The 106,563-nt window shown below is 41.3% G+C and overlaps 2 protein-coding genes and 2 long non-coding RNA genes across 5 annotated transcripts; 1 reads left to right on the top strand and 3 right to left on the bottom strand.

The window, feature by feature from the left end:
* Positions 1-7,250: 7,250 nt before the first annotated feature.
* BHLHA15 (basic helix-loop-helix family member a15) lies at positions 7,251-11,795 on the bottom strand. 2 transcript variants are annotated; one of them, XM_005304686.4, is made up of 2 exons: positions 11,657-11,795; positions 7,251-8,184 (listed from the first exon to the last, which is right to left on the bottom strand). In XM_005304686.4, the coding sequence occupies exon 2, from the start codon at positions 8,104-8,106 to the stop codon at positions 7,579-7,581; it is 528 nt and encodes a 175-aa protein (XP_005304743.1). In that variant the 5' UTR covers positions 8,107-8,184; positions 11,657-11,795; the 3' UTR covers positions 7,251-7,578. The 2 variants fall into 2 exon arrangements, with proteins under 2 accessions (XP_005304743.1, XP_065416068.1); XM_065559996.1 differs by lacking the exon at positions 11,657-11,795 and adding an exon at positions 10,565-10,665.
* A 2,895-nt stretch (positions 11,796-14,690) lies between these two features.
* Positions 14,691-91,410, bottom strand: LMTK2 (lemur tyrosine kinase 2). The gene is made up of 14 exons (XM_005304688.5): positions 91,063-91,410; positions 68,472-68,596; positions 67,294-67,438; positions 62,349-62,422; positions 61,660-61,778; positions 54,292-54,379; positions 45,874-46,007; positions 31,833-31,917; positions 28,786-28,907; positions 26,986-27,135; positions 23,625-26,646; positions 21,899-22,034; positions 20,444-20,692; positions 14,691-19,071 (listed from the first exon to the last, which is right to left on the bottom strand). The coding sequence occupies exons 1-14, from the start codon at positions 91,214-91,216 to the stop codon at positions 19,043-19,045; spliced, it is 4,632 nt and encodes a 1,543-aa protein (XP_005304745.2). The 5' UTR covers positions 91,217-91,410; the 3' UTR covers positions 14,691-19,042.
* A 1,447-nt stretch (positions 91,411-92,857) lies between these two features.
* LOC135974066 (uncharacterized) lies at positions 92,858-106,041 on the top strand. The gene is made up of 2 exons (XR_010591188.1): positions 92,858-93,118; positions 104,418-106,041. It is a non-coding gene; the product is annotated as an uncharacterized LOC135974066 (long non-coding RNA).
* LOC112059060 (uncharacterized) lies at positions 97,237-101,052 on the bottom strand. The gene is made up of 2 exons (XR_002888271.3): positions 100,886-101,052; positions 97,237-100,684 (listed from the first exon to the last, which is right to left on the bottom strand). It is a non-coding gene; the product is annotated as an uncharacterized LOC112059060 (long non-coding RNA).
* Positions 106,042-106,563: the final 522 nt, after the last annotated feature.

Genomic DNA, 106,563 nt, shown 5'->3' with positions numbered 1-106,563 from the left:
ATTTTGAAAAATAAAGTTCAACTGTCAGAAAAAAGGCTCCTGTTGTGAAATCCCCTTGAATTTGTCCAAGAGAAACTCTTGTCACTAGCTACTATTTTGAAACTAGGGGTAGCTACTTGCCTTAAGCTACAATGCGAACACTACTGGAAGAAATAAAATACCCTAGCAGTTTTGTTCAGTGAGAAGCAGGTCATAGCTGACAGCAGGGCAGTATTTACTGAGGGAAGGCATACCCTTCATATCTGATCTCTGTACCACTAGCTACCTGATACTGCATTTACTGTTAAAGGTTATGCAGTATTGCCAAATGCTTTAATAACTTGTAATAATGCCCCTTTATTTACGCTAAGATTTGAATCCAGACACTGATACGCTGTCTTGGCAGCTAAAATGCTGTCTGTCCCACTCCATAAAAAAAGTCCTACAGAGAAGGATTTTAAAGTACACAGAATACTGCTGTGGGAATCTCTATTGTAAGGTACTGGTCACTGAAGAGCTTAAAAACCCCTGCAAGATTTATTAGACCCCCTTAGTGTCTGTCACTCACTATTACTTCTCTCACTTTCATTACTGTGCCTAGACAGATTCAGCAAAGCACTTAAACACACACGTAAGTGCTTTGCTGAATCGGGGCCTATATAAACAGTCAAGAGAGCTTTTAAGAAATGGGACCAGGATCCACCACAACTAAACTGTCTGTAAATCTAGGCATAGCAAGAAAACTAGAGAGCCACATACATAGCATCACCCTTTGTTGTCTTCCATAGCCTGGCTAGTACACTGAGTTATCTCTCCAGACCAGAACCCCAGGAACTAAGGTAACTCCACCCATTTAAAGTGCCTTTTACATGACATCTGAACTTGAATTTGTAAGTTGGTGCTTGCATAACTCTTCCCTTGTGTGTTTAAGGGGGATTAGACTCTGTTAGTGGTCCAAATTAAATTATTTTGAGGTTCTAAGAGAACATTAAAGGCAGCTTTGTTCCTGCTAAAGTGCTGTTTAGCAATGTGGGGCCCGGTCTCTGTAAGAGATGCAGAGAATATTTCAGAAGTGTATGGAGAGTCACTACTGAAGAAGTAGCAGCAGCAATGTTTGAAAGGTAGGAAGTTGGGTCCATTTCTCCCCGGGCCACAAAGAATCCTACCAGAGGGGACTCACCAAAAAAAGCTGCCCAGAGACCTCCTTGGTGAGTTCCCCCTGATGATTGTGGGAGGCTCTGAGCCTGTGCCTCAGTGGTTCTGGCCACAGTCCTTGACAGCCAGACTACCAGGGCCTCCACCCAGCCATAGCTGCCTCCAGGATCCCTGCAGCAGGTAAGACTGTGCAAAGCAGGTACCATGGCCCCAAAACATGCACTGGGCCCAGGGATGGTGTCATGCAACTCGCCCATCCCCCTATCATTTAAAACAAGAGTTGTACAAAAACTAGTTGACCCAGAGAGACAGGCACAAATGGCTGCCGTGTTGCTCCTGTCATGCACTTCAACATTTACTCAAACAATCCAGTATTTACATTGCAATTAAAGTATTTAAAAATGTTTCTGACCTTCATTAGCCTTTCCAGGTTGGCAGCTTCCCAGCTGCTGCAGCCATTTTCCTCCTAAGCCAGCTTTCTCCAGCTGACATCGGGGTCACTAGAATTCATTTTGGGCGGTGGGGAAAGGTAAAAGACAAAATCCTGAACATACTTATCTGCACCTGTTACATATTGGAAGCATTTGCTAAAGTGATCTGGACCTTACCACTGCTTGTCATGTAGGCAGATGAGAGCCTTCAGCCTAATTTACTTTGGGCCAGTGGCTGGTTAGCACTTTGTTTGCAACAATGACTTTAAATGCCAGACCAAGGCTCTGGGCCCACAGGGACCTGGGTTTTTAAAACCAAAATAGCAGGAAGGCAGTCTCATTATTTAGACTTGTCCCAGGGTGCTCACCACGGGTAGTACTTCCTCCTAGCTGCGCTGGAGAACAGCTCTCTTCCAAGTCTAACAGTTGCCCTGGTGGGCTCTCAACGCACTGTCCTCCTGCTTACCCCCTCTCTCACTTCAAGGGTTTCAGCTTTATCTTTGTAACTCATCCCTCCACCCAAACTATGTGGTTTCTCCTTCCGGGCTATAAAGTCTTACTGGACCTGTTGTTCTCAACCTTTCCAGACTACCGTACCCCTTTCAGGAGGCTGATTCGTCTCACGTACCCCAAGTTTCACCTCACTTAAAAACTACTTGCTTACAAAATCAGACATAAAAATACAAAAGTGTCACAGGACACGATTACTGAAAAATTGCTTACTTTCTCTTTTTTTTTACCATATAATTATAAAATCAATTGGAATATAAATATTGTACTTCCATGTCACTGTGATACCTGAGCGTGTTTTTCACTTGTGAGCCTTGTCTGAAGCCTGAGCCGCAGGTGGTGGGGCTGAAGCATATAACTTAGTTTTACAGGGGCCCCCTGTGGCGTGGGGACCCAGACAATTGCCCTGCTTGCCACCCCCTAATGCCAGCTCTGCACTTGCAATCCCCCTAAACCCATCGCATGACCTCCCTGGGCACTGAAACTCCCAGGTTGAGAAACACCATTCTAGATGAGTTGAGTACGCTCTGGAAGACTCTGCATACCAGCAGGTTGAGAACCACTAGTCCAGGCTATGCCACTCCATCACTGGCGGGTAGGGGAACCCAGGGCCACCTCCTACTCCACATTCAGCCCAGGGACCCTGCAACACCCAGCCAAGGTCTGCTCAGGCCCCAACCTTGCTGCTCTCTCCCTTGGCTGCTGTCTACGCCACCTCCCACCTGGGTTGCCAACCCTTCAGGATTGTCCTGGAGTCTCCAGGAATTAATCTTTAATTAAAGACTATGTCATGTGATGAAACCTCCAGGAATATGTCCAACCAAAATTGGCAACTCTACCTCCCACAGACTTTCTTCTCTACCCTGCTCTCTCCTGGGTATGCTCTTCACGAGGGCCATGCTCCCAGGGGCTCTATTCTTTCCCTGGGTGCCCTCCTGCCTTCTCTAATGCAGACAAGGATGGTGACAGACTTCCTCACTGCAGCCATTGCTGTTGCCAGCCCACACCTGCTCAACTGAGCATCAGCTTTGGCTCAGGAGTTACCTCTATGGCCTAATCCCCTCCTGTGTGGCCAATCACACTAACTGGCTCTTCCTTCACCCTTTCAGGGCTGGTGTGGGCGGATACCCCATCACACTTGTGCTTATGCACGTTCAGCAGTTCTGGGCTTTACTACCCAAGTCTGTTGCTCGGAGAGGTACAGATGATTTGCCATACCAGACCACTGAACCATCAAGTCTGAAATGCCACCTCTTGGCCAGGATTGTCCTGGAGTCTCCAGGCATTAAAGATTAATCTTTAATTAAAGATTATGTCATGTGATGAAACCGCCAGGAAAACATCCAACCAAAACTGGCAACCCTACGGCCTCTGGGGTGATATCCTGACACCACTGAAATCAATGGGAGTTTTGCCACTGATGTCAATGGGGCCAGGATTTCACCCCTGCTTCACAAGAGGTAGGGATGCATACATGCAGCGTGCATTTGGAAAGTCACTTGTTATTTGGGGAAAATAGTTTTAAGCAGCTGATCTCGCTGGGCAAATCCTCTATCAAAAATGAATATTAGTAGGTCTGCCTTAGAAGAGTCTGAATCACTGCAAGGAGGCCTCCCCTATGGAGGCTGCCCATGCACAAGAGGTGACCTCAGCTGGTCTCAGATTTAAAGTCTACAGTTTGCCCTCGAGGCTACAGGCTGCCCCACTTCCACATGCTTATCCGCTGTAGTGCTGGCTCCTTTCCTTCTGCTTCATCAAGCAAAAAAATCCATGAAAGCCCCTCAGCACCAAGCAGATTTCCTCCTTTTAACAATCTGCTTCTGCTATAGAGAGGAGGGGGTGTTGTTCACTAAAGCCTGCTTTGCAGTAGATAAGAGAAGTGAGCAGTTAAATCTTAATAAATCATCTCTTCCCATTCGCAAGTGACAGAAAACACCTTGATCAACTGTTATCCATCTCGCCCCTCCCCACTAGAGCGCAGTACTAAGCTAAACTCAGAGGTGAAAGTAAGCCGGTATGGTACGCGGACCACATCGGCTTCCGCGGCAGGGATTTAAAGGGCTCTGGGCTGCCCGCCACTGCTGGGAGCCCAGCGCCCTTTAAATCCCGCCCACAGCTCCGGCGGCCAAGCTGGGGTCAGGATTTAAAGGGCTCAGAGCTCCCGCGGCTGCAAGGAGTCCAGAGCCCTTTAAATCCCACCCGCAGCTCCGGCAACTGGGCTAGGGCTGGGTTTAAAGGGCTCAGAGCTCCCCGCCGCAGCAGGGAGCCCAGAGCCCTTTGAATCTTGAGAGGCCCTGCCTCTTCCGGTTGAGGCCATGGTCCCCTCAGGACTCCGGCAGTACCGGTAAGTCCCATAAGTTACTTTCACCCCTGGCTAAACTAGAGATATTACAGGCACTTGTGGGCACTGCACAATGGAAGATAGTAGCCTAGATGGCTCAATGGTGTGATCTGCCATTCAGATCCCTGTGAGGGAGAGATTAGTTCAAAACACCTCTCACTAAGTAATGGGGGTTTTTTGGGAGGGAAAAAAGTCACTGGGAAGAGCTCAAGTTGAGGCGGTAGAATCCAATCCCTGCAGTTAAGGGAGCACAGTGTGTCAAATGCAACATTCATTTTTCCCCGTTGTATCTGCAGATAGCTACCGCAGAAGATGAAAATGTGTCTCTCTCACAGCCTGTCTCTGACACTTTACATATTCCAGATAAAAACATTATCACACTATCGGTCCTGGCACAGTGGAATAAATATCACGTTACAGGGTATTAATGGCCAAAGTCTCTCCCCACTGCACCAAGCATTAGAGCAGGGAGAACTCATAGGGTGTCTACATTGCAATAAAAATCCCATGGCACCAACGCTGAGGCCAGGCAGCTCGAGTGGCTCCAGCTGCAGGGCTAAAAATAGCAGTGTAGCTGTTCAGGCTCGAGCTGGAGCCCAGCTCTGACACCTCATGAGGGGGATGGGTCTCAGAGCCCAAGCTCGAGCCCGAACAGCTACACTGCTATTTTTAGCCCCGCAGCCCGAGCCTCATGAGCCCACGTCAGCTGACTTTGGCCAGCTGTGGCCATGCCACAATTTTTTTATAGCAGTGCAGACACACCCATAAGGGTCAGAATGGCTTCCTGTTGCACACAGAGTGCCTTGGGTTGCACGGGTTCTTTACACAACTCACAACCTGTAGAACTCTTTGCCAGGGATTGTTGTGAAGGCCAAAACTATAACAGGGTTCAAAGAAAGAACTAGAGAAGTTCCTGAAGGATAGGTCCATCAGTGGCTATTAGCCAGGATGGGCAGGGATGCAACACCATGCTTTGAGTGTCCCCAGCCTCTGTTGTTCCAGAAGCTGGGAGTGGACAACAGGGGATGGATCACTTGATGATTTCCTGTTCTGTTCATTCCCTCTGAAGCACCTGGCATTGGCCACTGCCGGAAGACAGGATATTGGGCTAGATGGACCATTGGTCTGACCCAGTATGGCCGTTCTTATGTTCTAGGGGGTCTCTGCAGCTGTTCTCTTCAACACCCCCTGCAAAGGATCCACCAATCTCTCCCTCTCTCAGCCACCAGCCTGCTTCCCCCTTGCATTACCCTACTCAGTGGGGACAAAGGTAGGGCCCATGAAGCTACATCCTGTGCCAGCATGAGCACCTAAATCCTGCCCTTGCCCCCTCTGCAGCATAACCACAACTGTCCTGCTAACATCAGCACTCTATGGCCCTGGGTGGGGACAGCTGTGACATGTACTGTACATGCAGCATTTCCAAACAAAGAAATGTTAGCTTGGTGAAGAAGAGCAGGGCTAGGAGAAATGCGAGTTTTTATTCCAACATTTTTTTAAAAAGTTTCTTTTCTTGTTTCAAGATCTCCGGTTTCATTTATTGTATTTAATAGTACCTAGCCCAGAATGAATCCTAATTGATTACAATGCAGGCTTTATTAGGAGAGTTCATTTTAAATGCATAGATTATCATTGTCCAACTGGTAAATATTCAAAACATTTGTTCTGTAATCACATCATTTTTGCAAAGATCACAAGTGAATTAACTGTTAAATATTTATATTACAATAGCACCCAAAGGGTCTAAATGGAAGTGGGGTCCCATTGGACTGGGTGCTGTACAAACACAGCCAAAGACAAGCTCCTGTCTAGAAGAGCTCTGTTACAATCTAACAAATCTCTTTTAATGTTTCTGTTGAAAGGCACTTTCAAATATATATATAATGCAACAAGGATCACATTAATTATTGTGCATTTTAAGTGTAGTTGTAGGACTACATTTTAGGAATGTGACCCAAAGCCCACTGAAGTGAATTGGAACCTTTCCATTTACTTCAATGAGTTTAGGGCAGGGGTTCTCAAACTGTGGGTGGGGAGCCCACAGTGGGTCACAACCCCATTTTAATGGGGTCGCCAAGGCTGGTGTTGGCCCTGGGCCCCAGCAAGTCTGAAGCCTAAGCCTAAGCCCCACCACCAGGGGCTGAAGCCAAAACCCGAGCCCCAACCCCCAGGGCTAAGGTTACATTCCCTCGCCCAGGGCAGAAGTCCTTAGGCTTCAGCTTTGGCCTCCCTGCCCAGGGCAACAGGGCTCGGTCTTCGATCCCCCCTCCTGGGGTTGTGCAGTAATTTTTGTTGTCAGAAGGGGGTCATGTTGCAATGAAGTTTGAGAACCGCTGATTTAGGGCATTTAGGGTCTGGTCCAAGGCCATTTGTGAAAACATTATCTGATATCTGTTCATACCTGTTCGATCACACTAATCAAGCTACTCAAAATACATTTCTATTGTCATTAAATTTGTTCCTCCCCCTGAGTAGCAGGATATTTAAGAATTCAAGGGGAAAAATCCAGGTAACTGTGGTTAAATAAATTAGTCCTGCTATCCAAATAACAGGTCAGTTAGATATGTCCCTCCAGTAGCTGTATACATTCCAAAGTACTGTACCGGGCCATAAACTTCATTATTCCTGCACCAAGATTCCCCATTACATGGTGCCACTTCTGGAGGAATCGAAGTTACAGCCAGTATTTTCAATAATGACTAGTGATTTAGGACATCACTGTTGGGTGCCCAACTCAAGGTACCTTATAAAAAGAGTAATTTTTCTAAAGTGCAGAGACCCCCCTCCCACTGAAAAATAATTTGTTTATAAAGCCCGCCCTGCAAAAGCAATCTAGGTGTTGAACAATCAAACAATTTCTCATTACAAATTAAAAGAACATTCTGACCTCAAGAAAATTACAAACAAAGCAGGTAAACAAAAAACTATAAGAACAGAGAAGGTGTTTCATACCGAGCAACCAAAATCACTAATCTCTTTGAAAAGCCTGACCTACAATTTAGGATAATTTCAACAAGAATTATGAGATCTAGTCACTAAACATTTGTCTTTTCAAAAACAAACAAAAAAGAAAGCCACCGGGAGGAAATAACCCCTTAATCCTCCAAATGCTGAAATATACAGGAATGTATGGAGATGAGAGAATGAGGCCAGTAGCTAACTTTAGCTGCCTTGTCTGAAGTTGTGAATTTGTGTGGAGTATTTTTTTAGTTGTTCATCGTGTTCCTCATCACCATGTTGCTGTTGGTAATGCTGGTACAGTTTGGAGCCATTGGATGCTCCAGTTCCTTCTACAATTGGAAGGTGCCCACTGGACATATGGAGTATGGTGGAAGTCAGTGATTTAATGTAATTTTTGGCTAGCGTGAGAGTCTCAATTTTAGAAAGCTTATTCTCAGCTCTCACATGAGGGATAACCTCCCGCAAGGCCTGGAATGCATTATTGAGCTTGTGCATTCTCTGCCTCTCCCGTTCATTGCTTTCCAATCGCCTTAAGTGTCTGTCTTTGTTGTTCCAACCATGCTTGGCTTTGACTGTACCAGTCTTGCTACTCTCATTGTTTTCGCCATTTCTCCTTTCTTTGCGTCGCAAACATTTCACCGGTTCCTCTTTGCTCAAAGTTGTCTCCCCAGGAAAGGCTTCTTTGTCAACAGCAAGCCTGTGCTTTGTTCTTTTGCTTTTGGTCTTCATGTTTCAGTAGATGATGGGGAAATGTCACCCAGCCTGTTCTCCCACTAAGTTAAGCTTCTGGTACTAGCCATCAACATGCTGCAAAAACATAAACATCAACATCTTCAGCTGTCGTTACATTTCATGCAGAACAAATGGAAAGTCATTGTGCTGTTTCGCTTTGTACCAGCATCTACCTGCACAATACTGTGAAACTACCAGCTGGATCTTTTATTTATTAGTATATGTTTTAGTGATTGTTAACGTCAGCCCATCTGGGCTCTGTGGATGGAAGCGGGGCCCCTGGAGAGGATCCTCTTAACCACAGCGCGTGGGCGGTGGTAGTGGTGATGAATTTGCATCTTGATTCAGACATGTTAGTGGGACTGGGGGGGTGAGGGGAAGAGGGAGGGAGCCTGTTACTACATCTGCTCATAATGTACTTGCTTTGGATTTCAGTCTCCAACTGGCAACATTCATTGTCTCATTTGTCTGATTCAGTTAGCCTCTGTTTGTGGCCCCTCCCCTCTAACTGAAGGAGAGGCCACTGTAGTTCTCTGTGGCAAGATCCTCTCCGGGTTCATTCAGTCCTTGGCCTCTCTGCTGAGAATGCCAATGAGCATGCTAAAACTGGAGCCAAATGAGTGTTTGACGTGGGTTCCTGTCCACTAGAGCCTGGTGGCTTTCAATCCAGTTCCATTTCACATATGCCACAGGCCAACTGAAATGACTACAATGTGACAATGCTTATAACCACAGTATAAGGCATTACAAGGCAGATGGACGGTGGAAACATTTGGCCAAGTTCTCCTCTTGGCTACAACGGTATCACTAGTTTAAGTGAGAGAAGATATTGGTCTGTCATGAGCAACTAGAAACAGAACAATAAAAAAAAAAAAAGTGACTGCAAACATTGGTGAGCCAAGTCTGTTCCCTTAAGCAAGAGCTGTCCTGACAGAAAACAGGAAGGGATTTAAAGGCTGGAGTGAGATTTAGCGTTTCCAGTTTAGAGATCTCAACAGCGAAAAGAGGTCTTTGGTGTCAGCAAACCGGAAAGTGAGAAGCACGACAGGAGCATGAGTGTCAGTAAAGGCTTAGTGATAAACTCCCTTTCCTCCCAGCTCCTGGCACCCATTCCTTCTGACCTGAATCACATCCATGTGCAGTTAACATCACGCACGCACACAGAAGCGGTTTGGGACTAGAAACCTGGATATCCAGCTCCAAATAAGGCAAGTCTCTTCCACTGGAGCTAAAGGAAAACTTGTGAGAGTAGGAGGTCCTGTTTGTGGGCAGCATCACACACTCACATCGCAAAGTCAACACATTATGCTGTCCTCTGAATGCCCCCTTTCTCGTTTCCCCCATTCCTTTGAGTGCTGCTCTCTTGCTTCGTCTCCCAGCTCTCCCACCTTCACCATATGCCTCCCACCTTCTCTCTGTGCCATCCAGACAACTTTTAGGAGCCATTAACTCACATTTTTATTCATTTCTCATTCACAAGCCAATGCCTTCCTGTTTGTCATTTGCTTTTAGTCTCTCCTTTAAAATGCCAGCTGTGTCAGCTTTGTCCACAACTGGTGGAAGGCTCAGACTGCTCCTCCTCATTGATGGTCTTCCCAGCTCTCTTCCAGGGACACCACCTTGCTATTATGGACTCTTGCAGTTAGAGGAGGAAGGCTGGCTGTTATCAGCACCCACAGTATGGTGCAGCAACAGCAGAGTTCCTGCTGCACAGTGAAGACTGGCATGCTGGCAGCTGTAACTCCTCCTGCACTGATAGTAGCAGTGCAGGAGGGGGAGTGGGTTGCAGCCGCTCTTCTTTCACCAGCTAATGGCACGGGTACAGCAGTTTCAACACCCAGCAGAACAGCAATTTCTACACCTCCCAAGTCAATAATCTAGCCAACCCTGGCAGCATGGCAGAGTCTATTCTTCCTGTGCCATGGGACAGGGCACCTGCACAGGTGCAGCAATGCCCCTTCCTTCCAGACTGATGAGCCATAAGAGAGTGATGATGCAGCAGCACCCCTACCTCCACTCTGTGCCAATGCTTGGTGCAATGACAGCCATCTGGCAGCAGCTCTCCTTGTGCTGGTGATTGGTATTAATGGGGGGGAGGGTCCATTTACTCCCCTTAGTTCCAGTCTTAGAAAATATTTCTGGTGATGCACTGAAATGCGAGTGGCTGGAGAGTCGGACTGCTGTTAGAGACTAGCCACAGAGCTTAACTCCCCTCCTGGAAGGACAGGAGAGGTGCGCCACCACTCCACATCACCACCTCTTGCAGTAGAGGGTAAAACCGATTGAGGCTGCTGGGAAAACCGACATCACTGCCACCACCTAAAAACATCCTCAGCTGTTCCCTTCTCTGCATTCACAGTATTCCAGCGGCACTGTGCCAGCTACTCTGGCCATTCTTGGGGTTCATACCTCATCACAGGGTACTCAGGTTTCCCGGCAGAGGACCTATGCTCACCTCACAAAGTGGTTTGATTAGGGGGCCTCCAGCCCAAGGCTGCCGGGGAGCCAGACAGGACTGCAGCTCAGGTTTCACCCACCAGCCCCACACCATGCTGCCTGAGAGTCATGGGCGCCTAAGGAAAACAGCTGGGAGACAGGGCTGATACTGGGGAAAAGAAAAACCAAAGCCAGGCCAGGAGAAACCTTGGAGCTTCTCTCTCTGTAGGAGAGATGGCAAATCAGAAGTAGGATGGAACAGTGCAAACAAGCACCAAGGAGAGCAGCCAAATCCCTGCCTCCCGTGCAGAAGGCACTGCCACTGGGAAAGCAACCAGCTGCTCCTTGACAGATATCCACCTTCCTGGACTGGGGGTGGCAGTCAGCAGAAGAAAGGGGGGAGCTCCTAGGAGAAGAGGATTTGGCAGATTAAGGGGAGCACGGAGCCTGGTAGAACCAGTAGCCTAAGGACAGCAGGTGACAATAGGGTAGGTGAAGTGGCTTGGGGGAAGGTTGCTTTCAAATACAGCTACACACCCCAGACCCATCTGCTACCCACCCCCCAAAAATCTCCCCCTTCTCCCATCCTATAGCCCACAGTCCTATAGTGTAACCGGACAGGTTCGGGAGACAGTGGGGATGAGGGAGAGTCCTGGCGGGAGTTTGGGGTCTGCAAGGGGCTTGGGCAATGCAAAGGGGGTGGCAGTGGGGGCTGGGGCAGCTAGAGCAGAAGAGGCTTGGGGGGTAGGAGGCCGGGGGTGGCATTCAGTGCTCGCAGAGCGGGAGGAGAGGCGAAGGCTAGCGAGGGAGCAAGCGGACAGGGAGAGGAGGAACTCGGGGCAGCGGGGGAAGGAGCAAACAGCCTGGAGGGAAGGCACAGGAGAGAGCGAGCGGAGAACAGACCTCCCGAGGGCGGAGGGGGACCGTGTGAGGGAGCCCGCAGGAGGGACTGGAGCCCCAGGGGAGGGCTCCAGGGCGCAGGCGGGTGGGCACAGCGGGGTTGGAGCGGTCAGTGCAATTTCAGACAGCGGGAGCCCTTCCCTAGCCCCCCGCCACGCCCCGAGCGGCCCTTTGCCCACCGCCCCGGGAGCCTGGTGCCCGGCACGCGTACCTGGGAGCCGGCGTGGAGGGCGGGACGCCGTGCCCAGGAGAAGGGCCGCCGGGCGAGCAGCGCGGCAGGTGGCTGAGGCGCGTGTGACCGCAGCCTGCCCGCCCGGCGGGCCTGGGACACGTCGCTTTAGTGCCGGAGCCAGCGGGAGGCGGAGCCTGGCGCAGCGGGAGCTTCCATGCAAATCCGCAATGGGGGGTCGCGGCGGCTCGAGGTGCCCCCGCTCGCGGCTCCGCGGCACCTGCACGGGGGCAGAGCCGGGACCGTAGAGCCGCGGGGCAGCGCGGTGAGAACGTGGGTCCTTATCGCGCGGGCGGTGCCACCCGCTCCTGCAGCACAGAGGGCGGCATTGTACGGCCCAATTTAAGCGTGAGATTCCCCTCCCGCCCCAATGAATAAAAGCCAGTGTGTGCAAGATGTTGGAGAACTTGTTCCAACACAGGTTAAGCCATATGAAAATAAGAGCCGGGAAAGCTGCCCACATGAGTGCCGCACAGGGCTCTCTTCCTGCAAACGTGCGGCAATTCACTAGAGGACAGCTGCAGCTTGCAAACTCAATGTTCCCAAATTTCAGAGGTTGTTTTTTTTTTTAATTGTTATTATTAAAAGACGAGCTCGGCTTGGTGCTGCAATTCCATCTGGGCACTCCGACTGAGCTGGTTTTGGATGGGTCAGTATTCTGGGAGACTTCCAGTTCAATACCAAGATGCTGCAAGTGGGACTGGTGATTCAACAGGCAGAAACTCTTCCCTCAAAGTCACTACTGGACCAATGCTCCAACACGATTGTGGTTGGCACTGTGCTGATAGAGCCTTCCAGACAGAGCACAGCTAATGAGGTCATCATGACTACTTGTCATTAAAGAGGAACAGGCTTGGCAAGCTGGTCACTTGACCAGCCTAATCATGTCAATTGACTTATTTGTCCATGGTTAAATATAGTCCAGTGTTCCCCTAAGAATTCCCTGATGTAGGTGATGGCCTACCTTTTTGATTGCATCATGGTACTATTCCATCATTTTTTTTAAGGACAATTTGTTTTGCATTTTTCTGAATTAAAATAACTCTGTTAACCAACTTGTTTTTTTTATAATTAGGCATAAGAATCTAAGGCTAAGCCTATTGAAGGCCATACTCTTTTTTTGTTACTGTTCTAAGAAGTTACTGCTTTAAAATATTTGACCATTTTTGACATTTGACAATATTTGACTGGTCAAATACCCAGCCCTAGAGAGGAAGGATGGGTGAGTGATAGGGCACTACTGGGACTTCACAGAACTGGGTTCAGTTCCCTATTCCACTACAAACTAACACCTTGGGCAAGTCACCTAGGCTCTCTGTGCTACAATTTACCATTTATAAAATGCAGTGAATAGCACTTCCCTATTTCACAATAGTGTTGCAGACTGTGAGGTTGTAGTGTAGTAGACAAGACTGAGGTGTTCAGACACTATGGTGACAGGGACCATGAGATATGAAAGTGATAAAAGTGCCATGGGATCTTTAAGAGCTGTGGAAAAAGCTCCCATGTCCTAGTCAAATTTCAACTTGAACGATTATATTTTGCCTATTTAAAGTTCCTACTGTGATTTAAGTTGAAGCATCTGTTTGTTAAAATCCATGGAAGGAAATTTAAGTTGTAACTATGCAGTTTTTTTCCATTTCTTAAAAGCAGATGCCAAAAGATTAATATATTCCATTGTATAGTGTAACCAAAGTTTTTTGTTTTCTGAAGGCTAGAATTGAAAGCATTTATTTTTAAATCTTTAAATGCATTTTAGGATCATGACAATGCAAAAGGTGAAAACTAGGGTGACCAGATAGCAACCGTGAAAAAACAGGACAGGGGGTGGAGGGTAATAGGCACCTATATAAGAAAAAGTTCCCCAAAACAGGACTGTCCCTATAAAAATGGGACATCTGGTCACCCTAATGAAAACATAATTATTTCTATTTATTGTGCACTTTGGGGTAGTTTTGTCACTTCCTAAACTTAAGACAGGAACACACGTAGTGGAATTAATAGCACAGCAACAGGTTATCATTTTAACTCTACACAATCTATATTGCTGTTCACTAAATATATGCTACAAATTCTGAAATTTTATAATTTTGTGCCAAATTCATCCTCACTAAAATTCCATTTCAGTTGCATTTTTTAAAAGTACAAATGTTATAATAATGGATTTCTTGTTAGTAGCTAATTACGTCACCTGTTTTTAAATATGTTCACCTGTTCAATATGTTCACAAGTTTCTTGCACTGTTTCCATTTTTCAGTGTTAGTTTCTTGCATGTTTTTAGGCCCAGGCATAAAGAAATTGTCTTATTACTGAAGGATTTTTGAGCACTTCATTTACATTATTTTTTTCATTTTAAAATATTTTCCATCATCATCTAAACCAGGAAAACAGGAACTCAGAGGTTTATACCAATGCCACTTACCCAGTTAATTGTCTGTAAAGAGAGGAATGATATGCAACCTCTTCACAATGAGACAGCGAGTATGTCAGTTCTACTGAGACCTCCTTATGCCAAAGAGCAGGAATCCGTGTCTACTACGTGACAATAGCAGGGTTTGTTTTGTTTATATAAAGACATGCACATTCATGTGTAGTGTCTATTAAACCTCACATAATTATGGCAAAAGCCACTGTGATGATTTCAGATGCTAACACATTTCAACAAATTTTCATTTGAAAGATATTACTACAAATTAAATCTATGCTGTACTTTAAACAGTGCTTCTCTGTAGAGGGTATGTGTTATGCGATGTGATGTTCAAATGATGGTGACACATACTAGCAGAAGAGCTCAGGGATCTAAAATACACCCTCTCATATAGGTTTTGTTGTGCTGCGTAGGTTGAAGGGTGTGGAGCTTCAGGCACCTGGGGTAGAATAGATGCTGCCCAGTTCCTCGCTTATGAGCACATTACTTTTGGGAGTGAAATCAGTCCCATTCACTTCACTGAAACGAAGAGCTGAACAAGTACCAGAAATGAGTTGGGCGAAGAATAAACGAACACAGACACGAAGGTTATAAATATATAACTGTATTTTATTTTTGAATATTAAATAGTGTTTTTAAATTACAAGCAATTTATTGAATCACACTATGCATGATAATCAATATACAGTAGAAATATTACAATTTAAAAATGTACACAATTGCAAGACGATTTGACCTGAAATTTCATTAACTATGATGTATTGCCAAAAACCTCATACCTGTATTAAATTACAATAGGAAAACTTCATACCTATGATTTTGTTACACTGCTTCTCATTTACAAATTGAATTAAACATTTTATATACACATCAGTACCATTTATCATTAAATTACACCTATGACTGTGCAAGTTCAAACAATTTAATAAAACTAATAATTTTAAGTCATTCAAGTTTATCTGAAAAACAGGCTGCTGGTATCACAAATACTTAATTTCAATATATTTATATGCTCTTGTACTCTCTAGATTTTTTCATATCAAAGACTTGAACCAAAACTTATTAATATTTAAGGAGATTTTTGTATGACTTAAAGCTGAAGTAATTTTGTACACTCCATTCTTATTTTAAGGCTATTTCTTATAAGGCTAATATACTTTGATCCTTTCACTAAATCCAACAAATAGCCATGTCACTAACACCTGACTTACCACTGAAATTTTAGCATAGTGCTTAATAGTTTAAAAAAACACAAGTATTTCCCTACCAACCAGCCCCTCATGAAAAAAAGATTCAATACTACATATAAATGTATTACTTAAAATACTGATAAAAGAAAGAGGCTTGAATGGCTTTCATTAGTGCATCACCAAGGATATGAAAAAGTGTTCAATCTGTTCGTTTCCATGGAAATGGCAGTTTACAACATATAGCTGAAAGTTAGGGACTTGGGAAGGTACAGGTGTTTCAAATAAAAAAACTGACTTTCTTCTCACTTTATTGGCCTCTCACTGTGTGACCTAGTCACATTTTCTCACCAAGAAATTTTTAAAATCATGTTATCAGCTTCCATTTTAGACTGTAGATGGGATGTTTTTTGTAAGATATTTAAGTAGCCAAATTAAGATAATGCCTTTTAGTATTTAAATAAATAATCAAGATCTTCTATTACAGAAGAAACTAAAATGGAATCAACCCTCATAATAAACCACTGAAAAAACAGATATAAGTATTTCTAAAACTGAAACCACTTGGATAAGCAGTGCAAGAGATTACAGAATGTAATGTATGGCCTATTTGACAAATCACCTCAACTTGATTACATTTCGGCTACTCCACAAATTTGCCTTCCTTGCATAATTCATTTCTGGAAGATGGTTTGCCACTTGAACACGGTAGTAGTTTGTAATAAAATGTAACGATATATATTTCAAAAAAAAAAATACAATTTTAATCTAGTGAATTGGATTAATGAAATTAATATCCACTGAGATTACGGAAGTGTGGCAATTCAGATATAATTGAACAGATATAACAATGATTTTTCTCTGTAATATTGCTAAAGAAGCACATTACTTTGTATAACATCCCACACACACAAATCTCATTTTGAACAAAAAATGTCTGTTTGGCAATTCATTAGCAAACAGTCCACTTGGACACAGGAGCAAACTTTCATTGTTACGTAAGGTTTTAAGACATGGTACTCTTACTAAAGAAAATGGGAGTCACAAATGACTAACGCCCCACCAACTGAGGAGAATCCTGATGTGTTGAATACAAGGTTAAATACTACCCAGCTGCACAAGATCTGTTCCATAATCTAAATTTCGGAAGTTACAACAGGAACAAAAGTGAAGCTGCATCTCAATATCCCAGTCAAACTATATTAGCTTTTATTTAACCTCAGAAACTATGTTCAAAATCAAGAGATTCAGAATTAAGGCTGAAACTCCTTCTCTAACCCTGTGATACTTTAGGTGTTTCAGCACATCTAAGGTAGACAATTCCATACATTCTTTGGAGACTCAGCATATGGAGTTTCATTCTTAATTTTGGATTTCCCTGCTTTTTTATTTATGGTAATATAAAAGTGTTACAGAAAAATTCAAGGATTGATGAGACACCTTAACCTGGTGTGTGTTTAAGGAATTTTAAAAGTCTATATTCCAGAACTAATAGGATATAATGTTTAGTGTGCCAAGGTCTATTGTTTATATTTTAATATGTACAAAGAGCATACCACGTAATAGCTCCTTTAAACCCATTACAGTATATACTGTAAGTGTATATTTAGAACTGGCTTTGCATTTAAAGATATGTTGAAAAATTCTATGAAAAGTTGTTGCTGTGCATGTGCAACGGCAAATTTCTATGATGTTACTCACACTGAAGTACAATTCTCCCTGTGACTCTCAGGTTCCCTCTGGACCGGAGCTCCTCAGTAGGACAACTCAGTACCTCAGCAATACACTGACAACTTTAAAGCATTTTATTTTAGAATTCATCTCTTTCCCTTGAGGAGTATGAAAGCCATTCTAGCTGTAAGGGCCAAATAACTGTTTATATATTAAAAAAAAAAAAAAAAAAACCCACTTTTCTACTTTTTTGTATTTGTGTCACTTAAAACCAATGCCCTGTTTTAAACCAAACTGTGTATAAAATAAAATTGTAACATCAAACAGAGCTTAACAGCTGAAAACATGTAGTTCTTTATGCTGCAGATGATTACAATTCTTAGCTTTTCTGTACCCAGACTTATTCAGCAGAAAGACTAGTCCTATACTAAAGCAGAGTAAAAAATATTTATGCCACTAAGCTGCAGTATGCTGTACAGCCAGATAGAAGGGTTGACCACAAAGCACTAAATGCCAGCATTTTTCAGCTTTTTCCAATCTAGTCCCATATTTGCGGCTGCATAATGCATTTCACAGGCGAAGGAATTACTGCCCAACTATTTAGTGAGACAATGAGGGAACTTTTTAGACAACTTATTTAAAGGATTAATTAAAACTAGCTGGATTTGAGATAGTTTTCTCTCTCCACATTCACTTCACTTGGACAGCTTAATGGCAAGCTTTACTATCTTACATCTTTGGGTCAGTGCACATTTCAAGCAGCACCATGGAGCCCTGACTATGTCTTAATACAGGCCTGGACAGTTCTCTGGGTGACAAAATATGAATGCCAGTTTTCTACTAGTTTAGAAGCAGGATTATTAGCATGCTTAAATCCCCAGTTGTTAATCCTAATAATAAATAGTTTTTGCAGTAACTGAGATGGGGGATCTATACGTTTCTGAACGGGAAGGAGGCATGGAAGGCCCAATCCATAGTCAAAAGAAAATAATTTGGGCTTCAGAATCCATAGGATGAACAAGTGAGCAGCCAGGTAGGCCTGATGGGTCCATTTTTATTAAAATTAATCTTTCTACAAGATACCCAGTTTCAATGCAAGTTTTCAGGACCAACATATACCTCCCTCCCTCCAAAAGTAGGCAGTTTTAATGGAATGCAGAAAGGCCATCAAATATGACTACATAGGAAGGTGCTACTATAATTTAAAAGACTATGATTACTTTCAGGAGTGAAAATAAGATATTCACTTAATCCAAAATGGATCCCAAAGATATTTCAGACATCCCTCCCCAAATTTCCTATGAAATACAGGCACTCTCACATTTGTAGTAGCTACCACTTTAAATGGTACTGCATGTAAAATTCCAGCAATTCTAACATAACACTCAGAAATTTTGTATGTTTTACAAGTGCAGTGCATAGCAAAGACTATAACAGTACAAAATGAACTGGTTAACTGGGCCAATTCAATTTGTCTTAATTTCCTTGAAAAAAATTAAGATTCTATACAATGTTGGGGAATATGGGAAGAAAAATCCATAGTGCAATTGCAGTAAGCAAAGTAATATGTAGTAAGTGATATCTTTCAGAATAAATATGGCTCACTACTGATCAACTATCATTCATACAGTTTCAACAACACAGCCAGCTGTTGCACAGGACAATTATACACAATTCTACAACAGGTAGTATGTTCAAATAGATAACGAACTACATGGAAAAATATAAAAAGAATATGATACAATCCCATACATAAACCAGAATGTAGTGTAACTGCTTTACATGTTTGTTACAAATAATTATCTGAATACTTCAAGTACTTGAAAACAGCGGCAGAATCATCATTCAATGAAAAGCAAATTGCATTGATTTAAAAACAATACATTACAAAGTTAAATACACATTCAAATTAATGTCCTGATTTAACATTGCTTTCAGTGTTAATTTTAAATCTTAGTATTTCTTGATTACCTGTATTTCACTCCAGCAGATCCACATAAGTTTTAGACAGAGTTTATCAGACATTAGTCCAGAGTGCGTACATACCACATGTGTAATTCCAGTGAGGAAACTTTAACTCATCTAATCTTTTTCTCCATCTTCACTGCTTCCTATTAGGAGAGGAAAAGTCAGAAGACATAGGTAAGATACTTGCACATTTTCTTTATTATTTAAAAATATACTAAGGATTTCTGTACAAGTCTTCCCTTAATTCTTAGCTAGACTTTTCCTAGAATGTGATATTCTGGTTCACTTTCTAAAGTACTGGTTAAAATTTCCCTTTTTTTTTTTAAACTTTCAGCTACTCCAATGTTAAACATGTGGCACACACATACATAGGGACATCTGCTTAAATCACACAGTTCAATGTCACTGTTTAGGTCACATGAGAAAGTGATGTATGATCTCAAACATCTCTTATCAATAAATTACTAAGCAGCAAATATAATACAATGCAAATACAACTAATATTGATTTATTTTTTATAAAAACTGAGAACCAGGGAACCTCAGTGGCTAATAATATTTATTTTTAATCTCTTGATAAAATATTGTATTTATAATGATACTTCGGAAATAATTTCCGAGTCTGTCCCTATTCTTATTCTATCGTTTTTTCTGAGGCATTTTAGTACTAAAATGTACAGAGGAGCACTTTAGTAGAGGCAGGAATATAAAGGAAACTGCTCAGTACAGAAGTATCATCAGTACCTTAACATTACTGTATACGGGTCTACTGCTAAACCCTCCTTTAAGAAGGAAATCCCCTATCCACAACCGATCAAGCTCTAAAAACATGTTACAATCCCTAGCAGAGTCTCAGGGACATACTTCCTACAAGAAACTAGATTATAAAACAAAATGTAGGTACTACAATAGTCTAATACTGCTCTTAAAGGTCCTTAACTAGTGAAATAAAAACAAAAATCAAACTATGGCCAGTGATGGGGCCATCGTAGAAAGATTCTCAAATACTTTAGAAGCTATACGTTTTTGCTCTTTATGGGGGAGCATGGTTTCTTCCAAAGCTCCATAGAGTGGCCGCCAAGGTAGAAATCTTATTGTTTTTCCTAGAAGGGATAACTTAGTACTGTGCTTTGGGAACAAACCCAGAATTTTGGCAGTACTTGTGCACAGGTTTTTCTGGAGAACATTTAGCAACAAAAACAAAATTACTTTGATCTAAAATGTTTTGAGCCCAGTATGAGAACTATTAATAAATGACTTGTTTAAACAGGAAAATCATTTACGATCTTATTAGCAAGGAAGAAGTTATTTGGATTTACCAATACAGTAAACACACAAATACAGGCCCCAACACCAAGATTTATATTCAGTTCACTGACAGTATTTGCATTATTTACATCTCTGCATTGTATTTTAATGCAACACTTGTTTAACAGGCTATTAAGAACTTAAAAACTTACTTAAAAGCCAAAATATTACAGAAGTCATCATAAGAAAGAAACCTAAATCTACTTACCTCCTTGCTCAATATCTGAATCTGTAACATGTGTGAGAGAAAAACTTGCAATGTTTGCAGGAGAAATAGAGAACCTGGAATAAGGTGATGAATGTGACCAGTTTTGTTCAAGACTCCGGGAAGGTGGAGGTGGAGAAAAGTACTTTGAAGTCTGAAGAGCTGGCTTAGAACTAATGAGGTTATTCGCTGACTTAGCTATAAAAGAGGGTTCTGGAGAAGAGAAATCATCATCCCATTCAAAACCTCCACCTACAATAAACAATCATAATTGATAAGGATATACATAATTTAAGGTAGTGTAAAGTAATCAGTTTAAAAAGCAAGCAGTGAAAAAATGTACTGGATTTGAGGAGTACAACTTGGTATATCACATTTCAGCTCCATAAAAACAACCGCTAGTTAGAAAATACGATTTCATTTAAAAGTTCTAGATCTTAGGGAATCATTGGGGCTACAAATGAATGCTGAAGGAAATCTGAAGTTACTAGCTTTCTGGTGGTAGAATGTACAGGTCACAGAATAAGGGGCCTTAAAATCCCAACATTTTCTTTCTACCATGTCAATTCCAATAGGATGTTAGTGAATGTTACTGAGAATTGCTATAGGAAAATATTGCTTACTATCTGAGAGAAGCTAGGGGAACTCATTTTCAAAGTAATAAAGCATTAAATTGCTAACTCATGGCTTTGAGATATATGCCAATATTATTGAGGAAAATTAAATGGAATGGGGATGCAAGGTAGGAATTCTGATTTTTAAAGATTATTCTTTATTAAAAATCATTATGTTATGTTCTCTATGGTATATCTTGTGGACCTATTCAGAAGTTTCCAAAATTATGTTTTTTGATATCTCCAGGTCTCTATCTTAAGAAGCTTAAGAAGCTACAGACTCCCATGCTATCATCATGAAAAGTTTGTTTCCATGGCCAAGAGGAGCTACAATGGCCCGTGAAATTAAGTGGAGAAAATATTACTTAAGAAAAAAAGACAGTTTTATTTTCTCCTCTTGCTTCATTAGTTCCATTCAAACTCCTCTGGTATGGCAGCAGGAACTCCCTTCAAACAGCTTCTCTGGCTTCACCAGGAGAGGGAGCCACTGTGAAGACACATTTTTAATTTTTAAGGAAGCATGAAGGTTTACAAATTTACAAGGAAAGAATAGTTGGAAAGTTAATCAACTGGATGACATTTATGGTTTTAAGCAGTTACAACAGGTCAACAGGAACAGGAATACTCTGCAGGGCCAGTAAAGTTTTCAAGGCCCTAGTATGTGTCAGCGTAAAATGTTTGAGCCCTGCTAAAGAGTTTCTTATAAAATTGAGACACTGAAGGCAGTGTTGTATGGCATATTTATGAAGATTTATTATATTCCATAAAAACCCATTTAAATTGCTACCAAAGGACCCAGAACTAGGTTTTGTTTAAAATATACTGTTTTGTTAACCAGAAGTACCTTCTTCATCAGTAGAGCTTTCTGAATTTGTAAATCTATTCAAGTAACTGAGACCTGAAGATAGGACAGGAGTGCTAGCAGAGCCTTGGTTGTTTGATTCTGTTGCACGGTTTCCCAGCTCTTTGGTTGGTGTTTCCTACGACAACCAAAAAAAAAATTTAGTTCAATTCCATTACTGTACATGTGATAAATATATATACAAATATACCCAGATGTCAGGGGTTCCAAAATCATGTTATTTCCCAAACCCACTTAGACTGTACAGTCGCTCTTCAACCAAGATCACAGCCAAAATCCCATTTATATTTTATATATGTATTTGAATTGAAATATTATACATTGTAATCCATAGTAAAGTTGCACGGATGAACACTACAATGTGTGCAGGAAGTGTGAATTTTTAAGCTGTCCCTCTACTTAGAGAGGGTCCTTAAAAAAGGCATATAGCAATGAAGTGTAAGACTTTTAGACTGACCATTGTTGTCTTCTCTGCATGAAACCATTTAGTTAACTATTTTTCATTTTCAAAATCCATCTTTCAGTTCCACCCGCCACCATTCCAGTTCTATCCTTTAATAATACTTCAGGGTAAGGGAAGTAACTAGAAGTTTAGTAGGCATGGTATATGAAAAAGCTACTAACATGTACTCAGTTAGTGAAACTGAGAAATAAAGAGACCAAATATTGGTAGAGATATAGTTCTAAGGTAGCAGGTGTTTTTCCTCTAACAAAAGGATTGCTATTCTTTTATGGCAGAGGCCACAGAGCAAAAGAGTCACTTCTATTTTTTTACTCCAATATGCAATAGCCCTTTTAATATTTTTTATCCACTTCTTCACAAGCAACATTTCCAAGGCTTGACAGTAGGTCTCTATTCATTTAAAATTACCACGCTAGTCTGGATTGCCATAAGATTAAAAAAAACACAGCTTGTTATTGTATGAAGTGAATAAGGAAACAAACGTAACCTTGGTTTTATTAAGTAGGTCAAGCATTTATATTGTATTTGTACTGGATTAACTTGAAGAATCACATGTATCAGATTAAGAAAAAAGAAAATAATATTCAATTCAAATACTGAACTGCTCTACTGTGGCCACATGTAATCATTTAGTTTAGGCTCATTAGATACATGTATATCACTACCCTGGATAGCTGAAATGCAGGGAACAGCTAGTCTGAAATAGTAAATGAAGATACTTGAATTGGAAGTATATTAGAATTCAAATCCTTAAACCAGTTAAATATAAAAATGGCAATATTTCTACCATCAGTGTAAGAACAGTCCTGACCTATAAAAATATTTGTGATATACATTAAAAAATAGCCCAGACAAATGAAGTGCTTGTAAAAGATGTCAAAATGACAGTCTTGAAGACCGTATTCTTCTATCCAGCACAGGTGTGGTTATTCAAGTTCTCTCATACTTTTCATGTAAAGCAAACTATATTTTACTTTATAAATACGAACTTGCACCAATGCACTGCATTGAACCTCGGAAAGAATCTCAAAAGATCCTTGCCTAATGTGCATAAATGTTTATTAGCCACTCATCTAATTAAAAACTAAGTTTGTAAAGACTTGACAAGAGACTTGACAACAATAATAAAATCTGCTGGTATATATCATCTTGAACCTGGGCTTTAAAATTTTGATCATGTCCTTTTTTTAAAAAAAAATATCAAAATTCTAAAATCAATGCTTAGTAATTAAGAGGTCAAGATACCTGATCAAACAGATAGACTGTGACATCATCAAAGAATGTTACTGCCTTTTTCTCACTTTTCCAATACTCTGAGGGCCTGTCATGTTTAAGAGATTCTGGAAGTTTCAGCAGGCTTCTCAGATGTTTTCCATCATCTTTATCAGAAAGTATCACAGGCACTTGATGCACAGTTTCATCTTCACTGTCAGAGCTAAGACTACGCAAATGGAAAGTTCTCATATCATCCTCAGAATCATCACTGTTTTCATCTTCTTCATCTGCATCATCTCCATCCTCTGATGAATCAAGCATTCCAGAAACATCAAGTTTACCAAGGTATTTTCCTTCAATATCTGGCTCTTTCAGTTTAGGTCCTTCAATGTGGCACAAGGATTTTTCAGTATCAGTTGAACCTGAAGGACTGTGTATGTTAATAGACGTTAAGTCTTTGCATGGAAGAAATTCTGAAGTATTAGTGCCAACACAAGAGACATTTCTGCGAGATTCCTCATGTAGTTTAATTTCACCCCTATAGTTTTGTTCAGAATTCACTGCAAATATCGGAGTTTCTTTACTCCATTTGTCAGGACACACCTGCATCATTACATCTGTTTTCTGTGTCCCCAACTTGTTATTTAATGCTAACTGTGTCTCTAAATTACTGGGGTCCTGGTAATTCTCTATTTGACTGTGCTTTGATTGTATATCTTCAAAACAATAATAATCTTCAGTTTTATTCTCTTCTATGCTGGAAGAGGTACTACAAGTATCTACTGTTAGTACTGTTGGTTCTGCTGATTTGTTTACAATCTCTTCTGTTTTTTTGTCTGGCTCAGAATCATTATCAGAAAAATAGGCAGAGTCCCTGTAAGAGTTCTGATTTCCATTAGCAAAATTCTTTGTGGTTATTTCAAAGTTACTATTGCTATTTATTGAATCTGAGCAAGCTGTTTCTGCAGAAACAATGATTACTGGATTGGCTGGCAAATCACTAGCTTGCCTATCACCAACAACACATGGTGTAGTGTCTGTGTTAGACATATCATCAACAGTAAGATGTGAAGACCATTCTGGAGACTCCAGATTTTCAGTTTCATAGCCACTATCAGCAGGTTTATCAGGTGGCAAAAGTTTCTGGGGACTTTGGGCCCCTAAAGACTCTAATACCTCATTCACATCTAATGAATCCATAGAGTCTGGTGTTTTTATGGACTGTTCCATAGTCTGTGAGGGAGATGATGAGCTGTCTTCCAACAGATGATCTTGACTTGCAAGGTCTGATGAAATGTCAGATATTAAAGTCACTTCTTTAGGAGTGTCGCTATATTTTTGAAGATGATTTGAAGTTTCATTGTTGTTCTCCAGTAAACCCCCATCATCCTGTTCAAATGCAGAACAAATCTTCTGTAAATCATAGTTCATAGATTCCTTATTAGTATTTCCTTTCTCTACACCAAGGTTTCTCCCAAAAGTAATTTCATCATAATTAACAAGTGTTTCATTTTTTATTTGTCCCTCAGGCTCTTCAATTTCAAGTGTGACACCATAACATGAATCATTTCCAAAACTTTGATTTTTGGCATTACTGGATAATATTTCAATGGAGGCATCTTCAATGCCTTGTTCCTTTCCTTGACAGAGACTATCATTAATACTGTGGGATGAATTTTTATCCACTCCTACATATGAAAATTTATCACCGCCTTTCAGTATGGGGAGGTTCTGATATTTATCTTGTGACTTCTCATCTGTTAAAAGTGAAGCAGAAGGAACCTGCGTTTCTGCAAGAGACTGAAGCAGAACATTCACATCTTCATCTGCAGGCACATGGACATGATCTTCTTTGTTCCCCGTTTTTAAATCATCATGCAATAAAGAAAAGTCTGGTGTATTTTTAGCCAGTTTTAGCTCGATATCCAGAGAGTTCCTATTTGATATTTCGGATATATTTTTAAAATCTGTTTTTTCTGATTTTGGCCTGATATCATCACTGCTATCTTTGTTAGTCAATATCCCCTTTAATAAATTCTTCTCTTGAAGAAACAGAAAGTTATCAGAGAGTTCTTCTACAGATAGCACGCTAAAATCAGACTCTCTCATATTTTCATATAAGGAAACAGCCTCATTTTCAGAAACATGACTAGAACTCTCCTTATCAAGATAACTGACTGCTTTTGATACCTCTAGACTTGAACTTAAAACTGTTGGCTTAAATTCTACATGAATATCATTTAGTTCAGTTAAGTCAAATATATTTCTGTTATTTGTCAATTCCTCTGCTCTGTCAATATCACTAAATATATTCTGGAAAGGGCTTTCAGGACCATTAGTAACATGCAAAGCCTCATCTTTAGGATCTCTGTTATAGTGGAAAAACTCCCCATCTGTGCTGGATTCTTCAGCATCAAGATCCTTGGGAACCATGAAAAGAGTATTTTTGTCCTGTACAATTTCTTGATGATCAACTTCTGTTGTTAGCACAGCTGACTGATTATCAAAATTCATGCTACTGCCCCCGTCTTTTTCTTCTAACTGAATATAGTAATCACTTCCAAGAGAACGTTTGTGAGCATCAAAAACAGGAAGCACCCCAGGTACATTAAGAGATGCTTCCTGACCACTTTCATCCTGTGCTCCAGACCGTTGCTCTGAAAGTGACCTTTCAAAAACCTCAACTGGAAAGAAAATGTTTGTATATGTCATTGCTTCATCAGGATTCATCTGACCGCATTCATCAAAATGATCATGTTTAGCTGCCTCCCAGATATATTCAAAGCTGAGTCCCTGACTTGTTTCAGTTACAGTGAGGACTTCTTCCATTTCCTGGCCAAGTCGATCTCCTGTGAAATGATCTAGGATTGGAAATGCAGAGTTATTTGATTCTCTATTGGAAGTGTTTGGCTTAAGAGCATTCCACTGCTGTTCAAAATCTATCTGAGAGTCCCTTTGGCTTTGCATGCGGAGATATGTTAAAAGTCTGTGTACTTCCTCTGCTGTTGGTCTCTTATCTGGAGGTAGCCAGCAGAACTGTAGAACTTCATACCTGTAAAGAAGAAAAGGATATTTTCAACAGTTACAATAGACAAAAATAACTGCATTCCCCTTCCATTCACTGCATGGACAGGCTACACTTTTCAGTTCATTACTTTACATCAAGCAATTAAACTCAAGATGTTTCCTTTTGTATTAGTATATTTTGCAAAAATGCTTTCCTTATCTGTTGCAATTCCTTTTGCTTGTTAGCTAAAATCACTTTTCCCAAAATATATGAATATGCAGCTCTTCTGACTTATTTTTGACAGTATAAAAATTACAATGTTTGAGAAACCTCGAACAGTTCAGAGGTTTTTTTAAAATAGAAAGAGTCTAAAAAGAAAATTACCATCTATCAGAATATGGCTGTTCCAGATGTGGCTTAGAGAGTTTAACGAGTTTCTCTTTTATGACCTGGATTAGAACTTCTCTGTCAGAAAAGTGTGAATAAGGCTGAGCAGCATTGTCAAAAAGCTCCCACAATGTTATACCCAGTGACCTGAAAAAGAGAAGTGACAGTTTTCTATTAAACAATTTTTTATTATTTGTATTGACATACTATATAGTAGCCCCTCTCTTGTGCTAGATGTGATACACACATGCCCATAAAAGATTAAAATCAAGACATGTTTTGTTTTAAATGATGCACATCAGAGCACCTAGACAACCCTACAGATGCCAGCTTTTGGCAAACCCTCCTCTACTCAAGAAGCATAAAACAGGTGTGTATATATGACAGCTCCAATTCAGCCCGTTGCTAACGCAACAAAAATCAAAATCCTTAGCCTATGGAACATAAGAACCTTAAGGGAGTTCTACTATACGAATTATTTTTTATTTAAATTTCTGTCCTGGTGAGGGTCAGCCTATCCCACTGCATTGCATTGAACAAATTTGTTTTAAGTGCAAAGTGCAGCATTTCTTGCTCAGCTGTGTAAAATAAATGTTATAAACAATGTCACAATGAGTTATGGCAGAAACACATACAGCGACACCTTAACCCTCATCCTATCTAAAATGTCTATTCAGAGCAATTTATCCCTTAAAATATGAGGAACTACCACCCTGGCCAACCTTGCCCTATCTGCAAAAAACCAGAAGTGTTAAAATACCAGTAAATATTAAGATCTGATGCTTACCTATAAAAAATAACCACCACCACCCTGAAGTATCTACCATGTATGACGCATAGAATAGCCACCAGAGTATCACTTGGGATGCTTAAAGTTTAACTGCATGGGCTCATAATAGCACAATGTCTTATCTGAGGATCTGACATGTAAGATGAACAGATATTACAAACTGAGGCTTGGAGCCACTACTGTCACAGGCCACCTGCTTTCTGACTAGTGCAATAAGCAGGAAATCAACTTATTCTACTATTCAATGCATTTTATTCTACTGTCCAGGTACAATAGAAAATTAGGATTTTGGGTAAAATCTTGAAGAGCACTTAAGTGACCCAGGAGCCAATGTCCCTTTTTCAAAGTAATTCAGAAGCCTAAATATCACTGAAAGAAATGAGACTTTGAAGATAGAACTTCGGTGATTTTGAAAATTTTACCCATAGCCTAGATTCTTTGCAGACCATGCTTATTAACCCATGGCAACAACCAATGCAAATGGGAGCAAGTGAATGTATTTAACTTCATTTCTCTGAGATGAATGGTATAGTGTGGAACACAAATGTTAAAGCTCTACTGTAGTGTATTGTGCCAAGACCACATGTGACCCATGGATAATATTTTGGCCACCACTATCAAAACTTTTACATTAATCAATGACAGTTACCTTAATGGCTGAATAATTTGCTGTTTCACTTCTTATTAACTGCTGGCAAATGTCTACCTTGTATACAGCATGTAAAAACCTGTTCTGCTAAATATATTTCCATAATTTTATTTTGATGTTATAACCACTTAACAGCAAATTTAGAGTGTTAACTACAATTTCAAGCCAATAAAGATTAATCTGAAAAATTCCTACAAAATGAATGATAGCAGAATATTAAATCCAGCAAATCAAGCCAACAGTCAGTCCATTCAGTGCATTCTTTACAATGAAAATACATTGATTAATAATTGTGTATTTTATACTGAAAAATGTATGAACTCCAATTCTTTCAAATATTTAAAAGTCTACTACATACCATATGTTACTATACTTGGTTTGCTCTGCTGCTAACAATCTGTCTTGAAAGCTTGTTACTAGTTCAGGTGCAATCCATCGAAGAGGAACAAACTTCTTCTCATCTGTCTCAACATAATCCTCCTAGTGATGACAAAAAGAAAACCAAAATAAAAGCTAATCCAAGGTTTATGCTTTCTAGGGGCTTCAAGGTTTGTTTTTTAATTTGTTATATCCCGGATTTCTCTCATTAAAAGAGGTTTGTAGCCTCTTCCTTTCTTCTCAATATTTTCTTTCAGCAGAAGGGCAAGTAAATATTATCTGAAGGTCCTTAAATCTTTCTATAAGATGATTACACAAAGAATAAGTGATCTCAGCATCCTTCTCACCATAAAAAATTAAGGTAATTTTCTATGCAGCATAGAGGTCCCTATTGAACAAGAATATCTTCCACAAGTGTATATCAAAGTTCAATTAATTTGTATTGAGAGAACAGTTCTCAACATATTAAAAACATTTAGAAATAGTTTGGTAGCTAAAATACTTTGAAAATTGATTAAGAAAATGAATTTCAATTGACATTCCCTTCTCCCCCCTCTACCCAATTTGTTGAGTATAATAGTTTGAATTAATATGAAATATTATGAACACTTACATTTCAAACAATATTTTTAAAAATTGATCGTGTTTTACCTTGAGTTTAATGCACATTTTGTTTAATAAAAGTTTAACTTCTACGTCATCCCCTGCATTCTTTTATTTTAGGACTCTTGTAGGATGGGGCATACAAGCCTTGTTGACTCTTCCCCAACATGTCGTGTTCATCTATGTGTCTGATCATTCTGTTCTTTACTATAATTTCAAACAATTTACCTGGTACTGAAATCAGGCCTGTACTTGCAAAGATCACCTCAGGAGTCTTTTAAAAATTAATGCTACATTAGCTTTTGTGACAGGGTCGGGCCAGATGGCTAGGAGAGTGATAGAAGGCAGGTATATTAGCCCCAGATTAAGCAGGTCCCTTTTCCCTAGGTAAGGTACAGGGGCAGTTCCAGAACAATCAGGAACTTGCTGGAAGCAATTAAGGCAGGCAGGCTAATTAGGACACCTGGAGCCAATTAAGAAGCTGCTAGAATCAATTAAGACAGGCAGGCTAATCAGGGCACCTGGTTTAAAAAGGACCTCACTTCAGTCAGTGAGGCACACCCAAGGAGTGGGAAGTGAGAGGGCATGCTGCTGGAGGACTACAAATGCTATCTGGAATCAGGAGGAAGGTCCTGTGGTGAGGATAAAGAAGGGGGAGGCAGCCATGGGGAAGTAGCCCAGGGAGTTGTAGCTGTCACACAGCTGTTACAAGAAACACTGTAGACAGCTGTGATCCACAGGGCTCTGGGCTGGAACCCGGAGTAGAGGGTGGGCCTGGGTTCCTCCCCCATATTGGATATAGAGGAGTTGACCTGGACTGTGGGTCCCACCAGAAGGGAAGTTCCCTGGTCTGTCTCCCGACTCATTAGGTGGATGAGCAGAGACTGTGGGGATTGTTCTCCTTTCTTTTCCCCATGCTGGCCAGTGATGAGGTTAGCTGAGTGAACAGCAGGTTTGAGCCACTAGCAAAAGTGGCCAAACTGAGGGTTGCTGTGAATCTCTGAGGCGAGCAAATCCGCCAATAAGTGCAGGACCCACAAAGGCAGAGGAGGAACTTTGTCACACGTTCCTCCAGTCATCTGGTACAGCGGCTGATTTAAGGAATAGGTTACATACCACAGTTAGTTCTGCAATTTCATATCTGAGTTTCTTCAGAACTCTTGGATGAATACCAGTTGGTCCTGGTGACTTATTACTGTTTAATTTATCAATTTGTTCCAAAGCCTCCTCTGCTGACACCTCAATCTGGGACAGTTCCTCAGATTTCTCACCTAAAAAGAATGGCTCAGGCATAGGAATCTTCCTTACGTCCTCTGCAGTGAAGACCAATGCAAAGAATTCATTTAGCTTCTCTGCAATGGCCAGGTCTTTCTTGAGTGCTCATTAGTACCTAAGTCAGCCAGCAACCCCCACTGATTGTTTGGCAGTCTTCCTGCTTCTTATGTACTTTTTTTTGCTGTTAGTTCATGTCTTTTACTGGTTGCTTTTCATTTTTTTTTGGCCTGCCTATCTATACATTTACACTTGACTTGCCAGAGTTTATGCTTTCCTCAGTAGGATTTGACTTCCAATTTTTAAAGGATACATTTTTGCCTCTAACCACCTCTTTTACTCTGCTTTTTAGCCATGGCGGCATTTTTCTGGTGGTCTTTTTTTTTTTTCTTTGTAATTGGGGTATACATTTAGTCTGAGCCTCTATTATGGTGTTTTAAATAGTTTTCATGCATTTTGCAGGCATTTCACTCACGACTGCTCCTTTTAGTTACATTTAACTTCAAGGGGAACTACACAAAAATGAGGATGCTAGTTAAATGCTTCTTTGGTCTCCCCCTCCCCCCCCAAGGATGTTACATTTGATTACATTGTAGTCATTACCACCAAGTGGTTCAGCTATATTTACCTTTGGACCAGATCCTGTGCTCCACTTAGAACTAAATTAAGACTTGCCTCTCCCCTTGTGGGTTCAGAGACTAACTGCTTTAAGAAGCAGTCATTAACTGTCTAGAAATTTTATCTCTGCATCCTGTCCTGAGGTGACACGTACCCAGTCAATATGGGGTTAGCGGAAATCCCCCATTATTACTGGGCTTTTTTGGTTTTGTAGCCTCATCTTCCTGTGCATTTCACAATCACAGTTTGGTCATGTTAAGAGCTCTTTATCCACTCATCAGTTCTCTAATAAGCGATGTCATTGTGTTAACATTCAGTTAAGTTTTATACATCCTGTACTTGTATGAAAGCCAACTATCTAATCTGTAAAGCAACTGATCAAAATCATAACCCCATAAAAGCAGTCATCCCATAAAATACTGGTTTGTAACCTTAATGTGTTTAGTCCAAATACATTTGATATATTTAAATTTTAAGCTGCTCTGAATCTCTTTAAAATTGATTTAGGCAAAGAAAACAGATACATTGACTTACCTTGTATCTACTGAATCCTATTCCATAATCTCCTACTTTTACATTTAAATCAGATGTAAGAAAGCAATTCCTTAAGGCTAAATCACTGGAAAACAAAGAGTACAGTAATGAGAACAAGACAAAAGGATATTCAATACAAGTTTGAGAGAAAAATCAATAACTTGACTAAGGTAATGAAATTAAATTTGGCATCAGACTACACCAGAGCTTAAAGACCAATTATGATAAATGCACAAAAATCTACAGAAAATGCAATCACAAAAAGTAATTAAGTATATTTACATGCCCTTTTTCAGTACTATTCTTGTTTACATTTTCAATGCATTTCAGAAGCCACACAAGCCAACAAAAGATCACATTATGTTGCACTGGAACAGTGGAGATCATTTATGCTTCTGTCAATCATTCTTCTAGAGGTGTAAGTTTAACAACTGATGTACTAAGAAGCTATCCATCTCTCTTTATAAAGAGTAGGTATTAATAGACTTATTGGACCAGATATACTTTTATGGTACATGGAGCTACAAATGGCTCCTCCTTATGCCAGCCCACCTCACTATACCTCCCAGAGCATTCACCAAAGGAAAGGCAGATGGTGATATCCCCCAGTGAAAGCAATGCTAGTATCTGCTAAGGACTCCTCCCAATGGAGGAGGTTGCAGAGGGGATACTCTCAATCAGAGCATTCTATAATCTGTCACTGACCAGGAACTAGCCTACTATGTACGTTCTACACAGGGGAGGTTGTGGTTAAATTCTGCTGCCACAACTGGAATTTGTCATTATGCTCTGTACATGAAGTTAAGGTATTAGAAATCTGAGCAATCCTGAAATGAGTTTATTTTCTTGTTTCTGTAATTCCAGAAGATGAATATTTTGCCATCAATGTTTTTTTTCCTCCAAGAAATTTTAAAGCCATTCTACCAAAAAAAAAATTTTTCTTTTTAAATCTACCAACCACATGGCTACTTTGAAGGTTCCCACAGTTACTGTTTGGGGGGGGGGGGGGGGGAATCTATTAATCACAGATGTGGGTCATTTTAAAGCATGTTCTTAAATGATAGCGCTTCACAACATATTTTAGGTATCAGAATTATCTGAACACATTTGAATGTGACAAATCTAGAGACAAAACGCAAGGTCATTTAAATCTCAGAATATTGGAAAGTGACAGCACGTTGTGCCAAACTAAAAATAAATGCCAGGATTTCCAATAATGAATAATCAGTGTGGTTAAATAATCGAATAGTATGATAACTTTCTGACATGCGTTGCTGAAAATGACCACTCCACTCCTTTAAGCAGGGAGGTAGGGAATTTGGCTGGCGGAATGAAAGGAACAGTGCTTTAAGGCTGGGGTGCGGGACAAGAGGTCAAACTGCTGCAAAAGGGGACAAGGGACAACACTGACTCATCCCCTGGAATCCGGATGGGTGGAAGAGTTTAAAAGGGGCAGCCCATGCAGTGAAGCCCCCTTTTAGACAGAGCAGGCTGAGGCAGCACCCATGCTCCTTCCCCTTTAGGCGCTGAAATACCAGGTTTGGTCTAGGCCTGCTGTGGGCATTGCAGTAGCTGCCCCTTTTTAGAGGGGCTGGGAAGGAATTTTCCCCTTACCACTAGATTGGCCTAGGTGGATTTGGGGGTTTTTCACCTTCCCCACAGTGAGTTTGGGAAGGGCTTTGCGACATGTCACAACTCATTATATAAGTGGGGTGGATGTTCAGTGCAGGTACTCCATAGGGAAGGTATAGAGTGACCAGAGAAATGGCTTGGTAAACGACTTAAAAAAGGTGGTGTTGATTAAAGGAATGGAACCAAGGGGAAGGGGCAGTTGGAGCTCCTATGATTGGTACATCAGGGAGCCAACTCCCCTTTCTTATCGCCCACCTTAACCCTCCTATGAGGGGAGTGGAGGGTAAGGTCCCAGCAATGGATTAGCTAGGGCACCTGGATGGAAAAAGGGGTGGGGGTGAAGGGGGCCTGGCAGAACCTTCCCCCCTGAGGGAAGTTATGGAATAAACATGGTGTTACCTACGCTGCACACTGTTATCTGCCAGATAGTCCCACACATCTAATAATAAAGTTGTGGCCTGATTAAAAAAACATATCAAATGTCTCCTGTCTTTCTTTCAGTATAGCCGGACAATAAAAAGTAATGAACTCACTTTGTTGAGCATTATAAACAAAGTTCAAAATGCAGCAGTTACTACCCCCTTGTGGTCTGCTGTAATTATGCATGCTCTTAAAAAAAATGCTCACCCTACACAAAGCTGTTTGTAATAATGGATGTTCAATCATTTTATGCCACTGACAAGAAGTTGTGCATCATATGAGTCCTCAGTTCTTCTACCCTATCTAAAAGAACCCTCTTACTTCCACACCTAACATTTCATTTCTGCCATAGTAACAGTTCCTGTCAAAACTGAAGATACAAATAATTTAGGTTTTAGATACTAGATATAAACATTTGAAATGGTTTTCAATAGAAGCACAAATTTGTTATACAAATAAGGAACTAATCAGTGTTCTGCATAATGATTAAGTTGCACTTAAATTCCTGTTCATATAAATATACTATAAATTGAATTTAAATATCCATAAAAAGGCAATTTATCAAAGCAAAAAGGAAAAAAGTAGAGGTGTATAGAAGTTGTCTCACAAGAAAACTCAAAAGCTTAGAGAAACAGCAACACTACTCATATCCAGTTTCCATTATAAATTCATCACAGGTACACATGATCAGTAAGGTAGCTATAGCTGCTCCAGCTAGTGATAGTAAGTAAGTAGCAGTTGAAGAAAAAGACTCCACATAAAAATATTAGCACTTCATTTTTCACCTTTAAGCTGGGGGAACTTGTTCCCCTTTGACAATATCTTTAGCAAATGTCATCACTTGACAGACAACTTGTCAATGCATTTTAACCATTTATATTTACACCCATAAAACAAGAAATTCCCATCTAATTTCAGGCAACTATAGCTGGAAAATAACCCTGGAAGAAAATATTAATATAATACAATTCTAGCTGCTTGAATTTACCACTAACAACAAAATCACTGATGCTGGAGCTTTACCACATACTCTGACAGCATCAGGATAGTGTTGCCAGAAATAAACATTTGCAAAGACAGTCTTGCAGGTCCACAGGCAGTTATCTACCAAACTTAGCTACATTTTGCAAAAAAAATTGTTCATTTAATAATTGCAAACCATTGTTTCTTGTGTTACAGCACCATTGCTCATATTGGCAGTTAAGACTGGTGGTACTATTATAAATCATTATTCAAAACTGTTAAATACAGATTAAAATAAAAGCTTTCTACTTGTCAGGTAATCTTAGAGGATGTAAGAGCCATCATCTACTCATCCTCAGTTGAGGACTCTAGTTTTTATATTCCAGCCCCTGCTCTAAAACAAAACCTATCTTATCCACTACTTTCCTTGGCTGAGGGAAGGGATGTGTTTTGGAGCTCATCAATACTATTCCTAACCTGCTGGAGGAATTGTAGCAGTGACATAGAAATCACAGAATATCAGGGTTGGAAGGGACCTCAGGAGGTCATCTAGTCCAACCCCCTGCTCAAAGCAGGGCCAATCCCCAGACAGATTTTTGGCCCAGATCCCTAAATGGCCCCCTCAAGGATTAAACTCACAACCCTGGGTTTAGCAGGCTAATGCTCAATGATACTCCCAGTTCCAAGGACAGAAATATTGAGCCCAGAAGTCAAACGTAATTCTCCTGCAACTTCATACAGTAGGTCAAGTCAGTTGTCCCCATTGCTGGGGCATCTTGGACACATCACCATGAAATTGGGATGAGATGCATGCCCTTGCTTCAATCTTCATTAAAAAAGTTAATTGTGAACAGATACTCAACTCACTATTAACAACAAGGGGGAAGGAACACAAGCTAGAACTGTGAAAGAACAGGTTAAGAATAGATAAGATATGTATTCAAGTCAGCAGGGCATGATGAAAGTCATCCTAGGATACTGAATGCAGTAACAGAAGCAATCTCAGAACTGTTAGCAATTATCTTCAAGAACTCATGGAGGATAGGTGAAAGTCCCAGCATACTGGAGAAAGGCAAACATAGTACCTATCTTTAAAAAGGGGAACAAAGAGGACCGAGGGAATTACAGACTAGTCAGCCTAACTTTGATACCTGGAAAGATACTGGAACATAACATTAAACAATCAATTTGTATGCGCCTAGGGTATAATAGAGTTATAAGGAATAAAGAGCATGGATTTATCAAGAACAAATTATGCCAAACCAACCTATTTCCTTCTTTGACAGGGTTACGGGCTTAATGGAGGGTGGAAGCTGTGAGGTGATATATCTTGATTTTAGTAAGGCTTTTGTCAGTCCTGCATGAGATTCTCATAAGCAAACTAGTGAAATATGGTCTAGATGAAGTTACTACAAGGTGGGTGCACCAGTGGTTGAAAGACCATACTGAACAGTTATCAACAGTTCACTGTCAAACTGGGAAGACATTTCTAGTGGGGTCCCGCAGGGGTCTATCCTGGGTCTGGTATTATTCAATATTTTCATTAATGGCTTGGATAATAGATAAAATTTGTGGATGACACCAAGCTAGGAACAGTCAAAAGCTCTTTGGAGGGCAGGATTAGAATTCAAAACACCTTGACAAATTGGAAAATTAGTCTGAAATCAATAAGATGAAATTAAATAAAGACAAGTGCAAAGTACTACACTTAGGAAGGCAAAGATTAAATGCATAAAATACAAAATGGGGAATAACTAACTAGGCAGTAGCATTGCTAAAAAGAATCTGGGGGTTATAGTGGATCACAAATTGAATATGAGCTAATAAAATGCAGTTGTGAAAAAAGCTAATATTCTGGGGTGTTTTAACTGGAGTGTCATATGCAAGACATGGGACATAATTATTCCCTTTACTCAGTTTGAGTGGTGTGCCCAATTCTGGAAAGGTATGCACAAATTAGAGGGTGCTGAGGAGAGCAACAAAAATGATACAAGGTTTAGAAAACCTGACCTATGCAGAAAAGTGAAACGAGGCATGTTTAGTCTTGAGGAAAGAAGACTATGGGGGAGATCTGACAACAGTCTTCAAATATGTTAAGGACTGTTACAGAGAACAGTGAGCAATTGTTTTTCATGTCCACTGAAGGTAGGACAAGAAATGATCTGCTCAAACTGCAGAAAGGGAGATTTAAGTTTGCTTATAATTAGAAAGTTTTCCTAGTATCTTAGTTAAATACTGCAATAGGTTGCCAAGAGAGATTGTGGAATCCCTGCCCATGGGCATTTTTAAGAACAGGTTAGCCACATTGCAGGGGGGGATGGGATAGATGAGTCTTGAGGTTCCTTCCAGCCCTACATTTCTATAATATAATGCATCATATTATCTGTTTCAAGCTAACTAGTTGCATTCTTGCAGTATAAGGATTGTGGGATTGGGCAATATCCCTGTACAGTTTTCTCTGACCGTAGTAACACAAAATTCTAATTCTCTATTTTCTTTGCCTATCAAGGCACTTGCCAACATAATTCTACTCTTATATTGTCTCCTTTTTCTGTGTTTTGCACTATCTGGGAAAGAGTACACCCCTTTAAAACTGGTGCATAGTGGGAAACACTTCATAGAACTGTTACCAGAGGACTCTCAGGCTACCTCTATACTACGAGCTAGGGGTGTGATTGTATACACAAATATGTGCTAGCTCTCATCCAGCTAACTCAAGTCTAAATAGTAGCACAGCCCCAGTAGCACAGGAAGCGGCAGCAGAAGCCTGGCTAGGCTATGCCAAGTACATACCTACCAGTTTCAAATAGGTTTGTGTGTGTCATGATTCAGCTGTGACTGCTGCCACCACCTATGCCATTTATCCTTGTGTTAGCTTGATGAGAGCTAGAGTGAGTATGTGAACACAAGCTGGGGAAATAACACTTCTAGCTTATAGTATAGACACAGCCTCAGTCTGATGGAAGCTGCGACAGAGGAAGTATTTAGAAGTGAAGGAACCTAGTTGAAAGAACCAAACTCTGTTAAATACGGTCTGATTAGCTTCTGACATTCTCCTCTCATTGTGCTTTATTATAAAATGGGTTTGAGTATTTTGCAAGCATCTTGAGTCCATGCATCATATATTAAGAGCTCCAGGATCCCAATGAGCATATTTCAGCTCCACACAGCAGTGCGGCCACTACAGCTCCAATGGCTAAAGGTAACCCTGAGAAAATTAGTCCTATCAGCGTTGCTACTGATCACTATAGAAAAAAATCTTCAACAGCTAGTCCTTTATCCAGAGCTAGTAGGAAGTCTTGGAGTGGCAACAGAGTATTTCATTGAATAAATAATTTGAAATGTCACCATTTTGTTCCTGGCCCTACTTCATACATTATACCTTTGAAATGGTCATCATAACAACTTTTCCCACCAGAAAGATTATGTAAGAAAATAAGGAAAGTTGGACTAAGTCTTTCTTTTGCACTTAGACATGCAGTTATGTTGCAAGAATACTTCATAACCAGGGCTACAATCTGAAAATGAAATCCCACTGATATTATCGATCGTTTTGGGAACCAACAGAATAAGTGCAGCTGGGAAAGGGAAAAATATCTCAGACTGAAACCTTACTAGATAAACTATTGTTAACATCAATGGCTTGCAGCAACTACTGCAAAAAAAAAAAAAAAAAAAAAAAAAAAAAAAAAAAAAAAAAAAACCTCTGGACAATCTTGTACCCAGGTTAAGAACAGGTCTAGTGACAGATCTCCAGATGATGCAAATCTGTTAAAAGACCTACCAGCTAAATTACCATTCATCTGGGAGGACCGTTTGTCTCAATCAACTGGCTGTCTTGTTGAGATTGTGCAAGGTGGACAGATTTGAATAGATAAGAGATGGTGGTGATGGCCAGCTTAACATCATTTAAGTTCTTGATTTCTGTCCTTGCTTGTTCAGATAAGAATTCTAAGCACAATGCCCACCTGCCACTTAGTTTCTACATTAGTCCTATTAGGACAGGATGCTGTTTATTAAATACAGGGCAGGTGTTTGGCTTAACCTAAGTTACTAGGCCTTGACAGGATGCATCCCGATCTAAGCCTTGCACCACTTATGACTGGCAGTGCATTGTCACTTCCTCTGATCCTAGTTATCTTTTCCAATGTTTGTATTACTATCCTAGCTGGTTACTGAACTGGATCCAGAAGATGGCAAGAAATTAGGAGAGCACTAAAAATAGTGTTTTTCTTGATAGTGAAGAATCAGCTTGCTCAAGGTTCTTATGATCTTGAAGCAACTGTGATAACCTTGACCAGTTATCCAAACAAAATGCATGAACACATGCATATTCTTCTCACAACTACCAGGACTACAGTGCAAACCCTGGGAACAAACATTAGAATAAATGGAAATTCCTATTAGAAGTATTCCAGTTTTGGAATTAACCAGAAAAATATGGTATTTTGCTGCATATTCACATCTTCAAAATATTCTGGTGCCAAATTATTTCCCCGCACCCTCTAAACTTAAGCAATCATGGCCCTTAATTTTTTTAAGTTCTTGCAAGCAAAGAATACTGTGAGTCAGCTCAGGCTGAGGATCAGTAATATCTCCCAGAAAGGTTTTGGGACCATTATACTTTTTGGATCTACCACTGGTACTACCAAACTAAAATAAAGTATTAACATGCAAATACTAAATAATTCATTGTGCGCTCCCCCACCATCCCAGTCATGAAAATCCACAGTTTAAGCACTACTTGGGATGCTGAAGAGACTGAACCAAAAGCTCTGTTAAAGTATCCAAATATACACATGCCTTTGGCACCTGACTACCTTATCTGAAAAACGGATGCCTTGTGTTCTATTTTTAACTCTTAGTAATCACAGTCTGTGATTAGAGCTCAAGAAGCATGCCACATCTTTTTTTGGGAAAGGGGAGCAAGGATTTTGCTTTGGTACATTTAGGGTCTTTTGCTCTCTCAAACAACCAGAAAAGTAACATGCTCATGTATGTGCAAAAGGCATCCTCGAGACATATGCCACTTCTGGAGAACAAGGCATAGTACTTTCTTAGGTCACAAACAAAAATAAATTTGGTCATTTCAGATCTGTCTTTAGTGAACATTTACACACATAGAATCACCACGTAATTTGGCACACTGACAGTCTGATCAAAAAGCACACAGGACTGGAATAGCAAAGGAATTTCAGGTCAGGACGGAGATGTACTGGTAAAGCTTTGTGGGGAACTTGCACAGCACTTGCCTGAACTCTGCCTGAACTACTAGCCTATCTTCAGGAGCACCAATTCAAGTGTTACATTACTCCACCTAAATCAAACCTCTTGCCATGTCCACAGACCTATTACCATTAATAAAGAGGTTCTCTACAAATGTTAATAAAAATGAATTAGATCTATTTTTATATGATCAAAATCCCAGTTAGTAAAAGGAGGAGACACTGAGTACAAATTAAACCACACCACCTTCCATATTTACTACTCCCTTCATTCATCTCCCTCCTGAAGTCACTCCAGTTGGCCCTCAGTAGTTCCTGTTCAACCAGTTTAATAGTTTCCTCATATCCAAAAATGTCAACTGCAAGGTAATTCCCATTCCAATATCTCCACATCAAAGCAATTGTTAACACAGGGCTGCTTTTCAGACAACCAACTTGTTTACAGTTTTCTTTCCACTGGAAAAAGATTAAGCCATAGTTAACACTTTCAAGTAGATTTGGTATCTAGTGCTCTGTTCTGAAGCCAAGAGATGTTAGATGTACAGATAGCAGGGAAAAAGAAAGTCTGTTCATAAATTGATGTATCTGCCTGGGTGATAAGAGTAACATTCTATATTGGTAAAACTAATGAACATATGTGCACAAAGCAGTTTAAATAAAGATAATCAGTATGGGCCTGTACATTAAATACAACATTGAAATTATTTTAAAAATTGTCATCTATTATTTACTTTAAGTATTTTATTATTCTTTCCAGGAGCACTCACAATGTGTTTAACACTTAAAGTAAAAAAGACGATCCCTGACCTGAGGAGATCAAAGAGCAATAAAAACAAAAAGGGTTAAAATGAAAAGAAATCCCATTATTTCAAATGTTTCATTAGACAATGTATTCCAATGTAAGCAAAAAACACAGACACAAGCCAGGTACAATGTATAATTTAAAACAGACAGACTTCCTGTAGGTCATAAGATAGGAATGGGAAAGAACTTAAGACAAACCTGACATTTTACAAACTGTGTACTTCCATAAATCAAGTCAGCAGTTGGCATCAACTATGTGATATCATTGGTAGTATGAATGAACTTACAAATTATCTATGCCTCACTAATTCTGACACACAGGTAGAGACTAGGAAAAAAAATCAAGTATCAAATGACCCCTAACTTTAAAATGCATATTCATCATATTCCTGTAACAGTTGTGACACCCATCCATTTATTTGAGTTGTGTAATTCAATAACCCCTACTTTTCTCAGCATGTAAAAAAGATCAGATAAGCAGAGGAACAGATTTACATTCACAGCCAGCTTTACATTTAGGCTTACTTCACTCACTGAGAGAAAAAGTGGTTTCTATTTTCTAGGTTTGTCTTTATTTTAAGATGCATGTTTGAGCTACACATGCTGTTTATAACACTGCCAATACACCAATGGAAGCACCTCAAATTCAGGGTTGAATTGGTCCAGTGGCATTTAAGCAACATGTTGCATGGGAAATCTTGAATCTAAGGAACAGAAAGTCCCAGGCTTCTGGCCAATGAAGGCTGGGAATGGTGTGTTATGTTAGAACTACAGCTACAGAATCATAGACAGGACTTGAAGACTGCCAGATTTGCTATTTCAGAATGTACGACTAATAAACACAGGAGCAAGTCTCTCCCCAATTAATCTACATATCACACAGACTATGCTGAGAGACTGTGTCACACACTCTCAAAGAAACTGCGAAACCACCTGATCAGCATCCTATACAGCAAACAGGGAAAGATTAAGAATGAGCTCTCAGAACTGGATACCCTCATAAGAAACCAACCTTCCACACAAACTTCCTCATGGATAGACTTTACAAAAACTAGACAAGCCATTTACAAGACAAACTTTGCCTCTCTACAAAGGAAAAAGGACACTAAACTATCTAAACTGCTACATGCCACAAGCAGCCACAACAGTAGTTCCCTTAACCCACCCAGCAATATTGTTAATCTTTCCAGCTATACTCTTAGCCCAGCAGAAGAGTCTGTCCTATCTCGGGGCCTCTCCTTTTGTCCCTCCAGACCCATGAATATGATACAGTTCTGCGGTGACCTAGAATCCTACTTTCGACGTCTCCGACTCAAAGAATATTTCCAACATACCTCTGAACAGCATACTAACCCACAGAATCCTCCCTACCAGCACTACAAAAAAAAGGATTCTGCATGGACTCCTCCGGACGGTCGAAACAGACTGGATTTCTACATAGATTGCTTCCGTCGACGTGCAAAGGCTGAAATTGTGGAAAAGCAACATCACTTGCCACATAACCTCAGCCATGCTGAACACAACGCCATCTACAGCCTCAGAAACAACCCTGACATCATAATCAAAAAGGCTGACAAAGGAGGTGCTGTCGTCATCATGAATAAATTGGAATATGACCAGGAGGCTGCTAGACAGCTCTCTAACACCACATTCTACAGGCCATTATCCTCTGATCCCACTGAGGATTACCTAAAGAAACTACACCATCTGCTAAAAAAACTCCCTGACAAAGCACAGGAACAAATCCGTACAGACACATGCCTAGAACCCCGACCAGGGGTATTCTATTTGCTACCCAAGATCCATAAATCTGGATATCCTGGACGCCCCATCATCTCAGGCATTGGCACCCTAACATCAGGCTTGTCTGGTTATGTAGACTCTGTCCTCAGACCCTACGCTACCAGCACTCCCAGCTATCTTCGAGATACCACTGACTTCCTGAAGAAACTACAATCCATCGGTGATCTTCCAGAAAACACCATCCTGGCCACTATGGACGTAGAAGCCCTCTACACCAATATTCCACACAAAGATGGACTACAAGCTATCAGGAACAGTATCCCTGATAATGTCACAGCTAACCTGGTGGCTGAACTTTGTGATTTTGTCCTCACCCACAACTATTTCACATTTGGGGACAATATATACCTTCAAGTCAGCGGCACTGCTATGAGTACCCGCATGGCCCCACAATATGCCAACATTTTTATGGCTGACTTAGAACAACGCTTCCTTAGCTCTCGTCCCCTAACGCCCCTACTCTACTTGCGCTACATTGATGACATCTTCATCATCTGGACCCATGGAAAAGAAGCCCTTGAGGAATTTCACCATGATTTCAATAATTTCCATCCCACCATCAACCTCAGCCTAGATCAATCCACACAAGCGGTCCATTTCCTGGACACTACTGTGCTAATAAGCGATGGTCACATCAATACCACCCTATACCGGAAACCTACTGACCGCTACACTTACCTACATGCCTCCAGCTTCCATCCAGGACACACCACACGATCCATTGTCTACAGCCAAGCTCTAAGATATAACCGCATTTGCTCCAATCCCTCGGATAGAGACAAGCACCTACAAGATCTCTATCAAGCATTCTTAAAACTACAATACCCACCTGCTGAAGTGAAAAAACAGATTGACAGAGCCAGACGAGTACCCAGAAGTCACCTCCTACAAGACAGGCCCAACAAAGAAAATAACAGAACACCCCTAGCTGTCACCTTCAGCCCCCAACTAAAACCTCTCCAGCGCATCATCAGAGATCTACAACCTATCCTGAAAGATGATCCTTTACTCACAGATCTTGGGAGACAGACCTGTCCTCGCTTACAGACAACCCCCCAACCTAAAGCAAATACTCACCAGCAACCACACATCACTGAACAAAACCACTAACCCAGGAACCTATCCTTGTAACAAACCCCGATGCCAACTCTGTCCACATATCTATTCAAGTGACATCATCATAGGACCTAATCACATCAGCCATACCATCAGGGGCTCGTTCACCTGCACATCTACCAATGTGATATATGCCATCATGTGCCAGCAATGCCCCTCTGCCATGTACATTGGCCAAACCGGACAGTCTCTACGCAAAAGAATTAATGGACACAAATCTGACATCAGGAATCAAAATACTCAAAAACCAGTGGGAGAACACTTTAACCTGTCTGGTCATTCAGTGACAGACCTGCGGGTGGCTATATTACAACAGAAAAACTTCAAAAACAGACTCCAAAGAGAGACTGGTGAGCTAGAATTGATATGCAAACTAGACACAATCAACTCCGGTTTGAATAAGGACTGGGAATGGCTGAGCCATTACAAACATTGACTCTATCTCCCCTTGTAAGTACTCTCACACTTATTATCAAACTGTCTGTACTCGGCTAGCTTGATTATCACTTCAAAAGTTTTTTTTCTCTTAATTAATTGGCCTCTCAGAGTTGGTAAGACAACTCCCACCTGTTTATGCTCTCTGTATGTGTGTATATATATCTCCTCAATATATGTTCCATTCTATATGCATCCGAAGAAGTGGGCTGTAGTCCACGAAAGCTTATGCTCTAATAAATTTGTTAGTCTCTAAGGTGCCACAAGTACTCCTGTTCTTCTTTTTGCAGATACAGACTAACACGGCTGTTACTCTGAAACCAATTAATCTTGTTTCTTAAGATGTTCCCTTGTATTTAGTTTCATCATACATGGATGAAGGTTTCTTCAGTTTGACATCTCCACTGTTCCACTTTCAAACACTATTCCCTGCACTAGATGCAGTTCAGCCAGCAAGGAAAGGAAAAATTCCATATTACTTTTTCCAAAATTAAAAAAAAATCAGAATAGATCACTTTCACAGATTACTTCATATAATCTTTTGAAACTCTAGCTATTCAACTCTGATAACTGAGTAAAAATGTAATTTGAAGAAAATGTATAAAAGTCTGTTGTAAATTAAGTGGAATTGCACCTGCTTAAACTGAAGCTGAATTTGGCTCAAAGACCAATTAACCTCACCTCCTCACCCTACAAACAAAAAAAATGGCAAAAAGAATTGGATCCAATGCAAACCTTTCACCTTGCAATGCAATCTTAACCAGTTTACTCCATTTTAGTAATGAAACTGATTAATGGTTGCATTCAAGTTAAAGCTCTAAGTTTTAAGAGCTTTCATAATAAAGTATACAGCTCTATAGCTAAGTCTTGCACTTAACCTGTGATTTTAAAAAAAAGTGACAGCAATTTTTGAAATGACATGAAAGCAATTACCTTGAAGTTACTTCCAACTATTTTCTAGTTGGGCCATGCTGTTTTGGGACATATATATTTTCTATTGCACTATAAACTGGCATTTTTAGGGTTAAGATTTGAGGTATATAGTAAGATCTGACAGTATGCAGTGTCTGGAATCATGAGATTTAATAAGCTTAATTGACAATACTATTTAAATAGATGCTAAATCTTGGGGAAATTCATTAAGACAAAATGATTCTGAAATTCTTGCTCAGTCAACTTCAGCAATTGTTGACCCTTAAGTGGATACAGGGATCTTCTGCAGAATACAATCATTACATACTTTCTTCATACATCACAGCAATGCACCGGATCTCAACCAGGTGATGGAGGAATGTCTAGAGACCATCTCAAACTCAATTTTTTTGCAAGTTGTTTGTACAACTATTTCTTCCACATGGTAGCAGAGACATCTACTTCGCCACTTGGCGTCTAGTTCTGCAGCATTTCATCAGTTATGAGTTATAGGATTTAAATACTACAATTTAGTTTCCAACTCAATGAATACAAATCAACTCTTCTTAATGAAGGAAAATATCTTCTAACTGATTCAGAATCATACCTTATAAAATCTCTTCTTACTTTGATACATATTGCTTTTATTTCAATCACGACACTTAAAGAAAAGTTTGCATGAGTTTTAGAGTGCAGCATAACAAACATTCTTATATATTTGGAAAGCATACCTATGCACAAAATTATGTTTATGCATTATGGCAAGTCCAGCAGCGATCTCACACGCCATTCTCTGTAGCAGCATTATTTGTGAATCTCCATTAATATGCTCCTGCTCGTTGCAGAGATAGGTTTTTAGGTCACCCTGTAAAACAAGATGGAAATTCTTATCAACTGTCTCTTACACTGGTTGCACCCAGATACTTAATGAAGAAGCAACAAGACATTACTTGATCCTCATTAGTCAACAAGGTTATGATTAGTATTTAAAAATAAGTGCGTGCTTAATAAAGAGTCTCCTCATCAAGTTTCGAGTGTCTATAGGTATTCTTATAGAAGGCATCTAAGGCATATGATACTTTTCTTTTAAGGGTATTTCATTTCAAGTCATTCAGTAGTTAACACTCTAGATCACTTTTTCATATGCACAGCAATAATACTTAAAATGAAAAAATATGGCTTGATTTTAACACAAAGAGATTGGTGTGAAGCCATCTAAAGACAACATTCAGCAAACCAGCAGAGCTGACCTTGGAAGTGGGGAAAGACAAGTGATCCCCAATTGGCCAGGTCTTTCAGTGTCAATTGCATGCCTTATTTGTCACCTTCCTAGTCTGAGTATTCAGGTACCACAGGAGGGCAGCATGTGGATGGAACCTAGGTGATACTGTGAATAAATGGTACACAGGTGAATAAGTCCATAGGAGGGCTCCATCTGATTTGGTTTTTGAGTTTGGACCAGATGTAATAAAGGAAATCATATAAAAATGGTAAAGTCCTTGCCATAAACTCTGCTAGAAACAGAGTCATTTTGCAATTGAGAAAACAGTTTACAATAATTAACGTGTTCTTAAACATTCAAACAAAATTAACCAGTTTATCAAAAGTCTCTAGAAGCAAGAATACATTAATTGTATCCAGTAATAAAGGTGAAAGTCTAAATCTCTCCAAAATGACACTATAGCTCCTATGTTTGGATTTAGATAGTTACCAGCACCAGGCTTCGTAGTGCTAGTTTTTGGTATACCACAATAAGATTCAATTCAACAAACAGGTAAAAAGCACAGAGAGTAACTCATTTCAGGTGGGGCGAGCAGCACCACCTACTAAGCCTGCCCAATTCTTCCCATTACAAGATCCTGTTTCAGTTATTTATAACTTTGCCAGACCTAAAATTTCAGCCCAAGTCGTTGAATGTCCAGATGTCTGCCTCAGGCTGAAGTTTTCCAAATAATTTCAGCCAAAATGGTTCAGTTGTTTCCAAGAAGGAAGCGCAGGTAAAAATATGTTTTGTCCATCTTAAATTCTGGGGACCACTTTTTTTAAAACAGCTCTGTACCATATGCTTTGGATCAGTGACTTGAAATTTGGCAGGGTGTAGCTTATGTATCAGGTATGTGACTTTGCCACCCATTGAAAATGTGCCTAAATTTGGCCAAGTTACAAGCCTTTGAAAAACTGCAATTCACGTGATAAGTAGAGACTTTGATTTTAGCAGCTAAAATCTTCAAAGCACTTCAAAAAACCAAACTAACAAATTCCGAGGACTGGTAGGTAGGGTTCCATGGGAACAAAATCTAAGGGAAAAAGAAGTTCAGGAGAGCCAGCAGATTCTCAAAGTGACAATATATAAGGCACAACAGCAAACTATCACAATGTGAAAGAAAAATATGAAGAACAGTAAGAGGCTTACATGGCTGCATAAGGAGCTCTAATGACCTGAAAATAAAAAAAGTATCCTACAAAAAGTGGCAACATGGAGAAATTACTAAAGACAAGTACAAAAGAATTGCACGAGCATGTAGGGACAAAAATCAGAAAGGCTAAAGCATTAAATGAATTACAACTAGCAAGGGACATAAAAGGCAATAGGTTCTAGAAATACAATAGGAGCAAGAGAAAGATGAAATAAAAATGTAGGAACGAGGAGAGCAACAAAAATGATTAAAGGTATAGAAAACATGATCTATGAGGAAAGGTTTAAAAAACTGAATACGTTTTATCTTGGAAAAAAGAAGACTGCAGGGAGAACCTGATAACAGTTTCCAAATGTGTTAAGGACTGTGATCCATTGTTCTCTATGTTCACTAAAGGTAGGACAAGAAGTAATTGGCTTAAATTGCAGCAAGGGAGATTTAGGGAAGAGATTAGGAAAAAATTTCTAACTATATGCAAAGTTAAGTATTGTAATAGGTTACCAAGAATTTAAAAAGAGTTTAGACGAACTCCTGCCACAGATGGTTTAGGTATACTCAGTCCTGCCTTAACATGGGTGTGTGTGGACTAGATGACCTCGCAAGGTCCCTTCTAGCCCTACACTTCTATAAGATTCCATTTGCTCTGAGCATATTTGAGCCCCTCTCAGCTTCTACCATTGACCAGACTGCACATGCACCATTACATAATGACTGAGCATGCTACAGGAGCAAAGTAGAGCTCTGCTGGGGACTAATTTTTAAGCCCAGCCCAGACCCAAGCCCACATAACTAAACTCTTCCCCATGAACCTAAGTCAGTGCCATTGTCACCTCCTGCCCATGGGGTTGCCCCAGTGGTGGCTGCATGCCCTGCTCCTCCCATCCACCATCCCCTGCTGCACTGTGTGTACTGGAGAGAGAGAGAGAGAGAGAGAGAGAGGTGCTGAGACTCCTCAGCACACTCACTCTGCAGTGCACACAACATAGCAAGATGTCAGCAGCCAGCAGGGCATGCAGCCACCACCGTACCAACCAGATGGGATCTACATGTTTTCCCACCTGACCCAACACTTGCAATCAGATTTGAGTTAGGTTGCAGGACTCTAGAACCAAGCAGGGGTCTTTCCCTGTAATGGCCACTGCTTCTCCTTTACTCTCAATGACTCTCTCCAGCTGGACCTCAGGCAGCATGGACGACAAACCAGCCTGATTTCAATACAAAGGGAACAAAAAAATAGACCAGGGAGAGTGAAAGCGGTATACTGAGACAAGGAGCCTACAAAGACAGACTGGGAGCTGCAGAGGAAGAGAGGTGAGATGGGATATGGAAGGGTGGGCAAGGAGCCTGCTGAGCTGGGAAGGGGGAATGCAGACTGGATGAAGAGCTGGTGTAAAGGGGAAACTGTGTCCTTCATAGCAATATATAATACTAACCCAACTACAGTTCTGTAATCCACTGAGCCAGTATCACCTACATTTTAAGGTGACCATTTGAAGTTTAATTTCTAGCACAAAAATACATTTGTCTTGTTTATAAAGATATGAAGTTGCAACTTCAACACTAAGCTGCAATAAAATTGTTATTAAATCCAAATATGTGTCTGGTATTTATCATTTTAGGACTAATCACAAACATATCTTCCAGGAAAAGAGATGGTAAACAAAACTAAGCCCTTCGCAGCTGCTGAACTTTAAAGACTGTGCATGATTAAGTTTCGTCTTTCAAAACACTGGTACTTGCAGTCCTCTAAACTTCATATATATCAACCTGGTTCATTTCCAAAAAATGAAAGTCAGTGCAAATGATATCTATAAACTCTTGATTAGAGATTTATGCTAAGCAAAGAAAAGGTCTCAGCATCAACTAACATTGTCAATAGGCAGGTGATAATAAAAGGTACACAGAAAACAATACCAAGCCAAACAATACCTTATCAACTCAAAACATTTTAGTGATTCATTTTCACTAAGGGTTTGGGCAAACAATATGACTGAGTAGTAAAAGAAAATGAAGCTCAATTTACTATATAATAAGTTTATTTTTGTATATTGTGGAAATAAATGTCAGTTATCGGAATTCTGTTGGGAAGGACTAGATTAAAGTACAAATGCCAATGGCTTATGCAGAAACAGCTGTTTTAACTGAATTCAAGATGAGCTTGTAAGTTATCTAGGGCCTGGTCTACACTGAAAAGTTATATCAGCATAGCTATATTGGTCAAGGGTATGAAACAAAACCGACCCCTGGCCAACGTAGCTATGGCAACATAACCTGCAGTGTAACTGTAGCTATACCAACAGAAGAGGGAATCCATCAACAGTTAATTTCTGGGGAAGTGGTATTCATACACCAACAGAAAAACACGTTCTGTCAGTGTAGACTGCATCTACACTATGGGGCTATGCCAGCATAGATATGCTGACATAACTATAGTGCTATAGTCTTTGTAGTCTTTTATAGGCATATCCTACAACAATGCTGGGTGTGCACACTGCTCCAGTCCTGCAGAAGGTAAGATACTCCTACATAATGATTCATTTGGAACCCAGCCAGGAATGCAACATACACTTATATTCATACTTAGGTTAAAATGTCACTAGAATTAGTTTACTCAAAGATCTTAACTGGTTGTATGTTATATGAATGCACAAGTTGAAAATCGTAGGACTGGAAGGGACCTCGAGAGGTCATCTAGTCTAGCCCCAGCACTCATGGCAGGACTAAGTATTATCTAGACCATCCCTAACAGGTGTTCATCTAAGCTCTTAAAAATCTCCCACAACCACTCTAGGCAATTTATTCCATGCTTAACCCACCCTGAGAGTTAGGAAGTTTTTCCTAATGTCCAACCTAAACCACCTTCCTTGCTGCAGTTTAAGCCCATTGCTTCTTGTCCGATCCTCAGAGGTTAACGAGAACAATTTTTCTCCCTCTCCTTGTAACAACCTTTTATGTACTTGAAAACTGTTATGGTCCCCTCTCAGTCTTTTCTTCTCCAAACTAAAACAAACCTAATTTTTCAATCTTCTATCATAGGTCAGATTTTCTAGACCTTTAATAATTTTTGTTGCTCTTCTCTGGACTTTCTCCCATTTGTCCACATCTTTCCTGAAATGTGGCGCCCAGAACTGAACGCAATACTACAGTAGAAACCTAACCTGTGCTGAGTACAGCGGAAGAATTACGGTACTTCTCATGTCTTGCTTATAACACTCCGGCTAATACATCCCAGAACGTTTGCTCTTTTTGCACTTTGTGTTACACTGTTCACTCATATTTAGCTTGTGATCCACTGTGACCCCCAGATCCCTTTCTATAGTACTCCTTCCTAGGCATTCATGCATGGTGTCATGGACATATAGCTTATGAAAAGGGTTACTAACATGTTATTTTCATCTAATACTGCATGATGAATGATGTGGCAACAGAGAACTTACTAAATAAGGATTGTTCAAAAAAAAAAAAAAAAAAAAGCAGCCGCCATTCCTGTTTAAAACAAATTACTTTAAATAATCTGGACACCAAAATTAGGTCTCCAGTACAAGTTACAATTCTATCCACATCTGCTTTTACAAGAAGTGTAGTATAAAGCCTTTGTTTTAAATCAGTATAACTACTTACAATTAAAGCAATCGTGTAGCTTTTCTATTATGGGTACATCGGGTCATTCATTATAATCTCTTCTTCTGCCCTGTTTTCAATTGCTAATTTCATAAAGTTTGAAATATTTGATATTTTCATCGTGCTATAGAATTAGTCTTTTAGAACAGTAATTTTCTTCTAATGCTTGCATTAAATTTATGATTAGACAATTGTTTTAATTTGATATGTGGATTATATCCCAAAGACAGTGTATATATGGACATATGCATCTGGTTTACTTACCTTGCCAGTGAACACACACACAATTTAAATTTAATTCACTAAGCAAATCATATCCTCACTTATACAATTCAGTTTCAAATTATGTTAAAAAAAGCATTGAACAGAACTGCCTAGCTAGCTCTAGATGGCAGCAAGATGCAAGTGTAACAGTCAGTATGTCCTTTGAGTCTATTTCTGTCTTCACACATTTTGCAATGAAATCCTGCTTTAAGAATTCTTTGAAACCACAATCCTTTAAAAAGAGTTGGTTCTATAGCTAGTCTTTAAACTCATCCAAACATAGTTGGGTTTTTGTTTTATTTTTATAAGTACTGTATGTCACAATTCCCAAGTAACTACACCTCTGACCCCTTCTGGTCTGAAGTGTACCACTGAGGTACTGGCCTCAAGCAGTCACCTCTATCTTGAGGTGGAACTGCATGATTCTCCCACTCACAGACTCAGATCTGGCTGCAGTCCCCAGTGATTAATTGTAATTCCTCAGCAGGTCTGACTAATGTTCAGCACCTGCTGTTTTCTTCTCTCTAGAAAAAAATGACAGTGGTAACCAGTGACCACACAGCTTTCTTAAAACAAAGTATTTATTTAAAACAAAATCATTTCAGAAAAAATAGATCTCAAAAACCAGTAAGCCAATCCCTATGTTTGCCTGTCCATCTGTCTGCAAGGCTTACCATTCCCTGGAAGCTGGGGGGAAAAATCCAACTCTTTCAGACTCTTCTACAGAGCCTCTCTGTATCAACCTGTCCCCCTGACAGCTGCTGACAACGGACTCCTCTCCACCACCACCACCTCCCTGTTTCCTCAGAAGGGCTTTTTAACTGTTTACTGTTCTTTTGGTCTCTTCATTCAGAATACTGATAGAACAGCTGTGTCACTTTGGCCAGGGGCGTAGAAATATAGCATTGTTCTGTAATTGGCCCCAACCCCGGAAGTGTTTTGTCAGAGATTGCTTAAACAGGCAGCTACTGTGTTGCCTTCCTGTTTGTTCTTCCCCAGTCTCAAACTAAATCAATAAATTCACATAGAAAAGTCTTAGAACCCAATATACAACAACTTGACTTCACTGACAAGGTCACAGAGTGTTCATAAAATTGTTACATCTCAGTATTCTTCCATTATTACATAGCAGCTCCTTGTCCATTACACAGTTGTTTTCAGTTGCTTGCAACTTTGCCAAATTAGCCATTTGGGCATAGAAAATTTCAACCTGGTATATGCCTCAGGCTGAATTTTTCTGGGAAATTTATGGTAAAATGGTTCAAACATTTCCAAAAATAAATTTAGGGGAAAATAAGTTGCTTTGCCCATATTAAAAAAAAGCATCTGAGAAGCTCTAACTTTCCATGTTTTGGAGCAGGGAACTGAAGTTTGACAAAGAGGTCACACTGGCATTAGGGATGTGCCAATAAAAATATGCTTACATTTGGCCAGTTTATAAGCCTCTGAAATCTCAGTTTCCACATGCTCAGAAGAAGCTAGCTAGAGTTAGGCAGCTAGATTCTCCAAAGATTCTGTTTTTCACTTTGTATGCTCCATTTCCTAACACCATCTACATTTCAACCAGACTCTGCACACACAATACCCACAGAGACCGAACATATTCCAACCCAGGGTTACAAGGACTAAGCAGAACCTTTGCTGCAACTGCTCTTCCCACTGCCAATGGCTGCTGTGGCAGCAAAAACTGGAATTGCAAAGAGGGAGACTGTCTTTCCTATGCTCTCAATGCTCCACCTGCTGCCATCCTTGCAGCCTGGAGAAAGAGGAAGCTGCCTGGCTTTAACGTAGAGGGGCAAAGGGGAAGAGAGAGTGTTGGAGGCAGGGAGGATAGGATCAGGAACAGAGGGGAAAGCCGACTGTGCAGGAACAAGAGGGTCTGAAACCAGGGAAAACAGGAGTAGAAGGACAGGGAGAGATTGAGGGGCAGGGACAGAAGGGTCTGTTAACCATAAGAGAACCCTTCATGACAGAACCTGAAATTGAACCTATTATTCCCGAGTCTCAACATTCTTTTACTGTCTAACAAATTGCTGTGAAACCCACTGGGAAATCTCATCACCATGTCCCTCTAGTGGCAAATCCAAGAGAAAGATAACAGCCTTCTATGCTATCAGTTAGAAGCCTGAGAACTATGCTGTGGATCTAAAGATCCCAAACCCTGATGAAAATCCGTATGAAATATTAACAGAATTCCACCTTATTGAATTTGTTTTTTTTTGTTTTTTTTCAATTTTTAAGTTCTTAATTTTTTAAGAAGTTACATTAATAAATGACATTAAAAGAATGTTAACACTAAAATCAAATTCTCAAAAGTTAGGAAATGTATGAATTAAGGTTACCCATGCAACCTTTATTTGGTTCCCTTGGGCTTATGCATTACTATACCAGTCTTTAGTTAGATGATCCTGTCCTCCCCACTTCCCTTTCCTTCTTTCACCCCCACAGGACTTCTGCCTCATTCATGCATAGAATTAACAGGTTTTTTTTTCAAAATGGGCTATACTAACAATTCTGTTGTCCAGAAGAACAAAGTGGCAAAGCTTACTTTCTGTTCAATTATTTTCCTCTTTAGAAAGTCCCACAATAAACTAGAGGTTAAATCCTGAACTTAGAGAGCTAAGTATAAACAAATATTGCTTTTGTGGTCCGCAAATGAAAAAAAGTAAATACATGTTATTTACCTTTTAAGATACCTTCATTTGACTCTTCAAGGAATTTTTCAAAATGAACAGGTGGTTTCAATAATGAGGTTCACAAAAACCTCTTAAAACGTACTCTAAAGAAAACAGTATTTTCTAACTATAAACTATTAAATTTACTATTTTCACTATTACGTTTACTTACTAAGTCACACAACTCAAACACCAGAAGATACGGGATGGCTTCCACACACTGCCCAATACACTGCAGAATATTTGGATGCTGAAGAATGCTATAACAAAATACAAACAGATTATTTTAAGTCAGAAAGACAGCAATACACATTAATAGCTCTAACATGATTGAATACTACTATCCACTATGCATCTCAGTTTTCTCTTTTGAAAGTCAGATTTAAATCCACATAGAAACAGTATAAGAGGCAGATCTTCAGACTCAATAAATCCCCTTTGATATACTCTAGCAGTGCAAGGAAATCTTCAAGATGCCTTAAGTGGACAGCTGAGAATTCTCCTGGCATCGGGAACCTCAAGTGGTGTAAAGAGACAATGCTGCTACATCCTGTTTCCCCCTCCCCCATGGTGTATGTGTTGGGAGCATGCAAGGGCATACCAGGGGCATACTGTGCTCCAGTACCCCCCGTGGGACTGTACAACCATTGTAGTTTAAAGCAGCCAGTTACTCAGTGCCCCCTCTGCCCCCAGAACTGGCAGTGGAAACAGGACAGCCACTTTTGCCCACTCCCTGAAAAGCACATGAAGATTCAGCTTTTAGTTTCCAGCCAATTCTCTTGAGTATCCTTGGACTCCAAAACAGGAGACCAAACAAATGGAGTTTACTTATCTGTAACTGGAGGTTCTTCGAGATATGTGATTCCTGTCTGTATTCCACAAGTGGGATATGTATGCGCACTATGCACCTGAGTCAGGAATTTTTTTGCCAGCACTGTCAGATGGCCTACACCTCCGTTGTAGTTCCCGTTGTGCTCAGAATCAAGGGTATAAAGGTGGTGCATGCCATTCTGTTTCCCATACTGCAGTTTAGAATAATCTGAAAGGATGGGGCTGGGGGGGGGGGTAGTGGAATACAGATAGGGACCACACATCTTGAAGAACCTCCAGTTACAGGTAAGTAACCTCAATTTCTTCTTTGAGCGATAGTCCCTATGTGTATTCCACACATGGGAAATTAATAAGCCAAACAGTCAGATGGCATGGGTGCGAGGCTGCAGATTTGATAGTCCCCACAGCTGTATTTGCAGTTAATGACTGGACCAGTGCAGATCATCTCAGGAAGGTATGCAAATTGCTACAAGTAGCTCTCCTACACATCTTTAGGAGGAGTATGTCTCTCAGTAATGCAGCCAGAGTAGTTAGCCCTCTAATGGAATGAGCCCTCACCCCTCTGGAGGGGGACTATGAGCTAGTTGTAACAAAGGGTAATACAACCTGAGATCTAGTTTGAAAGTCTCTATGTCAATTTAGCTTAACCCCTTGATCACTGTGTTATGTAAACAAATAATTTAGCTATCTAACATCCTTTGTTCTTTGCAGATAAAAGGCCAAAGTCCTTTGGACATCTAGAGAATGCAGCCATCTCTCTTCACTTGAGAGGTGGCTTTTGGAAAAAAAATTCCGGTAAGTGGATTACCTGACTCATATGAAACTCAGAAACTACTTTAGGAATGAATCTAGGGTGAGGTCGTAAAGAGATCTTTTCTTTATAGAAGATAATATATGGTGAGTCTGCCATGAGTGCTCCCAGCTCACTGACTGTTCTGACTCTCTCAGCATATGCGCAGCGTGCCCAGCCATTTGATTGCATTGTCATCAGCCAGTGAAGAGCCAATAGTCCACTGTCAAAGTAAGTCAGCAGGCACTTGTCAAGGATGTGCAACATAGTCTGAAGTTGACCACATCTACATCATGGGATGAAACCCCACTTGAAAATGCTGGCCGCACCATTGCCTTGCTCTGTCCGAAACCAGTTCAGGGACAACCACAGGTACCTTGGCAAGTCAAAACCTGACAGGCAGTTGGTTGGGTCAGTGATGAGAGAGTGATTAATGACTGTCATTGCTGACCTCTCGTTACGCCAAGCGGATTCCATCGTCATGTCCTGTGCAGGCATAAGTGACCATAAAGGAAGTCTATAAGAGAGGCGCACTGGCAGGTGGTTGATGAGGTCTGAATACAGAGGCAAGTCGCTGTTCTCACAGATCTTGACCTGGTGCATGATGGAGGCCCCCTGACGGCGAATATGGGGCGGTGCTATGTTATAAATATTGGTAGCCATGGCAATGGAGTTGCACTTAAAGTCCCGGTAACAATACACATAGCTTTTTTAAGCTCCACATCGACCACCTCATGTGAGACAAGTGACACTAGACAGGGGCACAATACTCTGCTCTTGAGTCGCAGACGGCAAGGGCTGATGTTCTAAGCACCTGGGCTCAAGCACCCCAGATTGAGCTGGCCAGTTTTCTGAGCAAGGTGTTCTGAATGCTAACTTTGACTGCTGTCTTTTTCAAGTGGTTGCAGTACATCAATGACCTATCCAATGTCTTCTGACTGACATTACGGCTATTAGAAAGGCCAACTTCATGGACAGACGGGCCATAGAGCACGTGGCTAGAGACTCAATGGGGGGCTTAGTGAGCAAATATAAAACAAAACTGAGGTCGCACTGAGGTGCGAATTTCAATGGTGGAAAGTGTTACCTGAAATTGGGCCAGCTAGTAAGCTTAGGGAGGACTAATGACCCACCAGAGTTTGGCAGAAAGCAGCACTTTTATTATACTGATAGCTAAGCTCAAAAGAAGTGCTGGGAGGTCACACTTGCATACTCACGCTCCCAGGACAGGCACGGCACTGGAGATGTCAGGATTTTTCAAGGTAAGTGTCCCCCAGCGCAGCAATGGACGTCGCGATGAAGGTAAGTCTTCCCTAGGCACGATGGAATGCAATGGCGAACCACTGGCCAGGCGGTCCTGGCGAAGGGCCTTCACGGGAGAGTCCCAGACACCTTGTCTACCTGGGAGCTCTTCTGATCATCCAGCTGTTCAAGCAGCCCATTCATTTTACAGGAGGGAGGGGGAGGGGGAAAGCCACTTCACAGGTATTTAGAGAGGGAGAGGAGACAAAAGGGGGGGGGGAGGAAGTGTAACAGACCTTTTGAGCATACAGAACACTGGTGCTCCTACAACTGAAAGGATCTGAGAAATCTAGTTGACAGGATGAGTGAATATGTATGGTTATCCATCAGAGGATGGAAAGCGCTGATCACTGCTAAATGCACACTCAGAACTGAGCACAAGACCCAAAGACTTAAGTGTAAGCAGATACTCTAAGATAGCAGGAATTCCAGCAGATTCCATAAACAAGGTACACTGGTGAGCCACAGAGGAGAAATGCTTCCATCTGTGGAATAACAGAAAAGAGAGTGTTTTCTGCCTTTGGTTAAGGATGGACTTCACCCTTTTAGAACATGAGCACTCTACTTCTGAGGCCCATCCAAATACCTGGCCATGAGCTTGAACCTGCCCTTATACTGTGTTAGACGGTTCAGCGGTGTGTGGGTGTTCATGGGTGGGTGAACTGACAGCATAAGTAGATGCGTAAACCAAAACTGTCTCGGCCAGTTGGGTGCAATCAGGATGACTCAAGCTCTGTCTTGGTGGATCTTCCATAGAACTTGTATCAATGGCCTAGGAGGAAAGGTATACCCCAGGCAACCCTGCCATGACACCAGTAGGGCATCTGTCTTGGAGTCCTTGCCTAGGGCTGCTCTGGAGAAGTACTGAGGAAATTTCCTGTTCTCCCATGAGGCAAAAAGGTTCCAGGTCAGCGTCCCCCAAATGGGCAAAGACGTTGTCAAGAACCAAATTGTGAATCTCTATTTGTGGAAAAATGTCTGCTCAGGCACTCTGCTAGAGAGTTTTGCACCCCTGGTAGATATGCTGCTGATAGTGTTATGCGATGGCTGATGCACCAATTCCAGAGGATGACTGCCTTTATGCACAGAAAAAGAGATCTCCCTCCGCTTGTTTACATAAAATACCCTTATGTTGTCCGATATTATTTGGACATGTCTGGATTGGATGAGTGGGAGAAAGGCAACGCGGGCTCAGTGGACCGCCCGGAGTTCTAGTGATATGACATGCACTCTAGACTCCCATATGGTCCAGATGCCTTGTGCCATATGATTGCCCACGTGAGCACCCCAACTCAAGAGAGAGGCATCAGTAATGATGGTTGCCCTCAGGAATTGTGTGAGGAAAGGGATCCCCCACCCAAATCTTCTCTGGTTTTGTCCACCAGACGAGAGTCTCTAAAACTCTAAGCAGAACTGTTCCCTTGCTGTTTATGTTGCATTTCTCTGGTGAGTACATGGAGAGAAGCCAAGCTTGTAGTCAGCAAGGATGAAGCCTCCCTAACAGCATCACATGTGTACATGAGGCCAAGCAAGGAAAGGCAAGTTCTGATTGATGTCCTGGATTTGATAGTGACCTGATGTATGAGAAACCTCTCCAGAGGTAAACATGGTTTTGCTATAGTCGAGTCCAACGTCTTCCCTATAAAACTCATGCAACTCATGGGGGTCAACATGCATTTTTCATGATTGATACAGACACCCAGGGAAGGCAGAAGGTTGAGCAGAACACTGGCTGCCTGCTGGACTACCTTGTAAGAACTGCCCATCTGAAGCCAGTTGTCTAGGTAAGGAAAGACTGTAAATCCCTCTCTTCTCACCCAAGCTGGCACAACTTGAAAAAAAAAAAAAAACATTGTAAAGACCCTGGGTGCAGTAGCTAGACCAAAGGAGAGGCCTCTGAATTGAAAATGCGCTTGATCAAAGAGGAACCAAAGAACCTCCCGTGCGCTGGGTGGATGTCTATGTGAAAATATGCATCTTTCATGTCAAGAGCTGCAAATAATGTGTCCTTCTGTTCAGCTGTCTCAGATCAAGAATTGGGCTCCATTTCCCATTCTTCTTGGGGATCAAGAAGTAAAGGGAACAGAACCTCTTCCCTTGATGCTGAGGTAAAACCCTTTCTATGGCTTCCCTGAGAAGAAGGAAGTTCACCTAATGTAATAGAATCTCCTCATGAGAGTGGTCCCTGAAAAGGAACTGGGAAGGGGGTTTATGGGTAGAAGGTACCAGAAAACTCAATTAGATAGCCGCCATGAATAATCTCTGATACTCATTCACCTGTATTTAGAGCCCTCCAGTTTTCGGCAAATTGGGTAAGGCAGCCTCCGAATATAAGAGGAGGAAAACGAAGCAGCATCAATAAAGGGACATGGGTCTTAACAGTCCTATTAACAGAAACTCTTCGATTGAGGATTAAAATACGATGTGGCATTGGATGTTGTAGAAGCTGGGTACCTGGGTCTAGAAAACCCTGTCTCTTGCATGGTGCCTCCTGAGTACACTGGTGGTAAAACAGCTGAGGATGCAGTCTTGTCCTATACCCCAGTGTATGGTAAATTAACCTGAGGCTCCTGTACTTTCTCAAGCTGAATCTGTACCTGTACATGAGCTTTTGATACTGTTTGAAGTCATCTGGCAGAGAGGGAGTAGCTGGAGTAACCACCTCATCCAGTGAAGACAATGAAATTGCTTCCAGAAACAGCGAATCCAGCTCACCTTCCCCTTCCAAGTATTCCGACAGGGCCGGTTGCAAGAGTCCAGGTGATGGCAAATAGGACTCCTGAACTGATCCTGGGTATCTAGCCTAGGGCTCCCACAGTCTCCAATATTAGCAGTAGGATGGATCAACTGGCACAGAACCAGCCCAGTTGCAGGGTCTCAGACTTATCTGAAGAGAAAGCCAGATCCCTCATCTCCAACAGAACCAACAATACCGATGGCTGTGCCTCAAGGCTGGCAGATGGGATGGACACAACTGCCTTATCAAGATGGTCTCTTCTTCTGGTGTATTAATGTGCCAGAATAGAGATGGTCCTAATAGGAGGGGTGAACGTGGATAGTGAAGAGCAAACGTCCTCCAGGGAGACGTAGGTCTCTGATAGCAAATAGACTCTCCTTATACCTCAGGGCAAAGTCGTCAGAACCAGAGCTTCCGTGGGCACCGCGGTCAGCTCCCTCCAGAGCTGGGTTGCTATCAGTACTGCATCAACTCTAGAAGTGGATGGGAGCACCAGTAGCTGTTTATCCCAAGCCTTCACCATCCGAGCTGATGTCAAAAAACGGTTACTAACCTTTCCGTAACTGTTGTTCTTCAAGATGTGTTGCTCATGTCCATTCCAGATTAGATATGCGTCTGCCGCACACATCATCCCTGGAGATTTTTCCCGCAGTGGTATCCATCAGGCCGGCTCTAGCACACTCTGATGCCCCATGTTCATGTACCAGTCGAAAGGACCCAGAGGGCCCCACACCCTCTCCATTCCTTCTTGCCAGACAACTCTGAAGAGGGGCAGGAGGATAAGTCGTGGAATGGACATGAGCAACATCTTGAAGAACAACACTTGTGGTAAGGTTAGTAACAGTTTTTTCTTTTTCAAGTGCATCTTCATGTCCATTCCACGTTAGTTTTTTTCCCACCACCAAGTTAAATTGCAAGTGACCCAAACACAATGATAAAAAGCTATTTGTATAACCTAATCACTTATTTGATTGGATTGAACATTTGTTTAATGTTTAAAAACAGATAAGATGCTGCTTAAAAATAAGTTTTGTTAAAAAAATAAAGTACGTAAAGCACTGCCAACTCTTGTGATTTTATCACAAGTTTCACTATATTTGGTTTTTCTCTCAAAGTTCAAGCTCCTGGAGGCAAGTGACTACATGAAAATCTCAGCATCAATTTAAAAAAATCTCTAGCCTTCATGCCTGCGGAGAAAAGCCCAACAATGCAAACCAAGTGTACTCTTAACAGGGCCGCCCAGGGAAGGGGGGGGGGCAGTGGCGCAATTTGCCCCAGGGCCCGCAGGGGCTCCCACAAGAGTTTTTCGGGGCCCCTGGAGCAGGGTCCTTCACTCGCTCCGGGGGCCCCAGAAAACTCTCGTGGCGCCCAGCCCCCGGAGCTTCTTCCGCTCCAGGTCTTCGGCGGCAGGGGGGTCCTTCCAGTGCGGGACCCGCCGCCAAAGTGCCCTGAAAACCCGCCGGGGGGAGGAGGGGGACACCCGCCGCCGAAGTGCCGGGTCTTCGGCGGCAATTCGGCGACGGGGGCCCCCTGCTGCCGAAGACCCCCTCCCCGAATCCTCTGGGCGGCCCTGACTCTTAAAGGCTCAAAAATTGGAAGGCAATAAAAACACAAAACTGCATTATTTAAAAATCTCATGATCTAGGGGGATATGTCTGACTCAGTTTTTGATAATTTAGTGTTGATAATATTGAATGTGTATTTTTCCTTTCTTAAACTACCAACATTTACTTTAGATTAACAGACTGAAAAGGGAGAACAGAGGTGAGTATCATATAAAAAAGAAGCATAATATTGAACAAGATAGCCTTCCATGGTTTACGTATATATTAGTAGCATGGACTATCTTCAAGTTACCCAAGGTATGAGAGGCTACTTACTAGTAAGGTTCTCCATTTCTCAAAAACTGTTCTTGTTCTTTGGGACCTGCATTTGCCTTTAATTCCTTCACTATTACTCTCGCTACACTAGTACCTGAGTAGATCTCCCCAAGTAGGACCTGAAAAACAAACAATTCTACATTACATAGTTTCAGTCACATTTAAAGAGGAAGTATCTGGTTTCCTGTTATACCTCAATTACAACACAAAGAAAAACCGAGGTCACTAGAAACATGTGTCTACGGGTGTTTTCTGGCTTTTTTGCTAACACATCCAAAGCTTTGATAATTAAGCTTCCACACTTAAGAAATTATTCTGACAAGCAATATTAATCCTCTGCATTTTAAAAAATGTATGTATATTTTTTTTAAATAAAAAATGGAGTTAAAGTGCTTTTCCTAAAAAAGCTGCTTAAATTAAAACAGCGATTTATATGCTCAGTCTACTGAAGTGGAATTTCTGACTATTTTAAGTAATGTTTTGTTAAGCAGCACTGCATCTGAATTAAAGAGATAGCAATGAGATGGAAAACAAAGTGCATGCAAACAGCAATACAAATTAAGTTCTAAAGACAATTTTCTTGTTGCGTTATTACTTTGGATAAATATCATTTTAAAGGGTAATATAGGTCTCTACTTAGGAATAAAATCTCAACTGCAGAACTACAATATTAAAGGAGGATTTTTCACCTTTCCAAACCAGCCATTTCCAATTTCTTGAATATAGTTTAGACTCTGACGTGCAACTTGAGACTTTGATCCTTCTGTTATAGAAAACAAAACAAAAAACACAAATCAAGCCACTCAAAATGGCCAAAATTACCTATGCGACTGTTGCTGAAATAATGCATGATCCTAAAATGCTAAAAAAAAATTTAGTTCTTACACTACTAATTACAGTACACTACAATACAATGCACATATTAAGCTAAGCAGCAGAAAATATTGTTAAACGTATACAACAACAAAGTATTAAAACAAGGCTAATCTAAGGACAGAAACGAAAGCCAAAGCTGACACTTCTCAACTTGTTTAGGCTTTTAAACAGATTCAACTAGAAACTGATCCAAGACCAATGAAATACCTTTGCACAATAATGCAAGTTAAGAATGACGTGTAAACTTTAGCTTTCAACACATCCAGATATACTGCAAACCAACAAAAGCAAGAAAGTCAAAACAGCTGAGTTTGCATTTAGCTCTGTAAATATATCTGCATTAGATGGTCATGGAATCTATTAAATCACTGTTTACAGGAGTCCCACATAAATGGCAGAACACAAGCCCACAGCAGATCATGGAATACTCACGGCTTTTACAAGCCCTGATTAGCCACCTTACCAGCAGAGCTCCAGTTCTTTACACACCGACCCAGCTGCTCTAATTGCAGCCTCTACCTATGTGAGGGGAAATTTTCTTTTTTAAAAAATGTACTTCACACAAAAAGCCCCCTTGGCCAACTGCTGGGAAATCTGAAACCCTTAGCCTTTATCTACACTGGCAAAAATATACCCATAATTCACTGCCAGTGCAGCGCCACTGGTCATAACAAGAAGTTGCAGGGTTGACAAGGTTCAGATGCGTTTACCACTGTGTTCCTTACCAGTTAGAATTGTTAAAGACATCTAAGCCCTGTCGACAGTACAATACAGCTTTTGTCACTGCTACCATGAGTTGCTCTAGTGGTAGCTCCCATTTTTGCCACTGTAGGCCAGGTCTATACTAGGAGCACTTTACCCTCCTTCCCCACCCCAAAGCAAAACATGCTATATCTGAAAATGAACAGTTTTGCCAGTATACCTGTTTAAACTAAGGGCTTTTGTCAGCACAACTATGTCAAACAGGGATCATACGTCATCACAATTCTAACCAATACAGCAATAACAGTAACAGTTTGTAGTGTAGACCTTGCCATGGAAACAATCTTGGGGGAGAGGCAGCAATCTGCTGAGGTGACAAGACAGTCTCTCCTTTTGGGAAAGTAAAGGGCGGGGGGGAAAGAGTGAAATCAAATGCTGAGATTTTGTGATCCTAGTCAGTTTTGCTTAAGAGTCGGCTCTGCAGAGCTTAAAGAAGCAGCTGAATAATCCTAATCAGTTTTCCTTTGCAGCTCTCAACTCTTTGTTTTTAAAAATACGCAGGACAAAAAACAAAAACCCAGGTACAAGAAGACAAACAGCACAAAAGAGGGGAAAATGCAAATATCAGCAAATAGGCATACGAAAGAAGGCAAGAAAGGGAAAACAGGCCTCTTTCAGAAAGTCTCCTGCTTTCAGGGCCGCCCGGGGGTGGGGGTAAGTGGGGCAATTTGCCCCAGGCCCCTGGCCCCGGAGGGGCCCCCATGAGAATATAGTATTCTATAGTATTGCAACTTTTTTTTATGGAAGGGGCCCCTGAAACTGCTTTGCCGCCAGGCCTCCTGAATCCTCTGGGCGGCCCTGCCTGCTTTTTAGATCTTTAACCTCACAGGTCTAAGATTTTTGTTTTGTTGTTTTTTTGTTGTTGTTGGTTTTTTGGGGGGTAGGGGGAGAGAATTGAGTGTCTGCAGTAAGTTGTTCCACACAAGGTTTAAAAGTTCCTTCAAAAATGCTTAGGTGAGTGCCATCAGCTTCTGCTAAAGCTAAGCTTTACCAAAACAAAACATTTTTTCAAGCCCTTAAGGTTGCAAAGACATACTCAGTCCATATTAGGAAGGCGAACTGATACAATGCTGTCTTCTTCTACAGACAGATTCAGAGCATCTATTGCCGCTCATATTCTTCTGCAACTGGCAGAAGAATGAAAGTTAACTAGCCTTGTCAGGTTTCACTGCTGATTTTCAGAATCTCATGAGAAACAGTAAAACTGATAGTTTTTCCCAACACCAGCAGAATGAAAATAACTAAGAGCAACAGCAAAGGAAAGCAGTAGACCTGTTCACCAGAAAGATTTTTTTTATTATTTTTTATTTTTATTTTTTAATGGAGCCTGGGAGATGCGTTGAGTAGCAGAGACTCCTCTCATTGTAACAGGAGGAACAAATAGTGTTTCTTCACCCTTGTAAAAGGAAACTGGGAGAAGGCACAGGAGATTGAAGGGTATCTTTAAGTATAAAATCAGACTACCTGGAGAAAGATAAAGATTGGACTCACAAATAGGGTCCAAAGAGAGAACCCTAATATCAAATCCCAGCACCTTCCGATTTTCACAGTAGCTGACTTTTCACCTGCTATTGTCTCTGGACATAAGACCCTCCCAAATCCCACCTTTTGTATTAGCCTGTGTCTAGTAAGTTTAGTCTTTTGGCTATTAAGGCTTAGAAATTTCTGCCAGACATCTGCCAGCAGGGCATGAGACTGTGTAAGTGATAAAATAAAGATAAACAGGAATATATGATGCACAAAAGTTTTGTGAGAAAATATAAGGGAACAGGCAAACAGCACAACTTTGAGAAAGAGAAGGGTGGTGAGAATGGCAGGAACATGCTTAAAACAACTCAGAAAGAAATACACCATGATCTAATATAAGAAAAAGAAAAAGTAGAGTGAAGTCAGGAGGGGAAAAGAGGAAAAACAAATGCAATAGTGACAGTAAATAGGCTGATTGAACACTATCTAACAAAGATATTTACTGAATTGCACCGAACAGGATTAATTTTTTTCTACTTTTTGGCCAGACTTAGTAGTAATATTTTTAAAAGCATAAACAGGAAGATTTTTTTATACATAGTATACAAATGCTTTTTCCTTTTAAAGTTGAAGGTGGTGTAAACTTGTGGGGATGGCAGTAGGCTTAGTGCTCAAGCGAGCAGTAGTTGAGTTCATTTTTCAAGCATGGATTTACATACACAGATGAGGAAGGTTGACTGCCAGAACTCCCAGAAATCTTATAATTGGACATTGATCAATTGAGAACAGTCACCATTGATCTGTAGTTTGGAGGGATCTTTAAAAGCCTTCTTCAGCATGTGAATTCCAGACATGACAGACTAGGACAGTTCCGGTGGAGCTGTTATATTCCATTGTATCAAGGCCTAGAGTTCACCGATTTGTGAACCACAATAAAAGCGTATCATTTCACAGCACATCATGCATATGTACCTGCAGTACTTACAGACTTAACACATGGGCTCAAATACCTTTAAATTACACTGATTATTGCTCATACATAGCGGGCATGACAATTCCTAGACATTTCTAAACCATTCCTACCACATACAAAATGCTCCAAAGGCATTAGTCTACTTTACAGTCTGGATCAATGGCCTTTAAAAAGTTGTGTAAAAAAAATAGATATCTTCTGATAAGAGAGTAAAAAGGCACCTGAAATCACTATGGTTTACAATTCTCACTATTAACTTCAAAGCTTCCAAGCATTTTAAAGGTGCAATCCAGTTCATGCATTTGCCTAGAGAAAATTCTTGCGGCAAAGTTAGACATTCTCATGGAATCATTGGTAACCTGGAAAGACCACATTAATAGGTAGCAGATATATAGAAAATTCAGCATGTATACTGCTGAAATATAAGATACTGTATTTCTTAAGCAAAAATGCCAGAAGTCATTTAGTTAATGGTTTTCTTTTTAAAACTCTGGATAGTTACTGAAGTCTCCTTTGGGTTTGCTCTCTAAACACTTGCAGTTGGCCATGGATGTATTGCCAGAGATTTCTTTGCATTAATCAGAAGTATTAAGTGCATCTGGAAATAGTAATTCCATATTTTATATTAAATAGTAATTTGTGCATAATATTTGACATGCTGCAATTAAATTAAAGGTAACTACAGTTTCCTATATAGGGACTGTGCTTTTTTTTTTTTTTTTTTTTTTTTTTTTTTTTTAAGTATACATGAAACCTTTTTAATCACAGCGGGGAAATTAATCTGATTCCATTTTTCAGCATCATCCTCACAGATTTGAAGCAAAGGATGTTCACAGTAAAAATAAGCTAATGGTGTGACAAACAGGGTTACAGGTACAAGTTTCAGATACCCCCAAAATCTGCTAAAATGAAGCTCAATCTTGCTCCCACTTAAGTCAGTGGTTAAAATTCTACTAGCTTCATATGGAACAGACCCTGGTCCATGAACCAGGACTATTAAGAGGCAAAAGTTATACATGGCCAAACTAAGTATCTCCATCTAGTCATAGATAGATAGATGACTTTTTCCACTCTTAAGCAATATATATATATATATATATATATATATATATATATATATATATATATATATATATATATATATATATCTCTCTCTCTCTCTCTCTCTCTCTCTCTCTATATATATATATATATAGCTTAAGAGTGGAAAAAGTCATCTATTAAAATATTTACTATGCACTCTAATTTTTGAAAATTTAGATTCTGCAAACTATTTTATAGCTGATTTCTGAAAAGAAATATGAATAACTTTTATTTTGTATCTAACAGAAAAACAATTTTTTCTCAATTTCATAAAGTTCTTATGCTACAATAAAAATAATTTACAAATAAACATTTGCCTAGACTCAGTCAGTAAACCCTTTAGTAAATAAACAATAGATTTGTGTAATATATACAGTATAAACAAGATGCACATATGAATACTATATTTCAGATACTAGAATTCTAGATGACTGATCATCTTCAGTTTCATAGTAAGAAAAGGTTCACATCACCTGCAGGAGGCTGAAACTGGGATGGAGCTGGTAAAGCAATGGTTGGAACTGAAAGAGTAAACACTTCTGCTGGAGACTGAACAGATGGGGTATCTTCTGCTGGTGGTGTAAAATCTATTTCATCATCAAAATTATCTTCAAATTCCTGCAAGAGCAAAGATTTTAGGAAACCACGATACAAGGAATCTTACTGCCTTCAAACTGGAAGACTAATATATTCTTTCACAGTTCATCAGATTTGAACATGAAAACTTGATTACATCAGAATTATTAGCTCCGGGGTGACAAACGCCCCATCCAGAGACAATTGCAATGTATGTTATAATATATTTAAGTGGTTTTGTTTAAAAAAAAAAACCATTCAGATCTAATTTCTTTTCGAGTTCTCTAGTAGTTGAGCAAATTTATTCTTTTCAACAAACCACTTCCATTTTAAAAAAGGACTTTGAAAACAAGATTCCCCCGAGGTCCTGCATTTCCAAAAACAATCATCAATAGCAATAACTTTATTCTTTTTTCATTTAATCACAATGTTATAAAGGTAGAAGCATTGCTAGTCTGATATGCTAAAAATTACAGAAAGATTTCAAAAGATGTTGCCCTAGATGACTTGATCAAACATCTTTATTATCTCAAAGCAACTGAGCCCTAAGCTTCACTTCCAATAATTCAAAGTAATTCCAAATTCACAGAGGACACAAAGATAGCTGTATTTGAATACTAATCAGAATTTTTCCACTAGGCAGAGTTTAGGTATTGCTACGTTGTACTTTCTAATCACTTACTTAACAGAAGTTCTGTAATCCTGTCAATAAGTAAAAATGGCAATTAGACAAACAAAACAAGGACAATATAGGAAGAACTGATCTTTATCACATAGTCTTGCAAAGTATTAAACTACTAGTAAAATTATTAGCAAATGATATCTTATGATAACTTTTTACTGTAGTAAATTACAAGTAACTTGCTATAGTATGCACTCTGGGCCAAGTTCTGCACTTATTTGTGTTCAATGGTGTTGCACAGCATGTAAGCAAGTGCAGAATTTGGCCATTTCAGGGGAGGAAAAGTGTTTAAATCACATCCACTGTACAGTGATATTCTGAATCATTTGTACGTTAGTTATATCATTATCCATCCCAGATTACTTTTGTAACATTTTTAACTTCAATGCTTACCTTAAAGTCTATCTCTGGATCTTTACAGCAGGAAACACAGTTCATAAGCAGTATTACCAGGACTACTAAACTACATGCAGCCAAAGCCACAAAAGAGGAAGAAACTTCAGCTGCAGCTATTTCCCCTAGAAATAAACACACATGCAGTTTTAAACAAATGTATTTAAGTCTTAAAGTTTAAAACTTTTTAAAACATGCACAATAAATAGTGATTGGCAGTGTAAGATACAAATGAATTATAGGGTATATGTCCATGCTGCAATTAAACACCTATGACCAACCCATCAGCTGATTTGGGCTTGCGGGGCTGTAAAACTGCAATATAGACATTTGGGCCAGGGCTGGAGCCCAGGCTCCAGGACCCACCCCCCTTGTGGGGTTTCCGAGGTTCGGCCCAAGCCCAAACACCTATACTGTAATTTTATACCCCCTAGTGCCCGGGTCAGTTGACGTGGGCCAGCCACAAGTATTCAATTACAGTGTAGACATTCCCTAAGTGCTTATGATAATTCCTGCTCACATCCACAGAATTAAGCTTGGCTTGTGGAGAAATATGACATATTAGCAAATACCTAGAAGTTTTCTCACCTTCCTTTGCAGCATTGCATATGTATAATCGATTAGGATCAACTGCTTTTTAGTACGGACGTTATGAAAAATGTCCAAAAATACTGCCTATAGAGAAGTTGGGTTATCACGTACATAGTCACAGATTTGCATGGCATTTTACCAAACAAAGCAGAAGAGCTGCATTAAGATGATAACACAGGGAGGGACAAGGAGTGAGAACCAAGGAAAAGACAGACATGTTCATATAGTTAACTAGGAGGATGCCAAGATATACATCTTCAGAATGAGAGTATTTATTTTTAAAAGAAATATGAAGCTATTATATACATATATAACAAACTAGTTTACAAGACTTTTTAATGAGTATTTAAAAGGGAAGCATGTTTGACTAGATGAGTGAGTTCCACATATGAAAGAAGGCAAAAAGGTAGACATACAAAGACAGATGGCTTGGATTGTGTGAAGGGGAAACTAGTGGGGCTAAGTAAAAAATAATAAAAATAAATAAATCAGGGAAGTAATTAGATTTAAGTTGAGGGTTACTTTCAAGGCAAGAATGAGGAGTCTGAATTTTATTTGGGAGGCCAGAAAGCCAGTGAAGAGATTTTCAGAGAGGATGCCTGCTGTGACAGGACCCTAGTATTTGAACTCAGGCCTGCTGGGTATCTAAACCACATCCCCCAGCCTCTGTGCCATGGCAGTAATGCTGAGCCACTGCCCCAACCAGCAGCCTTAGTGCTAAGGGTCTACAGTTCCAAAGGAATCACACTCCAAACCTCTGATTGGCTGGACAGGCAGCATTCCCATTGGATACCTGGGAAAAAGGTATACCTATATAAAGACCCCAACAGGAAGAGGAAGCTGTCTGAGCAACATGTTCTTGCCCGCTGGTTGCTGCCTAGACCACCTGGCCTTGTTGCCCTGCTGCCTCATCTGATCTTGCCTACCTATCCTGCCAACCCAGCCCTTTGAACTAGATCTCCCAGCTACAACCCCCCCTGCAAGAACTCCAACCATAGCTCTGTACTGCCTCTAATAGCAGTTGACCTCCTGAATACCAGACCACCCATGCACCACTTGAGCACAGCTCTGGACTGCCCCTAACCCACTTCAGGCACTGGGGATGAGTTTGCTCACACTGCTCAGTCTCCTCCTAAGCTCGTCTTACTCCAAAATGGTATGGACCCCATAGGTATGGCATCAAAGGATCCCGAGGGGATGCTGAGCCCCCAGGAGCAGATCACCCACCTACAGGCAGGAAAACCAAATCTTACAGGACACTATGGACCAGCTTTGAGCAGAAAACCATGCTCTTCAGGAACAGATCACAGAATTACAAGCAGGCATGCCTTTCCCAGGCCAGTGTCAGCTTCTGAACCTGAACCCATGGCATCTTTACCGGACTGCCATGACAGGACCTGTAGCAAGTTTTGAGGGTTTGTGAAGCACTGCAGGCTCCATTTCCTGCTACGGCCCAACATGTACAGGACAGATCAGGCAAAGGTGGGACTGATTATCAGCCTTTTAATAGGCAAGGTCCTGGAGTATGTGTCCTCTCTGCTAGAGCTAGATCATCCCATACTGGCTAGCTGGGACACCTTCCTCAGGACCTTTACGGCAATTTTCTTTGACCCTCACTGGGCTCACTCGGAAGAGGCAGCCTTACAGAGACTCCATCAAACCTCAGGGTCAGCTGCAATGTATGCAGCTCATTTCCAATGTCTAGCAGCAGACACGGTTGGAATGAGTCAGCCCAGCTACACCAATTCTATCTTGGTCTCAGCAAGGAAATAAAAGATGAGCTTGCACACACAGTCTCCAGTGGGTCTAGATGCATTTATTGAGCTTTGATCTGAATCAACACAAGATATAGTGAGCAGCAACTCAAGAGAAGAGGGATTCCACCCCACATCCAACCCCTGTAAAGGTCCACTCACCCAAGCCCATACAAGTGAACTCAGCACAAGCTCAAGTGGGAACACCGATGCCAAGAAAACTTGTGCTTTTACTGTGGTGACAACTATCTGCCAAGTCCCTGAACCACATGGCCCTGGGGAAAAGACCACTCCAAGCCACAATAAAGAGGTTGAGCCTGGGCAATACCAGGAAAGCCCCAGGAAACCCCCTCCAGCAACCCATACCACGCATTCCACCCAACACGTAGAAGTTGTCCCTATACTTACAGCTCCATTTGCAACTCTGGTTTTAGGATTCCCAACAGGTACTTCTCCCCCAGAAGGTCCTGATTATCACCTGCCTCAGAGTCAATTTCATGGATGCTATTGTGGCTCAACAGTCAAATGCCACCACTGATTTAGTCAAAACAGTTGACTGTTCGCTGCTCCCCTCTGGTCCCGTCAATCAAGAAACTACAGTTTCGGAGGTGAAGGTTGGGGAGCACCATGAGCTCTTCCAATTCAGCCTGATCCAGTCCCTACATTTCCTTTGATTCTCTGAATCCCCGAATTGGTGAAACATGACCCGCATATCTCCTGGCAACAGAACATCATGACATTTAACTCTGAGTTTTGCTAGGACAACTGCCTCTCACCTTCCAAATTTGGCTCCCCAGAACCTCAGATTGGATGCCTTGCCCAGACTCCAAAAACAGGGAGAGATGCTCAAGCAACAGAGTGGGCTTCTCTGCTGCTAGGGTCAGCCATCACTTCCCCCACAAAGTACCAAGAATTTTCAGATGCATTCAAAAAACAAAACACAGACACTACCCCTCAGCAGGAATACAACTTCCTAATTAACTTACAACCTGGAACCAAGACTTTATTCGGGCGAATGTACCCCATGTCAGAGCCTGAATTAACTGCCATTAAGGACTATTTTTATCTGGCATTCCACCTTCCCAGCCAGGGCCTCTGTCCTCTGAAAAAGAAAGACGGCTCCCCAAGACTATGTATGGACTACAATGCCCTAAATAAAAATCACAGTGCGAAATTGATGATCCAGGAGCTCTGGGGTAAGTAAGAACAGCTGGAGTATTGACCAAGTTAGACATCAGAGGGGCTTACAACCTAATTACAATCCAGTCCAGGAATCACTGGAAAACTGACTTTTGAACTCAGAATGGCCATTATGAATATCTATTGATGCCTTTCAGAGTTACTAATGCACCCACAACCTTTCAGCATCTAATAAATGATGTCTTATGGGATATGCTAGACTGCTGTGTGGACACCTGTGACGAAGTGGGACTGTTCTTAATGTTTCCTCTGAATACTGTGTGGGTGCCTCAGTTTCTGGCCGACCCTCTGTCGCCTAGCAACTAATGGCCAGGCCCTTCCCCCCTGCAAGGGGATGCTAAAGGTGTGAGAGAACAAAGAGGTCAGGTGACCTCCTGGCCCAGGAAAGGAACTCAGCAGAGAAGGAGGGGGTTTCAGTTTGGAACTTGCTGGGGACTAGGAGTGAGGGCAGACTGGGGTGTCTGGCTCACGGGACCCCAGAATGGACCCGGCTGAGGGATCTGGTTCTCTGGATCTACAAGCTCTGTTTTAGACTGTGTTCCTGGCATCTAATAAACCTCTGTTTTACTGGCTGGCTGAGAGTCACGTCTGACTGCAAAGTTTGGGGTGCGTGCAGGACCCTCTGGCTTCCCCAGGACCTTGCCTGGGCGGACTCACTGTGGGAAGCGCACGGAGAGGCATATGCTGAATGCTCAAAGGGCAGACCCAGAAGGTGAAGCCGTGTGAGCTTCTTGCCCTGAAGACAGTCTGCTCCATGGGAGAGGAGGCTCCCCAAAGTCCTGACTGGCTTTGTGGGGAGCAGTTCCAGAGCATCGCCCGGGGACTCCGTGACAACACCTACTTAGATGACATCCCAATTTACTCTGAAGACCCGTCTATGCAAAACCAGCATGTGCACAACATTCTAGAAAAACTTTGCCAACTGGAGAAATGCATCTTCGATCAGCCCACCATCAAATTCTTAGGCTACATTCTGTCTGCCAAGGGAGTTCACATGGAGATCAGAAAGGTGGAAGCACTGTGATTGGGCAACACCATGAAGCATTTGAGAAATTCAACATTTCATTGGATTTGCAAATTTCTATAGACATTTTATACGGGACTACTCCTGAATCCTGGCCCCTACAAGAACTTTGCTGTGGAACCTCACCAAGTTTGCTTGGAAACTAGAAGCCCAAAGAGGCTTCAAACATTTGAAGACGGCATTTATCCCCATGCCCAGCCTCACACACCCTGACCCAAGTCAGCCATTCATCCTGGAAACTGATTACTCTAATGTCATCATCAGGCAGCGCTGTCACAGAAACAGGGTCTCGACAAAAGTTCAGCCTTGTGCTCTCCCATCCTAAACATAATTATCAGATTTCAGACATGGAGCTACTTGCCATCAAAGCAGCTTTCGAGACCTGGGGCCATTACCTAGAACAGTGGCTCACAACCTTTCCAGACTATGTACCCCTTCCCAGGAGTCTGATTTGTCTTACGTACCCCACGTTACACCTCACTTAAAAACTACTTGCTTACAAAATCAGACATCAAAATACAAAAGTGTCACAGGGCACTATTACTGAAAAATGGCTTACTTTCTCATTTTTACCATATAATTATAAAATAAATCAATTGGAATATAAATACTGTACTTATATTTCAGTGTATAGAGCAGTATAAACAAGTCATTGTATGAAATTTTAGTTTGTACTGATTTCGCTAGTGCTTTTTATGTAGCCCATTGTAAAACTAGGCAAATATCTAGATGAGTTGATGTACCCCCTGGAAGGCCTCTGTGTACCCCTAGGGGTACCTGTACCCCTGATTGAGAATCACTAACCTAGAACAGTGGTTCTCAACCTTCCTGGGTTCAGGACCCATTTGTAAATGTTTGTGGACTGTCGCGACTCATCTGGGGGTAGAGGCTCATGGGTGGTTTCGGTCAGATCCTGGCCCTAGGGGGGTGGGAGATCCTGCCTGGCACTTACCCCACACTGGCAGCTCCTGTGCTGTGCGGCTGGCTGGGTTTGGCTTGGCTCTCCGCTCCAGGCCTTGTAACCTCCAGGGTTGCAGTGCCACTCAGCTTTGACCCCACTCCCCTGACTGGACCAAATTTGTCAGAGTGGAATTGTGACCCGGCTCACAGGGTTGCAGGGCCACTCACTCAAGTTTGGCCTACTGGATTGCCATCATCATGACTGCTGGGCCAAACCTGAGTTGCACTGGGACCCCAGAGGTTGCAGTGCATAGAGCAGGGAGGTGAGCCCCAGCCAACCACGTGGGATATGTGCCACAGGAGCTGTCAGGTGACCCTTTGAAACATTCTGGCAACCCAATGTTGAGTCCCCACCCACAAGTTGAGAAACCCTGACCTAGAAGAAGCCAGCTGGCCAGTTAACATGTTCACTGATTACAAAAATCTAGAATATTTGTGCGCTGCTAAAGCCCTAATCCAACAACAGCTATGCTTGGATCTTTTTTCAAGATTTGATTGCACTATCACCTACTGCCCTGCTCCCACAACAGGAAGGCAGACACTCTGCCCCACAACAGGGAACATGCCAATGATCCTAAAAGATCCTATGAGGAGCCTCCCGGCATCCTGAAACCACACCATTTCCTTGGAAGCTCACCAAACCTCAGGATAAGCTCACACAAAAGGAAGAAGTCCTCCTTGTTCATTGGTGTATTTATGTCCCTGAAAAAAGCCCCCATTTGTCACAGTGCATTTGTGACAATGTCCCTTGGCCCAGAGACTTCAACCAAGCAAAGACTACTTGCATGGCACATCGGTCATTCTGGTGGCCAAAGCTCCAATCTGACATTCAGGTCTCCATCAGGTCTTGTGATGCCTGCAGCTGTACCAAAGTGACCTGAATAAAACTCTGGTATATTAATACCTGTGTCAAGACCCCCTCAAGGCTTTTGGCCAGTATTACAATGTACTTCATCATCAAGCTAACAGAATCTGAGAGACACCAAACCATATTGATAGTAATGGATCAATTGACAAAAGCAGTGCCTTTTGTTAATGGGCACATCTCCCACAGCTGAGGATACTGCTAGTCTCCTCATTGCACATGTTCTCCCTCTACGGCAGGGATGGGAACCTACGACCTGCGGGCCGGATCCAGCCCATTGCTTAATTTCATCTGGCCTGCAGCAAGTATTTCTAAACAAATAGACCTATGACATTAATCTATGGGGGGTGGAGACAGTGGCAGGGACGAGGAAGGAGATAAGCTGAAGATACCGGCTGTAACAGCAACGCTGGGGCAAGGTGGAGCCTCCAGCCACTCTACTGCGTTATGACCCCACAAGGGCCGGTGCTGGAGCCCGGCAGCACATACCTTGTCCTCGGCCCTCGCATGCTTCCGGTGCTCTAGTGTGGAGCAGCCAGTAGTGTCCCCAAGCCCACGCGTGCCTACAGTGGTGTTCGGGTTGCAAGGGTTGTAGTGTGAAAAACTGCTATCCGACTGAATTTGCAACTTCAGTCATCTCACTAAAAAAGCAGGTGAGCTGAACGTTTTATATTTCTCTCTCTAAAAAAATAAAATAAAATAAGTTGCTTTTTACTTGGGTGTGGCCTGTGATTGATTTTTTTCTGTGGGGCAATGGCCCGTGATAGAAAAGAGGTTCCCCACCCTTGCTCTACGGCCTTCCAAACTACATCACTTCAGACCAGGGGCCCTAGTTCATATCTCGGGTTTGGCAGGAGGCATGCCACCTACTAGAGGTGCATGTCTATTCATCAACTGCCTACCATCCACAAATAAACAGTCAATCAGAAAGACTGAACCAGGTATTGGACCAATACCCGCAATGCTTCACAAATTACCACCAAAATTACTGGGCTTTACTGCTTCCATATGCACAATTCTTGTACAACAATGCAGACCATGCCTTGACCAAGATGAGCCCACTTTTTAACACTTATGGCTTCCACCTCCATTCCCAGCCCACACTACCCATAGCACTCATAGTTCCTACTGCCTTAGATCTGGGTCATCATATTCACCAAACACAGGAAGAGCTGAAAAAAAACAAAAAAACAGATGCAGTCAAGGCACTATACAAACACCATGCTCACCATTGCCGGCAGGAGAGCCCTACATTTGCAGTAGGGCTGAAGGTATGGCTAACGGACAAATAACTCAAAATGAGTAGATTGCACATAAGCTGGATCCCGAGCACCTAGGACCCTACCAGATCCGCAGGCAAATCAACCTTTGAACATCAACTTCACCACTTCCTGAAGGTGTGCTCTGGATTGCTCCAACCTGCTTCAGCCACTGGACATTACATGATATTACAATCACACTCAATCATTTTGTAGTGAAGCTGAAGGTGAGTCAAGCGTTAGGAAGGCCAAAAAGAGATGAAGTGGAAGATATAGAACTGAACAAGATTTTTACAGTCTGGGGCGGCTCTATGTATTTTGCTGCCCCAAGCACGGCAGTCAGGCAGCCTTCGGTGGCATGCCTGCAGGAGGTCTGCTGGTAACGTGGATTCGGCGGCATGCCTGCGGGAGGTCCGCCGGTCCCACGCCTTCGGCATACCCACCGCCGAAGCCATGGGTCCAGCGGACCTCCCGCAGGCATGCCACTGAAGGCAGCCTGACTGCCGCCCTCACAGCGACCGCCAGGCCGCCCCCCGCGGCTTACCGCCCCAGGCACGCGCTTGCTGCACTGGTGCCTGGAGCCGCCCCGTTTACAGTGCGAACAGAGGAATGAGAGCATCTTAAACGTCAGGGACAGAATTTAGTGATCATGTTTATAAGAGGGAACAAGAGAAAGGAGCCAAATATAACACCAAGCTTTCTGACATGTGGAAAGAGAGACTAATAAAGATATTGAAAATGATAAAATAAGAGAGAACGATTAATTCAGTTTTTGACACAGCTTGAGCTGGCATCCAGTAAATATCAGGTGAGTCTTAAGTGCACATAGGACACCATAAGATTTGGAAATCATGAGCATAGACATGATAGAGATGACTATGGTAGACTGCTAGGAGCCAATGGTGCTGCGAAACAGAGCAAGAGTGAAGAGGAGAGAGCCAAAAGGGGAACAGAAGGGCAATACAAAAACCAGGTTAGTGGACATGTACAGTAGATAGAATTCAGGTCTGCAAAAGTTATTTCAATTTAGGTCAAACTTGCTTAGAAGTCTTAAATTAGTTCTCAGTTGTCACAAATTATATCATGAATGAAGCAGCTCAGGAAATATCTATAGCTGGAAGATGACAGTTATGTGGGAAAGCTGGTACAGAACATTGCTTTTCTATTCCCAATGCTAGCCGTTATGAGAGATAAGGTGGGTGATGTAATCTTTTATTGGACCAACTTCTATTGTAAAACAGACAAGCTTTTGAGCTTACACAGAGCTCTTTTTCTTCAAGTCTTGGAAAGGTACTCAGAGTGCCACAGCTATATACAAGGTGGAACAGACCGTTAAGCAAATGAGTTAACACATGGTGCAAGAGACCATTAAAGGTGAAGTGGGCAGTTAATACCTCACAGTCGTAAGACAAAGGAGCATTAGTGAGTTACATATTGTTCTACTGAGCCATAAATCCAATGTCTTTTTATTGAGTCCAGGATTTTTAGTGTCCAGCAAAGTTATGCTTTTAAGCTTTTTAAAGCACTGTGCAGGTTTCCTCACACGATATGGACCAACACAGCTACAACACTGCAAACAAGAATGCTATCCCTTGTCATTTGTCTCATGTTCATGAGCGAAAGTTATTCAAAACATTTTTAAAAGGTTAAGGAAATACAAACATGAGCATGAGAGTTGGCATAATTGACCATAAATCTGAAGGATAAATCTGGAAGTTTTTACAATCCAAAATGTCAAGGCATATAGTCTTTCAGGTTGCAGATGAATGGCCAATTATCAGAGCAAGGCAAGGACTTTGCATGTGCACCAAAGTACACATAATGAAAACCCTTATAAAATGTGAGGAAGGGTTGTTTAGGAGAATATAGGAAGTAGAGCTGTCAATTAATCTCAAACAGGAGAGTGCAGAAAGCCAGTATGTCAATGCCCGCTGTGTTTCTCCAAACAAAGGTAGGGTGACCAGATATCCCGATTTTATAGGGACAGTCCCGATATTTGGGGCTTTTTCTTATATATACTCCTATTACCCCCACCCCGTCCCGATTTTTCACACTTGCTGTCTGGTCACCCTAAACCAAGGGGTTTAAAGCCAGTGGATCCTCTGAGTTGCAGACTCACCAGTTCTGCCAGTGTTTTGCAGCAGAATGTCAGTACTCCACGGCACAAAGTGATTCAACATTTCCTTTTGTTGCCTCCCTGTAAACTTTCCCTTTCTGCTCCAACAGTCAATACATAATGATTCTATGACTTTTCTGACCTTGCATATGCAGCAAGGGAATACCTGATTTGGTCAGGAGAACACATTTTCAATTAGAAAATATTAATGTTTATTTGGAAGTCTTGACTGACTGCTAAATTAACTTCCCATTCACTTTTAATATTAAGTAACCATTGTAATACACAAAAATACTGGAATAGGCTGGGGAGGAACAGCTGGAATACCTCAGACTAAGAACATTATATTATACAATTTAGATCAAAACCACCCTAGTCGACTAGTAACCAAGTATAGGAAAGCCTAAGAATTTGAGTTAATTTTTGTCTGTCTTTCTTTTTAAGATACTACAGTCTTTTAAAAATATGTACTAATTAAAGTACACAAAAACTCTCGTTTCCATAAAATTTTACTAACATCAAAAGCTACACCTTGAAATAAAATGCACTCTGAAACACTTTCATGACTAAGAACATCCACCCAAAATGACATCTTGATATAGGGTCAGAACTTAAAAGGAAAAAAGTAGTCAACTAATTGTCCCTAAAGATAACCTTCAATTACTGTGGACAATGTTCAAGTGATCTGAACAAAAACAACAGTGTAGGGCTACAATCAAAGGAATTTATTTCTGACACAATTACTTTACTTATTGAAGGTCAACTATTTGTTACAGAGAAAACACTTATAAATGTCTGTTTCTACCTTTTCAATATTCTTTCCAGGGTTTAGTGTTGAAGCTTTAACAGATTCATTGTAAAACAGAGTTTTGCCTTGGTCTTCAGCATGTGAGTTAAAACAGAAAAAACCCTTCACTTATTCTGTACACATTTTAAAATTAATTCAGTTGACATAATTAATCAAAATATGGCTTACAAAGATCATATTGGTGTATTTCAGGATGTTTAAATATTTTTACTCGGACAATAAAAGAGTATGAAGTATTATTAATGCAGAAATTATAACAAGTTCAGAAATTAAGAGACTTCAACTGCAGTTGGTGCTTTGATTTATTCCCTCAAAATGGCTCTAAGCATGCTAATCTAATTAGATTACACGCACACTGCTATTGTAAATATTGACTATTTATTTGAACACATCAGACATCTTAGTACACCTTAGAGTTACTCAACTATTGCCTTTGAGTCAGAATTATGTAGCCAGGCACGCGAAGAGCTCTGTTGGCAAAACAAATTATATGCATTCAAATAAAGTCTTCTACATAATGCCACATAACAATAACTCATTACATTTTAAAGAATATGAATCCTAGTTCAAACTAACATGTTAAATTTTGAAAACATTATTCTAGCTATATTGAATGAGGTACAAAAACAGTATCTCAGTACTTTAATCAAGGAAAACAGCCTATTTGAAACATAAGTAAGAAAAGTAGTCCTCCAAAAGAGTTGTTAAATGTGGAAAGAAATTAAGAAATTTAGCTGATTTAAAACTGTACTACTCCTACTTTCTTTTTCAGTTATTCACTAAACACACAAATTAAAGTCATTCACTCTTGGAGAGCAGGCACATTCTTTTCACGAAGTTTGGAATTTTTGCTCTTGCTAATTTTGAAAAAAATATTTCTCAAGCAATCAAACTGGACTGTTAAGAAGCAGACTTTAATCTGAGTTAGACAAATACTGTTAATATAATTAGAGAAAAGGTGAGGCTGTTACTCAACAGCTCATTTGTAAAATCAGTTTGCCAGTACTCGGTCATCAGTAACCTTAGGTAGAGCACGGAAAATTGTTTACTTCATATTCTGTTGAATCTGAGATATAAGTAGTAAGATTACTGTGGTTTCTCAGGTGCTGCTATCAATTTGAGATAACCTTAGTTGGAGAGCTGAAGAAATTTACTTTGACCTTCTAATTTAAACCAAATCATAAAATGTAGGACCATTAGGAAAGACATGTGTTAAGTAGACTGTCTATTCAGAAAAATTTGATTTGGCAATACTGTATAATCTAGGTTGATTTTTACTGGAGATTGACTGCAACTAAAATGCTCCTTGTGAAGGAAGCAACACTCAGCTATTTCAAGCAAATCTTTGAAAGGTTTTTCTTCAATAGGTAGGCTGGTTGTACAGTCCAAAATGTGTTTCCATGTGAAATGTTACCATCTCCTTTCACCATATAGGGAAACTACTTGCAACACTACAAACTGGCTATCACCACACGGTCTGTCCTGTCACTGAATGTGGGAGAGGGGAAAAGAAACGCAAACCTAGACTTTTGGAATTTCCTATTTACTTCTAAAGATAGACATGTACTAAGTCACGAAACACAGCGGTTCCATCTATGGCTACGTCCAGACTACCCGCCGTATCGGCGGGTAGCGATCGATATATCGATCCCCGAACGCGCTCCCCATCGACTCCGGAACTCCACCAGAGCGAGCGGCGGTAGCAGAGTCGACAGGGGAGCCGCGGCTGTCGATCCCGCGCCGTGAGGACGGGAGGTAAGTCAGAATAAGATCCATCGACTTCAGCTACGTTATTCCTGTAGCTGAAGTTGCGTATCTTACATCGACACTTCCCCCCACAGTGTAGACCAGGCCTATGACACTGAAATATAAAATAAATGGCATGAAACAATCTCAGACTGCATCAGATATTGAGATATTTGAAAATTTACACATTTAGAATAGATTTTCCTTGGATTATCCCAAAATATATTTGTCTGATGAAAGTGCATAATGAAAACAGATGTCTATTGAACAATCAGTTTGCAGTTAATAGCAAAAGTAGTATACTCAGGATATAGTACCCCTTTAACAATGGAAACAGGATTAGTAAACGTTATAGATGGCTAGAACTGCTAAAACCTGTATACCCACTTATAAAGTTTTTTGAGCTACATGTTTCCAAATCCTCATGACTTAATTCTTCAGGTCTGTGAAGCCAAACTTTCTGTCTACTCTTTTATTGTTGTGCTTACCACATTTTAGAATTGGATACAAGGAGTGAAGGAAGTCATGTTTATGAGCTTTGTTTACTACTGAATTAACATACTAAGTTCATTGTCCATGCAACTTACATTAAAAAGTGGCTCATTAAGACTATAAATGCCGGCTTTAAAATGTGCAAAGTAGCTTTCAGAAGAAAATCTTAACAGCATTTGAGTCTAAAAGCTTGAAAAAATGTTTATATACAAATCAGATTTTTTCAAAAGCCCTTTGGCAATATCTGTCTCCTCTTTACATAATCCCTTGAAAATGCATTGGGATAAATAGAGAATTTGAACATATTGCTTCTGTTGCTTGGTTTAGGAAGGAGCATCAAAACAACAGCCTTAAAAGAGAGACTACTTATACTTTCCAAGCCACAGGAAGAATGTGAAGCCACAGCAATCAATTGGGGAAGCTAGTGAAGGAAAAAAAGTGGTAGATGACAACCTCAGAATAGAGAGCTGAGCACAGAAATTCCAGAGAGAGGGGGAAGGAAGAGCTCTGTAATTCCCAACATTAAATAATTTGGAGTGTAAAATATGCATAAAGGTGAAATACATATGCTTCACTTAAACTATTTTCTTTTAAGCCTCAAAATCTGTGTTTTAGTACTCTCAATGCATGGAAAGTTACTTTGGTGCACAGTGCCTTTCAAAAGTGATTTATATGGGCTTAGGTCCCCAGCTCTCCTTATATTTGTCTTGTAGTCAGTAAATGAACTACTCCATGCATGAGATAATCTGTCAATTTTAGCACCTACGCACACAAAAGTGTATTCTCTTTACAGCATATCAAGTATTGGCTTTCAACAGCAAGGCAAGTGTCTTCTAAGCACGCTCAACACTGCTTACTCTAACAGTAATTATAACAGACCAAGAACAACAACAAAACCCTACCAAAAGAAAACACTACACTGAAAAAATAATTCTCCAATTGCGGCGAAGATAAGAGAAAGAACAAGGCACACATGACAGATGTCAGTCATGTCACTCAGTGGACTACTGGAAGGCATTCAGATAACACGGTGATGATTTATAAGTGTCTATATAGAACTGGGGTCAGCAACCTTTCAGAAGCGGTGTGCCGAGTCTTCATTTATTCACTCTAATTTAAGGTTTCGCATGCCATAATACATTTTACTGTTTTTAGAAGGTCTCTTTCTATAAGTCTATAATATATAACTAAACTATTGTTGTTTGTAAAGTGAAAAAGGTTTTTAAAACGTTTAAGAAGCTTCATTTAAAATTAAATTAAAATGCAGAGCCCTCCGGACCGGTGGCCAGGACCCAGGCAGTGAGTGCCACTGAAAATCAGCTCACGTGTCACCTTTGGCACACGTGCCATAGGTTGCCTACCCTGATACAGAATTAAAGAATTGTTAGGAAATGGGATGGGCTTCATAGCAGTATCTGATTTTAAGTTTTCAGCAGTTTCCTAGTATTTGCTATGTTGCAGTCCCATTGCATGACTTAATATCCCTCTTTTGGGAGTAGCTACTTACCTGGTGGTTCTATGCTTGTAGCTGTATCTACTTCCAGCACAGCACTATTATGGTAGTGCTCTAGCTGATGCTGTCAAAACTGTCCAGAGTTCCCTGGCACTCCATGCAAAATTATGGAGCTACTACAGCACTAATCCTGAAGTTGTCATATAATATAAGAGTATCAACTGAACATGCACTGAGCAAGGTAAAAACCTGAAGGGAACACTTATTTCACATATGCATCTACACATTTAGCATTAAACTAGGACAACGGGAGCTTGGGGGGCCCAAAGGAGAACACAAATAGAATCCATAAGCAAGGTGAATTGGGGGAGGGGGGGATCATGAAGGGAGTGAGCAATATTACTACTGAGAGTTAACATCACAATACTAATGTGATAGTGGACAACAGCTTCTTCTTTTTTTTTTTTGACATTGAGTCAGACCCAGAGTAGTCTCTATTATTCTGAAATATTTATACTAGTTAGGTGTCCCTGGTAGTTCTATGGCCATTCTCTGGTTTTCCAGTTCATTACGTCATACTTATAAGTATCAGGCCTCTCTCTTTCTGGACAATGTATTATTTGAGGGCTTGTCTTATCAAGGTATTACTGAGAGCACATGTTTGAAGTGTGCAATCTCATGTGTATCTGTAAAATTGATTATATGGTTTTGCAAATGTCAATGGCTCTGGGGTAAAGTGTAAATCCAAACAGGAGACATACTAGTGAGAAACTACAGTGGCTTCAACTTTTCTTCCATGTTAGCAATTGTTTTCAAATGGAGAAATATTCTGGAAATTCTACCTGACTTCTTCACAAGTCTTTGATTCTTAGATTGTTAGCAGTTCAGGAGAAGGACCATATCAGACCTTTATTTGCTCTACAAAATCTCCAAAATACATTTTAAGAGCTACCTAAACATCTACAGGGCCATAGCATGCATAGACATGGAAACATGATTGTGCCATTCCTAGTATTTTCTTACTCAAGTCCATGAGTTTTGAATGCATATAGATGACAGGCTAGGACCTTAAACCAGTTAGCCTGTTTAAAACTATGTCACAATACATACATATTCTTGATAAGGCCCGATTTGTAGGTTAAAATAAAACAGTACCACCAGTGGCCTTTCCTAGATTGAGAATGACAGACTCTGGAGCACATTCCATTGCTCGCCCCATTCCTGTCATCCTGCATTTTCTCTCCTGGAGCAATTCTGAGTCAAAAATATTTTTTTCAGGTTAATGCCTTTAACAGCTTTTTGCCTTTTCTGCAGTGGTATAATAAAATATATCACTGCATAATAAAATCAAACAGTCCTTAAAATTACAGCATTTATATGTTTTACACTAGGTCTGCTACTCAGAAAGCACCATTCAGCATCTTCTGAGACACTGCAATCAAGCAACAAGCACAGGTTAATGGGAACTGGTGAAGGAATGTAACCTGAAGTTCAATCTCTTTTAAAAGGAAGTAAAGAAAATTAAAACACGCTCTTCATACAGCTTCAGGTAGCTCTTATTTGTCTTGTATTGTACTGCAAACATCTATTAGCAACTGGTATTCAGTAAGAAAATACACTATCAATTTATCTGACTTCTGCTGATTTGGTAACAATGTTAGTATTTTGAAAAAATAATGTATTTCAGACCACTGAAACTATTTCAAGTGGAGACTAAACATGTTCACTCATTTCAATGTGCCCATAAAACAGCAGAAAGATATAACAGCATACAGGGGTTTTTATTAGGTTACACCTGAACCTCTCACACAGGATTTTTAAATCTGCCACAGTTCAAAGGAAACTCAGATGTGATATAGTCAAGCCCTTTAACAATTTACTGCACAGCAAACCAGAGTGGATATCTACAGCACCCTTGCCTGTCATTCACTAATTGGCCATGTGGATCCTGCTGCAGTTGAGCAAGGATTGAAACACTGGCCTCTCGAAACCAGCATCTGCTGTTGCTACATTGTTGTGAGAATAGTGATCCATAAAGCTGTGAATTAAACTTCACACACAGTTCACAGATTAAGTACATTTTGCAGACACATGCCCTTGAAATTACCACCTCCCTAGTTGAGTGAACCCTAAGACATTCAAGAACAGAAGCATGTGCTAGTACATAATATGACAGGATGTATAATCTTATCTAATTTGATAGTGGTAGCTCTAATTCTTTTGTTTTCCCTGCAAAGGCTACAAAAAGCCTGTTTAACCACCTAACAGCTTAGTTCCAAGAATATACAAATTCTATAGCACCTAGCTGAATATTACTAAATATCCTATTTTGTTACTTGATTAGTGGGGTAGATTTGACATGGGACTCACAGAAATTAACTCCAAGTGCTTCACCATTTAAATTAGATACAACAGTAAGTGACAACCATCAGAGGTAGAAAAGAGATTCAACTAGAATTCCTCAACTAGAAGAAAGCTGGGTAGACAACACAAGTTGAAATTCTACCAATACACAGTTCACATCTCTTAAGGGCAGATTTCAACACCATCGGCTCCCAGCTCTTCAAAGACCTTTGAATAGCACCTACTTCAAAAGCAGCTAGCTTAAGATGAACCAAGGCAAGACATAGCTGACGCTAGTTCTAAGAAGGAAATGCTTTTAAGGACTTGCCTCCTCCATAACATATCTTATTATCAAGGGCACCAGCCAACTGATTGTAAAGTTGTCCCCATGATCCTTCTCAACTTCCTAACTGCCCATGACTGAGAGAGAGTCTCACTTCCACTTGCAGATGTCTAGAAGATTATACCTCACCCTATGAGGCATACATCTGGCCACAGTGATCACCAAACTAGATTACTGCAAGTTCTAACTAGAAATGATGCCACACCCTGAAAGAGCTCCAATTAGTACAAAATGCAACAGTCCCATGTAGGTGGTTACGAACACACCACACCCAATGCTCTGCTCTTAACATTGACTCTCCATTGAATATGCGATCTATTTCCATGTGTCCACCCTAATATTCAAAACCCTCTCCAAAAGTGGCCTAAACTAGATAACAGATCATCTCCCAGTTATTGACCATAATCATCCTTAACAGCTACATTCCACTGGAACTGCAAAACTGGCAACTGAGACGGACTCATGAGCACCAACAGAAGTTTCATGGGAGCCAGATCCAGACAATGGAACCTATTCCTGCAAAAGCAACATGACAGTCAACTTCACAGCATATGGAATTAAATGCAAAACATTTCTTTTATTTAGCATTTTCAAAATAACTCTTCATACATAAAAAGCAACAGAGGGTCCTGTGGCACCTTTGAGACTAACAGAAGTATTGGGAGCATAAGCTTCCGTGGGTAAGAACCTCACTTCTTCAGATGCAAGATGTCTTGCATCTGAAGAAGTGAGGTTCTTACCCATGAAAGCTTATGCTCCCAATACTTCTGTTAGTCTCAAAGGTGCCACAGGACCCTCTGTTGCTTTTTACAGATTCAGACTAACACGGCTACCCCTCTGATACTTGTCTTCATACATATAAAGTCAGACACACCCACTCTCAGAAAAAAATTTACCACCTATTCAAGTTTTACAGCAGAGAAGAATTTATTTTTGGAATTGCTGTTCCTTCTTTTCATTCCTTGACAGGGACTCTGACATTATAATCACGACAGACATTTTGTTTGATGGGAGGTACATAATTCTGTTAATTTCAATTATTTTCATTTTTGGGGGAGGGGACTGAGTCAAGTTTTAAGAGTATAAGGTCAGATATGAGGGTAGAAGCTGGCAACATTGGAAAGGGGTCTGACTTAGGACTTAAGTCAAGCAGGTGCTAACGCAGAAGTGTCAGATGGTGGTGCAGCAGATTTGTTTGCAAACACAGATCTTTACAGAAGTGTATTCTCCCCAACCCCTTTAACTCTGTGCCACAGAAAATATAAAAACTTTACAAGACAGGCCTCTCATCCTAAGGCGTTCAGGTTTAAAACCACTGATGCTCCAAGTACAGCTAACAATTATGCTTCAGTCTATGGACTTCTCTATGCTGAAGGGATACTGGATAACTCCGTAAGCATCAGAGATCTACTTTTCCCTGACCCAAGATTAAGCCTTCACTCCAGCTCTCAATTATTATATATATTACCATCCAGATTTTTACCTTAGTTTTTACATTCACAGCATCAACTAAGTTGATCTTGGTCAATCTACTTTTAGCTGGTGCTTTCTTCAGCCACTCTTTCCCTTCCCATGTAACTTTTTCTTGTGTGTACCACAGTGGCTCTCAATCTCTGGGTTGCAATCACCAGGCGATCACAACCACCCTTCTTTTTTCTCCCTTTCCTCCCCATTTTTTGTTGGTTGGTTTGTTTAAAAAAAGTGTATTTTTAACCCTTACGGTTGGGAAGAGAACCTCAAAAATCTGAGCCAAATGTAAATTGATGCAGGAATGGCTGTCTGAGTCTCCAAACAGCCTGAAAAATAATAACTCTAAGAGGTATGAACTGCCTCATTCATCTCAATCAAGGCCATGGCGACTCTGCAGTTCTGTGGTCATGGAATCTAGCATGTTTCCATGATGCCACAAAATGGAGCATTTTTTTAATATGGAATTCAACTTTTCCTAGTCACGTGTCCAATGTAATCTTTTTGTCTATCTGTCTTGCTTGGATCTGCCTGTAGCTGCAACTTCTCGTCAGCTTTAGCTTCAAAGGGAAGTTAACTTGATTACAGTGCCTGTTCCCTACACTGTTCAAGAGAGTCTGGCAACAGAGTAGTTTTTCCCACCCCTTCCTCACTTACCTCTCATGGGCTCAGTGCACGCATGCACACACACACCCCAGAATGCTTGTTAGCTACCAAAATTCTTCAAAGGAGCAGTCACAATAGCCGGCAAAGGATTCTGAGGCATGCATACAGACGTTAAAAAGAGGGACAACTGAGCTCTTTGGACACCAATCATCCATCTTTATGAAAGAAACCAACTGAATTATTCAAGCAAAAGCTACAGATTTACAAACCTATAAGACTTAGCAGCAGCAATTTTGTAAGCATGACTGCCCCCTGAGCATCATACTTTGTCACTGCAAATAATGAAAGCTGCTATCTTCATAACATGGGAAACACTGCAGACTGTGTTTCAAATGTCATTAAATGTTGTCTTGGAATCTACTGCTGTCAGTCAGTCAAAACACTTTCTCTTCATGATGCAGTCACCTGATGAATTTGTGACATGGCTGCAGATGTTTGGGAACAGAGCTTCTCAATACAACAGGATCAAATTACAGTTGGGTCTTCTACCCAACTTTTAGCATTTGTTCGGTGCAAGTGAAAAAGGCTCATACATGAGGACTGCCAGTTTTTTTGGTCCACTGACAGGTTATGCTACAGGAGAAAAAAAGAGAAGCTTTCTAACAATTGGTTCTTGCTGCTGGATTAGTATTGCTGTACTGACGGTGCCTGAGCTATGACAGGAACGCTCATAGAAGTCTTGGGACTAGAAGTCAGTCTCTTACTCACCAAACCATTTGAACACTTTGTTCAGTGAATACACTGAGAAGCTTTGGAAGTAAAGAGGATGCCAGTGGAACTGACAAAGGTACTATGAGACTGTAACAGTTTTGACCTTTATTAAGAGTTAAACCCAATGCATGCCTCCATTATTTTATGCAAAGAAATGGCCATGCAACATCAGCAGCTCCCCTTTCCACACCAAAGTTCACTGACTTTCTCATGGCAAAAAAATCAATCATTTGGTTAAGCTCAGAGAAGAGCCAAGAATTTTCCATGTTGAACATTCCTCTACTCTTGCAGAATACTACACTGATCAGCACTGGCTTGCTTTGAATGCTTACCTCTAGAGACAGAACATGAAAACTCAATTTGGGGGTCACAAAATGGGAAGTGGTGGTTGTGACCTACTGACACCTGGCATTCCCAGTATGAAAAAGGTTGAGTTCAACTGGTCTAGTAAGTATTCAACACCTTTTGGTCTAACACTGAATTCATGCAGAGTTACAATACTCCATTCAGTAATAACTTCTTTTCTCAAGCAAAGGGCTCTAAACATTAGTATCTCTTTAACTGCACTGCACCTGGCACATCATATTTAGGTTATTATTAATTCATCTTTATTACTATATCCCATATAGCATCTATTCAGTTTTGGTCCCAATCTTCCAGACTGAGGATGAAGCTTGTTATTAACACTAAAAACTAATGTTTTCAGTCTCTAGCTTTGTAAGATATACTGCATAATACTGATAGTAAAGAGGAACTTAAACAAAAAAAACAAAGCAGAGATACTTTGAGAATGAGTCCAATGTAATCAGGAAGAGTCCTCTGCTTTTGAGATCACTCTAGAAAAACAAACCCTGCATTCCAGTTAAGAAAGGAAGGAAAAATCACAAAACTGAATTTGCCATGTAGAAGTCATACAGCCTGTTGACAAATGTATCCTATTTGGATAATCTTCAAAAAATTCACAGGTGTGAAAACTGCCATTCCATTCTTAACAAGCATATACATTTGATTTACCAATTTCTATGTGACGATTTGATTTGAAGACAATTTGAAGACGAGAACTAAAAAAGTGGTTTATAAACAATTTAGAATTGCTTACTCAGATGAAAATTCAGGGGAAAGGGTGGTTTTGTGGTTATGGCTCTGGCCTAAAATAGAGGAGAACTGAGTTCAATCCCCAGCTTTGCTACAGACTTCTTGTGGCACCTTGGACAAATCATTTAATCTCTGTCCATCAGATCCCAATCTCTGCTTGCATGCTGTATTCCTTTCTCCCACCCTTTGACCATATTGTCTATTTCAACTGAAAGCTCTTTGGGGCAGAGACCATTTTTACTATGCTTCTGTACAGTGCCTAGCAAAATGGGGTCCTGGGCTCAGTTAGGGCTTCTAGCCCATATTCTATTCTATTCTATTATATATAAACTACATCATTCACATCACCACTAGCAAGATGTTAAAACCCAAATTATACTACCAACACAGAGAAGTTTTTTTCCAAATCCATATTTTTAATTGGTGTACAGGAAAATAGAAGGAAAACCCAATGGAGGCTGAGAGCCAGCAAACAAAAGTGACAGGCAGAGGTAAACTACAAGCAGCAAGTAAAAAATTACATTAATCTGGCCAGAAACAGGGTAGGCAAAGTCTGTATAAGGGCGCCTCTACCCTCTGCATGTTAGTCAGTGATTCATTCCCAAAATCAGAAAAAGAGAGAATCATGCAAAGGTCTCATAGCTGTGGGCCACAGGGGTAGAAGCCATACAAAGAACTTAAAACTGTGGAAATAGATGGAATAAGCCACAAAATTCAACAGCTCCAGAGACTTAGATAAATAAAGTAAGACAACGTTTAATAATGATACAAGCACAGGATTTGCCCAACTGGATCAGAACACTGGACCATCTAATCTAGGATTCTGACTCAGTCAACAGCCAGTACCTGATGCTTCAGAGAAGATAAAACCCTTAACACATACCATAACAACATACCTAGCTAAATGTGACACCCTGTAGGTGGAACAAGGAAGGAGAGCTGCTCCTCCCTGACTCCAAATAGCACAAATGTTACCAAAATTATATTGGGAGAATTTACTGGATACACTTGATCCTGCTTTCCCACCTCCACCATGGATCACCTAGCCCCCAAGACTGCAGCCTTACTGTCCTACCCCAAATCACAATGAATACCCTCAGCAAGGACCATGGTGTGTGTCTCACCCCCATCCACTGCTCCTCCCAGCTTACTCCCCTCCAGATCTGCCTCATCCCTCCCAGCCAGCCCCCTCGAACCACTACACACCACAACCCCCTCACACAGCAAGTCTCTCTCCTCCCCGCTCCGGTAACCCCATCACACAACAGGTCTCTCCTCCCCCACAGCCCCCACAGCCTCCGTACACAGCAGGTCTCTCCGCCCTCCCTGTAGCCCCTCTGACCCCCTTGTATATCAAGTCTCTCCCCCTCACAGCCCCCCCCCAGCAGGTCTCTCCTCCCCCCCGTTTCCCCCCAGCCCCCGCGCGCAGCAGGTCTCTCCACCTCCCCGTAACCCCTCTAACCCCGTTGCAGACCAAGTCTCTCCCCCCTCGTAAGACACACACACACACACACAGAGCAGGTCTCTGCTTCCCCCCACCCCAGCCCCCCCGCGCAGTAGGTCTCTCCTCGCACACCCTCCCCCCCCCCGCACAGTAGGTCTCCCCCCTCCCTCTCCGGTCTCACCCCTCATCCCACCGCGCCCTGCTCCCCTGGCCCCGGACCCCCTTAGGCGAGGGGCTTCCGACCCCTTTCTCACCTGCACCTGTTTGCGGAAGTGGAGCCGCCTCGCCACCTCCCAGCAGTAGCAGCAAGAGGAACAAAAGCCTGAGTCCGAGCCCGGGTCCGAGGGGCAGGAGCGACCCCCGCCGCTGCCCGCTCCCCCCGCAGCGCCCCCAGAGCCGCCACCGCATCTCGCCCGCTCCAGGCCCCAACGTTCAACGCCGGACACGGGGACTTGGCTCTCAGGGTCTCTGGCGAGCGCCCCCAGCGGCCGCTTCCCCCCTCCGCCACGGCCCGGCGGTCTCCGGCATCGGACCCCGCAATCCCCCTTCCCCTCACAGAACCCAACCGGCCCCCGCAGCCGCCGCCATCTTCCGGGCTACCTGACCGGGAGGGGTGGAGCTAATCGATGATTGACATTCCTATGCACCAATCCGCCTGAGCCTCACACTCCGGAGGCGGGAGTAGGGTATGGGACGGTGTTAATCCGTGCTTGGCAGTCCAACCCGCACCGAGCAGGGAAGAGAGGAGGGGCGAACGCGGGATTGACAAGCAGCTCTACCAATCAGTGTGCGATTCGGATTTGGCTAGTGCGTTACACAGGGGCGGAGCTAACTCGAGATTACAGCACCGCAGATTCAGGAGGTGGGACTAAAAGGATGCGGGTGCGCAAAGAAGATTGGTGGGAGGAGGCGGGCTTGTAGCGCCCCCTGGAAGGAGGAAGGGACAGTGAGAGCAGCGCCCCTGGAGGGAGGGGGTGAGCAGTACCCTCTGGGGAACCTCAGCTCCCTGACCCCTCACTGTAGCATGGGAGCGGGGACCCACTGTCTGCTCTGGCCTCAGCTCCCTAGCTTGTGCCACCAACATTTCCCATCTGGTAGCTAGGCACCCGCAGAGGTGAAAGTAAGACAGTATGGTACGGCGTATGCAGAGCCAGAACACCGGACCGGACCGGACCGGCTTCCCCAGGCCTGCGATTTAAAGGGCCTGGGACTCCCTGCATAGGCCAGAGCCCTGGGCCCTTTAAATAGCCACCCGAGCTTTGCTGCCAGAGCCCTGGGGTAGTGGCGGGAGGGCTCCGGCGGTGATTTAAAGAGCCCGGGGCTCCGACCACTGCGGGGAGCCCCAGGCCCTTTAAATCACTGCCTGAGCCCCCCTGCTGGAGCCCTGGGGTAGCGGTGGCAGGCTCCTGCAGTGAATTAAAGGGCCCGGGGCTCCTGGCCACCGCTACCGCAGCAGAGCCCCGGGCCCTTTAAATCTCCGCCCAAGCCTTGGGGTAGTGGCAGCAGCCGGGAGCCCCTAGGGCTCTGTTGGTGATTTAAAGGGCCCTGGGCCCTTTAAATCACCCCTGAGCCCCGGGGCTCCCAGCCGTCTCTGCAGCTGGTAGCTCCGGGGTGATTTAAGGGGCTTGGGGTTCCCAGCCACTGCTACCGCAGCTGGAGCCTTTAAATCTTTATTTAAAGGGCCCGGGTATTTAAAGGCCCTGCCTCTTCCAGTTGAGGCCATGCCCCCTGCGCAGGACTCCGGCGTACCGGTAAGTCCTTTAAGTTACTTTCACCCCATGGCACCCCTGTTATCATGGATCCATCCCCTGAGAAGCCAAGGCTAGAGCCACGGTTCTCCTCATGTCACTAGCAGTGGTGTAGTCCCTCTTGTCATCCCTTGCCTATGCCACCACTGGTCAGTATCCGCCTGAGCTAGCTGGGCCTGGCCTAGGCCTGGATGTAGTTTAAACCCTTTTGGCTTCCCGGGGTCAAATGCCCCGTGCACCATGTACATTCTTTGTAGCTAAACAAAACTGCAAAGAAATGCCTATTTCTATTCCCCACTAGAACATCCCCAGAGCCCCAAACTTTGACCAGCCTCTCAGCGTGAGAAAGGGACAACAGTATACATATAGCTCCACCCTATCAGTGACCCCTAAACTTGGGTTACACCTGGAAGGAATAGTTCACAGCGTGACAACAAGGACAGTCACAGATGGGCACACCTTAATACCGTCTCTACAGCATGTAGATTTCTAATGCTGAACATGACCTCGATAAAGGACACTCTACATGAAAATGAGAAACACCAGATGATGTAGAAATAAGGTACAGGTTCTTATGTTTTAGGTTTATAATTATTGTAATTTTTAAATTTCAGAAGAAGTAAAAGCAGGGTGACAGTATTAAGTGGAATAAATGGGTGTTTTAATCCTAATCAATGAGATGCTATATATAATGAGGAAAATTGAGACGTATGATATGGGTAGCAAATTAGGTTCCCAGTTTCCCAATAATTCAGCAGAAAAGGCTAATTACATCAAGATTAGATAGTGGCTTTCAGAGCACAAATTGTCTAACGATATATTCATTAACTGCACAGGTAAGACTTCAAAGTTATATGAACTAAATGGAAATTATGACATTATGTCCAGGACAACACACAAACCCAAATCCTACATCTTGAAGCAGTTTTTTCTAAGTTCATTTTGCCCCAAAAAGAGGATCCACTTCATCTCCAACTATTCTGTGTTTCCTTTAAATATCCTATCACTGGCTTGATGGCATCAATTTTATTACCAACTGACCCATATTCTTTAGGTGTTCTAATTATTTTCCTTTTTCTCAGAAATATTTTGCTTGCACAGTGCTATGTAGAAAAAAAAATCTTAATTTTGATTTTAGAATACATTTTCTGTATTGTTAAAGCTCCATACTGTCTGTTGTCTGTTCTTAAAAACCAGCAGTAAACTATTCCAGGGCATCTTTTATTTGACTATCAGTGCACGTCTCAGACATTGGAGGGCAGAAGTTATCCCTAAAATGAATGTGTTTGTGGAATAATATTACCCACAAATTGATCTTGTTTGTACATGGAAAAAATAACCATATAGCTTCAATCTGAATGACTTATTTTAGATTGAGGGAAACAACAAAACAAGAAAAGAACAAAAAGTAAGCTTTCCATGAGAGAGTAGAGCTTGTGTCTCATTCGTAACATACTACATTAACTCTGCCTCAGAAAATTGCAGCTGCTCCTTCAGACAGACTAGAAATATTAAGGTGGATGTGACAGGGTTCACTATTCACTTCAGGGACACCTCCTTGTGGCTCATTGGAGCTTAGCTTTCGACCAGGGTTGCCAACTTTGTAATATTTAAAAAACATACACTCCAGCAGGAGAGATGGAACCTCCCCCACTCCACCTTTTCCTGTGGAGCCAACCTGAACTGTGGGACTGTTGAGACCTCTGTCCCACCAACCTGTAGTATCCCTCTCACATTGTGATAAGCTACAACCCTCTGGCAGGTTCTGCACTTACACAGACATCCACAGGCAGGGACACACCCAAATGAGTTACATGAATGCTTCTTCCAGCCACTCAAGAACCAACAATAGAGAGATTCCAGGCAATTCCCCCAGCCTTGCACCCCCTGAATATACCATCTTGACTTGGTCAGAAGCCTGACCAGTGTAAGTTTATTACCCAGTCCACCCCCCCCTCAATGTGGAGAGGACATACACTAGCCTTTGTATACAGAGCTGAGATTTCCCAAGCACTTCAACCAAAACAGACTGTTTTAGGTAAAATATCAAACAGATTTATTAACTCAGAAAGATAGATTTTTAAGTGATTATAAGTAGTGAGTGTAGAGATCAAAGTTGATTACCTAAGAAATAAAACAGATTCATAGTCTTAGCTTTCTTTATAAATTAAACAAGATTTGGGTCAAGCAGTGTCTCACCCTGATAGATAGTACAAACAAGTCACAGATCTTCAATACACAGGCTGGAACTCTCCTCCATTCCAGGACCACCTCCCCAGTTCAAAATCTTTGTCCCCCAGACCTATTTCCAGGTGTTGAGTTGGGGGGGAGGGGGGGGGAGTGAGGCCAAGTCATGATGTGACTCCCCTTCTTTTATAGTTTCTTCCAGCTTGCTGGAAAGATCTTTTGCTATTACGTGGATCAAGCAGCCTGCATTGTACATATATTCTGTGAAGTCTCCATTGTATACAGTTCCTGGGATAGTTGTTGGGAGTATGGCTTCCCTTTAATGGACCATCAGCACCTCTGGTTACGCCATTGTTGTACCTGAAAGGCTGGTATGTTGTGAGTTTGGGAACACACACAATTTCAATCAGGGCCAGCTCCAGGGTTTTGGCTGCCTCAAGCAGCCAAAAAAAAAAAAAAAAAAGTCACGATTTGCGGCAGCAATTTGGCGTAAGGTCCTTCGCTCCGAGCGGGAGCAAGGGACCGTCCGCCGAATAGCTGGACGTGCAGCCCCTATCCGGAGCGGACGCCCCAAGCACCTGCTTGCCAGGCTGGTGCCTGGAGCCGGCCCTGATTTCAATAACATATAGTAAAACTTCATAATCAATGATACACGTATGTTCAACAGATCAAGACTTTTAAAATGATACCTCACAAGTAGGTAGGTGATCAGATGTCCCGATTTTATAGGGACAGTCCTGATATTTGGGGCTTTTTCTTATATAGGTACCTATTACCCCCAATCCCCAGTCATGATTTTTCACACTTGCTATCTGGTCATCCTACTCACAAGGCATATTTTGTACAAAACATATAATAATTATATGACGGTGGTGAATATGGGGGTTCCAGGGTGCTGCTTGAAGGTACAGAATGTCACACCCCAAAGACATTCCTCCCAGCCCAAGGCCCCACCCCCCACTTGCTTCTTTTCACCCTCTGCCCCTCATTGTTTGCTGCTTCCCTCCCCCCACAGTCAGGAGGAACTCACTTGCAAAGCCAGGGCTGGGAGATGCAACCACCCAATGCAGGTAAGAGACAGCCCAATCTGAGTAGGGAATGATGCAGGTGATGACCAAGTGCCTCCCCCCCTCCACCACCTACAGTAACTGACTTCGGGTGTCCAGTCAATAGATCTAACTGGACATTGTCAAGTCCCCTTTTTGACCAGATTTTATAGTAAAAAGCAGATACCTGTCCACCCTACCCCAGGCTATGACTGGAGCCTCCTCCGCTCCCTGTGGCTACATCACATTCTCATGTTCTTGCCAAAGTCCGTATTCCCAGGCAGGATCCCAGGGTTTGTTCCCCTAGGACTCCTCCTTGTCTCTCACCAACACCCCTCCTCTCTAAAGAGTGGGTGTAGAGTTCCATCCCTCCCACTGCCCAGCTCCTCCCCCAGCTGGGTTTCATCAGCCATTAGGCCTTATCAGCCCTGACTCAGAGTTAATTGGCCTTTTTTTAACCTAGTCAGGCCTTGTGTGCAGTAGACACCCCATCAGAGTGCACCTACTGAAGTACTGGGGATATGCAGGAGTCCCCACACACACGCACTTCATCTGAAGGGGAGGAGCCACCAGACCCAGGCATCATATAATTTTGGGAGGCAACAAATAAAAATCAGGGATCCAGAGGGGGACACTGAGCAGAGAGCGCCCACTGCTCCTCAAAGGCATCCAGGGAGCCAGTAGACATGGCCTAGAGAAACTCTGCCCAGAGACATGACTTGAGGGAGGAACAGGGCCGGCTCCAGGCACCAGCCTGGCAAGCAGGTGCTTGGGGCGGCCGCTCCAGAGGGGGGCGGCACATCCAGGTATTCGGCGGCAATTCAGTGGACGGTCCCTCACTCCCTCTCGGAGCAAAGGACCTCCCGCCGAATTGCCGCCGCAGATTGCGATCACGGCTTTTTTTTTTTATTTTGGCTGCTTGGGGCAGCCAAAACCCTGGAGCCGGCCCTGGGGAGGAACAGGAGAATGTCCAAAGGACAGTAATGTAGAAGGCATGTTCCAGAGGGTTGAGGTGTGATGCACCAGAACACCTGATTTTTGCATTATTAGTTTACCACTGTAATCCCTGAGGAGGAAGTTTGCAGTGGGTAACACCCTCAGTAAGTGGGACCAATCACAGTGCAGTACACAGAAAACAAAATCATAATAGTTACAAGGCTATGTACAGCACAGACATAACTGTTGAAAACTAGTCAGTCATTCTTACCCTTAGGAAGGAGAGGAACTAGGTGGATAAGCAGTTCCTTTCACCCTAAAATATCTGGGCCTGATTTTTCTCTTACTCCCCAAGTGCCTTTACGTGTTCCCCTGTAGTGTCCAGCCTCATATCCACAGAACACTCACAGAAATAGCAGGTCTGCTGTCCCCAAGGAAACAGTGTACACACCAGTTTGTATGATTCAACTCAGGATCAGTATTTTGCTTAATATCACAGCACTTAGATATATTTACAGTGAAAACAAGGATAAGTTTATTACCAAAGATTCAAGAAATAGTGTGTAGGGTAATGTAAACAAAAGATTACATATAGAACAAAATCATAACACACTTTCTAGAGACTAAACTTAACAAGTTAACCTCCTGTCTAAAGAAGTTTAGCTCACCCAAAGCCTTTTGCAGCATCTTCAGCCAAAGCTGATTATATTCATGACAATGGAATCACAAACACACTGCCAGCTTACTTCCTAGAGACAGGATAAGGGGGTATCCTTTTTGCCTTCTCCTTATATCTCCAAAGTTAATTGTATGTACTCACAGACAATATAACCCCAACATTGCTTGTTTTATCTATGTGCTCTTCCCTGTTGATTTCGAATGTGAATGTCCATCCATTGTGTTGGCTTACAATGCTTAATTTACATGCTGCCAAACAGACAGTTGAATAAACATCTTTTGTCTGACTGAAAAATCTGTTTGTCAACCCTGCCTTCACACAGACTTTAAAACATTTTCAGTATAGATATGTAACTTCCTACATAGTATCTGTACATACATTTGACAATGATATTACTGACCAGAGTGACCCTGGCTTTCATTTATGACCTCATATGACATTCTTTGGTAACCAGAATGTACATACCAGAATCAGGATATTCTTGTACCCCCTTATCAGCACGGAGGGGGTTCTTGTGTCACAAGGACATTTGGATTGGGCCCCTTCTGTCTCCTACTATCTTACGTTGGGTCCACATTTTCTATCATTATTATCCAGACTATAGCACTATCATTGCAGATGTGATAAAAGACCACATCTACTACATATTGGTGTAGGCATGTCTAATGTGCCAATCACCATAGTATCTAGGTGCCTACATACAATAGGATATAGATACATCTGTAGCCATTTCATTAGTTTACAATATAAGGGTGTTCTCATTTTAGCAGTGAGACAACAAGCAGTTAGTGTTTCTTAGATACAGCAGTTACATTTATTTCACAATCCACCTATCATAACTGAACATCAGGCCTTTAAACCAGTAAGATGCCAAGTTACAACAATATCCTGGGTGTTGTTAGGATATCATCAGAGGTACTAGTCAGAGTGCAAAATTTCCCAATGCCATTTTCTAATTGTGATACAATAAGGTACTGTGAGTCAGAATAAAGTACACAGTGAGTCAGTAAAGCCACGAGTAGAATAAAGGAAATTTAACTCCCAGTCCCATGCTTTAACTACTTGCCCATGTTGCTCTTTGCCTTCAGAAAAATAACCATCAGAGTGACAAAGATGCAAAAATCTACCCTCTTACCTACCATCACCAGGAATTGTACAATCTACCTACAGATGTTTCTGCAGTGAGACATTTGTAGCAACTATATTAGGCTAATATAATGAGTAGTATTATGACAAATAGTCCAGAACACACTTCAAAATTAAACATTTCCAAACATTTATATTTATTAAAATTAAACAAAAATCTCATCCACAGAATGGGATATACATTACCCAATACCACAGCCTCCTGTTTCTTGATTATGCACTGTTAACATCACCAATTTGCTGTTATGTGTGGGAGGTGTTAAAAACCTTTTTTTAGAGAGAGATAATTGGATTAATTGAGGGATATGTAGTGTTTTATTTCTGGCAGATTTTCTTAAATGCTTCTGATAATGTTATTGGTTTGGAAGGAGTGTTGTCTACCTGCTAGAGCAGAGAACTGGGAGTCATGAGTGCCAGGTTATTTTACCAGCTCTCCTTGAGATGAACGATGTGATTGTAAGCAAGTCACTTAAGCGCTCTGTGCCTCACTTTCTCCATCTGTAAAATGGGCATAATACTTCCTTGCACCACGGGGGTATTGTGAGACTAAATTAATTAATATATCTGAAGCAATCTGAGATATTTGCATTACACCTTGCTATAGAAGTGCAAACCATTATTTATTATTGATTTAATATATTTTATTTTACTTGAGTAAACATTTTCCACTTCTCCAATACCCTCCATCTGAGGATCTCAGAATGCTTTACAAACATTTGCTAATTAAGCCTCATGACCCCACTGACATGTACATAAGTATTATTATTCCTACTTTACAGCTGAGGAAACAGACAGAGAGCCTGATTCTCAGTTGCTCCATTCCTATACATGAGGCAGGATGTAGTGGCTATGCAAGGGCTTTTTTAGACCCTGGTATAAATTGGAGAAGCTGGGCTGGAAGAAGGTTTAGCTCTGCTCCAGCTAGGTAGGAGACATAGAGTAACTGAGAATCAGGCCCAGAAAGATTAGTAATTGCAGAACATAGAGAATCAGTGGCATAACTGGGAGTGGCCCCTGGATCTCCTTATTCCCAGATCACTGTTTTAACTTTTAGACTTTTCATTCATTTTGCATCAGCTTGAATGATGTTGGGAATTTCCCCCCATAAAAATAGTGTAGGGTTTTTTCTCTCTATTGTTTGTAACACATCCTTAGAAGTTTGCAAACAACATTTTTTCCACTCATTTTTGTCTTTTCCAATGTAACAAACTGATTGTTTTCCTATCTATTTTAAATGGAGCTGAAGTTAACATGGCTGACTTTGTTTAACAACAACTTTTATTTCTTTGGCTTCAGAGTAGCTTGACCGTGTTTTTACAGCTCTGGGGATAGAGTTTCATAGTTAATTGCTATGCAGAGCCAGCATGAGAATACAAAATGTGGTTTTATGGATCCCCCCCAAAAATTGGCTATGGAAGAGTAGCTTCAAAACTAACAAAAGAAAATCTTAGTATTTAAGGCCTAATGTTCAGCCATCCTTCAAAGGCATGCCCTCTCACACCAAACTGGCTTTGGAGCTGAACTGTCTGATTTGTGTGAGCACACAAATGCCTAGTTTCGCACATGCAAATGTAACCTTTGGGTGGGCTAGAGTTCATTTCATTTCCTGTCTCCAGTACCTTAAGAAAAAAAAACCCAACTCCCACAGAAAGTAGCTGGAGACCCAGAGTTCAGTCTCTAAGGATTTTCAGCAAGAATTGTACAGGGGTCAACCTCCTCACATGCAAGTCCCAAAAGAAACGAATTTAATTAAATAACTTTGTTTCTTTATCATAAGATTTTATAAATAATAATCTAATTTTTACAGCATGACATGGCTATTTTATAATCCACAGACATTACCGTCACAGTTACACATGAACATAAAGAAAACAAATTAAAATCTGAACAGTTCAGTCCCCACAGAAATACAGTGAGAAGAAACTGAGAGTTCCTAAAAGCTTAGGTTTTGTTCACCTAAATCTCAGAGTCTTTGATCACCAAATCTACACAGTCTGCTGAGTCTAAAACAACATCTTCCCTCCACTTGCTTGTAGGAATCTTCCATTGGAATCCACGCAGATGCTTCCTCTGCTGAAATCACTGCTAGCCAGTCAGCTAACTGATTAACCACTCAGTTATGTGTGCAGAAACCCTGTTACAAGAAAATACAAAACTGAGAATAGCAAAATATAAACAACTCTTTCCCCATTACTACATTTAAAGAAAAGCTGGTGAATCAGACTAGTTGAGATAATTTAACTGGAACAGTTTGGCTAAAATCAAAACAACATTCAAAGCATACAATTAAAATAGAAGTTATTTTTCCTTCCCAATTTTCCCTTGCTGTAATTACCATTGCCCAGGCTTCCCTGTTAGAGGGGCTGCTGCAAAATGCTTCAGCATTAGGGACAACAGCCTGCTTTCTGCTCCTGGACTCAGCTTCTCCCAACTCACACAGGACACATGGCCTTCTGCAAAGCAGCTGCCCTGACTGCTTGCCTCATGGAGTCTGACCCTAACAACAGGGAACCTATTGGAGCATACCCAAACCTACCACACCCAATTCCAGAAGCTTCTGGATGTGAAGTGCTTAATCTGCCTAGCAACAATGACCCAGACACAACTCACTCCTACCTCCTCCCAATGGGTCTCTTAAAGAGATATATCCCTATAGTTACACAAACAGGTGCTCCCGAAAATTATGCACACACATTTTTGGATGTTGGTTGAAAATTGAGTCTGCAGAATCTAGAAGTGCCCAGTAATTTTAAAATAAGTTAAATAATAGTCCTGAAACCATTGGCATATTTCTTTAAGTATTTATTATCTTCTTGACTAATGCAGTTTCTGATCTGTATTTGTATCCGTTTCTGAAATGCCTGTAAAAATTAATATAACACATCTCTATTGGACCAGATCAAATATTATATCCCTATCGCCTCAATATGATAAGGTACTATCATCAACTCCCACTGACTTAACCAAGGGCACTCATGACCTTGCAGGAGGTGTTTATTCAACACAATCGCAGAGGCTTGGTCTTTGTTCTCTGTTGCATAACTTCCATGTCTATACTGTATTATAAGGTTTTTGCTTCCCCCTTCCATTTGTTTTTAGTAAATGTTATACTTGAACTCTGTGCAAAGTTAGAAAATTCTAGTCCAGACACAGTATGGCAGGAGCGTAAATATAGTAAAGAGACTAGTTAATCAATTGAGTATCTATTGCAATATTTGTTTAAATAGATATGTATATAGACTAGGGCTGTCGATTAATCGCAGTTAATTCATGCGATTAACTCAAAAACATTAATCACAATTAATCGTACTGTTAAACAATAGAATATCAATTGAAATTTATTAAATATTTTGGATGTTTTTCTAGATTTTCAGTTATATTGATTTCTATTACAACACAGAATACAAAGTGTATAGTGCTCACTTTATATTATTAATTTTGATTACAAATATTTGCACTGTAAAAATGATAAAAGAAATGGTACTTTTCAATTCACCTCATACAAGTACTGTAGTGCAATCTCTTTATCATGAAAGTGTAACTTACAAATGTAGATTTTTTTTGTTACATAACTGCACTCAAAAACAAAACAATGTAAAACTTTAGAGCCTACAAGTCCACTCAGTCCTACTTTTTGTTCAGCCAATCACTAAGACAAACAAGTTTTTTACATTTACGGGAGATACTGCTGCCTGCTTCTTATTTACAATGTCACCTGAAAGTGAGAAAAGGTGTCCGCATGGCACTTTTGTAGCCGGCATTGCGCGGTATTTATGTGCCAGATATGCTAAACATTTGTATGTTCATGCTTCAACCACCATTTCAGAGGACATGATTCCATGCCGATGATCCTCATTTAAAAAAATAAAGCGTTAATTAAATTTGTGACTGAACTCCTTGGGGGGGAATTGTATGTCTCCTGTTCAGTTTAACCCGCATTCTGCCAAATATTTCATGTTATAGCAGTCTCAAATGATGACCCAGCACATATTCATTTTAAGAACACTTTCACAGCAGATTTGACAAAACACAAAAAAGTACCAATGTGAGATTTCTAAAAATAGGTACAGCACTCGACCCAAGGTTTAAGAATATGAAGTGCTGTCCAAAATCTGAGAGGGACGAGGTGTGGAGCATGCTTTCAGAAGTCTTTAAAGAGCAATACTCAGATATGGAAACTACAGAACCGGAACCATCAAAAGAGAAAATCAACCTTCTGCTGGTGGCATCTGACTCAGATGATGAAAATGAACATGCGTCGGTCTGCTCTACTTTGTATCGTTATCAAGTAGAATCCGTCATCAGGGTGGTTGAAGCATGAAGGGACATATGAATCTTTAGCGCCTCTGGCACGTAAATATCTTGCGACGCCGGCTACAACTGTGCCATGCGAACTCCTGTTCTCACTTTCAGGTGACATTGTAAACAAAAAGCAGGCAGCATTATCTCCTGCAAATTGCAACCAAACTTGTTTGTCTGAGTGATTGGTTGAAGTAGGACTGAGTAGACTTGTAGGCTCTAAAGTTTTACATGGTTTTATTTTTGAATGCAGTTATAAATATAAAGTGAGCACTGTACACGTATTTTGTGTTGTAATTGAAATCAGTATATTTGAAAATGTAGAAAACATCCAAAAATATTTAAATAAATGGTATTCTATTATTGTTTAACAGCACAAATAATCGTGCGATTAATCGCGATTCATTTTTTTAATTGTTTGACAGCCCTAATATAGACCAAATAATGCTTTAAAAAGAACGCAAAGAAACTATTGCCACGTTGTAGGCCAGATCCTGAGACCTAACTCAAACTAATAGAACCAGTAAAGTCAATGGATCAGACAATGAAGTTTTTATTCAGTTCTTACCCAAGCAATACTCTCACTGAAGGCAATGGTTGTAGCATGTGCTCAATACTTTTCAGGAACTGGACCACTGGGTCTGCTTAACCAAATAAGCATGAGCGCATCAGGCCCTATGAATTTTTATTTGAGTACACAGACTCAGCTAGGGTTTCCACCTTTCTAATGGCTGGTAACTGGATCCCCGAAGTTCCGCCCCCTGCTCTGCCTCTTCCCTCCAAGGCCACGCCTTGCTCCACCTCTTCCCTTGACGCCCCGACCCATTCTCCGCCTCTTTCTCCCAAGGCCCAGCCCCTGCTCCACCTCTTCCCCTCTAGATTAAAAAAAACTGGACATCAAGGATTGTCAAATGGCACCCAGACACACAAGCTGAAAACCGGACTGTCCAGGTGAAGAGTGGACAGGTGGCAACCCTAGACTCAGCAGAATCCTCAACAGATTGCAGAATTAACCCATTCCAGGAAAAGAAAAGATCTATCTGTAAATTGCCATGGGTGGATTGTAATGTTAAATGTTAGTGGAACCAATTTTATATAAATTAACACCTTGTTGGTGTAAGCAAGTATCCGAGTGAGCTTCCAGCAAAGACAGTCTCTCAAGTTGTGATCCTGCAAGGAGGTCCATGTGAGTGCAGCAGTGCCTGAGACATGGGTCTCTTGATCACAGAGTTCACAAATCCAATCAACAGAGGACGGCAAACTTTGAAAAGAGGGTATAATATGATTTGCAGATATTCTAACAAACTAATGCTATTGATATAAGTCGATAATAAACATACAGATCATAACCCGAATGTCTTGGCTGTTTGAAAGAGAGCAACAGTAAGAAGTAAGAAGTCTCTTACAAAAACATTGCTGCACTTGGGCCCTATCCAGCAGTACTTTCTTAATCAAAACTCCCACTGACTAACTATTTTCCATTTCTATATATCACCTTCAATCCACTGATCTCAACATACTTTATAAACATTAAGGTTCGTAACAATATTATTATCTTCTTTTTACAGGTGAGGAATCTGAAGCACAAAGACACTAAGGGACTTGCCCAAGGCTGAGCCAGAAATTGAGCCCAAATCACTTGAGTTCCAGTCCAGTGCCTTAACCATAAGACTATCCTTCTATCCCTCAAATTTCAATGAGAGTTTAGTATAAATAAAGGATTCAGGCTTACACCCATTGCATATACTGTGCTTTCACATGGAAAATGGTCTCAAATTCAGAGGAGACCCAGAGGGAACAGTGAGTCAGAAGTTGAGAGCAGCAGGCTGAGTTGCAGCAACACAGATGATTGCTGCCCACAAGCTATCTGAGCTTAGCTGCCACACTTGGGATTCAAGAGTGGAAGGAATGCACTTGGGAGGAAAAGTGTCGTGGCAGATGGGTGAAACCTTGAATTACTGGTGACTTTGGATCTTGTTTATCCTTTTCCCACCCCTGAATGTTGCTCTCCATAGCATTCAAATTCCTGCATTGCCAACTAGCCAAGAGTATGAAGCAGAGGTGAATCAAGACAAAGGCAAACTATGCAGGACCGGAAGGAAATTTGCCAACTGTGGGGTTACATGGAATTGGCAGGAAGGTGACCTCAGAATGAAGAGGACAGCAGACTACAAGCTGATATGTCCAAGGAGTGCATGTCCGGGAGTGTATACCTTTGGGGGCTGGAGGCTTGTTTTATTTTGGTTTTTTAATAGCGTGAGTTTAAGCCACAAGATTCAGATCAGGACCCAGATTTTTAAAACCTCAAAGATGTGAAAGCATTTGGATTCAGGATTCTTGTTTGGGTTCATCTCTGAATTCTTTAAATATCAATGCATAACACAGATGTATCTATCTAAGGTATCAATAGGGCACTGTAATATCTCAAATGATGGCAGAAAATTAAAGCAGAATAAAAAAGCCACGGGGATTTGTTAGTATAGACATAAAAAACAAGGAGCAAAGTCTAATGCCCTACACAAAAAACAACTCTCTAGAGACAAGCTGCTGACTCCTTTAAAAGCCAGCTTGAAAATGATAGAAAATGTCTTATTTTAAAGGTTTATTTATTAATTTTAACTAGTTACTTTAAAAAAAATCCAAAACAAACAATGGTTCCTTTTCATCACCACAGCAGCCTTCAGAGTCTAAAGATCATCCAGGATCAAAAGACCTCCATTCATGTATAACCTCTTCATGTCCTTTTTAGTTATAATAATTAACTCTCTGAATGGGGCAGAAACAGTTTGCAGAGCAATCAAAATGTTTGAAGACTCTTATAGATTAAGGTGCTCTGATACCAGGGTGATGAGAAAGAAAGATCATGAACACTGAAGACAGAACTATGTTTGTGCAAGTGGGTGCTGACGCACACACACCTGACATTTAGAGCTAACACAGTTCAGCACAACCACACTGCAATTTTTTTTCCTGCCACAACACAACTGCAATGGTATTTGCATGCCCACATATACCTGTCACAGGGCTGGCCCTTTAAAGGAGTCAGATGCCCAACCTACTTGAAGGGAATGAGCCAACCCAGGTCCACTAGGAAACAGTGAACTGCTTAAGTAGCTGGAAGACAGGTAATTAAAGAAGGAGCACCTGGGCCTAATAAAAGGCTTAGGAGAGCTCAGTTGAAAAAAGGAAAAAGCCCCTGAGGAGAAAAGAACAGCACTAGAGAAGAAAGGAAGCTTTTAAGCCATGTCTATATTACCACTTATGTCACTCAGGGATGTAAAAAAAACACACCCCTGAGCGATATAAGTTTCACTGGCATAAGTGGGAATGTGCACAGCCCTATGTGAGTGGGAGAGCTTCTCCCGCTGACATAGCTACCGCTGCTCGTAGGAGGTGATTTAATTATGTTGATGGGAGCGATCTCTCCTGTCAGCACAGAGTGGCTACGTGAGAGATCTTACAGCAGCGCAACTCCACCGGTACAGCTGTGCCACTGTAAGGTCTCCAGTGTAGACATAGCCTTAGTGAGCTGAACTAGGCAAAAGTTTTCCAGGTGGGGAAGCCTGGGCGAGACTCTGAATAAGCAGGAGAAAGATTGCAAAAAGCTCTCCAGGTAGGGAGATGTGGCAGGGTGGCTCTACGGAGTGAGCAGTGGCGAGTCTCAGAGCCTGGGTCTGCAGACTCAGGCTTGTGGTATGGTGCTAAAAATATCTG

The sequence above is a fragment of the Chrysemys picta genome, chromosome 10 (assembly GCF_011386835.1).
Source record: "Chrysemys picta bellii isolate R12L10 chromosome 10, ASM1138683v2, whole genome shotgun sequence".
Lineage (NCBI taxonomy): Eukaryota > Metazoa > Chordata > Testudines > Emydidae > Chrysemys > Chrysemys picta.
This window is presented reverse-complemented; position numbering and strand designations above follow the sequence as displayed.

Bases quoted from the DNA above. Each gene is read 5' to 3' on its own strand.
- BHLHA15 (XM_005304686.4), bottom strand. From the start codon at position 8,106: ATGAAGACCAAAAGCAAAAGAACAAAGCACAGGCTTGCTGTTGACAAA.
- LMTK2 (XM_005304688.5), bottom strand. From the start codon at position 91,216: ATGCGGTGGCGGCTCTGGGGGCGCTGCGGGGGGAGCGGGCAGCGGCGG. The intron at 68,597-91,062 runs GTGAGAAAGGGG...GTTTATTTCTAG, and splicing joins ACTTCCGCAAACAGGTGCAG to GGGAAATAGCTGCAGCTGAA. The intron at 26,647-26,985 runs GTAATTTTCTTT...TCTTCTTTACAG, and splicing joins CAGCCATATTCTGATAGATG to GTATGAAGTTCTACAGTTCT.